General features: G+C 31.3%; 5 protein-coding genes across 10 annotated transcripts; all 5 read left to right on the forward strand.

The window, feature by feature from the left end:
* The first annotated feature begins 7294 nt into the window (after positions 1–7294).
* Positions 7295–14454, forward strand: LOC113849347 (copper-transporting ATPase HMA4-like). Of its 2 annotated transcripts, XM_027479205.1 has the most exons (9): positions 7295–7749; positions 8270–9015; positions 9162–9633; positions 10362–10529; positions 11063–11117; positions 11220–11317; positions 12186–12308; positions 13107–13592; positions 13784–14443. In XM_027479205.1, exons 1-9 carry the CDS (start codon positions 7531–7533, stop codon positions 14174–14176), a joined length of 2760 nt encoding a protein of 919 aa, XP_027335006.1. In that variant the 5' UTR covers positions 7295–7530; the 3' UTR covers positions 14177–14443. The 2 variants fall into 2 exon arrangements, with proteins under 2 accessions (XP_027335006.1, XP_027335005.1); XM_027479204.1 differs by having other exon boundaries at positions 11063–11317; positions 13784–14454.
* Positions 14455–16784: 2330 nt separating this feature from the next.
* LOC113850534 (probable glucan endo-1,3-beta-glucosidase A6) lies at positions 16785–21235 on the forward strand. The gene is made up of 5 exons (XM_027481100.1): positions 16785–16854; positions 16960–17283; positions 18340–19308; positions 20510–20569; positions 20944–21235. Exons 1-4 carry the CDS (start codon positions 16806–16808, stop codon positions 20545–20547), a joined length of 1380 nt encoding a protein of 459 aa, XP_027336901.1. The 5' UTR covers positions 16785–16805; the 3' UTR covers positions 20548–20569; positions 20944–21235.
* Positions 21236–39700: 18465 nt separating this feature from the next.
* LOC113851361 (CENP-B homolog protein 2-like) lies at positions 39701–41206 on the forward strand. The gene is made up of 2 exons (XM_027481825.1): positions 39701–40339; positions 40409–41206. The coding sequence occupies exons 1-2, from the start codon at positions 39701–39703 to the stop codon at positions 41204–41206; spliced, it is 1437 nt and encodes a 478-aa protein (XP_027337626.1).
* A 6912-nt stretch (positions 41207–48118) lies between these two features.
* On the forward strand, positions 48119–53669 carry LOC113849548 (UV-B-induced protein At3g17800, chloroplastic-like). Its single transcript, XM_027479534.1, has 2 exons — positions 48119–48676; positions 51805–53669. The coding sequence occupies exons 1-2, from the start codon at positions 48330–48332 to the stop codon at positions 52586–52588; spliced, it is 1131 nt and encodes a 376-aa protein (XP_027335335.1). The 5' UTR covers positions 48119–48329; the 3' UTR covers positions 52589–53669.
* A 7315-nt stretch (positions 53670–60984) lies between these two features.
* On the forward strand, positions 60985–72570 carry LOC113849104 (serine/threonine-protein kinase MHK). Of its 5 annotated transcripts, none has more exons than XM_027478725.1 (18): positions 60985–61241; positions 62312–62642; positions 62731–62809; positions 64187–64255; positions 64393–64482; positions 65346–65484; positions 65608–65710; positions 65899–65951; positions 67143–67209; positions 68097–68208; positions 68305–68370; positions 68469–68537; positions 68606–68666; positions 68810–68914; positions 69209–69243; positions 69359–69404; positions 70491–70566; positions 72197–72570. In XM_027478725.1, the coding sequence occupies exons 2-18, from the start codon at positions 62635–62637 to the stop codon at positions 72324–72326; spliced, it is 1308 nt and encodes a 435-aa protein (XP_027334526.1). In that variant the 5' UTR covers positions 60985–61241; positions 62312–62634; the 3' UTR covers positions 72327–72570. The 5 variants fall into 5 exon arrangements, with proteins under 5 accessions (XP_027334526.1, XP_027334529.1, XP_027334528.1 ...); XM_027478728.1 differs by having other exon boundaries at positions 61035–61241; positions 72202–72561; XM_027478727.1 differs by having other exon boundaries at positions 61035–61241; positions 64393–64437; positions 72197–72561.
* Positions 72571–120031: the final 47461 nt, after the last annotated feature.

The raw sequence follows: 120031 nt of genomic DNA on the forward strand, positions 1-120031 counted from the left end.
TAACTTATTTTTATATATATTTATGATATTATTAAATATGTTCAATCAATACAGGAAAAATTTATTTCATGTTATTGAGTCATTATGCGTTTTATTTATATGTTAATTTAAGGTTAATATATTTTTTCTATCAGAAATTAAAAAAAAATAAAGCAAATTATCAAGTGTTAGAATTATTCTTTTACTCATATAGTTACTATTTACATTTAATTATTAATATAGTAATTGTAAATAAATAAATTTAATTTTTTAATCAATTTTTGAGTATCTAAATTTATTTATTTATTTATTCTTTTTTACAATAAAGAATGAATGTTTTTTTAGTCGACGTTAACAATAAAGACATACCTTGTTGATAGTGTAACAACTCACATAATTTTTAAAGAAAAAAATATTTTTCTTATTTAGTAATGCAAAAAGCTAATATTTCCAATAATATAAAAACTATTGAAGATATTATTAGAGCTAATATATTATTATCTAATCGAAGAAAATTAGACATTGTTAGTGCATTCCACTTAGTCTTATAGAAATTTATTAAATTTCAAGAATATTCACATAAATGGATATCATATTAAAACAACAAATGAAGGAAGAGTAGATACATTTATATCATAAAAAGTATCCTAAATAAAAATGTGTTTTAGAAAAATTACCTTTATTTTCTTATACTTTATGATATACATATATAAATACAATTGAAATACACGTTAACTAAATCAAAAGTTTATGATTCATGATATTTTTATTTTTGGATGAACAGATAGTCCATTTAGATCAATCATGATGCTAAAAATAATTAAAAATTCGTATAAACATTCATTGAAGAATCAACAAATTCTTCAATCTAATATATTATCATGTGTTGCTTGTTTCCAAAAAAAAATTAATTAATCGATCATAATTTTTGAAATGTACAGAAAGCGATATATGTGGACCAATATAATCATTATATGAACCATTTAGATATTTATGGTTTTAATTGATGTGTCAACTAGATGGTCACATATTTATTTATTATCAACACGCAACTAGGCATTTGCAAGATTGCTTGCTCAAATAATTCATTTAAGAGCTTATTTTCCTAATTATTCAAGAAAATAATCTTGAATCTTAGTGAATTTATATCTCAAGCTTTTAATGATTTAGACATGAAATTGATATTAAGCATCCTATAACATATATACATGCTCAAAATGGACTTGTAAAATCATTAATCAAGCATTTAAAATTAATTGCAAGACCATTATTAATGAGATAAAAATTTATTCGCATTAGGCTTACAAATTATCATACATAATCTCATTTACAATTAGTTTTTGGTCAACAACCTAATATGTCTTATCTAGAAATTTATGGATATGCAATGTATGATCCTATTGCTCCACCATAACACACCCAAATAGGTCCTCAAAGAAGGTTTTGAAAATATATGTTGACTATGAATATTTATCCATAATAAAATACCTTGAGCCAATGATAAGAGATTTATTTATTGTTCAATTTGCTGATTGTCATTTTGATCCTCGAATAAAACAAAGTAAACTGAAAGTTCAAAAGATAATTTATTTGCAAAGTTTAGTCAATGAACTACCAATTGTGTTTACGAACTCAAAAAGGGTGACTAAATCATTTGTGTCAACTATTAATACTCCAATTAAAATCAATGTCTCAATTGGACAATCTACAATTATAAATGATTTGAAACACGTATGAAGTGTGGTAAACTTTTTGGTTCCAAAGATAATAATCCTAAAAAAAAAAAGAGTTAAGATCAAGGTGACCAAATTGAGGATGTAAAGACTCTAGAAGAGTCATTAAATATAATGAATATTTCAATTCTTAAAGAACTTTGATACCTGAAAATGATGAAAATAAAGATATCTTAATAAATTATGTTATAAATGGAGTACAATAGAACTAAAATAAAATCAATATTAATCATATTTTTTTCATTTAATGCAGCATTAAATGTAATAACTAATGCAAAGGATTATAAACCAAAACCAATCAACAAATATAGACCAAAAAATTGATTGAAAAAATAAAAAGATGAAATTAAAGTAGAATTAAAGCCACTTACAAAATGTCCAATTTTTGGAACCATAGTGTGTACACCTAAAGATGTAAATTAAGTTTGATGCAATTTTTTTTTTTTAATGTAAAAATGAATTGAGAAAGATGAAATTGTGAGATATAAAGTACAACTTGTTGCCTAATTTTTTTGCAAAGACTTGACATTAATTTTGTAGAAACATATTCACCTGTAGTGGATGCACGTGCTTTTTGATACTTAGTCAGTTTAACAACACGTGAAGGATTTAATTTGCTTAGTTATATGACTCGCTTGATAATGACATTAATATGAAATTCCTAAAGGTTTTAATTTTCCAGACATATATAATTCAAATTCTAAAGAAGGTTATTCAATTAAGGTTTAAATAAATGTTGAAGTACCTTGGAAGTATGTTGTATAAATCACCTTAGCAAATATTTGTTGAAGGAAAAAAAATAAAAATAATCTCATTTGTCCATGCATTTTTATAAAAAAAGATCTAACAATAGTTTTGTCATAATTGTTGTTTATATTGATAACTTATGTAACATAACATCCTACTTTCCAAATTCTGGAAAATAAATAATAATTTATAACAATCCGACTCAATAAGCCGATTTCTTACTTACAACTCATAATTTATTAATTTTCAAATTTCAATTCAACGAATAAATTGGTTCTTTGACCAAAACAAGTAGTTTCAGTATGTGAAAAACTCAAATCTTTTTCTTTCAAACATATTTACAATTAAGTTGAACAGTAAAAGAATCAAAATCTAATTGAAATTTTATAATGTTACCTAATTAAATTAACATCAAGTATATAGGCACTGAATTTACATTGTATATATGGAAGCATACTCTTTACAAACTATTAACCAAAATATTTATATATATAATGTAAAATATTTGATTACAAAATCAATATGAGCAAAATTTTCATAAGAGTAGTTCCAATCCATGCCCAATTGCTGAGAGTTTGTTCCTAACCATCGTTCTTGTTACCTGAAATATGTTGTAAGGATGAGTTCATTTCTTATCATTAAAACATAAACAACAACACATAATTTGTATACTAGAAAATATATTTTTACAACACAAGTACAAAGATGAATAACTTAATCTTTATAATAATATCCCATAACATACTCACATAAATCTCATAAATTAATAAAATACCAGCCATTAATTATGTTCCAAATACATCAACACCTTTTTGTATATCAATAACATATTCAATTCACTACAATTTCATTTCAATCATTTTCTCATACAATGTGATCACATTTTATAGTTACCTCCAACATTCCATGAGGTCTTACACAATAGGTGAATAGCTGTTAGTTAATCCATGCATACGGATACAACGTACACATTTAGAGGGCCCTTTAGCAAAAGTATAGTCAGGAGTGTTAGTCAGGAAATGAATGTGTGGTCAAATGATGCATTCACATTTTATAAATGGGTACACTCAAGCGAATGTCATCCATCACCCTATGTTTCTCCCAAACTTTCATAATCGACTCCCTATTCCATACTTCCAATGTATCGCTGCGATTATTCACACTAATTCCTTTCTCATTAGTTCATGTATCATTTACAGATTAGTATGTTACAATACATGTATCATAACCATATAATTCAATGTATTACGATACATATATTATGAATACATCCGCCGATGTGTCACAATACCTGTATTATAATCACATTAATTAATTGGCTACAATTCACATATTGTGAACACACATCTCATAATTCTACATTTCTCATATTCAATTCCATTCAAATATTTTCATAACAATGCATATCATACGTATACTTTTCATACATATTGTTTATCATTTAACTCATTCTCATATATACTCAACTTCCAATCAAATTCATTAAACACAATATCATACATTTTACACATATAATTCAACCATCAATGATAGAGATATGATACCTTTTATGTTTTAGATTTCTTAAATAACCTTGGACTTGCGCACTTTCGCTTAAGCGAGAGTTCTCGCTTGAGCGACGAATATCTCGCCTGGGCGAGATATGCAGATAGTGATTCCTTACTCATTTTCTGGTATTCTCGCTTGAGTGAGCTAGGTGTCCAGAGAGTTCCAGATTTCCTAAGATTCCTCGCTTGGGCGAGATCCATATCGCCTGAGCAAGGTGGCAGTTGTGGCAACCTAATTTAGTCTCGCTTGAGTGAGAATGCTCCAGAAAAGGATAATTCTACGCGTGCAATCTCGCCTGAGCGAGGCATATCTCGCTTGGGCGAGATTCTCCTGCACCAAAATTCTACTAAACACTTAAAATCTTTCTTAATACTTTCCAACATTATCTAACATCAATTAATAATCCATCACTAATACTATTTTTAAAATGAGGATGTTACAACTTAAATATCCTTAAAACTCATAAATTGATTTTAAACACAATAAGTTGCTTAAAGAAGGGATTTGAGATGAAGAATCTTGAAAGGATCAAGTTTTGTTTTGAATTACAACTTGAATATATAAAAAATGAAAATTTTATGTATTAAGAAGTTTATACAAAAAATATGTTAAAATGATTTTATATGGATAAATCACATTCATTGTGTATTCCAATAATTACAAGGTCACTAGATTTTATATGGATAATTACTTGGTCCTGGGATACTTTATCATAGTGCAATTAGAGTACTAATATATATTAATTATCATAAACGACCTAATATATCATTTAATGTTAACTTATTAGTAAGATAGAGTTCATCATCTACAAGAAAATTATTATTGGAATGTGATTAAACACATATTTCGCTACCTTAAAAGTGTGAGGGATATGAATTTATTTTCCTCAAATAAATCTAATTTTGACTTGATTGATTATGTAATAGTAGGTTATTTGTCTAATTCTCATAATGATAAATCAGAAACAAGTTATTTGTTTATATGTGGTGGTATAGTTATTTCATGATGATCTATGAAACTATAATGACTATAATATTTAATCATACAAAAATTTTAGCATTACATGAGATAGATTAAGAATTAGCTTATTAAAATATGCTATTCAACACGTGTTAGAAACTCGTGGTTTATCTTCAGAAAAAATTATCCAAATAATCATATGTGAAAATAATATTACATTTATTACTCAATTGACATATGATCTTCAAAAGAACGACAACATAAATATTCAACAAGTTTGATTATGTGAGAATCTAGTAGATGTTTTTACAAAGCCAATGTCAAGTAAAACTTTTAAACAATTAGTTTACACGAGTGAACTTCGTAATTTTAGAAATAATTGTCTACTCAAAAAAGAGAATTAAATTTGTTCTACACTTTTTTTCTTTCCAATCATTTTTTTTCTATTGAATTTTCCTAGTAAGTTTTTCATTATGAAGCACGTTATCAAATAATGCACATTGTGACATCTAGGCGCTAGGCGAGGGCAGAGATTGATCGCCGGTGCATTGTAGCACGAACAATGAGCGGCTCCTGACAGGCTTCCAAGTGAGGGCGAGGAGTGATCACCGGTGCAATGGGACACAGACAAGGAGCGGCTCCTGGCAGACTTATGGTGGTAAGAGACATATGAATAAATCGAACTTACACCGGAATGAAAGGGATCTAAAGACTGTATATACAGCTGAGGATAACTTAAAGGAATCTATTAGGACTACTTATACCAACAAAATGCATTTACTTTTCGATGACCTATCACTTAAAAATTCCAAAGTTAAACGTGCTTAACTTGAAAAAATTATGAGATGGGTGACCTTATGGAGAATAAGGACAAAACACACTGAAAAGTCTTATATTGGTTTGTGGAGATAGTCATCAGTCTTGAATAAATTGTCAGGCTGTTACAGACATCCACCGAATATTGTTAAGAATTATTATGAATGAATGTGAATTTTCTTACCTTTTCATATTATTTAGAACTTAAGAAATTATAAACAATTGTTTTAGTTCATACTTAATCAAATAAAACTCTTAAGTTCTAGATTTAAGCCTTTAAATAAAAAAAAAAACTCATTTATATTAAAAATATAAAATAAAATTAAGATTCTCTTTTCTAGTTTTATTCTCTCTATTTTTTTTATTTGTCTATTATATTTTTATGTTAATTTTTAACAAAAATATATCTTTTAAATGATTTTTTATAAACTAAAAAAACAAATATTATTATAAGATAAAGATTATTTTTAAAAATATTTTAAATGAAATATAAAATTATAAATAAAAATATTTATTAAAATCAAATAAAATATAATAAAGTACTAAATTATAATGTAAAATATCTAATAAAAATATTTTATATTTTGCTTATACTTATGTTTATCAATTTTTATAAATATTTATCGACATTATCAAATCTACTCTCATGATTTAGGCATTTGGCTTTTTTTTTAAAAACATTTAAAAAAAATTAATTGTTGAAATAAATTTTTTTAAAAAAAATTTCATCTTGGACATTTTTGTCATGTCCCTAGGAGTTTTGCCCTTACAATAATCAAAATATCAAGGAGTTTCATTTGGTACAAAAGCAAAATTCTTTTTTTTTAAAGTAAAACTTGAATTTAAACGGTTATGCTCAAATTTTTTAAAATAGTTTCATCTTTAAACTAAACAAAACTCAAGGAGCTTAACACTTGTGAAACTCTTTTTTTTTATTAAAAAATCAAATTTAAATTTAAATAGTTAAGAATTAATTTTGCCACGTAACAAGATTTGAATTAGTTTCACTTCTTGTAAAAACAAAAATCTTTGAAATTTTAACGAGTGTTATACGACTTGATTTTCGTTTATTACAAAGATAAAACTCATTATAATATATATATATATATATATATATATATATATATATATATATATATAAGAGTTTCGCATCTTTAACTTGTAAAATTAGATGTAAAATTAGTGACAAAAAGTTTTTTTATAAAAAAATTATTTTAAGAAGTAATATTTTAATAATTAATTTTTAAAAAATATTAAAAAATATATTTCCTGTAGTACTTGTAAATTTGAGAATTTTTTTTAAAATTAACAATCTAAATCATTAATTTTATTATCTATTAATTATAAAAAAATACCGTGGATTTAACTTGAAAAATTACCTAGCAATGAGCATACAGCATAGTGCTTAAGGGGTAGAATCGGTAAAAACTCAAATTTTGGTGGGAAAGGAATAGCAATAGCAGGTCGTTACGACACGAATTCAAAAGTTGAAAGGAGCCACTGCTCGATGCAACCCAAAAGCACTCACCTCGCGTCAACTCTTTTAACCTTATCTCTCCCTCAGATTCTCCGAACTTCCTAACCCTACGTTTTCTTACATCTTCTTTATCGCTTTTCACGCCGTCGTTTACATATACCCTAACCTCACATTATACCCAAACCAAAACCTCTCTTCTCTTCTACCTCATTCTTTTCACTTTCACGTTTGAATTCGCTCTATTCGAAACCTTTAATCAGTATTCAATAAATGGAAGCTAATGGAATTGATGATATTAAGATACCTTTGTTGCAGACCCAAGAAGACCTCACCGTTAAGGCTGTTACGTTCCAAATAAGTGACGTTAAGTGTGCTTCCAGTGTCAATTCCGTTGAGTCCGTCGTTAGGAACCTTAACGGCGTCAAAAGCGTCGCGGTGTCGCCACTCGATGGCCGAGCCGCAATCAAGTTTGTCCCCAAGTTCGTCACCGTAAGTCCCTGTTTGGTCTTTCAATTTTACTCAATTTCATTTTTTTTTCTATTTTTATGTTCTTTTTTAACAAATACGGCAACTTGGTGATGTTTTGATCATGATGAGTAAACCGTCTCTAGATTGTATGAATTTTAAGCATTTTAGTTTCTAAGTTTTAAAAACCATTTGTTAGTGTCAGTTCTTGATGGTGCAGAAGGTAATTCGTTTTAATTTTTCTTTACTATTTTTATTTTGTTTTGTACTAAAAAGGATTAAAGCGAATGTAAAAGTCAGTGAGCCATGAAATTTTGAAAATTAATTTGGAAGTTTACTTCTTGGATACATTTGAATTGGTCCCTCGTAGTGTCAATTTTCTAAGAGGCTTACACTTTCAAGATGTCAACTTAATTTCATCGCTGGAAGGGATAATTTGTGAACTTCAGGGTGAAATTGTAGGTTAAGTCTTAGGTATACTTGCAATATTTACGCTGACCAAAAGTTTGGTTATGTTTTTTATGTGATTATGAATATATTGTAGGCAAAAGGAATAAAAGAAAGCATAGAGGAGAGTGGTTTTAGAGTGTATGAACTTCATGAGCAGGACATAGCAGTGTGCCGGGTGAGGATTAAAGGAATGGCATGCACAAGCTGCTCTGAGTCCGTAGAGAATGCCCTTCAAATGGTTGAAGGGGTGAAAAAGGCCACAGTTGGTCTTGCTTTAGAGGAGGCGAAAGTGCACTTTGATCCTAACCTCACTGATACTGACAAGATAATTGAGGCCATAGAAGATGCCGGGTTTGGGGCAGATCTTGTTAGCTCTGGGAATGATGCAAATAAAGTGCATCTAAAACTTGAAGGGGTTGATTCTGCAGAAGATGTGAATGTAGTAATGTCTTCTCTTCAGTTAGCTGTGGGGGTGAACCATGTTGAAATGGATTTATCAGAACATAAAGTTACAGTTAGCTATGATCCAGACATTACTGGTCCAAGATCTCTCATTCACTGTGTTCAGGAAGCTAGCTGTGGCCCCAAGAGGTATCAAGCGACCTTGTATTCTCCTTCAGGGCAACGAGAAAGGGATAAGGAAAATGAAATTCGTATGTATAGGGACCAATTTTTGTTCAGCTGCTTCTTTTCCGTTCCTGTGTTTGTATTTGCCATGGTGCTTCCCATGCTCCCTCCTTGTGGCAACTGGTTAAACTACAAGATCCACAATATGCTCACCCTTGGGTTGCTTTTAAGATGGATCCTTAGCACACCTGTGCAGTTCATAGTTGGAAAAAGGTACTATAACTATTCAAGTAACTATTTAATAGTAATTTCTTGTTACTTACTGTTACTCTTTATTAGCCAGAAGGTACTTTTATTGTATTTGTTTTCAATAAATTAAGAGATTTTTATAGTCATTTTACTATGGACATTACTATTAGGTTCTATGTGGGATCATATCATGCATTGAAGCGAAAATCTGCTAACATGGATGTGCTGGTTGCGCTAGGCACAAATGCTGCTTATTTTTACTCAATATATATTTTAATAAAAGCACTGACTTCAGATACATTTCAAGGACAAGATTTCTTTGAGACAAGTTCCATGTTGATATCCTTTATTCTATTAGGGAAATATTTGGAGATTGTAGCAAAAGGAAAAACGTCAGATGCTTTAGGAAAGCTGACTCAACTTGTTCCTGATAAAGCTTATTTGGTAGCAATTGATATTGATGGAAATGTCATCACAGAAACAGAAATTGACACCCAACTTTTGCAAAAGAATGACATAATTAAGATTGTTCCTGGGGCCAAAATTCCTGTTGATGGTATTGTTATAAAAGGGCAAAGCTATGCAAATGAAAGTATGATCACTGGTGAGGCAAGACCTGTTAATAAAATTCCAGGAGAAAAGGTATTATTCATATGTTCTGACTTCGTTGCCAGTATTTTTTTATGTTACCAATTATGAGCGCAGAAACATTCCAATAATTTAGGGGTGAGAACATGACCAAAACATAAATTACGGTGAGGTTTTGCTAAAACATAATGGGGCTAAAACATAATTACAGAGATCAAAATTACTCACAAAACAAAAAAACAGAAGATAAAATGCTGCAGATCTTTGAGGTTCTGCTAACATCCTTACCCTTAAGCCCCAAAATCACTCATTACTAGCTTCTCTATCCCCTATCTTTTCCTCCCCTCCCTGTATCTTTGCACTAACAGTTTTCCCTTCCTTCCTACTCTCCTTGCCAAATGCCTTGTAGCCTAGGTTGTTTCAACCGTGAATCCCTCTTTTGCCCCTTATTCCATAAATCTCACATGGTATAGCATAGGAATAACTGATAATAGGTGTAACCAAAAGGTGAGAGTGGATGCACTCCATGATGTGTCTAATGATGACTACATTAAGATTTATGTATAAGGAGAGTATACACAAAGACACATACATTAGATTCAGGAGGTTGATCTCTCTCTCTCTCTCTCTCTTGGGAAGGGGATGAAGTGAAATGCACAATCTTTGATTTTTCTTCTCTTTTCCAAGTTCTAATGGTTCAAATTAGTGAAGAGGTGGCTCGATAGGGTGGTAAGAACTAAGAACAGTTATAGTTATTTAATTTCTCTGACTGTGCTGGACAGGTTATCAGTGGAACTATCAATGAGAATGGCTGCTTACTGGTTAAGGCTACAAATGTTGGATCAGAAACTGCACTTTCTCAAATTGTTCAACTTGTAGAAGCTGCACAACTAGCCAAAGCACCAGTCCAAAAACTTGCTGACCAGATTTCAAGGGTATTTGTTCCAATAGTGAGTTTTTCCTCAACTATATTTTTCTAGCATTTCCCTTAAAAGAAAGGTTCTATTACTTTATCCAAGTGTGATCACTTGATGTGTGTGTGTGTGTGTGTGTGTATAGGGAGGCTGAGCTTATATAAGCTAATTCTAGAGAACATACAACTTCAATAATTTTGGATGGGAGTTTTCTTAACTGGATGATCTAGAAAAATGTTACTTCTTTTTTTATATGTTTTCATCTTGTTCATGGTATGTAAATAATCACTTATATGATTGAGGTTTGGTTTTAGGAATTCTTCCTCACGTAGAAGCATTTCCCATAGTGACATATGCCATCAGTTCCCTAATTAATTTTGTTGCTTCATCTTTCTGTTTATATGCTAGTCTTTTAAAAATAAAATAAAATAAACCATATATGCTAATCTTATTTGACTAAAAATGAAGGGATGATAAAGATCCTTCATCATTTTATCTCTTACTTGATATCAGCATTGCAACAATATTTTACTAAAGGGAGGCTTCTTAATTGGTGGTTGCATCCTTAGGTGGTTGTTGCAGCATTGGTAACATGGCTGGGATGGTTCATTCCTGGGGAAGCTGGTATTTACCCCAAACATTGGATACCGAAAGCAATGGATGCATTTGAGTTTGCTTTACAGTTTGCTATTTCTGTGCTAGTTGTTGCTTGCCCATGTGCTTTAGGTCTTGCAACACCAACTGCAGTCATGGTTGCCTCAGGCTTAGGTGCCTCTCAAGGTGTGCTCATCAAGGGTGGAGATGCACTGGAAAAGGCACACAAGGTAATGATATTTCTTTTTTCCTGTTACTAATAACAATATCTTGAATGCAGTATGTGAACTTTACTTGCATTAGGAGAGTACACTAATATATGTTTGTTATATTTTTAACCATGATTATTTGTATCGCAAGAATTGTACAATTTCTATCCCAATTTGATGTGATTCCAGGAGCCATTGCTACAGACCGCATGGTGTAATGATTTTGACTTTAATTGCATTTTGAAAGGTTAACAATCTTCAAAATTTCTACAGTTATTTGACTTGTGACAAAATCTTTGGATTGTTACTTTTATATCACTTAGCATAAAGGGGCCTGCTTCTTTAAATTAGTTGGGTTGTCAAAGTGTCTGAAATAGCAACTGGACATTGTTCTGCATTATTTTCCACTTGTTTCAGCATTCATAATTTGGTTGGTGTGAGTGCACAATTAACATTTTACGGGTGATGCTGTTCTTCTCATAAGTATTTGGTCTTTGACCAAGATCAATGGCTTTGTATGATCCATGTAGCTCATCTTATCTAGTAGGATAAATCCCTCAGTTGTGATATGTAAACTGCATGTTTGATGAACCAAGTCAACCAACAAGGTCAATGGCTTTGTTTTTAGCAGGATGTTACAACAGTAATTTCTTTCTCAGAGACATTTGTGCATAGGCTGTGCTGTCAGGCAATTAGGACTGCATTAAAATCACCATCAAGTTCAATGGCATGCTTTTTTTTTTTTGCCAAGATATCTGTGACAACCATGTTTTACATAATCTAGGATATGTTATCTAAGTATTTATGTGATGCTAGATGGCTATGTGTTCTCTATAGTTTTATTGCATTTCTTTTGTTGAAATATTATTCATCTTTGCTCCCAATGCAGGTAAAAACTGTTGTGTTTGATAAGACCGGGACACTAACAGTTGGGAAGCCAGTGGTTGTTAGTGCTGTGCTGTTTAATGAATTTTCTATGGAGGAGTTATGTGACATGGCAATTGCTGTGGAGGTATTTTTCTGCATTGATTATGGTACTTAGTGGATATTTGAATATTTGATTTAATGAAACTGAATCTAATATTGATAAAAAAAAAATAATTTGATTTTATCTTGTAACAAAAAAAAGTGTTTACTTGGGTGTATTTGATAAATATCAATAAATTTAAAATAGCATGAGATAATAACAATTTGCCTTCATTAATAGCATGACTGTGTTCAAACTGGATCAAAACAGAGGAGACAACAAAGAAAATAGACAATGCACAACTCGGTATTTGAGATACCTAATTCTCTCCCAAAGCCTAAAGACCCTAATCCTTTCACAAATGACTTGATGATCTCTCTTTGCCTCCATCTTATCTATATGGACAACATGCCTTATTTCTTCTGCGATCTCGGTTTGCCTAACTACTAACTAAATAGTCTAACTAATATATTGTAACTAACTACTAATGAATCTCTTACTAACATATCATAACTAATTACAAATGGGAGTTACCTAACAATTCGAGAACAACCTTTTAAAGAGAAATAATTGTTTTTCTAAAATTTTCTCAAGAACTGATAAAAACACAACAATTATTTTTCTAAAAAGATAAATGAAACATGCACTGATTTGGGGGAATGTATTCTACTTATGGTGTTCCCCACCAGATTTTGATTTGGTATATGAATTTGCAATTTGTTCACTGAGATGAAAAACAAAAATAGGAGAGATTCTCAATGACCCTAAACTTTTTCCAATCCAAATATATCTTAAGTCTATTTCTCCATAATGTTTAACGTAATTATTTGTACATATTTTAAGGCAAGTAGTGAGCACCCCATAGCAAAAGCTGTTGTGGCACATGCAAAGAGGTTGCGCCAAAAATTTGGTTCTTGCACTGAGGAAGTCCTGGATGTGGATGATTTTGAGGTACACATGGGAGCTGGTGTAAGTGGAAAAGTTGGTGATAGACCAGTTTTAGTCGGAAACAAGAGACTCATGCATGCTTCTAATGTTCCAATACGTTCTGAGGTTGAGAAGTACATCTCTGAAAATGAAATTCTGGCTAGAACTTGTGTTTTGGTTTCAATTGATGGAAAGATTGCCGGAGCATTCTCTGTAACTGATCCTGTAAAACCAGAGGCTAAACGCGTCATATCTTTTCTCCACTCCATGGGCATCTCAAGCATCATAGTGACTGGTGATAACTGCGCTACTGCAACTGCTATTGCAAATGAAGTCGGTATTGATAAGGTCTTTGCTGAGACAGATCCCGTGGGCAAAGCTGACAAGGTGAAAGATTTGCAGGTAAGGCTTGTAAGCTATATACAAAACTCATTCTAAAGCCAGTCTTTTTCAATTAGGTTTAATAAACTGATATAGTTGACAAACAATTGGTAATAGAATGATGTATGAGGTTCTATTGTTAGAGATCAATACATCATATGGTGATCAAGATGTAAACACTTTCTGATTTTTGAAATTGAAACTGGATGCAGATGAAAGGAATGACTGTGGCAATGGTGGGTGATGGAATAAATGATTCACCGGCCTTGGTTGCTGCTGATGTTGGCATGGCAATTGGTGCTGGTACTGACATAGCTATAGAAGCTGCTGATATAGTTCTGGTCAAAAGCAGCTTGGAAGATGTGATTACAGCCATAGATCTTTCAAGAAAGACCATGTCCAGGATTCGGCTGAACTACATCTGGGCGCTTGGTTACAACATTCTAGGCATGCCAATTGCTGCTGGAGTCTTGTACCCCTTTATTGGAATCAGATTGCCCCCATGGCTTGCTGGTGCTTGCATGGCTGCTTCATCTCTTAGTGTGGTTTCTTCCTCTCTTTTGCTGCAGTTCTACAAAAAGCCTTTGCATATAGAATCAACTTGATGCCCTACTTATGTCATCTAGTTTGACTTGACGGTCCACATTTTGGCCATAAGACTCAGGTCGGATGCAACTTTTGCTTATCCAAATATGATTCTTTTGAAGATTTGATATGTTCGAAAATAGGTGAGCATAATAAAGTGCAAATTTTCATGGAAACAATTGATCATCCATCTTGCCTAGACCAGTACCGGTCGTGTATATGAAGTATGTATATGCTGAGGTTACAACAACTAGGCTCTATTTTATTAAGTGAACCACAACAAAAATTAAAAATATAGTTAAAATGGTTAGACCAAAGAACAAGTACAACAATAATACATTAAATATCAAATCAAATTGATTTTAAATTGCCAAATTTATATAAAAAAAAAAAACAATTAAATTGAAAGGGAGAAAAATTGTACTTTATATTTTAATTCCGTTCAATTTTCAACTAAAAATTGAACTACTTTTAGCTGCTGTAGATTCTAGTTTTTCTCAATTAAATATCATTTACTCTTCATCAATAAATCTACCAACCTTTCACATATTTGTCATTTTAATTAACATCTTTTTTTATTTCTAATTTTTTCTACAAATTTGCTTCGATTTTTATGTTTCTTTTTAATGTAAATATATAATTAAATTAAAAGTCATAAATTGTTTTTAGAAAAATACAAGTTATTTAAAAATAAATAGACTAATTCAAATTGAACTACAAAGATTATATTTAAAATCAACCATATTGAACCACATTCTATTTATATTTAATTTAAATCAAATGGTAAATGTCCCTAGATAAGATTCATTATACTATTAGCCAAAAATTGAGTATTTGTATTGAAGTGATTTTTAATTTATGACAACATTGTTGTAATTTAATTGCACTTGTAGTTTTCATTTTAATTTATGTAAAATTTTAGTCCTTAATTTAAATTACTTGTATTTAATTTTTATAATTCTATTTGATAAGTAATGGGAATGTAAATTGAACTATATAAATTGACAAGAAAATAAGAAAAATGAATAAAATATAAATAAAATTGAGCTTTATATATATATATATATAATCTATTCAAACCAACGTCATGTTATATTTCTTTATTCGTTAGTTATTGGAAGAAATGTGTAATGAAGGCTTTATTTTTAACCATTGTGAAATTGTGAAAATTAAATTAAATAATTAAAAATAATAGGATTAAGTTGAAGTTAAATTTATAATTATTTAATGAATAATGCGATAAAAATAAAGAAATATTTAAGTTTAATAGTTTTATTAACAAACAGAATTTAATAGATAATAACTTTGAGAATTGAAAAAATAATAATGATATAATTAAAAGGCTTAAATATAATTTCTGCTCTAAAAATTTGTGATTTTTTTTATTTAATCCTTCTTCTCTTTCTCTTTTTATTATTAATTTTTTATTTAGACTCTTAATTATGTTTTATTTTTATTTAATTCTTATGTTAATAATTTATTAATTTGATTTATCATTTATTTAGATATATGAATTAATTCATATAATTTAACAAGAAAATAGCACGAAAGAGATGTGTCATTAACAACATCATATATTTTATATTTTTATATAAAAATTTCAACTGTAAATTTATAATTTTTAAAAGAACAAAATTTTATTTAAATTTAATTAAAAATCATGTGAATTATTGTGTGAAAAATTGATATAAAAAAATTAAAATACACATAGCATAAGTATTTAGATGATATAAATTATATAAATAATATTTTTTTAGTTAATTTAGTTATTTGAAAATCATTTTAATATTTTTTTTTTGCCGCATAAAGTATCTCTAAGTCTGCGTCAATGCTTCTGCACGTAGGGAGACTCGGTTGACACACGCCATCTCCTACGTACGTAACTCTACCGTCTCGCACCCATTTTTGCCACCTATAGGCTCACTGTAGCCTTGCAATTGTCAACTTCCCAATAAATCAATAAATTGTGAGAAAAATATTAATTTTTTAATAACCCTACATCAAGAAGATGACAAATTAAAAAAAAATAAATTATAAGGTATGATTAAGTACATATGTTAAAAAAATAAAAATAAAAATAAAAATAATATTTTAATTAAAAGTCATAATACTTAATGTTATTTATGCATAAAATTATGTTATATTTTATTATTTTTAATTAAAACATATTATATATAATTTTCACTGTATATTTTTAGCGTATATAAAAAAATAAATAAAAAATAATTTCAAATTGCAATCATTAGTGATAAAGACTTTGAAAATTCCACACATGAACTCCCTATTAGACTAGAATAAAATTTAAGTATAATTTTTTAAATATTATTAATACTGTTTAGTAATTAATTCTTAGGTTTAATTTTAATAATTGTGATAATATTAAATATAAAACTATTATTCATTAATAAATAGCACCAACCATACTTAAAAACGATATATAAATTATACTTTTTTTTATTGCAAGTCATAGTCATCGTTCTTGTTCAACTCCACCATCGTTTCCCCAGTGCCCCTCTTCCCCTGTATGCCAACCACATTGAATATAACCATTCCAAAAACTAATGCATCTTATTTAGAGAGTGATATACATATAAAAGAACAAAGAAATAGACACTTCTTAAGGAACAAGTAGCAAAGAAAGCAAAAGCTATGGCCTTGATTTGTCTTTTGGTCATTTCAATCTTATTCTCTATATCTAGTAAGTTGCTAGTTACTACCCCTTTTAATTTCTACCTCTCAAATGAACAAACACTTTTTCTTGTTGGGTTTAATTGATTTTCATTGTTCAAAATTGATTGATAAGAAACAGGTGGTGAAATCTCAGGGCAACCAGGAGTGAACTATGGGCAACTGGGGAACAACCTTCCATCAGCAACAACCTCAGTGAAACTCATCAAATCATTGAAAGCCAAACGCGTTAAAATCTATGATGCAAACCCAGAAATCCTCAAAGCCCTAAAAAACACGGGTCTTCAAGTTTCCATAATGGTCCCTAACCAGCTTGTCCTCAACGTCTCCACAAACCAAACATTCTCAGATCAATGGGTTCAATCCAACGTTGTACCCTTCTACCCTCAAACACTCATCCGCTACCTCCTCGTTGGCAACGAACTCATCAGCACTACAGGTTCGAATTCTTTTTTTTTTTTTTTTTTCCGATTAATATGTCAAATTAATTCATATAATTAATTACAAATTTCAGTTAATTTAATTCATTGTTGAAATTATCAAGCGTTTGTTATTCTAATTTCTATAATTTTAATGACTAAGAGCAATAATTTAATGACATCACCAACTAAAATAATTGTTCTTTTGGTAACTTTAGGTAATTTGTTTTCGTATTTTTAAACAACTAATTTAATACATTACTTTTGTAAATATCATTTTGAAAAAAAATGATATTATATCTAGTCGTTTGACTGACAGTGGATGATGTTAAATTTGATGATTTTTCCTTAATTTTATTCATAAAAAATTGTATATATATAATAATTTTAGTAAAAACTTTTATGTGTAAATTTATTTTTTAATAACATGATTAAATTGATTATGTTAAAAAATTGTTTACCTTATTTTAATTATGTCGTTAAACTGGATGTTTATTCTTTATGTTATAAATCATGTGCGGTTATCGTTTTCCTGATTTTAATTATTTATATTTAATTTTTAAAATTTATTTATAAATTAATTTAAAAATTATATATATAGTTTAATTTGTTGACATAAAAAATTAAATTTAGACATTTTTATTTTTTAAATAATTTTTTAAAAATATAAAATTAACTAATTCATCTTTTAAATCAGTTTATATTATTTTAATGATTATATATATACATATATATATATATATATCAAGTTTTACATAACTTTAACGTAAATAAATATGTTATTAAAATTTGATATTTATTTATTTAAAAATATATTATTTATTAAATAAAATAATGCAACCAAATATTTATTTATTTTATAAAATTTTAAAAAAAATAATTTGATTTATAACTACCTTATTAAAATCCCTGTAAAAAGTTATTAAAAATATTTGTAAGTATCTAAATTTAATTCGTGGTGCGGGAGATCTTTGCTCATATATATTTAAGTTAATCCATCAACTAAAATTGGAGGGGAAAAGTATAATAAATTAAGGTATAATTTATTTATATTTTGGGTTCGTGTCTCATCACAGGGAAGGAAATATGGCCCCACATTGTACCCGCGATGCACAGAATCACACATTCCCTCAAAACCTTCCATTTACACAAGGTGAAAGTGGGGACTCCCTCTGCCATGGACGTTTTGGAATCGTCGTTTCCACCATCAAACGGCACTTTCAGAAACGACATTGCGTTTCAGGTTATGAAACCCATGTTAAAACTTTTGCACAAAACCCGCTCATTTTTATTCTTGGATGTGTACCCATATTTCGCATGGTCTTCGGATCCCACCCACATTAACCTCAGTTATGCTCTTTTTGATTCCAACATCACAGTAACGGATTCGGGTACGGGTTTGGTTTACACTAACTTGTTTGACCAAATGGTTGATGCCGTTTATTTTGCAATGAAACGACTCGGGTATCCGGGTATTCGGATCTTTATTGCTGAAACGGGTTGGCCCAATGGAGGAGACTTGGATCAAATAGGAGCAAACATTCACAACGCTGCCACGTATAATAGAAACTTTGTAAAAAGAGTTACAAAAAACCCGTTTACTGGGACACCGGCTCGACCCGGTTCAGTTCTTCCCTCGTTTATTTTTTCTCTTTATAATGAGAATTTGAAACCGGGTTTGGGTACGGAGCGACATTTCGGGCTGTTGTACCCGAATGGGTCAAGTGTTTATGAAATTGATCTTTCTGGGAAGACGCCGGAGTCGGAGTTTCCGCCGTTGCCGCCGGCGGTGAATTATAAAGGGAAGGCGTGGTGTGTGGTGGCCGAGGGAGCGAACGTGACGGCGGTGGAGGCGGCGTTATCGTACGCTTGCTCGCAGGGAAATAAAACCTGTGACGCGATCCAACCCGGTAAACCGTGTTTTGAACCGAACACAGTGGTGGGGCATGCTAACTATGCGTTTAGTTCTTATTGGGCGCAATTTAGGGCTTTGGGTGGAACTTGTTATTTCAATGGCCTTGCCACAGCAATTGCAAAAGATCCAAGTAAGTTTTTTTTTTTTTAGGAATTAGAAATTTCATAAATTCAGTTTTTTTAAATAGTACTGGACATTTTTGTTTTTTAAAAAATTAACCATTTAGTCTTTCAAGATTATAAATATAAAATACTTTAGAAACTTATCTGTTTGAAATTTTAATTAGAATATATATAAAAACAAGAAACTTTCGAATTGCTAAAAAAATAAAAAAAGATGAAATAAAAAAACAATGGAACTAAGATATTTTATAAAATTTCTCAAATATAAAAAGGAAGATTGATTATTGTATTATTTATTATATAATGATCTAGATTTAAAAAAATCCAGTAGATTTTTTGTTTTTTCGTTCATGAAAAGATTCATAGAAGAAAATAAGAGAAAAAAACATTTTTTAGAACTAATTTGGGTTATATGTACTTTTATTAAAGACTAAGTGTTAAATTTATTATTTTAAGGAATAACTAATTATTGGATGAAAAATAATTAAAAGCCTAAATTTGAACCTTTTCTCTGACTTCTTTTTAATTTTTTTGTTGATTAAATAAATATTGATCTAACAGAAAAAAATTTCTATAATATCTTTTCCATATGAATTTGTCATTTCTTCAATGAAATAAATAATTTTTTAACTCCCTAATTTGCTTTAAATTTTTTTTATATTAATAGACTGAAGTTTTGTTATCACTTAAGGCTTTGATTTGTTTTAAAACTAAGTAAAAAGTTTTTTTATTAAATAAAACTTAAACTCATATATTTAGTTTGAGGACCTCTATTTAGTACAACAAAGTTTTCAATAAAACTCATAAACCTCTATTAAATAAAACTTAAACTCATATATTTAAAAGCCTAAGTAATGTTTTCAAACTTATTTGTTATTTCAACAAAGTTCAAAAGAAAAAAAAGAACTCATAATTATGAAAGTATTAAAAATTGACAAAATTTCTATTAGAAGAGTGTTAGTAATATACTTTTTATTATTAGTTAAAATTTATTAAAAATTGAAAAAGTATGAGAGAGAAACTAAATTTGAAAGTAAAATTTACATAATTTTTATAATTTTTAATAAATTTTAACTAATAACAAAGATTATATTACAAAAAGTTTTCTTAGCATTTGTTTATTTTGTAATATACATTATCTGTCATCTCTCCTTTGTCACTATGTGGGACCCTTACTTTATTTTTTGTATTGGTTTGTTATGTTTGCAGGTTATGGATCTTGTAAGTTTCCAAGTGTGACTCTTTGAAGAAAGCCCATGCCAATAAAATGTTAGTCAAATTTTGTTACTCCATCAATTTGATATTAATTGGGTCACTAGTCAATAAATATATGAGGAATTTGGAGTTCCTTTCATAGTCATTAATATATTGTTACATTTATTTTCATGAATGCATGCTTCTCCTTTTCTCTTTTATTGTTATATTGATTAGTTGAACTGAATGAGAGGTTTCTTTTTGTTTCAGAAAAGAAAAAACATTGTAAAAATATGATTATTTTACATATACAATTGTGGAAAGAGTGGAAGTCAACTTGTGTATTTTTGTATGATTGTCTCCCTATCACATTTTGTAAGTTAATATTTTTATTTTTATTTTGAGGTAAGAATTGGGGATTTTAATTATTGAATAAATTCAATTTACAGCAGTGCATTGAAGAGAGATCCCAATAACAACGTTTCCAGCTCCATCAGGATTCTCTTCTGTCCAAATATGATAGGTCTGCCACCCATTTATTATTGCAAAATTTGACTTCTCTTCCATTTCCAATTCTCCAATAAGCACATAGTTCAATTAATACACTATGAAGTGTAAATACTCTGCTAAATATAACTGGGATAATGCCTATTTCCAATTCTCCATTATGCTTGATCATGTCAATTCAATCGATCTTTATTATAAATGGAAAAAATATATATATGGATATTGGTTTGAGTTGCAATAAAATATTCCTTTTGGTCTTTTTGTAAGGTATTTTTAATTCAATTAGATAAATGAGTAAAAGCAATTAAAAATAGTTATTTCTTTTGAAATTTTAAAAGTTATCATAACATGACAATTTATCATTATTTAATATCATTATATTTAACACCATTATTAGTATTTACCTTCCTTAAATTTAATTTAAGTTCCCATCAATTTTATTTATTAAAAGAAAATAAAAAAATCATAGTAAATACTTTAAAAAAATCTATAAAAAAACCACTAAATTTTTTTAAAAGTGACTTATAAAAAATTAAATAAATTAAAGAGTAACATTGAAACCAATCATATGTGGTTTGATTTTAAAATTCTTTTTGGCTAATCTGAATTAGATGAACTCCAGTATAATTGAGTTAGTTCTAATGTCCTTATTCTAATTATGAATTTAGATCAATCTTTAATATAATTAAGAAAAAAAGAAAAATTTATTTTTATTAATTTTCATAGATTATTAAAAAGTTAAATTATTCATTTCATCCGTATAGTTACTTAATAATTGTCTACAAAATAGTATTTATACTTTAAAAAAATTACATTTTAGCTCCTGTATGAATATTTATTTACATTTTGACCTATTGTTTAAGTTTTAATTTTTGCCGTTAACAATATTAACAATGTTATAATAGAAACTAAAAAATAACAAAATAATTATACAAATAGTAAAATTTAATTTTTTTTTAAAAGTAAAGACTAATTTGTAAAAAAGTGTTAATTATAGAAATCAAATTTATATTTTATTTGTCGAAAAAAATAAAAAATGAGTCATTAAATAAAAAATTCATAAATTTTAAAAATACTGAAAACTTATATTTAAGTTAAATATTATATATAATTTTAAATCATATATATTTATTAATAAAACTTATATATTTGGTAAATACATAAATCAATAAAAAATAATAATTATAGTTAATAAAATATTAAAAATAATTTACATATGATAAAAAAATATTTGTTACGATTAAAAAATACATCTAAGCATATTTAGTCTTTTTTAGTCAATATAATAATAATAAAAATACTAGATATGCTTAGGTATTTTTTTTATTTAACTTATAGAGAAAGTAGTAAAAAGACTAACTAATGAGATTTTGAGTTGATATAATCATAATTGCTTACTTATACATGATAGAAAATTTATAAATGCATTCATGTAATAAATTTGATTCTCTAAAATTTTGAGTAATAGAATAATTTTATTTCTTAAATATAATAAATATTTTATTTATTATATGAAAAAAGTTTTTCAAATATATTATAAAATTGATATTTCATATAAAATTATAGGCTTAATAAAGTGCTTGGTCCCTAAAAAAGTTATACAACTTGTATTTAGTTCTTATAAAATATTTTATTAAGATATAGTCATTACTTTTTAACGAACTATTATTTTGAGTTCATTTAATTAATGTGATCCAACCAAAAGTTGACACTTGGCATATTTTAATGGATCATATTATCTAGAAGGATTATAAACAATAGTTTGAGATAAAGTAAAGTTATATGCTAACCAAAAAATATATATTATATATAAATTAATATAGTTATGTGTTACAAACTTATAATAAAAATTCTAACATTAATATTTTATTCACTATTTTAAAGGTAGGATAAAAAGGTAAAGTATACATTGTTTTATTACCGAATGTTGGACTTTCACATTTTGATAAATTTTAATTTTTCTTCAAAATGTAGAAATTTTATACTGAAATAAATAGTTTAGCATGTCATAGATCCTTTCTAAAAAGGGGTCATGAAATTTTAGTGGTATCATAGTAAACCTATGGGATGAAGTTACTAGGCTTCAGTGGTGTATTCTGAACAGAGAGTCTTAGCTGTAGATTATATACTATAATTCTCTAAGCATCAAGTTATGTCGAAGTGAGCTTGATCACTTCAGTTCTCTAACTTTGCAGATGTAGAGAATTTTGGCGTATGAGGCTAGGATGAGCTATAGGTGAGTTAGGTTATTGAGTAATATGCCATTGAGTTGAGTTGTGAAGAATTGTTGAAATAGTTGTGTTTGCTATTTGTATTAACTATGAATGCTAACATAATGTTGTGCTGAATGAGTTAAAATGTTATGATACGTTTGCTTTAATGCATTGTTGTATGCTGAGCTTATATATGAGCTGTGTTGATATGTGACGAAGTGTAATGTTTCGTAATTATGTTTTGTTTGGTAGATTAGCTAGATAATAAATGCATATTTTACCAGTATTTTACCTTAGTTTTTAATATATTTGATATAAAAAACATGATGGAAAAAGCTAGAAAACTCATAAAAATAATAGAATGTTCAATTTATTTCTAAATAGTTTAATTGTTAAGATTTTGTGAATTTTCTATGTAAAAAGTACTAATTAGAACCTATTTTGTAGGAAACTCTGAATTAAGATCATAAGGTTGGAGGATTAAGAGAGAAAGATAGAAGAAAAGTAGCAAATCTGGAGATAAGGAACAAGAATTGATGAAGATGTGTTGGGCGTTATCACTTTCGCTGGTGAAAGTGATTGTTCCAGAGCTTGGAAATGAAGGGAAATCTGGGCGTGATCACTATTGTTGGTGAAAGTGAGCGTTCCAGAGAGTTTCTCAGAAGAGTACATATGCGTGTTGTCACTTTTGCTAACGAAAGTGAGCGTTCCAAAGAGTTCCTCAACATAGCAAAGTGTGCGTAATCACTATCGTTGGCAAGAGTGAGCGTTCCAGTGTGCGTAATCACTATTGCTGGCAAGAGTGAGCGTTCCAGTGTGCATGATCACTATCGCTGGCGAAAGTGAGTGTTCTAGAGAGTTCTCCAGCATAGCAAGATGTGCGTGATCACTTTCGTTCACAAAAGTGAACATGCGGCCTCTACGTGGTTACTTTAGTGCAGAAAAGTGATAACGCGCAAAGGGCGGGAATTTTATAAATTGCAAAAAAGTTCAGAAACTTTGGATCTTTTCTCATTTTTTCATTTTCACACCTTCGGAGAGTTAGAGAGGGAGATTGGGGGCGACTTCCAAGCTCTGGACCTTGAGGAATCAGGCTGGAGATTGGATTTATAAAGAAATTCTGTAGCTCTTCTTCTTCTACTCTTTCTCTCTCTTTTTCTTCTATGAACATGTTCTGATTTCTTTTTCTTATGAATTGATAGATCCGATTTTGATATTGTAAATTGATTGTGGATCTGGATTTTAAGATTTGATTGTATTGAACGTTTAATTCTTTCCTTAATGCAATTCTTGAATTTGCTATTCAATTGAATTGAACCTAGAGGATTTTCATCAATAGAAGTTGAGTTAATTTATCATATCTGAATTAAATATCAAGGTTATGGATATCTTAGGAATAAGAATTCGTGATCTTGTGATCTCATAATTTCCAATGCCTAATGCAATGTTTGATTGATTTACACCTAAGGAATTATGGTAGTTAATTGAATATTAGGATCAATGAGTTAAGGAATTAAACTTTGATTAATCTAGCGAAATTGATCATCAATCAATTAAGGAACCTAGAGTTTAGGTCTACTTCAGTTTTGCAATTGATGAAGAGGTGAAATCAATCCTAAATTCATTCACACATCATTTCATTACTAAAATTTGTCACTCTGTTTTGCTGTGATTTTCTGATTTCTACAGTTTATTGTTTTTGTTTGCAAATGCTCAAAACATCTCCAATATTCGTTTGGCTCAACTAGTTATTGACTTGTGAAGTGGTAATTGATAGAACTAATCCCTGAGGACGATACTTGGGACTCAAACTGAATTTCAAATTTTATTACTTTCTACAACTACCTAGTACACTTGTTAGTTAGTATTCTCTTAGCTTTGTGACACTAGATAGTGGAATAATTAATTTTGAGATGGGGCTTGCTGTGAATAGTCTAAGTTGGTTTCACTTTGTGTTAAGATGACAACACCCCCGAGAAGACTTGTATCAAACCCTCCTCCACCTTATGCAAACTAGATGGCTCACGCTATGAAGGCCATGGCAGTAGTTGCAAGCTGCAAGTCAAGCGGCCGCTACAGCTCAGGCAGTGACAACCACATCGTAATGATTTTAAACAAAAGTAGATTCCTCAAATAATTATGTAATATAGAGAGCAAACTTAGGTCATCTGACAAGGACACAAGTTTATTTCGTTTCCAATTTTTAAACATGCAATAATGGTTAAATTGGGGGTTTTGTAATTTTTAAGAACTTAAACAGAAACATAAATTGGCAAAAATTTGAATTGCAAGAAGATGCAGTGAAACAAATTAAATTGAAATTAAACTAAGTAAACAAATTAAACCCAGAAAATGAAAGCAAAAATGAAAACAAATGTAAGGAAGAATGAATGCGAATTAAAAGAACGAATGTGAATTAAAAGAAACAAAATTAAAATGAAGGAAAATAAAAAAAATGAAAGCAATTAAAGTAACATAATTAAAATGAATGCAAATTGAAGTAAATAGAATTAAAACAAAAATGAATGTAAGAAAAACGAACACAAACAAAACACGAACTAGGATTAAAACCGAAAACCACAAACACGAACTAGGATTGCTATACTGAATTTACCTAAACCTTGAACGTAAAAGAAATCAATCTTACACTCAAGAATAAAAATCAAATTCAATCGAATTATGCATGCAAAAATCTTGATCAAGAATTGAGAGAAATCGAAAAGATAAACTCGGAGCAATCAATTGATCTTGCAATTCATGCTCGAGATGAGATGATTCGGGAATTCAACCAAGTAGTTGTGAATCAGAATACGAGTAAAATCAAATTGAAAAGTCGTAGTGGAATCAAATATTGAATTGTGCAAAATCTAGAAAGGAGGCAAGTAACAATAATGGAAAAGGTTTCATTTTTAAAAACGAGAAAAAATTCTCACAAAATCCTAAATTCAGAAAGGAGAAGAAGGAGCCAAATTCAAGCCTTTGACCCCTATAAATACTGGTCTTAAATAAGGCAGAAAATAAATGGGGCAAGGCTGACGCAAGTAATTACAATAAAAAATCTTAAATAAAAACCCTAAATATAAAAGCTATGTTTTAAGTCTAAACTTAAAAAATTAATAAAAAAAAATAGCTCTAAACTCCAAACAGCACGATCCATATGTCCAAAGTGAAGCCCAAGAAGTTAGGAATCCATTGCAAAAAGAATCAGCCAAAAAGGAAATCTACAAAAGAAATGTTATAGCCAAAATAGTGGACAAAGGTCAGAATAGAGAAAAATATAAAATATAAAATATAAAGTAAAGATAACAAGTATTTATAAAAACTCCAATTTTATGCAAGAAATGCAAAAACATACTAAATGAAAGAAATAAAGAATGAAAAGGTATTTTGGAAGAGCGATCCCTTTAGTTCACTGGAATTGATGGACCAAACGCAGTTGAGCTCTGGATCGGAGATATTGAGAAAATATTTCTAACCATGGGGTATGTTGAGGATAGAAAAGTTGTATATGTTGCATACATATTTACAGAAGATGCAAAAATGTGGTGACAGGAGCCCGTACTGTACTGGAGGCCTGAGGAGAGGCCATTACATGGGAAGTATTTAAGAGTAATTTTTTGGAAAAATTCTTCCTGCCCCACGTCCATGCTGCAAGGGAGAGAGTTCCTAAGTCTAGTGCAAGGGAACTCTGACAATCACGTCGTAATGGTATCCAATAAAACTAGATTTTTCAATTAATTTTGTAATATATAGAGAGCAAACCTACGTCATCTCACACGGACACAAATTCATTCTGTTTTCAACTTTGAACATGCAACGGTGATTAATTTGGGGGATTTTGTGATTTAAAGACAAATTTAAAACGAAAGTAATTTAAATGAAAACGGATCTAAAATTGAACAACAAATTTAAGATTTGAAAATGGATCTAAAACTGAAAAACATATTTAAAATTTGAAAACAGATCTAAAATTGAAAAACGAATATAAAAGGTATGTTTTAAGTCTAAACTTCAAAAATTTATAGAAAATAGCTCAAAAGTCCAAACAGCTAGATCCTATGTCCAAATTGAAGCCAAGAAGTGAGGAATCTATTGCAAAAAGAATTAGCCAAAAAAAAAAATCTACAGAAAAAGTTATGGCTGAAATAGTGGACAAAGGTCATAATAGAGAAAATATGAAATATAAAGTAAAGGTAGCAAATATTCATAAAAACTCCAATTTAATGCAGAAAATGTGAAAATATGCTAAATAAAATAAATAAAGAAGGAAAGATATTTTAGAAGATGCAATAAGGCTATAAATATGAGTACAAAATATGAATCATCAAACTCATCTGTGTATGAATATGTAGTGAATTGAATCAAATTAACATTCTCAGCCCCTTTTAATCATGCTATCATGCCCAAAATCTCATTTTCCTCAAGCAATTTCAACACAGAAGTCCAGAATTAAAGACCTCATTTTATTGAACGAAAAACCCTAATGCAAACAGAGGGGAATTGAAAAATTACCTGAATTGGAGTATGAAATTGATGCAAAAACACAGAAGTGGATTAAACTTAAGTAGAGAATAGTGAAGACGAGAAAGGGTGAGTGGAGAGAAATTTAAGGAATGGGGTTTGAAGTGTCAGAGAGTGAGAGTGAAAGTGGGGACTTTCAATATATATAGGCAGTGGGTGTGGTCACTTTCAAATCCATAGTGGACACTCGCACTAGAGTTTTACCATATAATGCTGTGCATAGCCACTATGAAATTGAAAGTGATAACTACAGAGAGTGCCATTTTTCAAAAGTGTAAGGTGTGGTTGCGCGTAGCTATTATGGAAATGGAAGTGGCTACGCGCAACATGTTTGTTCAGAGAGGGTCTCTACGTAGCCACTATGGGATTGGAAGTGGCTACTACAGATAGCGCTTAATTTTCAATGCATCTGCGCGTGGTCACTATGAGATTGAAAGTGACTACTATGAAACTGAAAATGATAACTACAGAGAGTAGGACCACATACCTCAACTGAAACTGACTACTATGAAAATGAAAGTGGTCACCTCTGATGATGAAATTGAAACTTCTTCCCCAAAGTGACTATGTTGTGAGGTGGAAATGATCATTTCTCTGTGCACTTGAATTTCCTTGGATTTATGCATGAATTCAATCTAAGATTTACAATTTTCCACTGTAAAAATTTGAGAATATGCAAAAAAATCATGTCAATTAACAAGCATAGTTTAGAATGAAGAGCTTTAGCAGCAGATCTATGCAAGAAACTAGAAATTCCTATGAATTTGTGAGTTACCTCTCACACAGCGCTTCTTTAACGTCACTAACTTGACGTATGAAGTGAATTACTCAGGCCAAGGGCTGTGGTTGAGATTTGTGCATGGTAAGTGCAGGTCAATCTCCTCAACTTTTTTCAAAGTGGCTGAATTTTGCAAGAATGGCTTCAGATGGTACCTATTCACCATAAAGCTTTTGCTTGTGGAGTCACTTTGGATTTCTACTGCACCATGAGAGAATACCTTTGTGACTGTAAAGGGTCCAATCCACCTTGATTTGAGGTTTCCAGGCATGAGTTTGAGGCGAGAATTGAACAAGAGGACCTTTTTACCAATGTAGAATTCTTTTCTTGAGATCATCTTGTCATGGTACCTCTTGGTCTTTTCTTTGTAAATTCTTGAGTTCTCATAGGCCTCAAAACACAACTCCTCTAGCTCTTGCAGTTGCAACTTCCTCTGTTCTTCAGCTGAGTCATAATGGATATTACAAGTCTTCACTGCCCAGTATGCATTGAGTTCCACCTCAACTGACAAATGGCAAGCTTTTCCATAGACCACTCATTTCCAGGTTGCTTGATTTAGTCTCCGGTAATCTATACAGACTCTCCAACTGTTCTGAACTCTGGTGGGTATTAATTCATCTTTCTCATTCCTCACCAAAGTGAGTCTAGATTTCTTTGGAACCACTTGGACCAGCCTGACCCAAGTGCTATCCGAAATAGGGTAGATGATCCCAGCCTGTAGTAGCTTGTTGACCTCCTTCTTCATTATGTCCAAAATGATGGGATTTACCCTCCTCTGAGACTGCCTTACTGGCTTAGCATCCTCCTCCAACAATATTCTGTGCATGCATAGAGAGGGGCTGATTCCAGGAATATCAGCGAGGATCCAACTTATAGCTTTCTTATGCCTCTTTATCACTTCAAAGAGTCTCTCCTCTTGATCAATATTCATCTTAGTAGAGATTATCACCGGGAGCTTTTCATTTTCCTCTAAATAGACATATTTTAGATGCTTTGGCAAGGGTTTAAGCTCCAGTGTGGGAGGTTGCTCCACAGAAGGAAGTGATTTGACACTTTTAGTAGAAGAAATTTCTACAACATTCAAATCAAAGGGTGAGATTCAATTGTACTTGCTGAACTCAATAAATCACATTGTACCCCTACTAATTTTTCAATTTCTTCAATATCAAAAGTTGCATAACTTATATTCAAAAAGTTAGAAATACAAGTGTCACACATAGAGGAATTATTACAATATTTACAAACGGGAGTATTGGTACATGCAAATTGGATTGAAATTACAGCAGTATTCTTTGCATAAAATTCCTAACTAGCAAGTATATTAGGTAGTTGTAGCAAGTAATAAAATTTGAAAATCAATATGAGTCCCAAGTATCGTCTACTATGATCTTATTTTCAATTACCAATTCACAATTCAACAATTATTTGAGCCACACAATTCATTGGAAGATTTGTAAACATGTAAAAGTAAGGAATAAGAACAATAAAAGGTAACAAATGTGCTGTGAAAATAGAATACGAAATTTGTATTAAAAATACTATATGGAAGATAGTTAGAAATCACTTCGCCAGATTTTCAATTGCAATGTAATAATGTTCTGAACTCTTAAGAATTTTAATTGATTGATAATCAATTTCACTTCTTTAACCAAAGGACAATTCCTTGCCTCATTGATCCTAATATCTAATTAAACCTTCCTAATTCCTTAGGTGCAATTCAATCAAATACTGCATTAAGTTCTAAAAATTATAGGATTACTAGATTATGATACTTATTCCTAAGATCTCAATAACCTAGGCACATGATTCAAATATGAGAAATAAACTCAATTTTCATTGATTAAAACTCCTCTAAGTTCAATTGAATGAAGGATTAGTTCACAATTGCATTAAGAACATAATCATATACTCAATTCAATTAAAATCTCAAGGTCCAGATCCAAAATCATATCACAATATCAAATCTGGATCCATAGATCCTTAACAAAAAAGGTTTAGAACAACATTACAATGGAAGAAGGAGAAATAAGAGAAGAAGAAGACAAGGAGCAGAATAATATCTTACAAGACCCAATCTTCACCCTGATTCCTCTAGCAATGAAGTTTGAAAGTCACTCCCAACCTCTCTCTCTAACTTCCCTTGGAAGTTAAAACAATTAGAAAGTGAAAAATAACAAAAAATGAACAACCCCCCAAAATCTAAACTTTCAACTTCTATTTATAGTGTTTTCCCGCCTTTTTCACTTCCACACATTAATCTCTAAAGATTATATCATAAAAGGTCTTCTAAAAGTTTTTATAATTGAATTAGGAACTCAAATCATCCAAAGTCAACGCTTAGAAGTGTTAAAGCGCAAAGTTTTGGAGCAAATCAATCTTGGGCATAACTACTCTGAGTGCTTTGAGTGAACACGCACAGAGTTCTATCATATTTTCTATTGTTGGAATGTTCACTTTCATCACCTAGAGTTGCTACTCACTTGCTCTTAGGGATGGAAACAGGCCAGGCTTTACTCTAAACAAGTCTGGCCTGTTACATAATTATTAGGCCTGAATCTGGCCTGTTACTTGTTAAAGGTTTTATTTTAGGCTTGATCTGCCCTATTTAAGTGGCCTGCCCTGACCTGAAACTTGTTAACAAAGCTTGTTACCAAAAAAAATATATATATATTAATAAAAATATAAATATTTTATTATCAAATTAGTTTATATATTTTTTTAATTTCTATCTATGTTATTAATAATTATTAAATAATTATAATAATATTAATATAATTTTATAAATAATTTTTAAAATATTATTTAAGTATTAATTATAAATATTTTATATTAAGAAAATCTATATTTATATTTTTCTTGATTTATTTTTTAAAAATTATATAAATAGTAAATATTTTAGTTTTATTTTAGAAATATATTATGTTTGTTTAAAGACATCTTATATTCAACAAATAAAGTTACACTAAACATATAAAATTGATTAAAAAAAATAACATTCACACAATTTCTTGAATCAATTAAAAGAAAATTACTATATTTTAAAAAATAAATAAATTTAAACTTAATGCAATATATATATATATATATATATATAATGACAATAATAATAACTATTAAATTAAAAAAATAATTACAAAATATTTAATTTTATTTGTTTCATTAATTTGTTATTTTAAATTAACAAATAAACATAAAATTAATTACATTATAACATTAATGTAATATAGAAAATATTACTGATACAATAAATTAAAACATATACTTATATATTACATATAAATTGATAAATTAACTAATAATTTAATTAAAACACGTGTAAGTTACAAAAATATATATTATTATATAATTTATTTATAATTATATTATTTATATTATTTGTTACATGATCTGATTATATATATATATATATATATATATATATATTGTAATAAATTTTTTATTTTATTTTCTTCTCATTTTTTATAAATTTTTCCTTTCAAATAAAATATAATTTATATTTAAGCAATTTTTATTTATTATAAATATAAAAATTATAACATAATATATTAATATAATAATTAAATATTAATAATAATAAAATTAAAAATATAAAAAGTTTATTAAAAGAATATTAATATTTTATTTTTAAATTTTAATTCATTTAGTTTTGATCGTGTCTTATTCTTCTTCAGTTTATTTAAATATAACAAATATAATAATTTATAATTAAATATATTTATTTTTAAACACTTGTAATCGTGTTTAAATATGTTTAGTTTTGAATATAATATAATTTTTACTTATTATAAATAAAAATTATAACATAATATATTAATATAATAATTAAATATTAATAACAATAAAATTAAGAATATAAAAATTAAATTAATATAATATTATTATTTTATTTTTAAATATTAGTTTCTTTAATTTTGATTGCGTTCTAATCTTATTCAAAAATTTTGCTGCTCTTCAGCTTATTCAAACAAATATAATAATTTCTCTTATATTTATATTCAAAGTAACTATAGATAATAATAAAACAAGAATAAAAAGTAAGTGCGATAGCAACTTTGGCTTAGAAATATGTAGCTGTGCTATGTTTGTAATTTATTGTGATGTAGTGAATACAATCAATAAAACTTTTTATTATAAATTTTATACCAATAAAAATGCTTAAGAAAAGATAAAAAAATAAAATAAATTTTTTATAATATTAAAATTTTATAATGATTGTTGTTATTGAATAATATTAATAAAAATATAATTATTTTATTATCAAATTAGTGTACATATATTCAAATTTTTATTTGTATTATTGATAATTATTAAATAATTGTAATAATTTTTATACAATTTTATAAATAATTTTTAAAATATTATTTAAGCATTAATTATAAATATTTTTATATTATAAAATTTTTATATTTTTATTTTCTCAATTTAATTTTATAAAATTATAAAATATTTTAATTATTTTTTATGATAATTATATTTTGTTTGTATAAAGACATTTTATATTCAATAAATAAAATCACAGTAACCACATAAAATTGATAACAAAAAATAACACTTATAAAATTTATTGAATCAGCTAAAAAAATATTATATTTTAAAAAGTAAATAAATATCGTCATTATAAAAATTGTAGATAAAAAATATTTATATTATAAAATTCATAGATGCAGAAAAATAACATATGAGCATAGGAAAAATTATTAAAATTTATATTTAAATTAAAATAACTTATATTTCTAAATTTTTATTTTAATTAAAAAATATGTGATAAAATTTAATATAAAAATTTAAACTTAATGTACTATATATATATATATATATATATATATATATATATATATATAAATTGACAACAATAATAACTATTAAATTAAATGAAATAATTATAAAATATTTAATTTTATTTATTTCATTAATTTATTATTTTAAATTAACAAATAAACGTAAAATTAATTAGACTATAACATTAATGTAATATAGAAATTATTAGTTTATTACTGATACAATAAATTAAAATACATACTTAAGCGAGACTTAGCTCGCTTAAGCTAGAGTGCACGCACTGGAGGGGTGTTTAAGGGGGCCTCAACGCCCAGAAACTTCATTTTATCACCAGACAACTTTTCTCTCTTGTTTTCTCTCTGTTCTCTCTCCTATTACCCTTAGAGAATACCTTTCCAAAGCCAAATTTTTCTATCTCATCGAGATCTACGTGAGTTTTCGGAGCTAAGTTTTTAGTTTTTACTTTGTTTCTTCTCTCTCTTTCTCAAGAAACTTAAATCGTGTTGTTCTGAGTAGATCTGAGCCTTTGAAACTGTATTTCAAACCCAAACAGTTGATCTACCTCTACGAAACTCATTAGGAGTATGATCTCGAAAATTATTCCAGGTAAAGGGAGTTTACCTAATCTGATCTAGTTCATTTACTAGAGGCTGAGATGTTTATATAAATGATTTCATTATAGTTGAGAATAGTGAGCTGTATAAGTTAAATCGTGAACTAGAACCCAGAACCTATATAGTCAAACAAATTTCACTATTATCAGATGAGTGTATTTCTTACTGTGTGATAAATGTTTGTAGTGTTGTGGTGAAAGATAATATGTTGAACTGTTCTGATAAATGAGCTGAGGATGTTAATATTTGCTAAAATATTTAATTAATATTTTTAGCTGCTTAGTTTTACTGTGTGTCGTATGCCGAAATGTTGAGTTTTGCTATGAATATATGTGTGGCTGTACTGTTGAGGCTAGATGAAAATGTATTCATTGTTGTATTGCTGAGGCTGAAAATAAATATTTATTCTGCTGTAAAATGTTGATTTAGTTATACTGCATCATTATCATGCTAAAGCTGTCTAGGACATTGAGCTATGTTGTGTCTAGATCCAGATACCAGGATGGGTCACTCCAAGACTAGAACAGTTCTTCTGGATTACTTAGGCTGTGAAACCAAACGGAAACTAAATTGCTGCATTTGCATTAGATGGTCTAGGAATGGGCTGGACATGCTGCATTGTTTTATTGAAGCTGTGTAATGTTGTGTGCTGACTGTTATGAACTATTTAAATAATTTTATCTAAATTTATTTATATTTCAGTAATGAGGTTGTCAATTATATAAGCTCACTCTTGCATTTTGTTGTGTTGGAATGTGTGTGCTTGTGCTGCAATGATCGTACGATAATACGTGAGTAGAAGGTAGAGGAAATGCATCTACTTCTCAAGTTGGAAAGTCTAACTGAAAGACATTGGAGTTAGCTTTGTGGAAGATCAGGATGTTACTAATTAACATCAAATGCAAAAAGATATAAAAATAATAATAAATATATATAATAAATGATATATAAAAATAAGGGAATAAATATAAAAGAAATATCAAACAATTTGAAAATCATAAATATTTTAAATGTATACAATTCATAAGTCAAAGGATGTTAAGAAAATTTTTACAAAAGTTTGCGTAAATTTATGAAATTACTCAAATACATTTGAATAAGTTATTTAATCAAGTAGTTATTTAAAAAGTTTTGAAATTTAACAATAAAATTTACTGATATATACCATAATGTATTAGATAAGTAGTTGTTAACTCAGTTAATCAATTAAGATACTTGTTTGACCAAAATAATATTTAGTTAACTAGTATTAACTTAAAGCATTTAACTCTCTTAATTCTATTTATACAATTATTTTAACTAGATTAATATATTAAGAAAAATATTTCAAAAAATATTATTTTTTAAAAATTTAATCATGATTATTATTTTTAAGTTAAACTCTATTATTGTGTTAATTGTTAAAAAGTTTTGAAAAAAGTTACTACTTGAGTCAAGATAAATATAAAAAATTATTATTATAAAAAATGATTTAGAAAGTTAAACTATAATTTTTTATACCATAAAAATAATACATAATTTTATGTTAAGAAAAAATATATGGAAGTTAAATTTTTTAGCTAGATAATTTGCATGTTTCAATCCAAGAAGAAGAGACCCTTTCATAGCATAGGCTAGTATGTACAGATGAGAAGGGGTTGATAGTAGTTCAAGACATATACAAACAATAATAACATTATAGGCTAAATAATAATAATCCAGAAAGCTTAATCTAATTGTGTTTTTTACCACAATGTTGGTTGTGTTATTGACTATCCAAGAGTTCAAAATATAAACATGTAATTCCCAATAAATCTAATACCCACCCTGCTCCCTCCCTTTAAAAAGAAAATAAGGAAAAATCAAAACATGCAAGCTTGAGAGAGGGAGACCGAGAGTGCACAACCTATAGAGAATGAATTTAGGGAAGAGAGGTGATTTTCAACTAGCCTGAGGGAATGGGAAAGAAACATGCTATGGAGACGATGAAAATAAAATTTTGGAATATACGTACTATGGAGTGTTTGTGTCTATTTTTTCATGTATATGATACGATGTCTATGTATATACACTCGGTTTTAGTGTTAAAATAGTAATATTAGAAATAAAATTAAGTTTAACTATATTAATTTATTAAGTTTGTTTGTTAAATATTTGATCAAGTTAATTATTTTAGAGGAACGCCAAATGGTAGTAATTAATTTTGTATAAATTAGTTTTGAAAAATGTTGACTAGTATCCATTGCTTCGACCGAGTCCTATCAAATAGACAACGATAATTAATCAACCAATTTTCTAATAAATATTAGTTAAATTTAATTAAAGATAAAAATAAACTCAACTATTTACAAAAAAAAAAATTTGTTTGTTTATTAAATATTTGATGAATTTATTTATTTTACATTTAACTAATAAAATATTATTACGTGTTTCATAATTCGTTCATAGTCCAAATTTTTGTACTAACCAGCACTCTGCTTTAATTTAATAAACAAATAAGTCAAATCTAACTTAACAGTTTGTTATATAAATGAGCTAAATTTATGTTTTCTATAAAAGCTCGACCTATGCATATTACAAAAGAAGTCTCAAATAATCTTACTATAATTAAATCATATGGATAGTTCTGATTTAATTGAATTAATATACACACAAAATATTTAAAATATTTTCAATAGCGTTATTTCAGTTTTTAATTGACCAAACTATTATATTTTGTACAAGTCTCCTAATATTTGAAAGCCACATTAAACCTCACGTAATTCAAGTCAAGTAAAATTTGTAAAAAGTTAAATTGACATTAAGTATATTTTTAAAACAATAAATCAATAACTTGGTATTTATAATATTTACTAAGTTTTTATTTGACGTTGTTTTGCAATAAAAGTTGGATAAGCTAAACATCCTCAATTGATTGCTATCTGGGGCCATTCAGTAATTCCCAGTCGGAATGCCTTATCAGATTCAAAATACTTGTTTTCCGCCGAATCTGGATAAGGAAAGGAGACTTTGTGTGGCCAATAAGGTTGCGTATATCATGCTGCTGCACAACGAATAATAAATAAAGCAACGGATTTAAATTCCAAAGAATAACGTTGGGTAACACATTCTTTATAATATATTTTATATTATTAGTTAAAATTTATTAAAAATTTAAAAAATTATGTAGTTTCATTTTTTTTTATTTTTAATTAATGTTTCTTCTATTTTTTTAACTTTTAATAAATATTAACTAATAATAAAAAGTATATTAAAAAGTGTATTATTAATTTTTTAATTCAAACAAATATTTTAGAAATATCAATTTATACCTTTAAATATATTTATTATACTTAATTTAAATTATATAAAAGAAATATACTTATTTCATTAATAAATTTTTGTTACTTAGTCAGCTTAATTATAGTATAGATAATTATTGAATTTTATTAATTTAATAGTTGAATCATGCAATATTATTTTTATTATTATACATGTTAATTTTTAGATAAATTAAACATTCATAGATATAAGAAATATATATTATATGTTAAAATAAATTATTTAATAAAATATAATTTTTAAAATTTATAATTTCTGTATATTTAATTTATTTATTAAAAATTTTAAACTAATGATTACATTTACAAAATATTATGTCTATAAAAATTATTAAATAAAGTAATAAATTATTTTTAGAGTAAGTTAATCTCTTCATTTGTGTGTTTCTTACATGTAATTACACTTACTTTAGTATTATTTAATAAATTTTTATTAAATAGTTTAATCATAAAATCAACTCTAAAAATTAAAAGTTATGTAAATTATATTTACAAAATTTTAGATTAATTTAAATTATTTAATACTTTATTTTATATATATATCAAAATTAATATAATATATATATAATATGAAAATAAGAATCCTTTTGAATATAACATATAATTATAATTCATCAAATTAGATCAATAAAAAATCATATTATAAGTAATAAAATTAGCATAGCATATATTTTTAAAAGATACAAAAATGAATAACATTTTTAATTTTTAATATATAATGCATTTTTTTATATTTTGAATTTTATAAATTTTAACACAAATAATAAATTATATATATATATATTTATTTATTTATGAAAGTGATAAAATTAGCATGACATATATTTTTAAAATATATAAAAATGAAAATTCTTTGATTGTATTCTTATAATCATTTGATTTTTTACAAGTTTTAATACACATAATTTAGATAACATATAATTTTATGAAAGTGATAAAATTATCATAACATATACTTTTAAAATATATAAAAAAAATCCTTCATTTACGTTCTTAAAATTTGTTTACTTTTACAAAATTGGACATAAATTATTATAATAAAAAATTACATAACTATGTGTGTGTCTATCTATGTATAGAGATCTAATAAAACAATAATGAAAAGACTTACTTTACTTAATAAATATTTATAAACTTTAAATTTTATCAATTCAATTGTTAAAATTATAATTTATTTTATTAAAAATTAACTAATAATTTATTTAAAAATTTTATCTTAGCATCCAATATTACACACATAAATAAGTATAGAGTCTCACCTTATCCATTTCACATATTTTCATCATAATATAAATCACTCCTCATACAAACACAAGCAATAATTTCAACATTTCATTCTCATCCAGACATAGGTGTGCTTACTACACCATCAAACAATTTACACCCGCTTGCGCTCACTGTGATTATAGTTTTTCTGATGCCTTCAACCTTTAGGACTTACTCAGCTTTATACCATGGATGGTCGCCGGATAACACACGTCTCACAGTTACAGTATATGTGGTCACGGGCCTCTTGGCAAAGGTGTTAGTTAGAGACCGAATCAGGAAGAGAGTGTGTGGCATGTGGTGCACTTACGCTCACTGTTGGTGTCATCACCACCCTCTCTTCCCTAAGATATTTCTATCGGTCCCATCTTTCACACACCTCAGTGTATCACTGAACCATTCATAGCTTTCAATATATTCAGACACATTCACAATCGCATCTAACATATCATTCACATACATTTTCAACCATTCAAATTATTCAACATCAAGCGATGGCATGCTAACACATAATTTCATCAACAATTTCAATCACATCTTAATATTTACTTTCATACATGGCACGTATACCCATATTCAATCGCGTTACATTCAAACACACAACATTTCTAACACGATTCCAAGTACAATTAAACCATTCTCAACACACGCACTATTCAACATCAACCACATTATAACCAACCACACAATTTCCATCACATTTCCTCACAAATCATATTCAACACAAAATGTACATCAACACACACATATCCCTACATTTATCCTAACCACATTGCAATACATAGTCAAATAAACGGATTTAAAGCACAATGAGATAGGTTAGAGTTCTCCCTCACCTCTCAAATCGAAGGCCCAACATAATCTAACTACAGTAGAAACTCTTTAAATTAATAATGTCAGGACCAGAGAAATTTATTAATTTAGAGAGTTATTAATTTATCGATAAATTAATAATTATTAATTTAAAGAGTTTTTAAGTAATTATACTGTACATACCAAACAAAAAGGCAAATTAATCTATGCCTCTTAGAATTACGTTGCAGCAAACCTTGGGACTCAACGTACAGTAAATTAGTAACTACACTACATATGCATTGGAAATTAATAATGACTTTTGAAGTACAGTAAATGTAAACAAGAGGAACAAATGTGTTCAATGTATTCTTAAGCAAGTTTGACATATATAAATTACATGAATGTGTTAGAGTATTCAAACCATATCTTACAAGATGGCTTCTCATCTAAAAGGTGTTGCAAAATCAACTATGTCAGATCAAATACGTAAGGAGTTGTGTGAGTATAAGAGAGATAATCCTGCAAGCACACAAAAAGACTTGCAGAGATGGCTTAAGGGAAAATTTCAGTTGAAAGTTAGTCAAGAAACAATATCAAACACACTTAAGCGGTCAGATGACTATCTCTCTGCTAAAATAGAAAAGGGAAGAGCAGAGATCAAAAGACACAAACTAGCAAAATATCCTGACATGGAGAAGGTTGTTTATGAGTGGTTTCTTCAGCATCAAGAACGTGTGAATATCACAGGAGAATTAATTTTGCAGAAGGCAAGAGATACAATGAAACTCGTGTACCCTCATGATGATTCAGATTTTAACTTCTCTATAAGATGGCTTGGGAAATTCAAGCATCGACATGGCATAAAGTCATTTCTTCGTTTTGGCGAGAGTGGGTCTGTTGATATACAAGACATGGAGCAAAAATTGGTATCGATTCGGGAGAAAATTGATCAGTTCCCTATGAAAGATGTTTTCAATATAGATGAAACTGGGTTGTTTTATAGGCTACAAGCTAATCATTCACTGGCAACAAAACAACTTGAAGGAAGAAAACAAGATAAAGAAAGGCTGACGGTAGTTATTTGTTGCAATGAAGATGGCTCTGAAAAAATCCCTCTATGTATTATTGGGAAATATGCAAAGCCTCGTTGCTTCAAGAATGTCAACATGAATAGCTTGAATTGTCAGTATCGAGCTAACAAAAAAACATGGATGACTAGTGTGCTTTTTGATGAATATGTTCGTTCATTTGACCAAATAATGCATGGTAGAAGAGTTCTACTTGTGGTGGATAATTGTCCAGCACTTCCAAGAAATATTGAAGGGCTAAGAAACGTTGAGTTGTTCTTCTTGCCACCCAACATGACATCAAAGATTCAACCTTGCGATGCTGGGATAATAAGAGCTTTCAAGATGCATTACCGTAGAAGGTTTTACCGCAAAATATTGGAAAGTTATGAGGTGGGACAATCTGATCCAGGGAAGACAAATGTCCTTGATGCTATCAATTTGGCAATCCCAACTTGGACGATAGATGTTCGAAAAGAAACAATAGTGAATTGCTTCCGATATTGTAAAATTCGTTCAGATAGTGACGTTGCAAGAAATTTGGATGAATCCACTTTTGATGAAGAAACTCAAGACCTCGAGACTATGATCAATCAATGTGGCTATCGTAATAAGATGGATATCGACAATCTAATAAACTACCCAGGTGAAAATGAAGCATGTTCGGAGGTTCAAAGTTTAGAAGATATTATGGGTACTATCATTGAGAACAATGCAGAGGATGATGACGAAGATGATACAGTATCTTTGGAGCCTGTTACGCAAAAGGAAGCACTTATGGCATCAAACACTCTTCACAACTTTATGATACAATACAAAAATACAACACCTGAGCTATTGGATGCAATAAGAAAAGTTAGAGATGAGCTATAAATAGACTTAAACTTTAAAGGAAACAGACAACTATTGAATCATATTTCAATAGAGTGTAATATTTTTTTTTCAGTTTCTATGAATTATTAATTTATGATTTTCTTGGAACCGAAAATTATAAAGGGATCTCTCGAAAAATTATTATCTTATTATTTTATCGAGTTTTTCAATTTTTTATATTGGCCCAAGTCGGGACCGGATAAATTTATTATTTTAAAGAGTTTATTAATTTATCGAGTATTAATTTAAAGAGTTTCTACTGTATAGAAAATGTTCTCCACACAGATTTCATTCCTAAAACATGGAAATCTCCATAAGAAACCGAAAGGACAAGGAAGAGGGACGAAAACCAAAACCCTAACTCTTAGAACTTACCTCCAAGCGTCCCCAAACACAATCTCAACATTCAATCCAGCTCCCAAATGGCTTTGGAAGCAGTTTAATCAGTAAGAACGAGTTGAAAATAGAGGGAATTGAAAGAGAGATGAAGATAAAAGAGTGGCAATGTGTTCCCCAAACGCTAAATTCCTCAAATACCTTTCTGATCGCGACACTATCGCTGCAGCGAGGGCTCCCCCTCGCTACAATGAAAATTTCAGAAGAAACTGCACTCTGATTTCTGTAGAATCTCGCTACAGCGAGACTGCACTCAGAAATGCATCATTCTCTATTGTCTTCTCGCTACAACGAGAACGTAACAGAATCACCCAACTCGCCCACGGCCTTCTCGCTATAGCGAGATCGCCCCTGCATTACACACTTAGCCTATATTTCAAATAATTCCAGTCCAATCACAATTCCACATCACATTCCAACCACACTATACAACTATCTTTACAATCATATTCACATCTAACTGATCACACAGTCAGTATTCACATATATTCATATCATCATATACATCAAATAAATATTCAAACAATAACTCATATATTTATATTAATAATTAATAATGTACAAAATTTGGAGGGTTACAATAGAAATTCCATTTTTCGCATTATTAAACATTATTATATCAAATCAATGAAAGTCTCATTTGGGATAGGTTCGTTGTAAATAAAAATATTCAATTGCGTACAATATTAATAGAAACAGCAATGAGTTTAAAGAATGTAATAATCCATAATCAAAATTTTTTTAATTAAGAACTGAACATGTATTTATACATATCAAGTATAATAATTTAAAAATTGTTTGTTAAAATATATCAGACTTAAAATAATATTTACACAGTTAAAATAATTACAACAAGTTGACAAATTAAGTCCTAGAGCATTCTTCAAAATACACCAAACACTGAGAACCCAATACTAGTCGGTCCTATGCCAATTCTCTATTTTTGCCAGGTCTTCAAAATCGAAGTCATTATCTGATTCAAGATAAGGATCACCTGAGTCAGTAGTAGTCTTCTTGCCGGTAACACGCTCAAAAGTCTATCTAGAGGGTCTTCTCAGATAATCGTGATCATGATATGTAAACAGGTAAGTCACAACACTGGGGTCCTAACTGGGTCGGGGAAGATATATACACACAAAGTGTGGTGTATTCTACTTATAGAAAAATCAAAAGGGATACTATAATATAGTTCTATTTCCATCGTAATAGTATTCCTAAGTACCTCATCAACATGTACAACAATTCTAAAGAAGCATATTCTCTGGTATTCATTAAATACATGATTAAGCCTATTAGTTACAAAACTACCTATCAGCCTAATCCTTTCCCGAGGTTTCGTCATCCTGGTTTCCTGAAAATATTTGTAAGGATGAGTCTCTATTCTCATTACCAAACATACATGCACAACCAATTCAACCATACAAACAAGGCAAGTACTACAAAACATCATGTCACAAGATTATGCTCATACAAAAGTAATACTTATTAGTTATTCAACTTATTACATTCTCTCTTTAGTAGCACTTAGATCCCTTGAGGTCTTCCTTAGCACAAATAGTTGTTAGATAGCTGCAGCTACAAGGATAAAATGTGTGCCGACTCGACCCCTTTTAACAAAAATATGATCAGGAGTTTAAGTTAGGAAACAAGTGTGAGACCTGTGGTACTCTTACTTTTATTTGTTATGCACAATTCAAGAAGAGCATCTACCACTTTTATTTTTCTAAGATTTCTCGATCGCCTCCATCTTCCACACCTCCAGTGTACCTCTAAACTATTCATACTTATCCTTATCATATTCCTTCCTCATCTCATTTCACTTTCATATTTTTCATATCATCTCTATATTTCTCATGATGGATTTACTCTACTCATTATTATGCCCCAAACTTATCATCTTTCTACTAACATATTATTCATCCTTTCATCTCTCTATTTTATTCAATTTCATTACTACGTTATATATTAATCATTCATTGCCGAGGGTTGGTCACCCTCACACTCAATCCACAACATATATGCATATACACTCAAAACAAGGGTCATACACATCATTCAACGCCACAAACATACTTCAAACATAACAAAAACATGTTATCATCCATCATATACTCAAAATCATGTATTTCATCATAGCATTTTTATAAACACAAACATACCACTTTCTTAGTAACAAGATAGAGTTCTTCTTACCTTGAAATGGAAGTTTAGTGAGGGGTTTGTAAGAGATCTTGCTTAAAATGTTGAGTTTTTCCTAACTATCACAAGAGATCCTAATTAGAGGAGGAAAACAAGAAAATAACCACAGGAATGGAGAACCAAACTTCAAAAACTTACCAAAGAGTAAGGAAAGTAAACTCCTGAGCTTTGATCGGAGAAAGGTTGAGATTTTTTCAAGAATTTTCTGAGGAAATGAGGAGAGAAGTCAAAGAGAGTGGAGAGGGTCGTAACTTGGATTATAATCCAAGTTTCTCAACTTGAAAAACCTTTAAATACTCCTCAACTTTTGACATTCTCGTTATAGTGATTTTGAACGCTCGTCTCTTGCTACAATAACGCTCATAATATTCTGAAGAATCTCCCTTCATACCTATTTATCTTCTTGATCAAGTTTAAGATATTCAAATTCTAAAACCCATAAACACAGTTGATTTTTGGATTTAAAAATTCTTTCTATTTTTAACCTATGTTTAAACACACATTCTTCTTTTCCCTCTTAATCAATTAAGTGAATATATAACTTTTAAACTTCATATAAAAACATTAGTTTAAAATGATAGTATTGTAGATATTGACATAAGATATATTTGATAATATAATATAAATAGATTTATTTTTTAATGAACTTTATGTACTCTTAATTTTAGGATGAAAATAAAAACACTTCAACATGTTTCAATAACATGTAAAACAAACTTACAAAATAAACAAATATTGTGAATCTTTCATGCCCTATTGCTTTAACTCCTTCCACTTCTTAGGTTAAATGTTTTTAACATTCACAATCAATTTCACTTACCATAATTACAATGTTTAGTTGAAAAGAAAAGAGTAAAAAGGTGAAAATAATTTTTTTAATTATTTTATATTTGATTAAAAATTTTAGTGAAAAGGTGAAGAGGAGAGGAGAATAAACTAAAATACATCATTACTTAATTTTAGTTTCCTTTAAAAAATTTAAAAAAAAATGGAAAGGAAAAAAACTTTTATAGTAATTGTACACAAATATTATTTATTCAATAATTTTATTCAATTATCTTAATTATATAATAATTTAAAATAAATTTTACCAAACTTAAACAAAACCAACACTATATTTATACAAGTAACATTGAATTTTGGTTTATACTATTTCTTAATTATGATCTATCTTTGTATATTAAACTTCTAAATGAAATAATTTTTGGAAGTTATCTTAAATAAGAATATTTTTAATAATTAAATAATTTTATTATATTATGTAATTTTTTATATATTAAGTTTTTATTTAATTTTAATTAGAATTTTCATTATTTAATTTTTAAAAATTTATTTAATTTAATCTTATTCAATATATAAAATAAGTATATCAACAAATTTTAATTTTAATTTTTTAAAATCACTAAAAATCATTGTTAACTTGTTAACATATGTCAACTAAAAATAAGTTGATATATATTATCACTTAGAGTTATTAATAAACACACTTATTTTTTTTAGAATAAGTATATTAAGAAATGGTAATTGTAATTTTCTTAAAACACCTTAAATATACAACTTACTGCAATAATCATTTTAAAACAAACAAACCTCGTCTAATTTTGTGTGATATATCATATTAAAATTTTAAATTAAATCAAAATCTTTTTTCCTTTAATCAATTATCTAATTAAATAAAGTTTTTATTTTATTTATTTATTTTAATAAATATTTAAATTTCTTTAATAAATACTAAATATAATAAAATATTCATATATTATCATTATATTTTATTAGGATAGGTGATCTTTTAGTTCATGTACATGTGGATGAAAATAAGTTAGACTAGAATAGGCTTTGCATAAGTATGCATGACTTATTTAATAATTTTAAAGGTTGAGTCTAATCTATTATATGTTATAGATTTTTTATTAAGTTCAGTCTTTTTTTTTTTTAAGTTTGATTTGACCTATTAGTATTTTTAATGGTTTACTTCATATTAAGATCTTAAATAGGTTATTAAGTCTCTTTATTTAGGCTATCAAATCATATAAATATGTATAGCTCTATGAAAGATATAAAACTTATATTTAAATAAAATAAAAAATTAGTTCAACACTTTAAATATTTGTAATAAAATTATATATTTCAATTTATTACTTTTAAACTATATATTTGATGTAAGTAAGTAAATTACTAAACATACAATAAATACAACTGCAGATTAGGAATATGCATATTAGATAGATCAAATAACAGTAACGCAAAAGATTCTAGCAAGCAACATTCTCTCTTTGAGGATATGTAATATGAGCACTTTTAAAAAGGATTAGGATTTTTAATTCAAAATTTTATTCATTTTAAAATTTAATTTATTTAATATAATATTATATTATAATTTTTATATAAAATTATTTAATATATTATTATAAATTTTATGAATCTTAAATAGACTGTTCTATCAAACTTAATAAGTTTTTTCTAAAATTTAAGTTTACCTTATTCAATTAATTAAGCCTTTTAAAAGTCTAAATTAAGTCTATTAATTAAATAGGTTAAGTTAGGTTAGATTGTAGGTCTTTGATGGACTTAGTTTCATCCTTACTTAGAGAAGACTCCTTTTTTTTTTTTAATTTAGTCCTTATAAGTAAAAAAAAAAAATTATAAATCAATTTGTATGAAAATTTATTTTCATGTTTATCCTTATCATTACAGTACATTATAACTACAAAAGCTTTCTTCTATGTGGCAAACAACTATCTAATGTAGGTTTAAATTGTCTTTTCTATACAAGACATTTTTTTTTTTTGTAATTTAACTCCAATATGAAAAAAAAATTGTATATTAGTTCCTATATAAAAATTTATTTTTAATTTTGTCCATATCATTATGGTGACAGTTTCATATAAGTGTCAAGTGATATTTACTCATGGTCTCCTGAGGAGTATTTTAAATTCTTCAAATAAGCCTCACATTATGCTTCATACTTTTTCACATTCAACTTATGTCTTGATTCATTTTACATAAGCATTACCTTAAGCATTTTTATCTCTAATATCACTACTTGGATGCTCCATCATATCTCATCATCATCATTATCCCTTCTTTAATCATTTTTATCCCAATATCTCAAAACTCGATCATGTCCCCCTTACTCATGCTTAAAGTTAAGAAATTTCTTCCATTATATTCTTGATATATTTGTAAGAAAATCAGAATCAATATTTAATCATCACTATCATTATGATTTTTATTTATTTCTATCACCACGAATTAACTATCTTAAAAAAACAAGATTGGATAAAGGATGAAGATTTTATAAAATAGTAAAACATATAAGTAGTAATATTTGAGATTAAAATATTAAAAGTGATGCTCGTGTAGACAAATCAAGACATAAAGTTTTCTAAGAATAGTTCTTACACAAGTTAAAAGCAAAGAAACATTAGCTTATATAGTATAAAGTATAATATGAAATTTCTTTAAAGAATTCAAAATACTCATTTGAAGATGATGAGAAAATATCACTTAACACTACTATAAAAATATTATTGTAATGACAAGGATGAAATTGAAAATAATTTTTTACATAAAAATTTATATATAATTTATTTTTTACTTATAGAGACTAAATATAAAAAATGAATCTTGTATATAAATTAAAAGACAACTTAAACCTATCACGTTAGATAATTATTTACTACATAAAATAGAAATTAACGTTATTATAACATATTGTATTGGTAGGGACAAAATTTAAAATAAATTTTCATATATACATATTTTTTTACTTATAAGAACTAAATTAAAAAAAAGGATATTGTTTAAAGACTAAAATATAATTTATTTCTATTTTATTCATTAAACTAATTTTAAAATTTTAAAAATAGAATATCTTTTATCATAAAAATATTACTAATGTAATTTCTCTGCAAGTTTTAAAATATTTTAATATTTTATTATTATTTTTTTTATTCCTTAGCCAAGTTTTGCAAGATCCGTTTATTAACGGTAAAATCTTACATTATATTTTTTATATTTTACATACATTCATAAATTCATATAACGTATGACATAAAAAAATCTTCACCTTAATGTTTTCCTACACCAAACTGAATGGGAAGTTATTTAAAAAGAAAAAAAAAACAAGACTCAGACAACATTTATTGGAAAAGGAAAACATTAAAAATTAAATGTTTTATAAACTCAAATGCTTTGATGGAAGCGATAAGTAGTAGTATTTTAGAAGCAATTATCAGTGGTGTGTATGGGACCACAGATAACAACTGTCCCACCCACTAGAAAACGCACTTATCACTTATCACCGCACACAGAAACTAAAACTCTGACCCTTCCTTTACCTCAAAAGTCTCACAACCCTATCCGTTATTCCACAAAACCAAATCATAAGATATTTCAGATTTTTAGTTTCACCACTTCACTTCTGAAGAACAACGATTCTATACAGAACCAAAACAAACCCACTTTTTTAGTTAGTTGTTTAACACAACACAAGACATCTCACACCAAAAGACCTTTGTTGTTGTTGATGGAAAACTGTCTCTTCCGCCACCTTCAGTTTCCCCACACACTCATCACGCTCCCTTCAATATCGTCATCATCGCATAAACCCCACTTGAGATTGTTCAAAAGACCCATCCAGAGGGTGAGTGTGAGGGCGAGTGCTGGAGCTAGCCACTGTGAGTTTAGCAGTTTGAACTCGCCTTTGGAGACACGCTCTTTGGTGGGTAAGTTCCTCAGTGGTGTGTTACAGAACCACCCTCAGTTGTTCCATGTTGCTGTTGGGGAAGAGCTCAAGCTCTTGGCTGAGGATCGTGATGCAGCACATGCTCGCATGTTGCTTGGTTCTGCCTCCGATGAGGCATTACTTCACAGGTTCGTGCCTAAATTTTCATGACCCTCTTGTTTTCTTTAGTAGTTTTTCTTTTTGGAAATTATTAAAAGGATCTCATCGTGAATAATATTTATCAGAATTTGGTTTTTGACCGAGTAAAAGGGTGTGGTGTGATCCATGTAATCAACCTCGTGGTAAGGCTTTTGTTATTGTTATGTTTTATGGGAACTTTGTAACTTGAAATGAATCTAACTGGATATGTATGCATGTTGTAATGTGTTTTACTTGCGATTTACTCTGTATCTTAATGAAATATGTAACTTCAATGAGGAAATTTAGTGATCCAAGATGTGAGGTTATAAACTTTGTATCTTTTTCAGCTGGGTTTTGTTAGTAGATGTAGAAGTGTGTTGAACATGTTATATGTTTTTTTATTTGTTTGGGGTAGAATTAAGCTTTTTTTTTTGTTTGTTTGTAAAATTGCTGATATTTTATTTAGAGGAAGAAGAAAGTTGAGCTCAATTTTCTAATGAGCACGAATATAGTTAATATGAGAAAGGAGAACAACCCATGTTGTGGTCCTTAATGAGCTTGATTTGGTTGTTTTGTGGATGTGGTTATCTTTGTTTTGCTTTTGATAGGGAAAGAAACTTTAATGGAGTTTAAGAGAGGGATTATAACTGAAGGGAAGGTAAGATAACTTCCACAACAGAGGAATAGGATAAAACAGTGAGAAAACAAAGAATCAAGAATACAACTTATTTGAGATTGCAATTCTCTAGAAATATTCATGAGCAGTACACCAAAGAAAACTCTAAATATGAGTACAACAACAACAACCAAGCCTTATCACACTAGGTGAGGTTGGCTACATGGATCACACAATGCCATTGAGCTCAGTCAAAAATGAAATCTTTAGAAATCTGGTTAATCAAATGGTCTCTTTTACCTTGTTAAATTTCATGGGCCAAGTGAAGTGATGCTCTTGAGATGCAAGCATTTCACTTTGAATCTCCAATCATATACACCATTGCATTAACTGCAGTTTGTTACAATTTTGGCTTACATGTTTTGACCTTCATAGCAGAACATTTGTCCCCTGCCCAAGATAAAAGGACACAGTTAGTAGTCATCAAGAACCCGTATAAAATGTTCTATGGAAAAGTAAGAGGCTTCAAAATACATTTCCTATTCATACTGTTCTAAGCTATCACATTACAGAACACTCGCCAAGGAATGCTAGGCCAGTGAACTTGGCACAAGTCATTTATATTAATCCTTTCAAGATTTGATCGATGGGATGGGTCTAATCTGGATCCGGACTCTATGTTTCTCTGAAAATTCAGACCGAATTCACTGCTTTTGATGATCCTACTCTTTCCATAAGAATTATTTATCATAAAGTGGTGAACAGCATATGGGTCCAGGGTTGAGGCAGATGACAGGAAACTGGATATGTCATTTCAAGCAACCCAAGTTTGGCATGGTATGGTCTCTAGATGGGGTTTATAGAGTGGCCTATCTCATTTATTTTCCTTTCTTTTGCAAGGTAACATTGGAGATTCTAGGAAAAATACTCTTGAAATCTTCTGTTAAGATCCAATTGCAAGATATGGGACTTGAGTCTCACATTAAAAGTATGAAATTTTAACGTGGGGTTTTTTAAGGCTTTAGCCTCTCCAATTACAACAGCTAACTTTTGTAGTATAATTCACCCAAGGTTCTTATCTATTGGCATCAAAGCCTTCTACCATGTTTCTCAATTGCAAAACGAGCGGTGTGGGTGGTGATGCTGAAATGGTAGTGTTTGCCTAGGACTAATCAAGAGGTTAGTGCACGACCTGCCTGTGTGGACGTCAGGGTTGCAGAGCATGGTAGAATGTTAGGATCCAATCCCAAGGTATGGGACTTGAGTTCCACATTGGAAATATGAGATTCTAATGTGGGGTTTACAAGGCCTTGGACTCAAGTACAATGGCTAGCTTTTGTGGTTGGTTCTCTCAAGGTTCTTATTATCTTCCGACACTGTTAAAATGATTTATAGGTGTCTTAACTCCTTTCCAATTCAGAGATATGTATAATAATATTCTCCAGTTTTATTGCATCAGAGATACTATATATATGGCTTATTTATGATGAGGAAGGTACAGCAAATAATTCAACAAGAATCTGATTCAATTCTTGTAACTTGTAAGGATAATGAATTAGTCCTTCTCCTTCAAGAAACATTCTATCTAATTATTGATCTGTGAGAATAGGTTTGCACCAACCCCTGACTTTAGGTCCATACGTTATTGCCTTGGTATTGAACATTCTTAAATGGAAAATCCAAGAGCTTGTGCCTCAATGCATTTTTTTTAAAATGATACAATCATAGTTGATGAATCAAGAGAAGGACTAAAGCCTATGGAATGTAAGTTCAATAGTTGCATGGACGTAAGTTCTATAAGATACAAGTTAGTAATGTTTTGGAGGTGACATTAGGGATTGTATCATACCTCAAGTTGCATGGTATTGATATCTTGGTCAGCATTCCTGATCTAAAGCTAAACCAAACTTTCTGTGGTCTTGATTTACTTTTCTGCAGTCTGTAACATTTGGTTGAAAATTATTTATTCCAAAATTTTAGTGACGTTATTCTTGTTTTGTGTGAAGCTTTGGAAGTTGAGAAAATGGTTACTTGATTTTAAGTGGGTGATTTTAGATCTCCTTCTCTGCATCATAGCTTCAAACTTTATGCATGAGTAATTAGCATTTCATCTTTTCTCTCCTGATCTACTGACTGTAGAAGTTCCTACTTCTTACTGAGAGGATAGCATAACTATGGTATATTTTTGGCGAAATTCACACAAAATATACAAGCTTTTATTAGGTTTGAGATGATTTAATTTTTGCTACCTTTTGATTATAGGTATTTGATTTGCCCACTTTGACATGAACTGTACTGTTATTTCTTTTACACTGTTTTAATTGAAGTAAAATAACTTTTCAGATCTTAAGCAGTTTCTGCATGATTAAATGAATTGGGGTATTACCTGGCACCAAAGCCATACCCTGGAATAAAATAAAAGATCAGTTAAACCTTCATCTTAAATTCCTCAGTAGTTGCATGATACGATTGTAGATATTCATTGAAAAGATGTTAACTTGAACCTTTTCTGACTGCCAGGAGGATTGCACAAGTAAAAGAGAATCAATGTCAAATTGCTGTAGAAGATGTTATGTATTTGATGATTTTTTACAAGTTTTCTGAGATCAGGGTCCCTTTGGTTCCAAAGCTTTCTAGTTGTCTTTATAATGGCAGGCTAGAAATATTACCCTCTAAGGACTGGGAACTAGAGTCTATACACAGCTTGGAAGTTTTGGATATGATAAGGGAACACATAACTACTGTAACTGGCCTGAGAGCAAAATCTAGTGTAAGTGAGAGTTGGGCAACAACCCAAGTTAGGCAATTCTTACTTGCCCGAGTTTATGTTGCCTCCATATTATATGGTTACTTTTTGAAGTCTGTTTCGTTAAGATACCACCTGGAACGAAATCTATCTTTGGCTAACCATGATCTTCACCTTGGTCATAGGACTTCCCTTATGTGTTCTTATGGATTCAAAGATGCCATCTTTGGCCACTTGAGTAACATGCAAACTATAGGACAAGGGTTAATTAGGCAGGAAGAGGAAATTGAGGACTTAAAATGTTATGTTATGAGCTTTCACCCTGGATCATTGCAGAGATGTGCCAGATTGAGATCTAAGGAGGCTGTGAATTTGGTGGGGAGTTATAGTTGTGCCCTTTTTAGCAATGAGGAATCTGGTTCAGTCGAGAATGATGATGTTATTTTAACTTCATTTTCTAGCCTGAAGAGGCTAGTCTTGGAAGCTGTTGCTTTTGGATCTTTCCTGTGGGAGACAGAAGATTACATTGACAATGTATATAAGCTCAAGGATAATTAAGTAGCATAAAGGCAGAGGTTGCCAAATAAATTCCGAATTTGGCAAGCGAATTCTCCTTGTATATATAGTGAGTTTGGTTTTAGCTTGAGTGTTGGGTTATGTTTATATTGTATAGTTCACATTTACTCTATATATAATGTAAAGTTCTAGTGCGCGGACTTAAAAGTTGATAGAGATTTTAAACAGTACAAAGTTATTCACTCTATATGGATCTATATGTCTTTTTGAGATACTTTCCAGCTTTTTACAGGAAGATTGTGATGTCACTAGGGAAAGAATGTGTAATTCCCCATTTGCATAGATTTGAAATTAGTCTAAACTATAAAGATTCAACATGCTTCAAGGTAGGATGAAATTGCATAAACTACTTGAATGCCATGCCCTCAAGTTTGCTTGTGATGCTATTATTGCAAAATTTAAGCATCTTCACGTCTAGATGGTTTATATATGCATACCTATAATAACATCTGCCTCCACTGATGAGTTGGTGAAGCTCGAGAGTTTAACAAATTTAGAATTGTACATGCCAGAAAACAAGAGATGATGCTGATATGGTTTTTAATTACTACAAAGATGTCACTTTGTTTACACCTGTTTATAAACTTTTCTATGAATAATTTGATTAAGATAAACTGGAAGGCTTAATTTATTATTTTTCATGACTCAAAACTCATTAAGGTGTAAACTGCACAGCATTAGAGAGAATAAGCATAAATATTCCTGAGCACTACATGTGAAGTGGAGTTGCTTCATAGCTTATGTGAAGCAAATTACTACAGTGATTCCACAAACTTCTGAGGCCATTAAGGTGTATTTGGAGCTTATAGTTCCTCTGGTACTGGAGATAATAAATTTGTTATTCTCTGATCAGTGGCTGTTACTGAACCTTTGGCAAGGGGTCTTGCAGAAAAATTGAGGGCTTTATTTGAGGAGGGTTTGAATGATTTGCCAGAGCTATTGGAGGAACTCTCAAGCATGGTATCAGAGATACCCTAATTTTACTAATGGGAACTGATTTTAGCGGGAGAGTGTAATCTTTGAATAAACCTTGAGATTGCATGGGTAATGTATTTTAATCCTTTAGATTTTAAAAATTCTTTTATCAGTTTTTGGCTTAATAAAACCATATTCCGTATTACAAAACAACAGATAAAATAAAGTGTAAATAGAGTACAATGAATATCTTTTCACAAAGTTAGGGACTAAAAATTGTTTTTAAAATTCTAGAGATTAAAGTAAATGATTTATACAATCTCAAAAACTCACTTGAGGTTTACTCTATAACAGTGCTTACATTTATAATAGTGCCTAAAGCAAGAAAACTTTTTAATTAAAAAAATACACTTAGGAAACTCAACAACAATAAAAAATACGTTAGTGCTTTGCTTTTTTTTTTTTTTTTTTTTGTAAAGGAAAGTCAACTAGTTGTCTTGAATCTCTTATTGGTTTACATATTTGATTTATGAGAATTGCTATTTGGTATAAAAAACAAAACATGAAAAGTGATGAATCAATTATATAACATTGCCCCTTTGATTTCTACCAATTTTTATTTTATTTTTTATTTTATTATTTAAACCAATTATATTAAGACACGAAGGATTTGTTGAATTTTTGATATTTTTTTTCTTTGGTTCTCTCTCCTTGGATTAACGATCGAGTTGAATTAAGACCACCAAAACTAGCAGATGATTGCGTTTTGGATGGCTAATAATGGAAGATGATTTGGATGCTCAAGTTATGACGCTTTTAAAGAGTGTTAAAATTGTAAAGTTCATTAGAAAAGAGGGTAAAAATAGATAAAGTAAACTGTAAATAATACCCTTTTTTAAGAATTTTGATTATAATGTGTTTGGGAATTCTTTTTAAGGAGAATATTTATTTCAAGTTTTATTAAGAAATTAAAAAGTAAAAATAAAGTATAATGTTAATGTATATAAAATACAAAACATTACGCCCTGTTTACGCTAAAATTTGGGCTATCTTAAAAAAAAGGTCAAATTGTAACTTATCATACCTTTTAATAACTCTAGTTATTTTTTTTTAATGGTAAATTTGTTCTGATTAATGGTAAATTAGATGTTGGGGGTTAATTTTTTAAAATATATCAAATGCCCTTAATCTGGTTTCTATTTATTTTAGTTCTATTTTTTTTTATAGTTAGATTAACAAATGTTTTAAAAATATTAGTTTAAAATTTAATCAATAAAAATATGCCTTTTAATATATATATTTAAAAAATATGAACCAGTGTTTTTAACATTATCCAGAATTAAACTCTATACCAAATTAAGTATCTTATTTCTTAAATTTACTGTAGACTTTAAAAAAACAAATTTATGCAACTTTCTCTTTGATTTCTTATTTATGATTTGTTTATATTGAAATAATTAAAGAGAAAGAAAATGAGAGAAAAAAAAATGTAATTGTCATATTATTTTATTTTATTTTTATTATCTTACTTACAAAAAATAAAAATTATACATAGTCTTAGTTTTTTTGTTATTTGGATTGCATTGAAAAATGGAGAGAGAAAATATTTCTCATACGAAGTACACAGTAAATAAATAAATAAAAACTTCCGAATAAAGAAAAAGGTCGTGTGGGGAGGTGAGTTACTTTTTTAAAAATTTGTAATTTAAAAAAATTAAAATTTGAAATAAGAAAAATATATTATAGTAAAAAAAAAAATTTATTAAATTAAAAATTGTAATTATTATAAATAAATTTTTAATACATTGTACTAAATTTCTTATTTTCTTTTTTACTCATTTAAATAAATAAATGGTTAACAAGATTTTTTTTTTTTTTAGATAATGAGTCTAATTTATGTGTTTAATTGAAATCAATCTTTTGGAGGTCTTTACTTAGTTAAATTGAGAAGTTATCTTAAGATAATTTTAAAATTTACTTAAAAGTGGAGTAAACTTTATCATAAAAAAATTAAGATTAGTTTCTGTTAAAGTATATTTTATTTTTATAGAATATTCATCATTTTTTATAAAATTTCTTTCATGTATTTTTATGTTATATTATTCACGACATTAATTTAGTAGTTGAGAAATTACCTTATTTGATATTTTTAATCTGATGATCTATTTTGTTCTTTAAATAATCATGTTAAGTGTAATTTTTAAACTTCTAATTTTATATCATTTAGTAGTTTGTCTTTTTTTTTTCTTTATAAAAAATATAGACTTCTTTTTAGTTACATGTTATTAGACTTTGTTTGAATGGGGGAGAACTCCTCCCCTTCCTGAAAAATATAAAATAAAAATATTTTTATTAAATAATATTATTATTAAAAATTAACTTTTTAGATTAATTTAGGTTTTTATAATATTTATTTTGAATATAAATTATCATTCTTTTTTGTTTACTAAAATAAGTGGAGTTTTTTATTTTATTTTTTTATTTCAATTCATAAACAACTTTTTTTTTTTACTTTTTTATTTACTAAAATAAGTTGATTTGAGTAACATACTTTATTATCTTTAAGTAAAGTTTCCTGTTTCAAACTTGTGTTTATTCATGGTATGAGTACAAAATTACATCCCCTAAAAATTATTAATAGTTTAGAAAACAAAAAATTAAGGGTTTGTTTGATTTAGTTTTGATTTTTAATTTTTGAAAATTATATTTTAAAAAACTTTTATAAAACTATTTTTAGGAATAAAATAAAATAAAATTTGTTAGATAATTTAGTTTCTAAAACTGTATTTAGTTAAACTTTTGTTGGTTTTAAAAAGAAAAACAGAAAAATAAAAATAAAAACATCTAAATAGTGATTCTGCTTTTCAGTTTTAAAATAAAAAAATAATTTTAAAAATTTATATTAATAAACAAGTTTTTCTGTTTTTTATTTTTTTAAAATAAAAAACTCTATTCAATAATAGAAAACAAACTAAGCCTAAGTACTTTATAATACAACTAAGCAGCTAAAATTATCCAACTTTAATTTTACTAAAATTATCAATTTCAATTCAGGGTAGTGACAAAAATTATAATAACATCGCTAAGGAATTATGTATTTGAGTGAAAGTTTAAAAAGTTAGATTATTTTGTCTTTTTAACTTGCATTACACATCACGTTTAATTAACTCTGTTTTACGTCAACAGTAAAATAGATGTAGACATTAAGTTATGTTAAATCAGAGTAGCAATTAAATCTATTCATTATAGAGGCAAAGTTGTTCAAACATTAGATTTAGTACTGTTATACAATATATAATTATTAACATAAGCCAGGCCCACTAATATAGACTTTACTATAATTAAATTAGAAAATGACTTAGGAAATATGAAAAAAAAATCATGAAATAATTTTTTTAAATAGACGATTAATTGATTCAATAATATAAATATATTCTATAATTTTTTTATAATTTTTTATTTCTCTATGTTACATCTCTTATTTTATCAATTTTTTCTCTTCTTACTTTTCTATGCTGTAACAAAATTTGAACAAATAGCATTTCTCATTAGTAATTAGCAAATATGAACTATGAAGCTCATCAATAATACATGATAAGACATTAAATCTAATTAAATAAGAAAATAAATTCGAAAAATATGAAAATTAATTCTAAAGAATAGATCTAGTGGATCAAAATAAGATCACGTATATAATAGATTATAGATTTAAAAACCCTGTGCCTTTTATATGGAATAAAGAAGGGTAAGTCTTCTATGCTAAGTTTAAAACACTTTATTTGCAAGTTAACATTTCTTTCGTTGCAAGTAAACCGTGAAGTTAGCATTTCAAATTATATGGTCATATATATTTTAGGTTTTGATATTTTAAAAATTATTATTAATCATTAAATTTATAAAAGATATTTATTTTGTTTTTTACTGTTATTTTATATTAAAAATAATAAAATAAATATCGTTGTATAAAATTGGGTTGAACCAAATTTCACGCTTCAGCACTTACAAGTATCATAAATAATTTTTTGATTGAATATACGGTACACATATTATTGAAGAGGCATATACTATTTTCCTTAAATGTATAAATTTAATATTATATTTTAAAAAATTAAAAAAATATATTTACTCCTTAATCTTTAAATATATATATATATATATTTATTATTAAATGATACTAAAGGACTTTTCTGTAAAAAGAAAAATATTAAAAGACTTCTTTACAATAAAAAGTAAATTATAATAAAAATAAATTATAAATTAATTACACCATTGATATTACACTACTAGCATTTTATACCCCACCCCTTTAAACGCGCAGGCATCAAAACAAAAACTTAAATTTTTTTTATCTCATGTTTATTTAAAGTTTTAGTTTATTTTTTATTTAGATTTAATACTATATCTCTTTTAATATTTTAGTAATAGTTAGGAAAATTTTTGGCAAAAGAACCCACCATAATTGGCTAAACAAAGACAAAATTAAAATAAAAAAATGAGAAAAATAAAAAATAAATAAAATAATAATAATAATAAAGTTTTATCTTATTAGATAAGGTAGATTACATGAATCATATGATATCATTAAACTTGATTGAAAATTAAAATTTTAAAAATATTACTAATAAAAAAAATTATCTTAATAACTTTTTTTAATTTTTTTTTACCTTCATTTACTCTTTATTATCTATAAAAAGACTAAAAGTAATGACATTTATTTTTTTTATTAGTATTTTCAAAATGTCTTCTTTATATATGATCAAACCACTTTAAACAATTTTTAATTATATTTTTTATCGTAAATGTTGCTCTAATATTTTTATGTATATGATTATTTTATATAGAACATGTTATTGTTAAGGCTTTTAAAAAATAATTTAAAAAAAATTCAAAACTTTAGTTTATATAAAGAAACTCATGTTTTATGAACTTAGTTTCAAACTAGGCATTATATTACTAGTTATAAATGAATCTGTTACTTTTTAAACTAAACTAATAGTGTGAAGATATATGATTTTTAATATTTAGTATAGGTTGGTTTTGTCAAATTATTAAACCTATATCCACTTACTCCATTATTTAGGGCATAGCCCTTATTCTTTTAAAAAAAGAAAAAAAGAAAAAAAGAGAGTTATATATGCTTACAGTTTATATATTTCTATCAGATTTTAATTATAAACATTTATTTTTTAAAATTTAGTACTTTTTTTTTGTCACAAACATGATGAAAAATATTGATATGTGGCATAAAAATTTGAAATATTGTAATCTCAAGTGCATTTATAAAAATTAAATATTAATAATAATAATAAAAAATTTTAAAAGATGAAAATCAAAATCTCAAAAAAAAAAAAAAATCAAAATAAACTTAAACAAAAAACAAATTACACTTTATGTTATCTTAACTTAGTTGGGAATATTTAAAATTAAATCAAACTATTTTCAAATTATTAAATTGATCCAAAGAAATTGAAAAAAATAAATAAAAGTAAAAATAAATAGATACTGTGGTTTGCTTTGCTTTTCGATTTCCATTATTGAAACTCAACCGAACCACAGTTATAATATATTTATACTATTTTTTTATTTTTATATAAAAACTCAATCTTATCATAAATTTATATAAACACTTTATATATATATATATATATATAATGGATCACTTCTATTAATTTAAGGTTTTATATTTAAGTACTATTTTTTTATGACTAAATTTATCATTTATCATATTTTTCTTCTAATCAACACTTCTTTTTCTATTTCTTTTTGTTAACAAACTCATTTCACTTTTTTGGACTACTACTTAGTTTAAAATAATAAGTTAAATTAAAGTCATATAATAATAAATAATTTAAAAATAAATTAATAAAAAATAAAAAAATTCATTCAAAGTAACCTACAAAATATCTGACTTGTTATGATTTGATTTTTATATTATATTCAAATTAACAGTTTTCAATGACTTTTATAATAAAAATTGAATTGAATCAATTTGCAAACACTTTTAAATTTGATAAAGTATTCTACGTTCTTTTAAATTTTATCATGGATAGTAGTATATTGACTTAATCAATAAATACTTTTATATAACATAATATTATATTTATAATTTAAAATACAGATTATAAATTATATCTTATTTTTAATTTCATATTTTTTAATATTTTAATTTAATTGATATATAGACAAAATTAATATTTTCATTATCCAATGTTAAGGTAAATTTTAATTTTGTCTATTTTTATTCTTTAATTTGTAAAAATATTTTAAATAAGTCTTTTTTTATTAAAATATTTTTTTATTTTATTAAAATATTTTTTCCTATTAAAAACATTAACTTCTTTAATGATTTTTGTAATTTTCTATCATGTCAAATTTTCATCATCCTTTTCAAATCTCTTCTTTTTCCTTCCATTCATCTTCTTTTTATCCCTTTCAACATCTTAAATTTTCTCTTCCTCTTTCCATTCATCTTCTTCCAAATCAAATGAACAATGCTACTATATAAGACAAATGCATCAAGGTTTCATTTTTCTATTCTCTCTTAAACTCAAACACCTATTACTAATTTTTGTTTCAATTAACTTTTATCATGGAAAATTACAACCCAACCACTAGACAAAGCTTGAAACTCAAGCTCGAACAACAAAATCACACAATTGAAGACCAAACACGTTTGTTTGCAATTTTTAAAAGAATTTTTCTTTTTAAAAACAATTATTTTAGATTAAAAAAATCCTGTATTTTTTTTTATAATTAATTGACTTCTAAACAAAGCTTTAAACTTTATTAATCTCTTTTTTCTTCTTTTCGTAAACCTGAAATCTAAATATAATTATTTTATATTTTTATATAAAATAATTATCACTACTGATATTATATTAAATAAATAATAAAAATTAATAATATATCTTAAAAAATATAATTTTTAATTTTAAAATATTAAAATAATCATACCTGTTAAAAAAAATAAAATATCTTTTCAAAATTCCCAGACACTGCAACTAACTCATAAATTTTATACATCTTTTAATGAGGGGTAGGATAACCTTCCTGGCGTTTCCGGCAAATCTAGCACAGGGATCTGAAACAGCATATTCTCGGGAATAATAAGCGTACGAAATGACTTTAAAACCCGAAATGTATTCTTACTGACTTTTCAATCCCTTATCCCTTATCTAGCTAAAACGAGGGGTACAATTGTCTTTCGACCAGATCAATCTGGGGCCCAAGCGTCTTTTAAGTAGTTATAACTAGGGATAAAATCGGCAACACACATATTTCTGTTAATATTAAAGTAGTTGGATGGCAAAACCGTAATCTTACAACAACATTTTTATATCAATGTGGGGACCACAACCCACCCCACTACCAGCCAAGCAATCTCTATTTTAAATTTTATCAAAGAATAAAATAATAAATTTTTAAATTTTATTTAATCTTTAATATATTGTTTTTTATTTTTCAATAAAAAATTTAATATATTTATTACTTTGGTTTCTTCTCCTTCGTTTTTCTTCCATGGAATCCTCCCTCTCTCTCTCTCATATGGCCTCTTCGCAATTCCGAATTTTCTCGCTCTAACCTTTCCTCTCCTCATCTCTCTCTTTCTCCTTCCAAATCCATTTTTCTCGTTTCTTTTCCGAGAAAGTTCATTCACATTGCTGATTTGTGCTTGTGTATCTGCCGATTCCGCTCTGTTTCTATCCAATTATCTTACACGGTGAGGTCTTCCCCTTTTCATTTTTGTTTTCGAAATTTTCTTCGTGCAGTTTCGTCAATTTCCAATTCTTCGTGCTGCTTTCGTTGTCTCTTGTTGTAGCTGGTAAACAAAGTGAAATGCAGCTTGAATTATGTATTGTTTTCCTTTGTGATCGGTTTGTTTAAGAGAGAATGAGTCTTGGAAAATCAAGATGAGTTTTTGTCACACGTTTGAGTCGAAGCAATAGTTTATGGATTTATGACAAATGAAAAAAATATCAGAGATTGTGTTTTTTGAATTGTTTCTGAACAGGTTGAATTGCGCCTGACGTTTTCTTCGTGTATGATTGTTATAATTTAAAAGAAAGTTTTTTCTGGATAGATTGTGAAGATTTTTACTTCTTGGTTCTTCGTCATATATATATATATATATATTCGTGTTCTCGTTAACAGTGCTGGTTTGAACTGGCTTATCCGTGGAATTTTTTTTTTCTTGGCTTCCCGAAGAAACTTTTGAATTTTTTTTTTCCCGTACTTTAAGCTAAACCAAACAGATTAAGTTTACGTTTTTTTTTCCCCATTTCTTTGTTGTCTGAAATCGATTATTTGAACTGATTCACTTGTTAATTTTGTAACTTGATGGTCGACCAATAGATTTTGATTTTTGTGGGAAGATTAAATAGAGTGGTCTGAGAGTTGAATTCACGGTCATAAGATTGTATAAGAGTAGAGGGTATGTGATACGCTTAAATTCTTATGCAACAACACATGATTATCATCGTGTTGTTAGAATTAGTCTCTTCATAGGAAGGTTTGTTTTCTGGATCAGCGATTCAGCGTTATATTTGATTTCTGAGTAGGTTGGATGAGCTAATACCACAAAACCTTTTGGGTCTTCGCGTCAACATGTATGGGCTTGTCTGACTATTAAGTGATATTTTCTTTGCTGAGTTTGCATAGTGAAATAATATAATATTGCATTTTCCTATTATTGCACTTTTTAAGTGCACATATTGTTCACTTGATGTTGAAGGGGGCTAATTACTGTAGTTTTCAAAAGCACTAACATTTATATTTTGGTTTGTACTACAGCTTTTATGCCTGTTCTCTGATGTATGGGCTTGATTTGAAGTCAATGTAATCAAAATCAAAATGGATTTACTATGATAAAGACATCACCCAGTCAACTGGGGTTGTGAAGGTTGCAACATGTTGACGGACTGCTTCCTTTTTGTGGATCATTTCTACAATGAAAAGTGGATTATTGATGACACTAAATGCTTCATGCTACATTTTAACCCTAACCCACGTCTGCAAACTAAGTGCCAACACTGCGTTGACAGTTAGCCATGACTTCATGGAATCTGTCCTAGTCTCTCCAAAGTGTCATTGGTTGTAGTGTTGTAGTTCTAATAATGGAAAGGTTAGTTTCTTTTCATCCATTGTCTTGTGTGTTTCTGGGCTCTAAATTCTCTCAGTGGATTAAATTATTTCTGTCCTTTTCTTTTTAGATATAAACTTTTGAGAGAGCTTGGAGATGGTTCTTGCGGTCATGTATATAAAGCCCGTGATATGAGAACTTATGAAATTGTAAGCAACTCTTGCTACCTAAAAGCAATTTTTTGAACTTCAGCATATTTCATCAACTCATGTTCTTTTATAAATTATCCTCTATTGTTGTTGTATTCATCCCATAGAAAATGGCTTTCAGGAGTTTCCCTTCTTTGTTTCTTTATTGAAGATTTCTTTTGTAATTCTATCTCTTTCTTTTGCTAATAAAATTAAAAGAAAAGCTTGGAAGCTGAAATTCCATGTTTTAAATGAAGACATTTTAGTTTTCATTCTTGTATGAGTTCTGTCTAATAGTTTAAGCACAAGGAAAAAATGGCTCTTTCATACTGGTTTGTGTTTGACATCCGCATAATATATTAAACTTTTAGGATAGTTGTTAACACACACACACACAGAGAATCCTCATACTAAATACTGATTTTACAGTGGATTGAAGATTGAAGTATTGAGTCACTACTCCTTGTAATTTTCAATGTTTATAGTAAATCTTCTCTCTGAAGATTTTTTTGTTGGTTGACCAATGTTAAATTCTGTTTATTTGTTGCCTCCTCTCTATTTCCTGTTTGCACACTTGGTTACAGTATGGATGGAACCTTCATGGAAACTGTTAACATATTGAATTATCTGGGCCTAAGCCCAGAATATATGTGGAGAATTGATTGCTGATTAAGTTTAGAGGATGTGGTTAGAGGAATAAGGGAAGATCCTTTGGAAATGAGCCATGAATGTGCATGGACGTTTGGCTGTTTTACATTGAATAATTTCTAACCCTCTTTCTGTATGTATCATGGGTTTTTGCTGAGTTTCACTATAGAAATATTTGTCTTCAAGTGCTATCCTACTAGTTTACAACTGCACATGTTTTCTTTCATATATAAGCACTGTGTAAAGATAATTTCTAACCCTCTTTCTGTATGTATCATGGGTTTTTGCTGAGTTTCACTATAGAAATATTTGTCTTCAAGTGCTATCCTACTAGTTTACAACTGCACATGTTTTCTTTCATATATAAGCACTGTGTAAAGATAATTAGCACCCAACAATTACATACTGTCCAATTGTATGTAATAGTAGCCTGGGTGATAAGAGTTGATCTAAGTTCACTGTAAATATTAATTATGTTTAAAATGAGATGCATCAAAGGTATTCTGTGCAAAAATGTGATAACAATGTTATTCATTCATGTATTACATTGTGCATTGAAGGTCGAATGGATATAATGTTTTCTCATAAATTATAAAAGCATGTCTCACTGTCTCTGATGCTCCCTTATGAGGTGGTGCTATAAGTCATACTAATTTAGATGACACTTAAAACATATAGGTTCAAACTTGCACTTTTGATGTTATATTTTGGAATATCTTCCCATATTATGCTCTTCATTTTGTCTATCAGGTTGCTGTCAAAAGGTTGAAAAGAAAGTTTTGTTTCTGGGAAGAATACACAAATTTAAGGGAAGTTAAGGTATGCACTACAGTAATTTTTTTTTTTTTGGGTAGTTATAGCCTTATAGTTGGTTTTCAGTCATTCCTGGAACTGTAATAAGATTTTGTTTAAATGTTAATTTATCCTCACTTGTGTGATTTTTATTCCTTCTGCAGGCCCTCCGTAAAATGAATCACCCAAATATCATAAAGTTGAAAGAGGTTGTTAAAGAAAATAATGAACTGTTTTTCATTTTTGAATACATGGTAAAGAAACTCTTCTTTATCTATTCATGTTTCATCTGTGTAAAGATGTTGATTGTTGAGTGATATTTACACATTGCAACATAAAGATTAATTGAAGAGTAATATCTTGTTGCTTTATGATAAAACTGGACCAAAGAGATTAGAACAGAAAAGAAAAAGAAAAAGAAAAGAAAAGAGACAAAGTTCAAGAAGGAATCATGTATTATTGAGAAATGACTCTAGTTGGGGAATTGCCCCTACACTAGTGCAGAATGCTTTGTAACAAATCCTGTAACAGTTCCTATCAGGTATTCGAGAGGCTGATCTCTCCTAGTCCAATCCAAGTGATTAACCAAGATGCCCCACTTCCCTCTCCTTCTCCTATTTATCCCCCACTTGTGACTGTTGGTTATTTATCAGTTTTTATGTTGCTGATCCGGGGCTTGCCCACCTTTCTTTTTCCTTACATATGCCTTCCTTATTAGAGGTCTAACACTTTATTGTGTAAAAGTTGAAGGAAAAACATTGCTGATAAATAACAGGAGGAAAAACAATTAGGAGGAAATGTTGTCTAAGAATTCAAGACAAAACAAAAATGGTAGATAAACTACCTAAACAACATGCTGATATCCTTACATGCTTCATTAACAAAACCCATTTCAAATGCCTAAAAGCACCGGGCTAGGGCAATGCCTTCTTATATATTAAAGTTAGCCAGAAAATGTAGTACTGTTATGTGGTTCCCAGTGCTACATGCATATTTACTGGAAGAGTTATTCACTACTATGTAATTTATCCAAAACCCGCCAATCCAATAAGTTGAATGCTATGTATTGATACTTGCTTTATCAGCCAGTGCTTGACACTAGATTTCATCTCTTCAGGATGGTAATCTTTATCAATTAATAAAGGAAAGAGAAAAGCCCTTTTCCGAGGAAGTGATACGATGCTTTATGAGTCAAGTGCTACATGGACTAAGTCACATGCACAAGAAAGGATTCTTTCATCGGGATTTAAAACCTGGTAAGGCAAATAACTTCAATAAGAAAATTTCTTATAGTGCATTATTGTGTTTATATTTTTCAGTTCAATCTGTCTAAAGAGTCATATGGATCTTGATTAATGGGAATGTTTCCTTCTGTACAGAAAATTTGCTGGTAACAAATGATGTTCTTAAAATTGCTGATTTTGGACTGGCTAGAGAAGTATCATCAATGCCTCCATATACTCAATATGTTTCAACGCGGTGGTGAGTGATATTCTTTCATGTCATCTTTGTTAGTCTTTTTTTAATTTCTTTTACATGTGTACATAAATTTCTTTTTTGGGTATAACATACAAGATTTTATACTGTCTGTGTCTCTGTTAGTACATTTTATCTGAAAGGTTTTTGTCATCATAATCAAATTTATTGCATTTTTTATTTTGGGAATTCAGGTATCGAGCTCCTGAAGTTTTGTTGCAATCCCCGTGTTATACTCCTGCTGTTGGTAGGCATTAGTCTCCTTTTAAATATAATCTTTTTGTTTATGCTATTTATTGATTTTATCTACATTCTATTTCTTTGATAAACAGATTAATCTGTGTGCTGGTGTTTGTTTTTGGGAGACATCATGGATGATTTTGGATGCAGTAGTTAAAATTGTGGTTTCTGCCTTAATTTGCCTTTTACTTACACAACAACTACTGTGGTCTCCCAAAAGCAAACACAGACACTCTATTAGCTGGGGATGATTAGTTAATCCTAAACTCACTAGGGTAATGTCAAAGATGACTTATCTGTGGATAGATACCTTGTTATTCCCTTTTACTGCTATTTTTTACAGTGTGAAGAAGTTTTGAGTTGATGTCAGCTTGACGTATTTTCCTTTAGTTAAATTGATCTTTTGTGGCTTGTGGCATATAGAGATAGTCCTAGCAATAGCATATTTTGGGACATATGCTAATAAATATTTGGGAATGAATCTTGAGCCTTAAATGAACAACATAAGAGAAAAGTGGAATTAATATAAATGAGAATGTTAAGATGGATTGGTGGTCTCATGAGAAAGGAGAAGATAGAAAATAATTGTATACACGAGAATATTGGAGTAACATTGTAACACCTAAAGTGAAAAAGTTGATAGAAAATTGTTTAAGATGATCTGTTCATGTGTAAAGAAAGCAACTGCATGCATCAGCAAGGAGAGTGGATGGCATGATTTTTAGTCTAGTAAAAAAAGATAGAGGGAGACCTAGAAGAACTTTAGAAAAAATTATTAAAAGAAATCTAGTGATAAATAATATTTTTGAAAAATTAATTTTTGACTGGCACTGTGTAATCCATGTGATTGACCTCACTTAATGGGATAATGCTTGATTGTTGATGTTGTGTGCTAATAAATAATTGAAGTCAACTATTATAGCAATACCATCCTTCTCCATTTAATCTTTTATGATCTGAAGTTGTGTTGCTTTTATCCTCTGAACATCATATAAACATATTCACTTCAATACTGAATACTGAATACTGATTCAGGCAGAACTGATTCAATAAGAACTATTGTGAAAGAAAAAGAAGAACAAATATGCACATTCTATGTGGCCAAACTTGTTTGCCATTATTATGCTGTAAATTTCAGATTTATTAATGCTTGCTTTTCTTATTGAGGTGGTGAATAACAAATATAAATTATTTGCAGACATGTGGGCTGTTGGTGCTATATTAGCTGAGCTTTTTACTTTGACCCCATTATTTCCTGGTGAAAGGTATCTTACAGTCCTTTATTTTTTATTTTCAGTTTTGACTGTAAAACAGCTTACTCGATGATGACAACTAATTGTGCTTATGTTATTTACATATTTACTTTTGATTTGTTGAATGTTGCTTTTTGTGCTTCCACATATTTATTAAACATTTTTCCCTCAACAAAATAACTGCTTGTTATGCTGTTTGCATTTGAATATGAATGGATGGCATTATGGATTTTGCTTCTGATGGTTTCAATTTGTGATTTTAAAATAAAGGACAATCATGTTCGTGAATCTTGATAGAATAATGTGGATATTCAAAGTTACAAGATCAAGATAGGGAAAGAATTTATAGAGCATTGGCTTGTTTTCACTGTCTGTAATTTGAAACGTTTGGTTGAAGCATAGGAATAAAATATGTAATGATTCAAATTTTTGATAACTAATTTACTTATGCTCATAATTGTTTTTATGGTTTCATTATAAGTTTCAAGTTCATATTTCGTATGTACATTAACTTTGTTCTATCGATTTGGAAGGCATTTTTGTACAGATTTACCTGTTTTTTCTTCATTTCTTTGTTCTGTATGAATTTATTTTCATCTAAAAAGCAAAATGTTCATACCTCTCTTAAGTACACTTCTCTTAGGTGTGTGTTAACCAATGAGAAATTGATAGTCAAGAGATTGCTATTAATAGTTCAAAACAAAACATTTGAGATTATTTCCTTTTCACATCATAAGTATGGAACTTTCCTCCACCATCAATTGTAGTTGATATTGATAATATCTAAACTGGTAACTTATTACAGTAATGAATTTTTTTATTTGGGATATGTTATGTCTAAAAATGAACAATTTATGCTTTCTGTCACATCTTATGAAATTTCTTTTCTCCATTGACAGTGAAATAGATCAACTGTACAAAGTATATAGCATTCTTGGCATGCCAGATTCAACTGCTTTCACTATAGGGGCAAACAACTCTCGGCTATTGGACCTAGTTGGTCATGAAGTTGTAAGAGTTCATGTGACAGAGCCTGGTCATGTAATATTCATATTGTTGTCATCTTTTTATATCATCACTTCTTTAATTTCTCTGATGCTTGTACAGGTTCCACCTATGAAGCTATCTGATATTATTCCAAATGCTAGTTTGGAAGCTATAGACTTGATCACTGTATGCTTCAGTCAATAGAATCTCTTTCTCACTCTATACACATATATCATTGTAAATAGTACTATTTTCTAATATCTACTGCATTGTAAATTCTGTAGCAACTGCTGTCATGGGACCCATCAAGAAGGCCAGATGCAGATCAGTCATTGCAACATCCATTTTTCCAAGTAACTTTCTCTTCGAAGCCTGTTCTCCTTTACTTAATGTCTTCAATTTACTAATATATACTGGACAGGTGGATGCATGGGTTCCTTGTCCACTCAGTGATCCACTTGAGCTGAAGCTGAGTAGCAAGAGTAGGGAAATTTTGTTTTCTTTCTGTTTTGTATCCTTGTATTGAATATTTCAGTTTGTTAGATATTTACATGTTTCATACTAATTGCATCGTGATAGGTATTTGGCTCTACTGTTTATTGTTTTCTTCCTTCACTACTTACAGGGGCAAAGCCAAATCTTGAGCTGAAACTACAGGATTTTGGCCCTGATCCCGATGATTGTTTTCTTGGCTTGACATTAGCTGTAAAGCCCAGTGTTTCAAACTTGGGTAAATTCAACCTTAACTATTTTTTTAACTATAGTAAAAGTAACTTAGATCAGTTGACATTGTTGTCAGTTAAAATTTGTTGAAAATGATTTTTAATTTGATATGTTGAATCTATGTTCCTTTTTCTGAATGATTTTTGATAGTTTTGAAATGTCACCTTTGATTTTTCTTCTTCACTTAGTAAATTTTGCATCTCTTTGGCCTTTCTTCACTTTTCAAAACTTCTCTCATTTTCTGCTTTGCTTTATTAACATTACACATTGCTGACCATTTAATTATTATCATTTCCTGCAGATGTGGTCCAAAATGTATCTCAGGGTGTTGGAGAGGTTGGAACTATGCTGTAAATCTTGAAGCATGACGTATTCTATTTTTATTTTTTGAAATCCTAATAAGATGTCTGTTTAACTTGATTTTGACATAATGCATTTTATGAAATTGCAGAACGTACTATTTTGCACGGATTTTAATGATAATTCAGATCAGTCAGGTGAATATCTTACCTTCTATTTGATTTGTAATCTTTCTCAAGGTTAGTTATGTTTACAGAGTAACCTTTAACTTTTGAAAGTTTAAATTGGGCTTGATTCAATTGTTTTTCGAAAGCTTCATTCTGCTGTGTAATTTAAAACGATCTATGTTAAATGAGAGAATAATTTTCCGATATCAACAAGAAATCCTTCTATTTACATAATTGAAAAGCAAAGAGTAGGTATTTAACACAGGTAATACCTGAAAACCATTGCACACTCTTATCTGGAAATAGAAAAAGAAAACGATTGAATCCCTGTATCTTTTCTATCATCCGTCATAAAAGCTTTAACAGAAACCAAATTAGCTGACCATAATTATGTTACCTAATTCAATCCTATATAGATGTGTAATGGCTTATTTTTGTGTTTATAACATCTTAAATTTCTATTGAGCCAATATTGTAAAAAATTGATTGAAAATATGGCAAAATTCTGCAAAATAATAGCAATAAGATGCTGAAAAATTTGTTTAGAACTCTAGAAATGATTAGGAATATTCTGGATGACTGAGCAACAGTGCAGTGAAAATGTCTGCAGTTATGGAATTAACTCAATAAACCATTGACCAAACAAAGTTCACCTTGAAGTGAGCCTTCGATTCTACTGTGAATTATAAATTAGTAAAATTCTAATCATTATATTCTATTCTGGATAAACCCAAGAACACGTGAGTTTAGGGTTGCTTTGTAAAATAATTAACTTGTAACTAAAACTCATTTTGCAAATATTAGTTTTGTTTACCAGTGTTATCCAAGAAGTGCTCTGAATGAACCTTTTCCTTGGACATTGTTTGGAAGAAAATTATGAACTGTCAAATTACTAAAACTCCCGTTGAAGTGATTTGATCCAAATAATATATAACAATGGCTTAAGTTTTTGGTCCCTCAAATTCAAGAACTGCCATACTATTCACATAGCTGTCCTATTTGACGTCTATTTCTTGGATGGGACATGACAGTTCTACATTCTTCTGCTTTTAGTTTCCTCTTTTTACTCTTTCTTTTTATTTGATAATACTGAGTTATGTTTATTGTGTGATGTAGTATTTTGGACGTTATTAAATCCTGATCAAAATGGAGTTCATAACTCAGCAGAGACTTCTTTGTCATTGTCATTCGGGTAAGTTGTTGCATGTGTTTTTCGCTTTTCCTTATCCTATACATGTAGATGGTTTCATTATCAGAAGGTAAAGCAAAACTAAGGGCACTTTTTAAAATGAATAAAAGGTAGCGTCTTTCGACTAAAAGCTTCATTACTTTGGATAGCCTATATATCATGGAATATAGATGTTGAAATAGATTCAACTACTGTCGTTTTGGCTAAGTAAGCAACAGGTACCCAGCTTGATATCTAAATCCCTGTGAATATTAAATAATGCAAGAGACATTTCATAAGCCAATGGATAAAAATTATAAAAAAATTGAACATATTCTGTTGATTTACTGACACTTAGTGTAAGCGATAACTTTTTCGTAAACTGCCAGATGGGGCAAATCTATAGCCCACGAGAAAACACTACCGATGAATAGAAGCTTTTTACTCTATTTTATTTATTTAATTTTATGACAGTTATCTTTTGTTTTTGTTTTTATTTTTTGAAGTAGTTGTCTTTTGGTTGAATCCAAGAGGAATTCAAATTAAAATTACATATTTGCGAATGAATAGGAAAGGAAGAGAGTGGAAGAGTCTTTTTGACATGTAGATGTTTTTCCCCATTCATATTTTTGATGCGTCTTTTCAACGAGCAAAGCTTTCACACACCATGCCCGGTCCAATGGTAAAGCAAGTCAAGCACTTGCTTTGGGCCCCAAAAAGTTGATAAAAAATTTGGCCTAAAAAAATTTTTAATATTAATAATTGTTAAAAAATTAAAATTTCAAGAAGTTATTTCTTAATTGATAGGTAATATAAGAAATAAGGATTTTTCCGCTTGAAAGTAAGTCATGAGTATTTACTCTTTCGCCCATTCGTTGACACTTTGTTTATCTTATCAATTCTGATTAAAATTCATGTATTGTGATATCTGGTTTGTGTTTGGCCCAACTTTTTAAGGAGCTTAAAATTTATTTTATCGTTGAAGTTTAAATTAAGAGTTTTAAATTAAAGTTGTTTGGTGATTTTAATTTTTTTTTTTGTGTAAGTCATTTTAAAAGTTTTTTTTGGAGTAGTGTAGATCTTGAAATTCGGAATTTGAAAGATTCTTTTTTTTTTCCGAAATTTTGTTTGATCCAATTTCTCCTTTTTAGTAGTTCAAAATAAGTTAGGTTAACATCTTAATATTATAAATATTGAAATATATTAAAAGTCACTAAAATAAATATTAAAATGTTAATTATCTAAATTTCGGGCTAACAATACCTTTTTCAAATATTAGTGTTGCTGTTTATTTATTTATTTTCAAAATTCAATATAAATCAAATTCCACTCAATAAATTTACATATTTAATTCATTCTTCTATTTCTAATCTAAATTAATTATAACCAAAATTTTGAATTGTTCTTTTCTTACCTGAGATTAATATATGTCCAATAAAGATTGTTTAGGTTTGGTTTTATTATGAATTGAGAAAGATGTTTTGAATTAAAAGTTTCCATGTTTGCAAGTATACAAGGGTTGCCTTGTATGTTTAGGTTTGCAAATAGAAAAGTGGGCGAAAAAATGCGAAAAAAATACTGGAATGAGGATTTGTTTTCTAAACTGTACATCAATACATGAACCGTCGTTTAACTTGTCTTGTCCTCTTTACAGTTCAGTTCAGCATCAGCCAATTGGAGTTCCACAATCAGCCGGATTTTCTTTTCAGCCTTTGCAGCCTAACATATTAACTACACCATTTTTGGCTCTGTCTTCCCCATTCCAGCGTGGGCACTGCCTTTGAATGATTAATTGAACTTTGAATGATGCAGTATTATCATGAATCTTTATAATGCATATAACAGTTTTTATTTAAGTTAATATTCTGTACAGCTCTCTTTAGCATTTAAATAGTTTCTCCTTAGCATGAAATATAATGTAATTACACATCAAATTCTACAAAAATACTTGATTCCATTCCTTAACTGTAACATTCAATTTCAGTATTTTTTCTCTGAACTGAAATAGAGAATTCGGAAATCAGGTGTCAAATTCTGTGTCAAATTCCTGAACAGAAGCAACCAAAGCAAAATTTGACGTAATAACTTGTGAAATGCACACAACCATTCCTTGGATATGTTTGCGAGTGGGCTTGATTAGGGAAAGGAAAATAGGACAATTTTTAAAATTGAGTTATATAATATCTATTAAAAATTAAGGTATTAATTTGTTAATTTATTACTTTTTATTTTGAAATATCTTTTAGAAACAAATTTTGCATACCTCCCCTTTCTCTAAAATTGCACTTCCAAACACCTTCAATTATTGGGTCCACTTTTAAATAACCTATAAATTATTGAACAAAACTCAAGTGCAGTAGTATTGATACTGTTTTTTTGTTTTTTTAAAATTAGAGTTGGAATTTCACTTTCGATAATCCGTATAATATAGATCAATATTAATGATCAGCACACTAATAATCGAGGTTAGTATATGTGATCAATACTGCTTTGCTTTAGAAAAATAGCACAACAGTTCTTATGGTATTGTACTTAAATTTTATCCTTTATTTGCTTGAATGGTTCCCTTAAAACTAAAGCGTCTAAATATGTGATTGTCTAATTTTTTTTTATCCTCACTATAAACAAATAAACATAAGATATGCATAATTTAGCACAATATTGCTTGATTTTAGACAAAACTGAAATAATTCAGACTTCTTTATTTAAGTTTTGAGATTTAGATGTTCTCCAACGTGCGGCGTGAGAATTGAACATTTTGTTATTTTTTTACTTAAACGTTAAGTAAATTTTAAAGTAGTTGCTTAAGTGAGTACAATTATCACACAAGTGGGTTGTGAATAACTTAATTGAATATATAGCTCATCTAAGTGAGAATATGTTAGTATAATTGAATTTCACTTAAGTGATTTGCATATCATTAAGCAAATTTATTGCTTTACTAAATATTAATAACTTGAAGTAAAAAAACAAATAACAAACACTGTAAGCATAATTTTTGACTTAAGCAAGAATATATTTGCTTAAACAAAATACAAATTGCTTAAGTGAATATGAATTACCTTAAACAAAAGTTGGACGAGAGCAAACTCAAGCAAGTTGCTTAAATAAAACTAAATTTGCTTAAGTGAAGTTAAAATGACTTAAGTAAATTATGATAAGAATAGACTTTTTAAGGCATGATATTTTTCTTAAACAAATTACACCTAATTTGAGTGAATTGAGATTCACTTAAGCAAATTTAGAATTCCTAAGCAAATTATTCAAAAAATACTATATATGTTTCTAAAAGTTAGAATTGAAAAACAAACTAAAAGACATTATCAAAGAAAGAAAAGACATTTTTAATATATAAAAAAATATGTTGAGTTAACTAAAGAAACAATTTAAATAAAAGAAATTATATCATTAAGTATATCTTTAGATCCTTAAAGAAAATTACATCATTAAAGAAAATAAAGAAAATAGTAATTTAAACAAAAGAAGCCTTTAAGTCCATTTGTTAAATATATCTTCCATAAAAATTCCTTCTCCATTTACTTCTTTACTTATCAGTATCATTATCATGATCAATTTGATTTTTTGGTGCTTCTTCCTTTTACCGTTCTTTATTTTGGTCTCAATCATCACCATTATGTTCATACTCTAGTCCTTCTTCTTGTTGTCCTACTTTGTTTTAAAATATTTTCGTGTAACGTTTACTGTTTTGGTGATATTTCGAACTGTGAGTCGAGTTTTAAGACGATTCTTTTTTAGATGCAAAACACTTTTTTAGGGCTTCAGTTTGGAGTCTTGTTTTGCAAAAAATGGAGCCCGTAGGCAAAAGAATTGGCCTTCACAACTTGTTCCACATGCTTGCACGTTTAGACCCGTTTTACTGTTTCAGCAATATTCGCAGCTTCATTTTGAAGCTCTCTTTTGCAGCTTTAGTTTGGAGTCTGATTTTGCACAAAAGAGATCTTAGACTTGGAAGATATGACATTCGCAGTTTTTTTCTGAATGGCTACACCCCTACAGATTCTAAGCATTTCTGGGTAATGTTAACTATTTTGGTGATATGTCAAACTATGAGTCGAGTTTTGATAAATCCATAATTAGGTCCTCTTCTACGACCCATATATTTATGTTTAGCCTTTATTTTAATTGAGTTTTACACTGATTTATATGTTAAATATGCATTTTAGTATGAAGAGGTCACAAGTGGATTTTAGGCCCAAATTGATGAAAGATCAGAGCTTCACAATAGTCAGTACGCCTAAACCCTTTCAACAAGGCCTTGCACGACTGTGCTCATCTATGGGAAGCCCAATTATAAAGAGCTTTTAGGATTTTCAAACCCTATAAAAGAGATACCTCAGGCATCTTGTTGGACACACTGTTTACATATTGTCTTTTATTCTTTGATACACCTTTTATCTTGTCTCTCTTGCACTGGATTGTTGGCATACTCTTGATGGAACTTGGAACTTCGAGCGACCGTACTTGAAGACCAAGAAATATCTCTTTCTAGTTTGCTTTTCTCTATGACTTTGTTTACGATTGTTTTAGTTCTTCTATTTAGCATGAGTAACTAAGTCCATAGTTAGGGCTATGAGAACTATTGTTCATGAATTTATGAAATTTTTGAAGTTTGAATTTATATTTGGTTTCCGTTCATGATTAGCTTTTATCCTATTGCGCATAATTATAATCCTAATTAATTATATTGTTAGGAGATTGTACCTCGATTAGTTAATGGATCTATAGGGTAAAATGAGAAAAGGATTAGGTGGACCAAACCAATCTTTCTCTTCCAATCGTTATTAAATTAACAAGTTCATAGGTACTTTATTCTTTCTTAATTGATGTCTTGCATGATCATTAGGGATATTAACTTAGAAAAAGAATATTAATATTGTATGATCATTGGGTATTAATAGTAGTTGTATGAATGATTGGTAATCACAAAAAAAATCAAATTTAGAGTTAAATGGAAAAATAACATAAAGGATTGAATGAGAAAACTCATATGCCCTAGATTCCTCGCTTATAAGTTCAACTAAGATGTGTGTTGTGTTATTTGCTTTTATTCATAATTAATTTTATAATTAAATTCTGGTTCTTACTTAATTTCACATCTTTTAGGCTCAAACAATTGAATTAAGAAATTCTTAGTGATTATAAATCAATCTTTGTGGGATGATATTTTGGGAACTTATTTTAGAATCCTTTATTACATATCGATGAGTACACTTGCCCTCCGAACAAGTTTTTGGCGCCGTTGTTGGGGATTGTCTTTCCAATATTAAGAAAATATCAAATTTAATGATTTGAGCAATTCGTGTTTTGCTTTATTTTAATTTGTTTTGTTTATTTTAAAAAATATATATTTATTTTATGTATTTTTGTTTTATTATATTTTTTTAATAACTTTTTAGTGTATGCTCACTTGTTTTAAGTGTTCTACAACTTTTTTGGTTGATCTGAGAATTGAGAAGACAACATACACTAAGGAAGAAGTGCAGAAAGAAAAAGAAAAAGGCGGAAGAATGACCAATTTTGGAGTATATGACAACACGTAGCCTTCAGATAAAGTAGCAAGCCCAAACAATGAACAAAAAGTTCTAAAAAATAAGCTTTGACACATATGAGATAAAAGCACAACTTCAACAACTTACCAATCTTCTAAGTCAAATAACATTGGAAATACTACCATCTCAGCCTAAACCTAATCAAAGGAGCAATGCAATGCCATCACCCTTAGAAGTGGAAAAAAATTACAAGAATCGTAGAATAGAGGCTCATGCACGCCCATGCTTAATGAGAAACATGCCTATGTTGATCATACAGGCACGTCTATGCTTACTGATGAGCGCGCTCGTGCTGCAATAGAAGGACGCCCGTGCTTAAACAATGACGCCCATGTCAATGATAAAAGCACAACTGTGCATCATCACAAGTAAGGTCATGCTTTAAGTGCGGAGCCTGAAAAAGAAAAGAATGAAGAAGCTCTTGTGCAACCAAGGCCTTATGAGCCTAAGATACCTTTTCCATAGTGGTTGTAGGGTCACCCTCCATACGATGAAGAGTTCAACAAGTTCTTAGACCTATTAGAAAAAGTATACATCAATATGCCTTTCATCGATACTATTTCCAAAATATCCAAATATGCTAAATTTTTAAAAGAGATTTTGACCAATAAAAGAAAGTAAAGACCACATGAAACTGTGAAGCTCACCAAGGAGTGCTCAACTATATTCCTTAAAAAGCTTCCACCTAAACTTAAGGACCCAAGGGTTTTTACTATTCCTTGCAGATTGGAAAAACTCATATTGATAAAGTTTTATGTGATTTAGGAGCAACTATTAATCTTATACCTTAGTTTGTTTTCAGGAAGCTTGGAATGTATAAACCTAAGCCGACCTCTATGTCACCTTAGCTGGCAGATAGGTCGATCACATACCCCAAAGGCATAATGGAGAATGTACTTGTAAAAGTTGGTGAGTTTATATTTCCTGCTGACTTTGTGGTGCTTGACATGAAGGAAGATGATGATGTCCCCATCATACTAGGGTGACTATTTTTTGCCACTGCAAGGGCCATCATAGACGTACAAGAGGGAAAGTTCACATTGAGGCTAGATGATGAGAAAGTTGTTTTTCAAGTTTTTAACACTTAAAGTAACGGTCTAGCCAAGAGTCTTGTGACTTTGTGAGCACTGTAGATGTTACTTCTCCCTTTTTGAATTCTACAAGGCATACAACTGCAAGAAGAAAACAAAGAAAGAAGCCATCTAAAAAGAAGAAAAGACCAAAGCTCAAACCATCCACTAATAAGCCTCCTGATTTAGAGTTAGCATTTTCTTCTCTTTGTTTTGATCCTTTTCTTATGATTAATCTTTCTGGTGTGACAGGTGTTCTAGGGAAGAAGCTATTGGGAAGACAATTACATTTCAAGGGAGTCACCTCTAAGACTTATGCCTTCTTCCCACCATGATTTAACAAAAAAGTCAGGCTCGTAACGTTAAACAAGTGCTCTTAGGAGGCAACCTGTGTCTTTTATTTTATTTTTGTTTATTTTAATTTTGTTATTGTTATTTTAATGTTAAACAAGCATATTAGAAGCTCGAAGGAGCTGAGTTGATTGTTCCTGCACACAATTTTGAGCTCTGAATAACGAGCACGCCCGTGCTATATATATGCACGGTTGTGCATGATGACGCAGTTGAGAAAGAAAGCTCCACATTATAAGCATGGACATGCTTAAGGTTTCAGCATGGCCGTGCTCCCTCACCAAAAGCCGTCATGCCAAGAATTATCAGAGAACCTCTTTCCTTTTGTTCAATTGTCCTCTTTGCATGCATTTAATTTTTTTTTTTCAAACATTAAGGACAATATTTTGCTTTAAGTATGGGAGAGTGGTTCCCAATTATATGATTTTTATTGCATGTTCTTAAGTAAAGTGCCTATGCCATTTTTTATGATAACTTGAAACTTTTTCCCTCAAGAAACCCAAATTTTCCATACAGAAGAATATGTTGAGTGATTATTATTGGCATTATATTTGAAAACTAATAATTAGATAAATTCCTTACTTTTCTGCTCTATATTAAACTTTAACCCAAAAATGTGAGTTTTGAGCCTTAAAGGAGATTTTTATCCTAATTTAATTAATTATATCTATTTTCTCATTGTTTTGTGTGATTATCTCCATAGGATTTGTGCTCTAGAACTTGACTTGTAACTGAATTGAGACTAACTTTCTTTTATTTGTATGTTTTAATATGATTGAGGCATCATAGAATTTTTATTCTTGAGCTTCACCATGTTTGAGATACAACTAATTGCCCACTTTGAGCTTTATTGATTTTTTTTTATCTCCTACATTAAATTTATATAATATATTGTGATGACGTTGAGTTGATGAATAGAGTAATTAAGTTATTGAATTGCATGTTAAATTATCCTTTATATCTCTCATGTGCAAAAAGAAAGAAAGTATGAAAAAGAAAATGAAAAAATAGCAAAAAAGAAAAGAAAAAGGTTATAGATAAATGAAAGGAGAGAAGAGTAAAGATATTGTTTGCATATAAAAGAAATATAAAAAAATTACTCTAAGAGTTTCACTTGTAAACTTAAGGGATGTTTATAATTTTTATAATTTATTACCCCTTTGTATACCCTTTCCTTTCATTTGTCTCACCTCAATTATTATAACCCTTGGCCACATCATAACCTGAAAAAGACCTCATAATTTTTACTTACATTTAATTTATTTAGTGGGGAGTCAGTTTATAATCAAGCTTATGGTAGCACACTTTTTTTTAGGAGAACTGAGTGATATCTCATTTTGTCCCTTAGTGAGAAAGAAAAGTAGAGTAACTTAGTTTGATGTTTGAGTGAAAATTATGGGAATATAAGATTCTAATTGGGAATAGTTTTAATTGCTTATACTCAGTTATATGACACTTGTTGCTCTTTTTATCTCCTTTATCTCGTGTTCCTTGTGTGGTATTATGTTTCGAGTTATTTTGTTATTCTCTTAACCAGCACTTTACTTGAAGACAAACAAAAAGATAAGTATGGGAAAGCTGATAAGTCAGTAATTAGGCCCTTTTTTACGACCCATATATTTATGTTTAGCCTTTATTTTAATTGGGTTTTACATTGATTTATCTGTTAAATGTGCATTTTAGTATAAAGAGGCCACAAGTGGATTTTGGGTGCGTTTTGGGCCCAAATTGATAAAAGATCAAAGCTTCACAGCAGTCAGCACGTCTAGACCCTTTCAACAAGGCTTTGCATGACAATGCTCATTGCAGGAAGCCCAATTATAAAGAGCTTTTAGGGTTTTCAAACCTTATAAAATGGATTATTTTAGTTCTTGAAGACTAGAAAATAATCTCTTTCTAGTTTGCTTTTCTCTATGGCTTTGTTTACGATTATTTTAGTTCTTCTCTTTAGCATAAGTAACTAAGTCCATAGCTAGGGCTATGAGAACTATTGTTCATAAATTTATGGGATTTTTAAATTTTGAATCTATATTTAGTTTCCGTTTGTGATTAGCTTTTATCTTATTGCGCATAATTATAATCCTAATTAATTATATTTTTAGGTGATCGTACCTCGATTAGTAAATAGATCTATAGGGTAAAATGAGACAAAAGATCAGGTGAATCAAACTAATCTTTCTCTTCCAATCGTTATTAAATTAACAAGTTCATAGGAGCTTTATGCTTTTTTTAATTGATGTCTTGCATGATCATTGTAGATATTAATTTAGAGAAAAAAATATTAATATTGTATGATCATTGGATATTAACAGTAGTGTATGAATGATTGGTAATCGCAAAGAAATCAAATTTAGAGTTAAATAGAAAAATAACATAAAGGATTGTATGAGAAAACTCATATGCCCAAGGTTCCTCTCCTATAAGTTCAACTAAGATGTGTGTTGTGTTATTTGCTTTTATTCATAATTAACTTTATAATTAAATTCTGGTTCTTACTTAATTTCACATCTTTTAGGCTCAAATAATTGACTTAAATTTTTTTTAGTAATTGTAAACCAATCTTTGTGGGACGATATTTTGAAAACTTATTTTAGAACCCTTTATTACTTATCAACAGGTACACTTGCCCTTCAAACAAGTTTCAAGATGGTTATTTTTTTGATGCGAAGCTTTTTTCCCCGACTTTAGTTTGGAGTCAGGTTTTGCAAAAACTGGATCCTGTAGGAGAAAGATATGGCCTTCGCAACTTGTTTCATACAACTACACCTTCAGCCCCGTTTTATTGTTTCGATGATATCCTGAGTTGTGGGCTGAGTTTCATGGCAATTCCTAATTCATTTTAAAGCTCTCTTTTGGGGCTTTAGTTTGAAGTTTGGTTTTATTGAAAACAAATCTCAGACTTGGAAGATATGGCCTTCGTAGTTTGACCCGAGTGGCTACACATCTCCAGATTTTGAGTGTTTAAGGGCAACATTCACTATTTTGGCAATATTTCGAGCCGTGGGTCAAGTTTCTAGACGATTCTTTTTTCGTTGTGAAGCACTTTTCTGGGGCTTCAGTCTAGAGTCTGGAATATGATTTTATGGAAAATGGAACCCACAGGCAAAAGATATGGCCTTCGTGACATGTTGTACACTGTTGCACCTTCAGCCTCATTTTACTATTTCGGTGATATCTCAAGCTGCGGGCCAAGTTTTGAGGCAGTTCTTGATTCATTTTGATGCTCCCTTTTGAGGCTCAGTCTCGATTTCTATTTTTCCAAAAATGGATCTCAGAATTAGAAGATGTAACCTTCACAGTTTCTTCTGAACAGGTCCATCCCTCTAGATTTTGAGCATTTCCATACAACGTTGTTTTGGTAATATCTCGAATTGCGAGTCGAGTTTCCAGATGATTTATTTTTTAAACCATTTTTTCAGGGCAAAGCACTTTTTGTTGCAAGCCAAGTTTTGAGGCAGTTCTTGATTCATTTCGAAGCTCTCTTTTGGTGCTTCAGTCTGGAGCTTGGATTTGAAAAAGATGGATCTCAGACCATGATGATATGATCTTCGTAGTTTGTTTTGAGATGTTGCACTACTCTAGATTCTGAGCGTTTCTAGGCAACATTCACTATTTTGGCGATCTCTCGAGCTACGGGTTGAGTTTCAGACGATTTTTTTTTGTTGCAAAGATCTTTTCTAGGGCTTTAGTGTGGAGCCAGTTTTGAGGAAAACGGAGCCTGCAATCAAAAGATATGACCTTCTTAACATGTTTCACACGGCTGCACCTTTAGCCTCGTTTTATTATTTTGGCGATATCCCGAGCTACGGACCGATTTTTGAGGCGGTTCTTAATTCATTTTGAAGCTCTATTCTAGAGTTCAAGTCTGGAGTTTGATTTTGTTGAAAATGGATCTCGTACCCTGAAGATATGGCCTTCGCAGTTTGTTTTGAGCAGTTGTACCCTCCAAATTTTGGGCATTTTCGTGCAATATTCACTGTTTTGGTGATATCTTGAGTTGCGGGTTGAGTTTCGAGACTATTTTTTTTTTTTGTTGGGAAGTGATGATAGGAAAGATTTGTTGCTAATCCTCATCAAAATTTAAACACAAATTAATGTAATACTAGGATGCTAACCTAGGTCGTCCTTTTGTGAATCATTGGGTGAGTGACCAAATATGAAACATGTAGTGTGCAGTGTATTCAGAAAGCAAGTATAAAAAAGGGAGAGGGGGTTCTATGATCTCAAGTTCAATCTATTTAAACATGAAATTAAATTTCAAAGTCTAATGAATGGAATGAGTTAACGCTTAGCTTGTCTATATTGATTCTATCCCTATTCCTCTCAAGATTGAATACTCTACCCTTTTCCTGAATTAGGTTAATTAAACAAGCAAAAATTAACTCTAATCCCATACGAAATTAAGCAAATCAATAGGCTCCAATCTCTAATCTTTAGGATTAAGCAACCTTAGAATTAAACCCAGAATTAAGCAAACCAAGTTTAGAACCTTTGTTAAAAACAAATTTGAGTTTGATTAAGCAACTCCCTCTCATTCAATTCTTAACTTAGTTTAAGAGATTGGGAAAAAAAGAAATTCATGAAGAAGGATTCGTATTAACATTAAAAGCCTAGGAATTGAAGAATCCATATGAACTTACTAGGGATTAACAAGAAAATTAGCCTTCCATAAGGATATGTTTCACCATTACAAACATTCAATACTCAGAAAAATAGCAAAACAAAGTAAAGGGGGAAGAAGAAAAGAAAACCCTAAAATGGAGTTCTTGGGCAGCCACTCAGAACTCCTAACCTAATCCTATGAAAGTGGGGAAATGAGAATTACAAGAAACGGTAAAAATTCCTACCCTAAATGGTAAAAATCCTATTTATAGTAAAGTTGATGCCTTCATAGTAGTTACTATCATTCAGGATAGTGTTTACGCATAGCTCCATGAAGTTACTCCTCTTTGTTGATCACTATTGCTTTTGAAAGTAGTTACTTTGGCCTGTCTCTTGGAATTGGCTTGCTATAGTAATTACTATGGTGTCTTAAAGTAGTTACTTTCACATCATATTTTTCCGAGAGCCAAAAATTCAAAGGATTTGTCTGGAAATTCCTGCACAATTATCAAATGATTAATCAAAATATCTTTACAGAAATTAGTGTAAATTAAGTAAAAATTAAGAAAGCTATGATATTTGATCTAAATGAGATTTTTATGGTATTTACAATTTCTTAGTCCATTTTTCTATTAAAAATCTACGAAAAGATAAACAAAATATCTATAAAATGTGGATTCATCAGGAAACACTTTTCTGGGGTTTCAGTTTGGAATTCAATTTTGTGGGAAATGAATTCTGTAGGCAAAAGATATGACTTTTACAACTTGTTCCATACGACTCCACCTCAAACCTTTTTTACTATTTTGGCAATATCCTAAGTTATGGGCCAAGTTTTGAGGCAATTTCTGATTCATTTCTAACTCTCTTTTGGGGCTTCAGTTTAGAGACTGGTTTTGTAAAAAAATGAATCTTGGACCTAGATGATATAACAATTGCAGTTTACTCTGAGAGGTTGCACCCCTCCAGATTCTGAACATTTTCGAGCAACGTTCACTGTTTTGCCGATATCTTGAGCTTCGGGTCGAGTTTCTAGACGATTCTTTTTTTATTGTGAAGCTTTTTTTTTGGTGCTTCAGTTTGGAGTGTGGTTTTGCAAAAAATGGAGCCCATAGACAAAATATATGACCTTCGTAACGTGTTCCATATGAAATATACGGGCAGAGTTTCGAGGCAGTTTTTGATTCATTTTGAAGCTATCTTCTTGGGCTTCAATCTTTAGTGTGGTTTTGCATAAAATGGATCTCGGACCCTGATAAAAGAATTGTTTCTACCTATATCAAAATATAAACAAAATTAATGTAGTACTAGGTTGAATTAACCTAGGTTGTCCTCTTGTGAACAATGGGTATGAGATTATACATCAAACATGACATGAGCATCAAGTTCAGGAAATAAAAAAAAAGGGGCGGGGTTTGTTGTTTTTAATTCGAAAAGCACTCAAGCAGGAAAATTAAGTAGAGAGAATCAATTAACAAAATATATTAACCCCTAGTTCATCCTTACCAGTTCAATCATAAATTCTCCAAAAATTAATACATCATTCTTTCCTAGAATTTGGTTAATTAGAACAAGCGTCAATCAATCCTAAATTCTTATGCAAGATTAAGCAAGTTACATGAACTCTATATCCTTGTCCTTAGAATTACAAGATTAAGCTCTCTTCTGGGCTTTAAACTGGAGTCTGGTTTTGCAGAAAATAGATATCTAACTTGGATGATATGGCCTTTGCAGGTTGTTCTGAAAGGTTGCACCCTCCAGATTGTGAGCATTTTCGGCCAATGTTCACTATTATCTCGAGCTGTGGATTGTGTTTCAAGATGATTCTTTTTTTCATTGCGAAACTATTTTCTGAGGCTTCAATTTGGAGTCCAGTTTTGCAGAAAATGGAGCCCACACGGCTGCATCTTCAGCCTCGTTTTATTGTTTCGAGAATATCTTAAGCTGCGGGCCGAGTTTCAAGGCAGTTCTTGATTCATTACAAAGCTCTCTTTTGGGGCATCAGTCTGGAGTCCAGTTTTCCATAAAAAAAGATCTCAGATCTTGAAGATATGACCTTCGCCGTTTTTTACGTGCGGCTGCACCCTTATAGATCCTAAACGTTTCCGAGTAACGTTCACTATTTTGACAATATCTCAAGCTGTGAGTCGAGTTTTGAGACAATTATTTTTTCGATACGATGCACTTTTTAGGGGCTTCAATCAAGTGTCTGGTTTTGCTAAAAATGGAGCCCGTAGGCGAAGTATATGCCCATTGTAACTTGTTCCACACAACTGCACCTATACTCCTGTTTTATTGTTTTGGCGGTATCCTGAGTTGCGAGTCGAGTTTTGAGGTGCTCCTGATTCATTTCGAAGCTCTCTTTTGGGGATTCAATCTGGAGTCTGGTTTTACAGAAAATAGATATCAGACCTAGAAGATATTACCTTTGCAGTTTGTTCTGAGCGCTTGCACCTCTCTAGATTTTGAGCATTTTCAGGCAACGTTCACTGTTTAGGCGATATCTCGAGCTGCAAGTGAAGTTTTAAGATGATTCCTTTTTAATTGCGAAGCAATTTTACGGGGATTCAGTCTAGTGTCTAGTTTTGTGAAAAATAGAGCCGGTCGACAAAAGATATGCCAAGTTTCAAGGCAATATCGTAAGCTATGTGCCAAGTTTCAAGGCGAGTCCTAATCATTTCGAAGCTCTCTTATCGACTTCACTCTAGAGTCTGGTTTTACTGTTTAGGTAATATCTCGAGCTACGGGTGAAGCTTCAAGACACTTCTTTTTTTATTGCGAAGCTCTTTAGGACTTTAGTCTGGAATATGATTTTGTAGAAAACAGAGCTCTCAGGAAAAAGATATGGCCTTCATAACTTGTTTTATAAGTGATGAATCCACAATTTATAGATATTTTGTCTAGTTTTTTTTATAGAATTTTAATATGAAAAATAGACATAGAGATTGTAAATAACATAAAAATCTCATTTAGGCCAAATATTATAACTTTCTTAATTTTTGTCTTAGTTCCACTTATTTTTGTGAATATATTTTGCAATTTTGATCATTTGAATAATTGTGCAGGAAATTCTAGACAAATTTCATGGATTTTTGGTTCTGGGGAAAATATGAACTGAGAGTAATCACTTTCAGGAGCCATAGTGATCACTCCAAGGAGCTAATTCCAAGGGATAGGCCAGAGTAAACACTTTTAGAAGCAGCAGTGATCACTCCAGAAAGCTCCAGACTCAAAGTGCCTGCGCGTAATTACTTTCAGTAGTGAGAGTGATCACTCCAGAGACGCCCAGAATGAAGGGACCTGTGTGTAAACACTCTCAAAAGTGAGAGTAATCACTCCAGAGATGCCCAGAATGAACGGACCTGCACGTAAACACTCTCAAAAGTGAGATTAATCACTCCAGAAAGCTCCAGAACCACCAGACTTGGGTGTAAACACTCTCAAAAGTGAGAGTAATCAATCTAGAAAGGGAAAATAATTTGAAGTTGCTGCACGTAAAAACTCTTGTTTACAGAGTAATCACTATGGGGCCACTTTGGGAGCATTTTGCAGAGCTTAGGATCCTTGGGTGACAGCCAAGGTCAATCTTAGGGTTTGATTTACAATTTCCCTTCACTTTCCTTTAATTCTTACATTGATATTATTGAATTCCTTCTGCTTTCATCTTAATTTTGTAAGACCCATCCTCATGGAGGGCTAAACTTTCTTGTAATCCTTAGTGAGTTCATAGATTTTTGAATTCCTGAGTATGAATGTCAATATAATTTCCTTTCCTTTATGAATTTATATTTCCTAACTCTTTGAATTGAATTAATGTTAAATGAGGGGGACATTGCTTAATTAACCCTAATTCATTTTAATGAAATTCTTAACTTGGTTTGCTTAATCCTAAGTTAATTTCTAAGGTTGCGTAATGTTAGGGAAAAGGGTTGGAGCCCATGTAAATTGCTTAATTTCTAATGTTCACTGTTTCGACGATATATTAAGTTGTGAGCCGAGTTTTGAGACCATTTTTTTTTTATGCAAAGCTCTTTTCTAGGGGCCTTAGTTGGGAGTTTGATTTGGCAAAAAAAGAAGCCTAGAGGTGAAGGATATGATCCTTTGTAACTTGTTTCACATATTTGCACCTTCAGTCCTATTTTATTGTTTTGACAATATCCTGAGCTATTGGCGAAGTTTCGAGGTGATTCTTGATTCATTTCGAAGCTCTCTTTTAGGATTTTAAACTGGAGTCTGGTTTTGTTGAAAACAAGTCTCATACTTAGAAGATATGACATCCAAAACTTGTTCCACACAACTGCACATTCATCTCTGTTTTACTATTTTGGCGATATCCGAGTTGAGAGTCGAGTTTCCAGGCGGCTCTTGATTCAATTCAAAATTATCTTATGGGACTTTAGTCTAGAGTTCAATTTTGTAGAAAACTGATCTCAGACCTGTAAGATATGGCCTTTGCAGCTTGTTTTGAGTGGCTTTGCCCCTCCAGATTTTGAGCGTTTGTGGCAACTTTCATTGTTTCATTGATATCTCGAGCTGCGGGTAAAATTTCGAGATGATTCTATTTATGTTGCCAAGCTCTTTTCCAGGGCTTCAGTCTGGAGTCTAGTTTTACGAAAAATGGAGCCTGTAGGCAAAAGATATGGCCTCTGCAACTTGTTCTACATAGTTGCACCTTCAGTCCCATTTATTGTTTTGGCTATATATTTAGCTGCGGGCTGAGTTACGAGGCGGTTCTTGATTCATTTTGAAGCTGTCTTCTGGAGCTTCAATCTGGAGTTCAATTTTGCTGAAAACAAATATTAGATCTAGAAGATATGACCTTCGTAGTTTTTCTTGAGTGGCTGCACCCTTTCAGATTCTTAGAATTTATGGGCAATGTTCATTATTTTGGTGATATTGCGAGCTGCGGGTTGAGTTTCGAGATGATTCTCTTTTTGTTGCAAAACTATTTCCAGGGCTTCAGTTTGGAGCCTTGTTTTGTGAAAAATGGAGCCTGCAAGCGAAAGATATAGCCTTCGAAACTTAGTCCACACAGTAGCTTGTTTCGCTTTGCTTTACTATTTCGGCAATATCCCGAGTTACGGGCCGTGTTTTGAGGCAGTTCTTGATTCATGTCAAAACTCTCTTATGGGACTTCAGTCTGGAGTTCAGTTTTATAGAAAACAGATCTCATACTTGTTCGAAGCGGCTATACCCCTCCAGATTCTAAGTATTTATAGCAACATTCACTGTTTCAGCAATTTCTCGAGCTTTGAGTCAAATTTTGAAAGGATTCTATTTTTGTTGCCAAGCTCTTTTATAGGGTTTCAATCAGAAGTCTGGTTTTACAGAAATTAGAGCCCATAGATGAAAGGTATGACCTTTGTAACTTGTTCCACATGGTTACACCTTCAGCTCCATTTTATTGTTTCGATGATATCGTAAGCTGCAGACCAAGTTTCGAGGCGGCTCTTGATTCATTTTGAATCTCCCCTTTGGGGCTTCAATCTGGAGTCAGGTTATGCTAAAAACAAATGCCAAACCTCAAACATATGACAATTTGAGGGTTTTTAGATAACGTTAACTATTTTGGTGATATCTTGAGCTGTGTGTTAAGTTTTGAGATGATTCATAAGGACAATTTGTTTCTTCTTTCCTTTCTCTCTTTATTGATTGTTGAAATTGAAATGATTTGATATTTGATATAATAGGATTAGTAGCTTCTGTTATTGCTTCTTGAATCTTACAAAACTATTGGTATCTTATTAATCTTGATAACTATCATGCAGCCAAGAAAGCAATTGAAGTGCTGAATTTCATTTGTTTGAATAACAAACCCATTAGGGTATGTTTTCTAATCAGGACCCTAGCGCTCAGAAGAGTAATACTGCTAAACTTTTTGTCAAGGTGCCTCTCCCTTATTTTTAAGCTTTCTCTCTGCATTTTTTTTTAATTAGTTATTGAGTCTTACAGTTTCTTGATGGTGCAGAATTTGGATAAGGAAATAGATAACAAGGCTTTGCATGAAACCTTTGTGGCTTTTGGAAATATTCTTTCTGGCAAGGTCACAGTGGATCCTTCTGGTCAGTCTAAAGTTAAAAAGTGCGATAATCAATGGTAAATAGCTCTATGTGGGTCAGTTTCGGCGAAAGCAAGAGAAGAGAGTGTTAGAAATAATAATTAATAATAAAGTTTTACATGAGTTACAAATTGAAAAGTTATGAGTAAATGTGTGTTAGTGTGATGTAAAGACCATAATTCCTTGGTTAAGAGTAATAATTCTTTGTTTGTAACCACCTGATATTTACGGAGCAATTATTCTTCAATGTAACTTAAAGGTTGTAATATCACTATTATAAATAGTGAATTAATAATACTCATGTATTTGGTGTGACAAAATAATAAAATTCTCCTATTATTATAATTCTTCTCTTTTTACCTCCAACAAAATGGTATTAACAACTCAGTTCGATCTTAAGAGTTGAGTGAAACACTTTGAAAGTGGAGAGATGACGAACAATGGCCTAAATATGTTTCAATTTCGACGTCTCACCAGAGGAAATTATGATAATTGGTGTCGACGCATGAAAGCCTTACTAGGGTCTAAGATGCATGGGAGATTGTAGAGAAAGGTTATGATAAGCCTCAAGATGAGGCTATTTTGTCACAAAATGAGAAAGATGCTTTGACAAAGCGAAAGAAGAAAGATCAACAAGCACGTGCATTTATTCATCAGGGATTAGATGAAGCCATGTTTGAGGTAGTGTCTAATGCAACCACCTCCAAAGAAGCTTGGGGGATTCTAAAAACGAACCTTAAAGGGGTTGACAAGGTAAAAAAGGTGCGTTCACAAACTCTATGAGGATAGTTTGAATCCTTGCATATGAAGGAAGTTGAACCTATTTTGGATTTTGGTAATAGAGTAATGGTTGTTGTAAACCAAATGAAGCAATATAAAGAAAAATACTTTGCTCCTTAACCACAAAGTTTGATCATGTGGTTTGTGCTATTGAAGAGTCAAAAGATTTAGACTTAATGTCTATTGACCAGTTGATGGGTTTGCTTCAAGCCTATGAAGAGAGATTTAATCTAAGATAAGAAGAGCCTTTGGAACAAGTCCTTAAAACCAAAGTCTCTTTGAAAGAAAGTGGAGGAGGAAAAAATCAGTGAGGATGTGGAAGAGGATGTGGTCGTGGCCAAGAAAAAGGAGATCATGATAATTTTCACAATAGAGATGATTATCAACCCACTAGAGGTCGTGGCAAAGGAAGAGGAAGAGGCAGAGGCAATTTTGGTAGGACATATGAAAGGAGGTATGATAAATCTAATGTTGAATGTTTCAATTGCCACAAATATGGTCATTACTCTTGGGAGTGTAGAACAAATGTTGAAGAGAAGGCCAACCTTGTTGGAGAGAAAGAAGAAGATGAAGAGCCAACATTGTTGCTAGCACTTAACAATGAAGAGAAAGGTGACAAATGTTTATGGTATCTTGACAATGGAGCAAGTAATCACATGTGTGGTTATAGGGAAAAGTTTGTGGAGCTTGATGAGAAGTGAAAGGGAATGTTTCCTTTGGAGATTCTTCTAAGGTGCAAATCCAAGAAAAAGGTACCATTTTAATATCTTTAAAAGATGGTACTCATAGACTGATTATGGATGTTTATTATGTTCCTAGACTAAAAAGTAATATTTTAAGTTTGGGACAACTTGTTGAGAGGGGATATGAAATCCTTATGAAAAATTGTTGTTGTGGCTTAGAGATCAAAATTCTAACTTGATTGCCAAGGTGTTTATGTCAAGAAACAGAATGTTTATTTTAAACATTAAGACCATTGAAGCTAAATGTTTGAAAGCTAGCATGAAAAATGAATCATGGTGTTGGCATAAGAGATTTAGGCACTTAAACTTTGGTGCACTCAAGGCTTTAGGAGATGAGAAGATGGTGAGAGGGATGCCTTTCATCAACCATCCTAATCAATTGTGTGAAGCATGTCTCACTGGCAAGCATGCAAGGAGGCGTTTTCCTAAAGAAGCCGAGCCTTTCCAACTTGTTCACACCGATGTATGTGGCCTAATTGATCCTGCCTCGTTTGGTAAAAATATATATTTTTTGCTCTTTATTGATGATTTTAGTAGGAAGACTTGGGTTTATTTTTTACAGAAAAAATCTGAGGCATTTGTAGCTTTTAAAAATTTTAAAGCACTTGTAGAAAAAGAGAGTGGTTATGTAATTAAAGCTCTATGATCTGATAGAGGTAGCGAATTCACATCAAAGGAATTTAATGAATTTTGTGAAAAATATGGGATTCGTCAAATTCTAACGGTTCCTAGAACTCCCCAACAAAATGGGGTAGCAGAGAGAAAAAATAGAACTATTTTGAATATGACAAGATCTATGTTAAAAGCTGAAAACATACCCAAGGAATTTTGGGCTGAAGCTGTTACTTATGCAGTTTATTTGTCTAATCGCTCTCCTACAAGAAATGTCAAAGATCAAACACTGCAAGAAGCATGGAGTGGAGTGAAGGAAAAACTTGACCGTCTTAGAGTCTTTGGGAGCATTGCATATGCTCATGTACCAGACCAAGGAAGATCGAAGCTTGATAATTGTAGTATGAAGTATGTGTTCATTGGCTATAATGCAAACTCAAAAGGCTACAAGTTGTACAACCCAAGCACTGGCAAAATAATAGTGAGTTGAGACGTTGAATTTGATGAAGAAGAAGCTTGGAACTGGGAGAAGGAAGAAGGCAACACTTATGATTTTTTTTCCATACTTTGAAGAAGGAGATCAAGAAGGAGGTCAACCACCGAATGATTTTTCTACTCCACCTCTTTCACCAACTCATGAAATCTCATCATCTTTTGAAAAAAGTTCAAGTGAAAGGCCAAGAAAAATGAGAAGTCTCTAAGAAATATATGATGAAACTGAAATGATAAATGATTTGTTTTGTTTATTTGTTTAGAGTGAACCTATGAATTTTGATGAAGCTATGAAGAACCAAAGGTGGAGAAAAGCCATAGAGGAAGAAATCAAAGCCATTGAAAAAAATGACGTTTGGGAACTATCAAATCTTCCCAAGAGTCATAAAGCAATTGGAGTAAAATGGGTGTTCAAGATTAAAAGGAATGTCAATGGAGAGGTAGAAAGATACAAAGCAAGGCTCATTGCTAAAGGCTATAGGCAATAACATGGAGTTGATTATAATGAAGTGTTTGCACTAGTTGCTCGCATGGAGACAATTCGTCTTCTTATTTCCTTGGCAGCTTAAATGAAATGGAAATTTTTTTAACTTGATGTCAAACCAGCCTTTTTGAATGGTTATCTTGAAGAAAATGTTTATATTGAATAACCAATCGGCTTTATAATCAAGGGACAAGAAGAAAAGGTCTTGAAGCTGAGGAAGGCGTTATATGAATTAAAATAAGCATCGAGGGCATGGAACAGTCGCATTGATAAATACTTTCAAGATAATGGAATTTTTTCGTTGTCAACATGAGTATGCCTTTTATGTTAAAACTTTTGATAATGGTAATGTTTTGTTTGTTTTTTATGTAGATGATCTTATCTTTACTGGTAATAATCCATTTTTATTTGAAGAGTTCAAGAAAGTTATGTCTTATGAATTTGAGATGACAGATATAGGGCTTATTCCTATTACTTGGGATTAGAGGTAAAGCAAATGGAGAATGGTATTTTTGTCTCACAAGAGAGGTATGCAAAGGAAATTTTGGAAAAGTTTAAGATGTTTGATTGCAATCTTGTGAGCACACCCATGGAAGGTAGATTAAAATTGTCAAAGTTTAATGATGGAGAAAAGATAGACCCTATGATCTTCAAGACCCTAGTGGAAAGCTTGAGGTACTTAACAAGTACAAGGCCTGATATTTTGTATGCAGTTGTAGTTGTGAGTCGTGTCATGGAAGCTCCCACCTCTACTCACTTAAAAGCTGCAAAGAGAATTCTGTCAAAAATACTTTTTGTAATATATTTCTTTCTTGCTTCATTCTGTACATTCTCAGACAAATAAATAATACAAAGTAAACTATTTTTTGCTATACATATATTAAGGCAAAGATCACAGAAAAACTCCTTTGATAGAAGGAATTCTATATTTACTACTAATTTGACAGCTCACGCCAACACTCCCCCTCAAGTTGATACATATAGATCTCTCATGTTCAACTTGTCAAGTGAGTTGTGAAAATCGTTGCTAGATACAGTTTTTGTAAGTATGTCTGCTAGTTGGTCTTCAGACTTCACAAATGGTAGCTAAATTATTTTTTCTTCCAAATTCTCTTTGATGAAATGTCTATCTACTTCTACATGTTTGGTATGATCATGCTGGACTGGATTGTGAGAGATGACAATTGCAACCTTGTTGTCACAAAAGAGATCAATTTCAGAGGTAGGGGTAAAGCCAATTTCAGTGAGTAGATTTTTAATCCAAAGAAGTTCACAAAGTCCCTTAGCCATTCCCCAAAATTCAGCTTTTGCACTTGATAGTGCCACTACTTTTGTTTCTTGCTTCTCCATGTGACAAGGTTTCCTCCAACAAACATGAAGTAGCCTGAAGTAGATTTTCTATCTGAGACACTTCCTGCCCAATCTGCGTCTGTATAACCATATACTTTTAAGTGGTTATTTTTGGAGAACATAAGTCCTTTTCCAGGGGAGGACTTCAAATATCGAAGTATTCTTGTCACTGAGTTCATATGGTCCTTACTAGGATTGTGCATAAATTGACTAACAACGCTTACAGCGTATGCAATATCAGGACGAGTATGAGAGAGAGAAATAAGTTTTCCAATTAACCTTTGGTACCTTCCCTTATCGGTTGGCACTTGGTCAAGATATTCCCTAAGCTTATGGTTTTGAATGATTGGTGTGTCTGCTAGCTTGCACTCCAGCATTCCCGCTTCAGCCAATAAGTCCAACACATATTTCCTTTGAGTGAGAAAAATTCCTTGTCTTGATCTAACAACCTCAATCCCTAAAAAATATTTGAGTCCTCCTAAATTCTTCATCTTAAAATCAAATCTTAGCTGTTTTTGAAGTCTAGATATTTTTTCTTTATCATCCCCTGTGATAATCATGTCATCTACGTAAACTATTAAAGTCGTTACCTTGCCCATTTTGTGCTTTAAGAACAAGGTATGATATGAATTACTTTATTGAAAGCCATACTTTTCATTGCCAAGCTAAATTGCCCAACCCTTGCTCAGGGTGATTGTTTCAGTCCATATAATGCTCGCTGTAACTTGCATACAATCTCAGTCTCGTTTGAGGATGTTGTGTAACTTGGAGGAATGTCCATGTAAACTTCCTCTTCAAGCTTGCCATGGAGGAAGGCATTCTTTACGTCAAACTAATATAATGGCCAATCAAGGTTAGCTATAAGAGACAACAGTATTCTCATAGTATTTAGCTTAGCAACTTGAGAAAAAGTTTCTTGATAGTCCACCCCATATGTTTGTGTGTAGCTTTTTGCTACCAATCTCGCTTTGTATAGCTCAATTGACCCATCTGCTTTATGTTTGATGAAGAACATCCATTTGCATCTTACCGGCTTCTTTCCTTTAGGCAATGTAAAAAGACTCCACGTGTTATTCTTTAATAATGCCTCCATTTCTTCCTTCATTGCCTGCATCCATCTTGGATCAGATAGAGCTTCTTGAACACTAGTTGGAACATGACTTGAGGAAACTACATCCACAAAAGCTTTCAAAGGTTCAGATAGCCTTTCAGTGGACACATAGTTGGTTATTGGATATTTTGACCTTTGCTCCTCAATATCTGGTGAATACCTATTTGGTGGCTTGCCACTATTGTGCCTGAAAGGTAAGGTATACCTAATAAGAATATTTATACTATTCAAATTTGAAGATATGTCAGGACTACTTACCTCAAGGATATTCTCAGGAAAAGGGTCGGTAGATACTAACGGAGGAGGGGGGCTTGCCTCACCTTCTGGAGGTGTATCAATCTCAAGGGGAGTATCATTCTCAAGAGACCCATGACTTGCTTCACCTTCTGGAGGTGTATCAATCTCAGGAGGAGTATCATTCTTAAGAGACCCATTTGAGCTTGAAGGAATATCAATCTCAGGGGACTCATCCAGCCCTATGCGTGACTCATCACCGGCCGATATTTCAATATTTGGCTCATTGAGCTGTAACTAATTGTTCTCTTCATCTAGGATCTCCCCCGGAAGAGAAGAATTAGTGGTCGTGGGAAAATAGGGGTCAAACTCCATGAAAGTGACATCCATTTTCACATAAGTACGTTTAGTGAAGGTATCATAACATCGGTAGCCTTTTTGATTTGTACCATATCCCAAGAAGAGGCATTTGAAAATACATGGATCAAGTTTTGTGCATTGATTCCTATGAAGATGCACATAAGCTACTCAACCGAATACTCATGGAGGAAGCATAAGGATCGTTGGTAAGGCAACATGTGATGCTAAAGCTTGTAGTGGGGTCTTAAAATTCAAGATTTTGGTAGGCATTCAATTAAGTAGATGTATAGTTGTAGCCACTGCGTCAGACCAATATTGGGTAGGTACATTGGCCCTATGAAGTAAAGCACGTGCCGTTTCAAGAATGTGACGATTCTTTCGCTCAGCTACCCTATTTTGGTGTGGTGTCTGGGGGCAGGTGGTCTGATGAATGAGTCTATATTGCTCACAATATGCACAAAAGTTGTGATTAACATATTCTCCACCATTATCTGAACGAAGAACCTGTAATTTGGCTGAAAATTAAGTCTGTAGCATAGTATGGAATGAGTGAAACACCACAAAGACTTTATCTTTACTCTTTAGATGGTACAGCCAGGTCATGCGTGTACAGTCATCAACAAAGATTACAAACCAACGAACACCAGAGGATGTAGTAATAGGGGAAGGACCCCAAACATCAGTGTGAATTAAAGCAAATGGAATAGTACTTTTATTAATAATTAATCGATAGGAGGCACGGTGGCACTTAGCCAAGATATATGTATGACATTGAAAATCAGAAGGCAATACATGTGAAAACAAGTAAGGAAATAAGTGTCTCATATAAGTAAAGGAAGGATGCCCCAAACGTCGATGCCAAAGCCAAATTTGGTGTTCTCTGCCATTTCCTTGTATATGATGAGCAGGACCCATATTGAAATCGTCCATGTAGTATAGCCCCCCTCTTAGTACCACGTCCAATTATCTCCTTGGTGAGAATATCCTGAAGAAGACAAAAAGAGGGATAAATAAGAACAACACAATTTAATTCCTCAGTGATTTGGCTAACAGAAAGTAATTTATGCGAAAGTGAAGGCACAAGTAGTGTATTAGATGAAGTGATGGAAAAGGAGATACGAATAGAGTCGGCTCCTGTGATCGGCAAAAAGACACCATTAGCATTTGCAACATTCATCCTCCGTGGAGTAGATTGCAGGGTAAAATCCTTAGCATCAAATGTCATGTGATCAATGGCCCCGGAGTTAAGTAGCGAGGTGCCACGATCACTGTCCATAGAAGAGGTGACAAAGGAAGAACCAAAGTTACCTAAATCAGAACTGGAATCTTTGGGGGATGGATTTTGTGGTATCAAGGAGAGATGAGGTTTAGTAACCATCAACGCAGCTTGACTGATGTTGCTGTCAGCGCCAACAACTTCTCATTTTTTCCGAGCTTGAAGCTCATGCCACCAATCAGGGCACCCGTTCAATTTGAAGCAATTGTCTCGTGTATGCTTTGTAGACATGCAATGGGAGCATTTCATCCCAATATTAATCACATGAGATTTTTTTAACCCAGAAGAGGGTGAGAGACTGGGACGAAGTGTAAGACCTCTGCTGGCCAAGACAGCCCCGGAAACATTGACTGGCTCGCTTGTGGTCATGACTGCCTGTCGAAGTGCTTTGCGACGAACATGGGCATATGCTTGTTCAATGGAAGGAAAGGGCTGCATTTGAAGCACATCATTGCGGATATTGTCAAGGCGATCGTCAAGTCCATCCAAAAAGGCATACACGTAATCCTCTTGAATCAATTGATTGTATTGTTAGATATTAGTGGGGCACTTCATTGGGTTGGGTTTGCGGAAGTCAATTTTACACCAAAGACCCTGTAATTCAGTGTAATACCTTTCAAGAGATCCACCAACTTGGCGCACACGACTAACACGTTGTCGAAGTTCATAGACTTGAGAAGTGTACCATCAAAATATGTAGTAACACAGCATCCCAAACCGATTTTGCAGTAGAAAAGCGGATGAAATTTCCAATAAGATCGGGTTGCATGGAATTAATCAACCACCCTTTGATAATGGCATTGACATTACGTCATTTTCGAAAGGTTGGGACCAGAGAGTGTAGTTAGAGCCATCCAACTTGATACCAATTGGGGATGCAGTAGGGTCAGCAGGTTGGGTCTCATCGGGGTTGGTATTTGTCGTATTTAGAGGGGGAAAAACTCATCGAGGTTGTTGCCTGTCAATTTAAGTGGGGGAAAAGAAAAGAAAAGAACAATTAGAGAAGACTAGAAGGTCTTTGGAATATGGGAGGATCGGAACCTGCTCGTGATACCATGTCAAAAATACTTTTTGTAATATATTTCTTTCTTGCTTCATTCTGTACATTGTTAGACAAATAAATAATACAAGGTAAACTATTTTTGGCTATACATATATTAAGGCTAGACTCACGGAAAAAAATCCTTTGATAGAAGGAATTCTATATTTACTACTAATTTGACAATTCACGCCAACAAATTCTTCGCTATTTGAAATGTACAATTGATTTTGGGTTATTTTATTCTCTTTGTAATGACTTCAAGCTTGTGGGATTCTGTGATAGTGATTTTGTGAGTGATGTTAATGATAGAAAGAGTACTACTAGATCTGTGTTGTTCATGGGTGATTTTTTTTTCTTGGAATTCTAAAAAATAATCTATTGTCACAATTTCTACTTGTGAGGCTGAGTATGTTGCTGCAACCTCTTGCACTTGTCATGCTATTTGGCTTAGAAGATTATTGAAAGAAATTTGTTTGATTGGCATATTATTTACTTGTTTCCGTACAGGAACAATTTTCACTAACAAGACCTGTAGAAACAATTGCACCTCAAATGTCACTGTACCAAGCTTGGGGCTCCTGGGATTGGAGCACCGTTTTCTTAACAGCGACCACCTGTATCGATTTTTTACAATATTTATAATTTAAATTTTATTTTAGTTAAATTTAATTGTTATTATATATATATATATATATATATATATATATATATATATATATATATAAAAGCAAGTTTACTAAACAGACTGATTATCTAATCTTATTAAATAAATATTTAGAGAGAAATGAAATTGAAAAACATTCAAAAAATATAAATACTAAAAATATAAAATAAAAATCATCATTATTTAATTTAATATTAATTTTTAATAAAAAATTAAATATTGGAATTTATTTATTTTGATTTCATTTTATAGAAAAGTATTACTTATTTAATTTTAATTATAATTTTTTTCTATTATATTGGATATTTGAATAATACAATTGTAAAAATAAAATTAAAATAATAATAGAAAACTCATTTATCAAATTTAAAAAGTAAAAAATTACTTCAATATTTTATTGATTAATTTTATTAAAATATTTGATTGATACATTGTACTATATTAATTACATATTTATTTGATTATTCTTGTTGAATTAGTTGTCTTACTTTTAGTTAAAATTACATATATTAAATTATTCATTTTATTATAATAATTTATTCAACACAATAATAAATAAATTAATATTTTTATAAAAATAATATGAGTTTTCTAAAGAATTTTTTTATTTTAATTTTTTTAACATTTTTTGTATCAATAAAAAAGTTAGTATATGAATTTTTATTAAGTGAAATAATTCACAGATTAAAATTTTTTATTATAAATTAAGATTGATGTTTTGATAAAATAAAATAAAAAAATTAAGACTCTTTAAGAAAAAGAAATAAAATTGGTGTGATTTTATTAATTAACAAAAAAAAAAATTTGTATAACTATTTTAAATAATGTAAATTATGAAGTATAACATAAATATTATATTTGTTAGTAAATAAAATTTAAAAATAAATAATATTAAATAAACAATGAAATAGAAAATTTAATTTGTTAATTTCTTATAGAATTTATAACACCCTACGTTTCTCCATTTTAAATATATTTATTTTCATAAAATTTTAGAAGAGTAACCAACCTTTCTATTTAGCTATCATTCAAATTTACAAAATAAGATCTTTCATAACAGTAAACTCATATATAAAATAACTTAAAGAAATTTATTTCATGAAATATATTATAAATTAATATTTACATATCATGATTCAAAATAGATCAAAGTTTACAGCAGTTCGTACTCCTTCCCACATATTGAAAAACTGAAACTAATTATCTATATCATACCATCTCTCAATTTCCTCTAAGCCCTCAGCGGTTAATTCATCATCCTTTTTGAGATAGGCGTCACCAGAATCTGCCACCATTTCTATACTAGGAAATCTTTCAAAAGTGTAGCTATGAGGTCTTCCTAACAAATCATGATCCGAAAAGGCCTTTCTATTTCCCAGTATAGATAAAAACTAAGAGACTGATGAATTCAACCACTAGATAGAAAATCGAAAGGTACTGCATAATTATAGATTACTTCTAATGTGTAATCCTCATCATTTCCAAAATATACTCTAAAATATAAATGTACAATGCATCTATATTCCCTAAATACATAATTACTACTGGCATAAGCATCCACTATATCAATCTGCATGGATGAGTTGTTATCTTTACTATCGTAGGATCAGTGGCGGCTCAAGAGTTGTTAGGGCCTAAAGAAAATTTAAAAGTGAGACTTTTTTTTATTAATAAAATATTTATTATTATTATTTGAAAATTATAGCTCATTAAATATTATTTGTAATACTAATAAAAATTTAATAATTAAATTAAATATTTAAATTAAAAACTATTTTTAAATTTAATTTTTTAATTTTTAAATATATATTAAAACTAAAAAAAAAAAAAAAACTTGAGAGGCCTAAAGCCCTTGCCTTACCTACCTGGACCTTAGGCCGCCCCTGGCAGGATGGTGTGTGAGCATCTATCCCATTTATAATACAATGCAAAGATACCATCACATTTTCATAACAACAATCATAATCATTTAATTAGATAATAAATTATATCTCATTACCACATGTTGTGTATATCTCATTCATTATACATATTCATACAACTTCATTAACATTTCCATTCCAAATTTTCACTTTTAAGTACACTATGATCACTGTCATCCGATACCTCCAGTAGTTCTCGAGGTCTTACTCAATCATGTAAATAGTTGCCGGTTAGCTTATGTGATACGGATGCAACATATGCAATCATGAGCCCTTTAGCAAAGACATAGTCAGGAGTCTAGTTGGGAAACGAGAGTGAGGCTATGTGGCGCATTCGTACTCAACAATATCATTGCACAATTGTGAATGTCGCTCACCACTCTACATTTTCTCGAGATTTTCTTATTGTCTCCGGACTCTATACTCTCAGTGTATCTCAGTAACTATTTACACCAACCATTCAGCTTTTTCAATGATTTCACAATTTCACCAAAGATCGTGTTTAATAGCACTTCCTAATCAATCTCATATTGCTAACTCATAGTCTCAATGATCACATTATTCAATAAATCATCGATGACATGTTCATCATATTCACAATTTCTCAACAATAAAGTCATACTACATTTTGTATCTCCATCAAATATCATCAAAACTAGTTTAACCATAATATCATGCTCTTTCATCATGTATTTCATATTTACACATTAAAATCAATCAACTAAATGATCAAACATATACAGATTAGCAATCTTTCTTCATTATTACTTATTACGTATGCATCCATCATCAAAATTAATACATAAACATACTCTCCCGAACTCAACATATAATTCACATCATACAATGATAGAATAGAACTTTCCTTATCTTATAATGAAGATCTAAACAAAGTTTGATGATGAAGAACTTTCATAGTGCCTTTGGACCCAAGTTCCGATTTCGGCCTCTTTTGGTCCCCTTTTGGTTAACGGCTAAGGAATGCATGCAAAAGTCATCTCAGGACGTTGAACTCCTCGAATGCCACTCCTAGCACTCAAAAGAAGGGTTCCCCACCACTTTCTCCCTTCCTGGCACTTACTGGCACCTTTGGACACAAGTTCCGATTTTGGTCTCTTTTGGTCCCCTTTTGCTTGGTGAAACTCCTTGGAAATGATTCCTGGCACTCAAGGGAAGGATTCCCCACCGCTCTCTCCCCTTCCTGGCACATATTGGCGCCTTTGGAAACAAGTTATAATTTTGGTCTCTTTTGGTTCCCTTTTGTTTAACGGCTAAGGAACGCGTGCGAAAGTTGTCTCAGGCCGTTAAAACTCCTTGGAAATGATTCCTAGCACTCAAAGGAAGGATTCCTAATCGCTCTCTTCCCCTCTTGGAAAATATTGGCGCCTTTGGACACAAGCTATGATTTTGGTCTCCTTTTATTTAGCGGCTAAAGAACGCGTGCGAAAGTTGTGTCAGGTCGTTGAAACTCCTTGAATGTCACTCCTAGGACTCAAAAGAAGGGTTTCCCACCACTTTTTTCCCTCTTGGCACTTACTGGCGCCTTTGGACCCAAGTTTCGATTTTGGTCTCTTTTGGTCCCTTTTTGCTTTGCGGCTAAGGAAAGCGTCCAAAACATGTCTCGACCCACTGAAACTCCTTGGAAATGATTCCTAGCACTCAAAAGAAGGGTTCCCCACCGTTCTCTCCCCCTCCTGGCACATATTGGTGCCGTTGGAAACAAGTTATGATTTTGGTCTCTTTTGGTCCCCTTTTGTTTAACGGCCAAGGAACGTGTGCGAATGTTGTCTTAGGCCATTGAAATTCCTTGGAAATGATTCCTAGCACTCAAAGGAGGGATTCCCCATCGCTCTCTTCCTCTCCTGGCAAATATTGGCGCCTTTGGACACAAGCTATGATTTTGGTCTCTTTTGGTCCCTTTTTGTTTAGCGGCTAAAGAACGCGTGTGAAAGTCATGTCAGGTCGTTGAAACTCCTTGAATGTCACTCCTAGGACTCAAAAGAAGGGTTCCTCACCGTTCTCTCACCTTCTGACACATATTGGTGCCTTTGCACACAAGTTATGATTTTGGTCTCTTTTGGTCCCCTTTTGCTTTGCGTCTAAGGAAAGCGTACAAAACTTGTCTCGATCCACTGAAACTCCTTGGAAATGATTCCTAGCACTCAAAAGAAGGGTTCTCCACTGTTCTCTCCCCTCCTGGAACATATTGGCGCCTTTGCACACAAGTTATGATTTTGGTCCCTTTTGCTTTGTGGCTAAGGAAAGTGTGCAAAACTTGTCTTGACCCACTGAAAATTCTTGGAAATGATTCCTAGCTCTCAAAAGAAGGATTCCCCATCATTCTCTCCCCTCCTGCCACATATTGGCGCCTTTGCACACAAGTTATGATTTTGGTTTTTTTTTGTCCCTTTTTGTTTAACGGCTAAGGAACGCGTGCGAAAGTTGTCTTAAGCCATTGACTCTCTAAATGATTATTGAATTATATCAATCTCATTGAATAATATACAAGTAGAGCATATAAACTTTAGAACAAAACTTTTCTTTAACAAAATTTACCAAAATAGGTCCAATTGTTAAAGAATTGGGTAATATAAAAAGGATATAAATATCCAAAAGTTTTATTTAACAATTTTAGAATATATAGAATAGTTGTATATGACTTATAAGAGGTTTAGAAAGAACTAAAAATATAAAAAGAAATTAACCAAAATGACCAAACTACCCCTAAAAACACCTAGAATGGATTTCCCTTTGTACAATCAAATGAATGAGATAAATTCTGAAATTTTTATGGTAAGTTATTGGACAAAATAGGGTTATGGACATTAAATATTCAAGTCAAAAATCCAAGCACAAAATTCAAACCAAATTTCTCAAAAATAGCCCACATAGGATGTGGAAAATGACCCATTTTGTGCCAAAAAACTTGCAAAATTTGTAACCTACCTAACCTAATTCAAATTGCACGTTTTCTTGACTTGAAAGAGAAGCAAATTGACCAGTAAATGAAGCATGGAAGAAGCTTAAATGAAGTGGCCAATAAGAAAGTAAGGCAAGTCAAGCAAGTCAAGGTTTCATGATTAAGAGTTTGAATAAGGTGCAAGATTCAATTTCCATCTAATTTTGAACTTAAGAACTGTGACTACCCTAGCCAAATGGGACAAGAAGATACACTCTAAATTAAATAAAAGAATTAGAAAGAAACCAAGAGGATTTGAGTACAATTGGATAAGGAAACTAAGGACAAGAGTCATGATGGAGGGCAATTTTGGCATTAGGAAAGATTGCCATATGTGTAGGCTTATGTGAGAAGCTTCAATCGGACCCCCAGATTAAATCTCCACACTTGCTACAAGAGAGAGAGAGAGAAAGAAGCTAATTTTTTTTTAAAAAACTCTATGTATAGAAAGAAGGCCACTTTCACATAAGAAATGGAGCAACCATGCAAGGGAGAGAGAGTTTCCAAACTTAGAAACTTTTACCAACCTCTAAACACTTCTACAATCAGTCTCACACCCATCTCCTGAACCCCACCAAGTTGAATCATCCATCAACTTACCATAAAAGTCCTAAAGTAGACAATCAACTCCACAAAATCTACAAAGCAATCAACTTTCTTGATGGAAGTCTTGATCACGTGGAAGAGGAGACCAAAGGAGGTGGAAGATTACTTTCAATAGGAAGGAAAAGAGTAAGAGAAGGAGAGAAATAGGACTTCCCAAAGATTAAGCCAAGATCAACCAAAAATCAAGTAAGGGGAGTACTATTTCATAAATTAAGGGAATACTTTGCTAAATAAATTTTTGAGTCAAAGGGAGCCCTTAACCCTTTTTATATGATGAACATTTCTTGGCCTTAGTATACATATGAAAGAAAAATTGATTGGAAAAAGAATACGTAAAAAAACCACTAAAATAGCAAAAACAGGAAGTTTTGCAGAAAAATTGAAATTAACTGTAAAACAATACTTTAATAGAATTTTATTAATGACTTTGTTTGCTATGTGTTACTTTGATGAATCCATGATATATTCATGTGGATTTATGCTTTGGAAATTTTCTATGAAATTGCATATTTTCTGTCATGGAATAAAAATGGTTTTTCTATAAAAATTATTTCTAAGTGTGTATTCTGAAAATTTTCTCTTTAGTCTATGTTGTGTGACTTAATTTGAGGATAATTAAGTAAAATATATGATTTTCTCTTTCGTGTGGATTATATTGGAGTTAAAAAGTATTTTTAGGACATTATTGAAGATTTTTGTAACTCCCTGAATTTTGTAAATATTGATTATTGTTATTTATATATAAATCTAAATGCATATACATATATACGTGTGTTGATTTACTTGGTAATGATGTCTATGTGTATTAAGTGTATGGATGTGTGTATGCATGACTGGATAGGGCTGAATGGGCTAAGTGCCTAAGTGCAGGGCGTGATATTAGGTTGTTCTCGTTGCAGCGAGGGGATTCTCGCTGTAGCGAGAGGACCCTAGGAGGAAAAGGGCAAACTATCGCCTTCTCGCTGCAGCGAGAGAGCGACACTTTGGGGTGGATTTCTGGGTGTAGTCTCGCTGTAGCGAGATTCTACAGAAACCAGAATGCAGTTTTCTCTGGTTTTTTCGCTGTAGAGAGAGTGTCGCGACCAGAAAAGGATTTGAAGGGGGTGAGGGTTCAGGGAGGGTTATTTCTCCCTCTCCTTTCGAAATCCCTTTGATTCTCTCACTCTAAAACCTTATTCCACAGATTAAATTGCCTCCAAAGTCGTTCGGGAGCTTGATTGAAGGTTGAATCCGTGTGAGGAACGCTTGGATGTGAGTTTTAATGGTTAGGGTTCCGTTTCTCATCCCCTTTTCTCTGTTCCTGGGTTTCCTTGGGTTCTCATGGAATTCTTCCATGTGTTTTAGGCCAAAATCTTTGTAGGGAGCACGTCCGTCGTCGAATTCGAGTATGTCTTCAATCCAAGGTAAGGGGGACTCTACCCTACTCTTGTATGTGTGAATTGCTGTATTTTGTGGAATATTGTGGTATGGCCGAGTAGAGGGTAGGAAATTGCTGTAAAATATAATGTCGGCCATGTTCTGTGACATGTGATTTATTTGCTAAATGTTGTATGATAGGATGAGGGCTTGTATGCTGAACATTGTGAATGAATATTGTGAAATGTGGGCCCGAGGGCCGTGTAATATGATTGAGTGTAGGCTATGTACCGTGTGCTATGGAAATGAAATATGGGCCTTGTGCCGTGCAACTGTGATATGCGGGCTATGTACCGTTAAATGTGGGCTATGTGCCGTGTACTGAATATGTGTGACTGGGGCGTATTAGCGCTGTCGTAATGTGCTGTGAATGGTTCAACAACTGTGGTAGAAATACCTTGGGGAAGAGGGAGTGGTGGTGACATCGACTGTGGAACGGGTGCACCACGGGCCACACACTCTCTTCTTGACTAGACCTCTGACCACTACCTTTGCTGAGCGACTCGTGACTTCACACGTGGTATCCATAAGGCGGGGGTAATCGATGACCATTCACAGTGTAAATCTGTGATCACAGTGCTATAGTGAGTGTGGCTAGTGTGCGTATGCATAGATTTGTATTTTATACTTATGGATGTGAATTGCTGCCAGTAATTGTGTTTGTTTAATGTATTGGAAATGCTCTGGAGGTGAGACTCTACCTTGATTGCGTGTTTTTGGGTAGTGTAGAGTACTCACCCTTACATTTATTTTTCAGGTAATCAAGACGATCAGCACCAGACTCAGTGAAGGGGTGGATGGAACTGCTATAGGACTTAGGATTTTAATTTGAAAATGATGTATTTGAATGGGTTCTGTAGTAGTGACTTGATAAAAATTGTAACCCTTTTCCTTATTTCGAAATATTTGGTGAAACCAAGGGTTGAGAACCTTATTTGAAATGAAATTTATTTTTATTTCAAATTTGCAAAATTATGATTTATCGAAATTAAAATTAAGGTGTTACAATTTTCATATGAAACTTTAATAAGAAATGGACTAAAATTAGAAATTGACTATGAGGAGGACCTATGGAACCTTGAACATATTTGGGACCACTGGACTATATGAGAAATTAGATGAAAACAAAGATCTAAGAATAAATTTGAAAGATTGAACCTTGACATGATGATAGACTATGATTTTGGACCAAAATATGTCTTAAAAGTGTAGGACAAATGACCACCTATGTGATAGAACCAAGATTAGAACTTGTGGAGACATGTTCAAGACCCATAAGCTTATTAGAAACATTTTGGACTATCTAAGAATTATGAGAAAAGGACCGTTTTGCAATTAACACAAGGTAAAAGGACTAAACTGCAAATAATGTAACATATAAGAAAACCTTTGCAAAAATTGTTGTTACTATTTTATTTTTGTAGATAGTTAAATTTTGAAATTTCTCCCACCGGTTTTACTTTATTTGGATTTAAATTGAATTAGTTATGATTTTTCTAAAGTTCTACTACATGAAGATAGTATTCTGGGGGCAGTATGCCTTGATTTAATTTTGGTTTAATATCTTTGTGTGGTGTTATTTTATCTCTATTTTTGTATAAAAATATACTTATTAATGGAACCTTTCTCACTAGTTTCATTTGATTTGAATTTGAAACAACATAGATATGAATTTCTGAATATTATGATGTGTGTGAATAATTTCTTGAGAACAACTCACTATAATTTCTCTTTGTCTTAAATTTCATGCATAATATTATTTTATTTATATTTTTTTACAAAATTATACTATATAAGGAAACTATGCCCACTGAGTTTGTAGAAATTAAATTTAAAACAAAATAATTATGATTTTCTCAATATGCTGTTGTATGAGAGTAACATTTTGTGCATGCTACTGAGAAACCTATTTTTGTTTTAAAATGTATAGGTGGAATTATTTTTCTTTTTTTTATGATAATAGAGACTATAAGGGAAATATACTCACTAGTTTGATAAATTTTGGACTTAAAATAAAATAGTTATGACTTTTCTATTTGACTGATTTTAAAAAGTATGTTACTGAGAGTGACAGAGAATGTTTAGGACTTATTCTTGAATTTGGAAGCTATATATTTTTAATTATATGTTTCTATGAAACTAGATAACCAAAGTGAAATAATGCCACTTATTTCATGAGTTTTGATGATTAATTGAATAACTTATGATTTTTCCAATATGTTCTTGTTAAATTGTGCTATTCTATGACATGTACTAAGAAATCAAAGCACGAATTGATGTTTGGGAATATTTTGATTTTAGAAGTACTTTTATATGAAAATATACATGTTAAGGAGAATAATCTCACTAGTCTCATGTATTTTGGATAAGAATTGAATTTATTATGAATTTTATAATATGCTGGCTATTTAGTGAAATGATCTGAGAACAACAGAGGTAAACTGAGACTTGATTGATTCTTTGAAAGCTTTTGTATTTTTACTGTAATTTTATATTACAATAGACATTTAAAGGAAGAAAACCTTGGTGATTGCATGATGTTTGGACCTGTATTGAGTTAGTTATTAATTTTACAAGTTAGTTCATGAAATCTGGAAAGTTTGGATTGTTAGCTGTCTCCATGTAATTGATTGTTCTCTTGAAATAGAGATGTTATAATGTATTTGTTGGACAATTAATGGCTATGATATTATTTGTGTTTATGATTGTGAAAGAGGTTGAATACGCCACGGTATAGGCGAGGAACAAATAGTGTTGGTCGTACCATAGGGGATAGAAGAGTGCCCAAGACTTGCAGGAGACGAAGTCTAGCTAACTTGTGTCGTAGGCAGTGGGAACTTTGTTAGTCTATCCTAATAGACACTAGAGCATACCAATATTGGTTTGAGTGTGGGCTGCTGGTAGTGATCATAAAATGAGAATTGTGCACTTATGTTCTGTCTCCAGTGAAAAGAGAAGATCTACCTATGACACTATCTGAATTGCAAACAAGGAACTCCCAATCTCCACCTGAAATTAAAATGTTGGATAATTAATTAATTAATCTATGGAGAATTCACAAACAAAAGACATTGAATGATTGTTGCTTGATGCTTGTGTCAGGCTAGCATATTTATAAATGGATTATTCCTATTAAGTCATGTTACATATATTTGGACAATATGAAATTTCATATCCTAGAATGTGAATAGTAAACTGTGCAGTTACCAGATCGAAGTTTTGAGTTGCAGTGTCGTTTGGTTGATAGTTGAGTAAGACTAATAGCGAGAGTTTTGATCTAATATCAAATACTTTATATAAGCATTACTCCTTTTAAATGGTGCTGTATATGCTTGGGGTTATATGAGAGTTGTATAATTGCTGAATAGGGAGCATTGGATTTGCAGTAATGCAGGTTGGTGTTGTTGAAAGTGGTTAGCAGTACGGGTTAGGAATTGAGTGACTAAGTGTGTTGTACGTATGATAACCTAAGGATTATAGTCAAGGACTTGCGTTATCTCATTTTAGGAAGAATTAGGAGTACTGGATGCTGAGTGTCTCGCTCAAGCGAGGTAGTTCTCACTCAAGCAAGACTAAGTCGTGCAGAATGGAACATTCTAAAGTGTTCTCGCTCAAGCAAGATCTTTCTTCCTCAAGTGAGATAAGATAAGACCTCTCTAACTGTCCCCTTGCCCAGGTGAGAAGGGATCTCGCTCAAGCGAGAGGCGACCTCGCTCAAACGAGAGGCGACCTCGCTCAAGCGAGGGAAGCTCGCTCAGGCAAGGAGTAGCAGGAAAACTAGGTTGCTCTCTGGACCTGATGTCGCTCAAGTAGGAACGCTTCTCGCCCAAGCGAGGTGTTCCTCGCTCAAGCAAGAGTTGCAGAAATTTGGGAGGTTCCACTGTCTGGTTTTTTCGCGTAGAAAACTTCCATGCCTGAGAAATGCAAAGATCCAGGGACGTTTACTATTCCCTGCATTATAGGCAACAATAGGATAGATAATGCCATGCTTGATTTAGGTGCATCTATTAATGTTATATCTTTATCTATCTTCACATCTTTGTCTCTTGGACCATTGTAGCCCACAGGTGTCATCATCCAGCTGGCAAACAGAAGCACCACTAATCAAGCTAGCGTTGTAGAGGATGTTCTAATGAGAGTGAATGACTTGATCTTTCCTGCTGACTTTTACATCTTGGACATGCAAGAAGAAGAGCCAATAAAAGGAGCTACACCTATCATCTTGGGGAGGTCATTCTTAAAGACAGCCAAGACCAAGTTTGATGTGCATGCTGGAACTCTCACTATTGAATTTGAAGAGAGTGCGCTTCACTTCAACATACTGGATGCTATGAAGTACTCACCTGAGGAGCATTCAGTTTTCCACATTGATGTTCTTGATAGCTTGATAGATGATAGTTTTGTTGAATTTTTAGGAGACTCTTTCTTTGATTTTTCTGATTGTGTAGATACCATAGATACTAAAATTTGTGAATATTGTACTAATTCATCTTTGTGTGATATTTGTATTGCTGATTTTCTGGATTTAGATTCTGCAACTTCTGACATTAATGACATTGAAGAATCAAAAGGGATAGAATGTGGTTCATTGAGTACAACAAGTATAATTGAATCTAACCTTTGTGGTTTAAATGTTGCAGAGATCATTTCAAATGAAAGTGCTAAACCACTGCCTTCAGTTGAGCAGCCTCCCACCTTGGAGCTTAAACCCCTGCCTGAGTATTTAAAATACGCTTATTTGGAAGCAAGTGAGAAGCTCCCTGTGATCATATCCATTAGGCTTGGTAGGGACCAAGAGGAGCAGTTGCTCAATGTGATTCAGAAGCATAGAAAGGCTATTGGATAGACCTTGGTTGACATCCTTGGAATCAGCCCTTCCCTGTGCATGCACTGGATTTTGTTGGAAGAAGGATCCAAGCCAGTGAGACAGCCCCAGAGGAGGGTAAATCCGATCATTTTGGAGGTGGTGAAGAAGGAGATCACCAAACTACTCCAGGCAGACATCATCTACCCGATATCAGATAGCACATGGGTGAGTCCAGTGCAGGTGGTGCCCAAAAAGTCAGGGATTACAGTGGTAAAGACTGAGAAGGATGAGCTCTTGACCACTAGAGTACAGAACAGCTGGAGAGTCTACATTGATTATAGGAGGCTCAACCAGGCGACCAGGAAAGACCACTTTCCTCTACCTTTCATAGATTAGATGTTGGAGCACCTAACAGGTAAGTCTCACTATTGTTTCCTAGACGAATTCTCTGGTTATTTTCAAATATGCATAGCTCCTGAGGATAAGGAGAATACCACTTTTACATGCCCATTTGGTACATTTGCATATAGGAGAATGTCATTCAGGTTTGGAATGCTCCCGGTAAATTTCAAAGATGCATGTTGAGTATATTTTCTGATTTGGTTGAGCATTGTATTAAAGTCTTAATGGATGACTTCACTGTATATGGGTCATCATTTTCTGCATGCTTAGGAAACTTGGATAGAGTTGTACAAAGATATATAGAGACTAACCTTGTTCTGAACTTTGAGAAATGCCATTTTATGGTTAGGCAGGGGGTAGTCTTAGGACATATAATATCTAAGAAGGGAATTGAGGTAGATCCTGCTAAGCTTAATGTCATTTTGCACCTTTCTTACCCCTCTTGTGTGCGAGAGGTGCATCATTTTGCTTTCTTACTGCAGAAAGATATTGATTTTGAGTTTGGAGCCAAGTGCAAGGAGGCGTTTGATCGCCTAAAGACAGCCTTGACCACAACTCCCATCATTCAGCCACCAAACTAGACACTTCCATTCGAGCTCATGTGTGACGCATCCAATTTTGCTGTGGGCGCTGTCTTAGCACAACGGTTTGGTAAGGATCCACATGTCATTTATTATGCATCTAGGACTTTGGATCCTGCACAGAATAACTATACCACAACTGAAAAGGAACCATTGGCCATAGTGTTTGCTTTAGATAAATTTAGATCATACTTGTTAGGGTCAAAAGTTGTGGTGTTTACTGATCATTCTGCTCTTAAGTTCCTTTTGAAAAAGACAGATTTGAAGCCAAGACTAATAAGGTGGATGCTTCTACTTCAAGAATTTGATTTGGAGATAAAGGATAGAAGTGGAGCACAAAATTTGGTGGCAGATCATTTAAGCAGGATAGAGAGAGTCCTTGAACTCACTTCTCTAAAAGATGATTTCCCTGATGAGAAACTATTAGAGTTGTGTACTTCAAAGTTGCCTTGGTTTGCTGACATTGTAAACTTTTTAGTTGCAGGATTTTTTCCAGCAGATGCCCCAAGAATTAAAAGGGAAAAGATCAAGAATGATGTCAAGCATTACCTCTGGGATGACCCCTATTTGTGGAAATTTTGTAATGATCAAGTGATTAGGAGGTGCATTCCTGAGGAAGAAGTTGCGTCAATTTTGCGTTTCTGCCATGCATCCACTGTAGGAGGCCACATTGGGCCCCAAAGGACTGTAAGGAAAGTACTAGATGCATATTTTTATTGGCCTACAATCTTCAAGGACTCTTGGCAAGTGTGTTCTACATGTGAGAAATGTCAAAGAACTGGAGGGGTAATCACCTTGAAGCATGAAATGCCTCAACAATCCATTTTATACTGTGATGTATTCAACGTTTGGGGTATAGACTTCATGGGTCCTTTTCCTCCTTCCTTTGGTTTCTTATATATTTTGCTTGCTGTGGACTATGTCTCTAAGTGGGTAGAGGCTAAGCCCACAAGAACTAATGATTCAAGAGTGGTTGCAGATTTTGTGCATACTCATTTGTTTTGTAGGTTTGGAGTACCTCAAGCTTTGATTAGTGACCAGGGTACCCACTTCTGCAATAGAACCATTGAGACTCTACTGAGAAAGCATGGAGTAGTGCACAAAGTATCCACACCTTATCACCCCCAGAGCAATGGGCAGGCTGAGCTCTCCAACAGAGAAATTAAGAAAATCTTGGAAAGGATTGTTCAGCCAAATAGGAAAGATTGGAGCAAGTGTCTTGATGATGATGCTCTTTGGACTCATAGAACAACATACAAAGCTCCTTTGGGAATGTCACCTTACAGAATTGCCTATGGAAAAGCCTACCACCTCCCAGTGGAAGTACTTAATGGGCAGTGCGAGCTTGTAATATGGACCTAGACAAAATTGGGAAACAAAGGAAACTGCACTTGCAAGAACAACCCAGTATCTCGCCCTGTACTTAGGCACTTAGCCTATTTCAGCCCAACCAGTCATGCATACACCCATCTACATATATATATACACATATTCACAACATATATTTAATAATACACACATAAATATATATTTAGATTTATATAATTATTAATAATTAATATTACAAAATTCGGGGCGTTATAATAACAACTATAAATTGGACATATAAACATTTAAAAATAATTTATAAAATTTAAAATTTAAATGTTATTACAAAGGAAGACAAAAGTATCCAAATAAATATATTTAAAAATAAAATATAAGTCTTCATCATGAATAATCTGTATGATTATCATCCGAAGGAGCATCACTATCAGTAGATGAGGTGTCGGAGGATGAATGATGCATGGAGGTAAAAACTGGTGATGCTGGAGCTGGTAAAGGAGGAGGAAGAAGAGGTGTGGAGCTACTTGCTCTCATGAGCTCAAAATAAGCATGCATCTGCTGCATCTGCATATGCTGTTGCTTCATCTGCTGCTGGACCTCCCTTTGCATTCTCGAGGCCACCTTCTTCTCTATCTTCTTCTCCATTTTCTTTGTCCACTTCTTCTTCCATGCACTTTCCTTGCTCTTCAACATCTCCTCATTCTGCTTTTAGAGTTCTTCATTGAGGGCATGGACCTGAGTGCGGATCATGTCCTCAACTTCCTCAGCTGCAAGAGGAGGGGCATCTCCAATGACAGATGCAGGAGACATGGAGTCTGCAAAGCGGCTCCCCATGCCATAAATGTGACCTTTATAAAGGCCACCAACTGTCAGTGACCATATAGCATCCTCATCTACTGACTCTGGATCCTGAGAAGATGCCTCCTCAAGCCTTTGAACATAATCATCTTACAGTTTAGTTCAGATAATTAGATATTAGTTTGGAGAACTATTTAATAAATCACTAATAATAACATATAGTATCATATATTAATGACTTACATATGTGGCCTGAGATCGTGTATCAACCCACATGTTTTTGTCCTGCCTGTGAGTGTGTGTCTCCTTAAACAACTCTCTAGTCATAGGTGGCCTCTTCAACGACTTCTCCTGCAATTCAAAATAAATCACAATCTCAAATATGAAATTATATATAGAGTAAACTAAATTTTAAAATCACATACCAAGTTTGCCTTAGTGTAGCCAAAGTCGTAGACCCACTAGTATGCAGTGACCCCCCTTATTAGATGCCTTGTTTGTCTTGTTCTTTACGGAGAGATATTTGAACTTATCCATACCCCAATACTCCTGCAAGGCATGAAGAAAGTTAGGAGCTATCCAATCAGAAGTAGAAGGGTCCTGACGAGCCTAATGTACATTTGTCTCTGTCGCTTTACAGAGCGACTCTTCCAGACCTTAAAAATCATCTTCTCGTCCTGGGGAAGAATGGAGAAGTTGCTCTACAAAAACATAATTTCATTAGAGAAGGTATAGATAGTCATATGTAATTACACTTAGTTAGATTTAATACACTATTATTACCTTCCAATCTTTGAACCAGTCCATCTTTGTATCCTTTGGCACCTTTACAAAACTTGTGTAAGGCGCATCAAACATCTTCTTAATCATATCTGTGACCTGGTGGAGACCTTTCTGTGGTGGTATACAACTGATAACACAATAAAATAAAACATCAGGACTAACATTCAGATAAAATAACCAATGTTTGGCATATTTTAAAGGAAACTTACCAAGTGGACCCATCCCATCTCAAAGTTTGTAACAATATCGATGATGCCTGGGTCTGTGATGACTGCTACCCACTTCCAGCTAGGACAGCAGTGGATCCCTCTCCTGTCTCCTGTGTAGTAGGTGATTGTGTGGCCTATGTAGTAGGCAGTGCAGAGTGTGAAACTCGTTGTACTAGAGGGGGAGGAGCAATATACCCTGGATTGGGCACCATGATAATTTCCTCCTATCCCCTAACCTGGGAAGTCTGCACTATAGTTGGTGTGGAGGTCGAAGTGGGAGCCCTGGGTAAAGAAGTGTTGCCACGATTAGGACGATGAGTAACACCTTTTTTACCTTTACCTGCCATATCTGAATCAAATACAATATATGTTTAGTGACAAATACTATAATCGCTAGAAAATATAATTAATTTTTGTGATAACTCAATATAAATAATCATGGAAACATAGTAAATTGACAAACGTACTTAATTTACCTCAGTCACTCTGATAGTTCAAGACTACCTTCATCATCAGTCGATGAATTTTCATCCATAAATCCTTCCTTCTCATCTTCAGTCATGTCATCCAATTCATTATTTCTCAAAACTTGGGTAGAAGGGTCAATTATTTCAATTTCATTCAAAGGAGAAGATAAATTTGGAGGGACAACAGTGTCTATTACTACACATGAAGGGATTGAGTCATCAATTTGATTGCATCTTCATCATCTACTTTATCACTTTCAAATCAACCCCTTGGTTTAGTTTTTATTACAATCCTCCAACTTTTATTACATTTCCCAGGGTAAGATAAGAAATATACTTGTCTTCCATACCAATCACAGTCACCATCACTTGAATTTCCTCTCACACTAACTCCACTATTATCTGTTTTTCTCCCTTTACATGATTCAATGGTTTGGAATTTATAAACTATTAACAAAGTAAATTGGCCAACAATATGCTTTATTTTTTGGACCTTTGGACAAGTTATGTAGGTCAAGATTTGTGATACCATTACTAGGATCACGCACCTACACATACTATTAAATATGTCAATTGATTGAATACATAATAATATTCAAAAGTCAATAAACTAAAATGTTAGGGAAATTTCATGACGTACATAACTTTTGAACCATGATGAAAATTGATTAAGGGATTCGTGACCATATAATTGTTCAAAATATCTGTAAACATTGCAACATCATTAATTAGATTTGAATCACCATGATCGGAAAAATTCATTAAAGCAATCATAACTCACTTACATTTTGAATGGTTGAACTTCATCACAATTTAATAAGATGTCAAGTGTGCGGCCTCTGATTCATCACCTAAGATCCATCGTTCTTCGCATTTCCCAGATACACGACCTGCTTGGTTGAATATAGATAGAGTTGGCTCATTACTATTTTCTCCCCCATCATCATTTCGACCAACCCGAGTTCTCCTAGATTGAACATGAGGTTCAAAATAATATGTGCAAAAATTTGATGTCTCCTTTGATATATATGCTTGGCATATGGCTCCTTCCACTTGAGCTCTATTTTTCACAGTCCTTTTGAACCCTCCAATTTCTCGTTCAAATGGATACATCCACCTGTATTGTATTAGTCCACATACACGTGCTTCATATGCTAAGTGTATAGGCAAGTGCTCCATGGAGTCAAAGAAACCAGGGGGAAGTATTCTTTCTAATTTGCACAAAATCACAGGAATATTTTTCTCCATAACTAATAGATCTTCAACCCTAAGAGTAGGTGAACATAGGTCCCTAAAATACTCACTTAACTCAGTCAATGGCTTCCAAACATGGTCTGGTAGTTCCCTAAATGCAGCAGATAGAAGACACTCCATGAATATGTGGCAATCATGACTTTTCATTCCAAAAAATCTTCCTTGTTCAACATTCACACAACGACGGAGGTTTGAAGTGTAACTGTCAGGCATTTTTAAGTCCTTCACCCACTTACACACATCTTGTCTTTGTGGTAAAGTCAGAGTGTAACTTACCTTTGGCTTTGACCATCGACCATCTGCAAGTTGTTCTAACCTTAATTCTGGACGCCTACAATATTCTTCTAAATCTTGCCTTGCCTTTACATTATCTTTAGTTCGATCAGTGTCCATTACAGTATTCATGATATTGTCAAATACATTTTTTTCCACATGCATCACATCCAAACAATGACGAACTAAGTTATCCTTCCAATATGGGAGCTCCCAGAATATACTTTATTTGGTCCAATTATGTGTCATCCCATCACCAGGAAACCTAATGAATTTTCCTTCTTCTGTTACTTTTGGCAAGTGTCTAACTCTATCCCATACTTGATGACCATTTAAACGGACGGGAGGGCCCTCATTCTCAACAGTTACTTTCCTAAATTTGTAGGCTTGACGCCTATAAGGATGTTCCATATCTTAAAATCTCCTGTGGCAATCAAACCATGAATTTTTTCCTCCATGTTTTAAAGTAAATGCCTTTGTATCCTCCATACAAATTGGGCATGCTAACTTCCCTTGGGTCATGCAGCCAGACAACATTCCATAAGCAGAAAAATCATTTATCGTCCACATCAGTGCTGCCTTCATGATAAAATTTTGCTTCCTTGATAGGTCATAAGTTACTACACCCTCACACCATAACTCTTTCAACTCATCAATCAAAGGTTGAAGGTATACATCAATTTTAGCCTTTGGATTTTCTGGACCGGGAATTATACAAGTCAAGAATAAATATGGATTTTTCATGCTCATTTCAGGAGGAAGATTAAAAGGTCTAACCACAATAAGCCAACAAGAATATGGTTTATTAAATTGATTGTTTGGAGCGAACCCATCAGCACATAACCCTAACCTTACATTTCTAGGATTGGATGCAAACTCAGAATACACCTGATCAAAATGTTGTCAAGCCTCACCATGAGATGGATGAGTCATTATCCCATCACTCCTTTTATTTTCAGCATGCCACGTCATGTAAGGAGCTGAACTCATAGATGCATATAACCTTTTTAGCCTAGGAATTAAATGCAAATAATGCATTCTAGTTTGCGGTACATCTTTATGTTTACCACTTCTACCACTTCTTCTTGGTTTAAACCTAGGCTCTCCACAAAATTTGCAATTGGTCAAAACAGCATCATCTTTGTAATACAGCATGCAGCCTTTCAAACAACAATTAATTTTAACTTCTTTTAATCCAAGTTTGGAAACTAATTTTTTTGCTTGGCAAAAGTCCTTTGGGATGGAATCAGGTTGGGGACTAAGCTCACTAATTAATGTAGCCCATTGATCAAATGAACTCTAACTTTGATTGCCTTCTGACTTTATGCTTAACATTCTTACTACTAAAAATAACTCTAAATGCACACACTCATCCTATAAAGGCTTGTTTGCTACTTCTAAAACATTATAAAACTTTGCAGCCTCTCTATTAGGTTCTTGTTCAGCTTCAAAATCACAAAAAATTCCAAATTGAGGACCAACAGCATTATAAACCATTTCTTGATAACGACTATTGCTTTCTTCCCAACATATATTACTACATTCTCACCTGATTGTAATATATTTGAATTACCTACTTGATTTTCCAAATTAACTACTTCCCCATGCTCAGTCCATATCCAATAATCATGTTTAAATCCAAATTTATACAAATCATATCTAATTGAATCAATATCCAAAAACTTTCTACACTTGCACTTAGAACATGGACATCTAACTTTTTGGTTGGTGATGAATTGCTGCAAATTACAACAGACACGTATGAATTCCTCTACACCCTCAAAGAATTCAGGTTTTATTCCTCCCCGACTTGGGTGCAACCTATTATACATCCATTGACGATTTCTGAGAAACATCTTCCTCAAGAACTATATAAACCTAATACAAATATACAATATGGTATCAACCTTCTATTATACATTACACAAATTTTTAATATAAATTTTGGCAGAATCTCCCCTAATACATGTCAATTTCCTTATATTTGTTTACCACTTTTTACAAAAATCAAAATTTCACCACACATAACTAATATATTATATAACAATATATTAATCGATACATAAAACACAAACACATCACAATCCTAAACCGTTCTAGAGCACATCCCCTTGTAACTCCACAGCATGCATATTCTACAAACTCCACAAACAGAAACAATCCCACAACACACAATAATCAGGTTCAGAGAAGGACCTCTACGCCCTTCCCCCCAGTCATACAATCTCCAATCCTACAACTTTATCTTAGAAATTTTAAGTCTCTAAAAAACATAAAAAAAATAAAAAACTAAACCGATTAAAAGTTAGAGTATCGTACCAGGAATACAATGATATAAAAAATCTTTCAAATGGATGCTCCAATCACTCGCAAAGGCCAAAACACTAAGCTTTTAGAGAGAGAGAGAGAGAGAGAGAGAGAGAGAGAGAGAGGGGTGAGAGAGAGAGTTATGAAAAAATGAGGAAGGGGAAGGGGGAGGCGGCGTTTTATGGGTTTCTGTCATTACAAACAGGAAAATCCATCTGTAAAGGGTTTAATGAAATGGTGTGTTTCAGGTTGCAAATTACAGACGGATTTTTCCGTCTGTAAATTTGTCAAGTCCATTTACAGACGGATCTTGACGAATTTACAGACGGAAAAATCTGTCTGTTTCCGTCTGTAATTTGCCACATGAAAGGTCAGTTAAAAATGGCCATATTTACAGACGGATAAATCCGTTCGTAACTCCTGATATAAAATTCCCTCATATTTTCAAATTACAGACAGAAAAATCCGTCTGTAATTCCTGTCTATATGCTTTCGTGCCAAATGGCAGACAAACTATAGACAAATTTTACAGACGAATTTTGATCCGTCTATATTACAGACAGATTTACAGACAGATTTTTTAGAAAATAAAAAAAATAATCTACAAATCCGTCTATAATTCTGTCTGTAATACAGACAAATTTTGATCCGTCTGTATATACCATTTTTCTAGTAATGGTGACTGCCCACGTGGTATCCGTGAGGTGGGGGTAACTGGCGACCATTCATGGTGAAAATCTGTGATCACAGTGCCACAGTGAGTGTGGCTGGCATGCATATGCATGGGTTTATCTATTGTACTTATGGATGGGAAATGCTGCTGATTGCCGTGAGTGCATCAGTGTTAAATTAACATGAGATGTGTGATAATGCTGCTTGTGATTGTGTTTGTTTAATGTATTGGAAATGTTCTAGAAGTGAGACTTTACGTTGATTGTGTGTTTTTGGGTAGTGTAGAGTATCACCCTTACATTCATTTTTCAAGTAATCAAGATGATCAGCACCGAACTCAGTGAAGGGATAGATGGACTACTATAGGACTTAGCTTTTATTTTGAAATTGTTGAAACTGAGCTAGTCTTATAGCAGTCATTTGATATTAATTTGAAACCTTTCCCTTATTTCGAAGTATTTTATGAAAATTGGTTATTCTAATTTGTGAAATTATTATTAAATTGAAATTAAATCCAAGGTGTTACAACAACCGCTCTCCAAAATACAATTACCAGAGCGGTTCCAGATAAACCGTTCTCAGAAGTACATATTAGAGAGGGGTTCCAGATGAACCGCTCTCAGAAGTACATATTAGAAAGCGGTTCCAGATGAACTGCTCTCAGAAGTATATATTAGGGGACAGTTCTTGTGGAACCGCTCTAAGAAGTTAAATTTGGAGAACGGTTAAGGTGGAACCGCTCTCTTAGTGTTTTATAAAAAGCGATTTTTACTAACCGCTATCTAATTTAGCGCTCCAAAAGCCAATTTCTAGCATAGTGAACCCAAACATCATGATCCACCACCGCATCTTCAGAGCATATCCTTAGCACCAGCCACCGCGTCTATCGCAGAGCCATAATCAAACACCACGAGCAACCATTGCTCCCTGCACCCTAATGTTTATAAGGACCATTGTGCAATATTATAATTTTTCAATCTCACTTTAACAAGGAGTATCAGATCATTCATCTTGACCATTGAATTTTTTTTTAATAAGGGGTGATATTTTACTAAATTATGAGAGGAAGTTTTTACCTAGACCATTGAGGACTAACTTGCAATAAAAGTTCATCTTCCACACATGAGTAAGTTTAATACTTCCCCATGCTAACAGGAGGTTGTTCCCATTTAAGAACATCTGTAACAACTGCTGGCTATAGCTTGAATGTGTGGAGTAATGGGAGTCGAACGCAGTTACCCTCTAGCATCTCCAAGGTGAGAGAGAAGCATAAATATCACGGTTTGTCCAGTGAATTTCTTACAAATGATAGAGCTAAAGCCAAAAATAGTCTACAATTTATAATTTAATCCGTCCAAACATATAGAATGAATTTACTCATTTTATTCTTATTTTTATCGATTCAAACATACATTGTTTTATTTTAATTTTATCTCAAAACCTAGATTGAAAGGATTGAATAGAGAGCTCTGAAGCTTCAAGGACTATGTCTGGATTAATTAATAAGCGAAACATCTTTGTTTTTTTTAAGAAAAAAAAAAGAAAAAAGTAGTTTGAACGGACGCAGTCATATCAAACCACCAAAGTATATTGAAGAGAAAACAAAACAAACCGCAAATGAATAAGTGAATCCTTAATGACAATAAGAAACGGTGTTACCAAATTAATCGATCTTGAATTGGATTAAATTAGATTTCACACAATAAAAATGAAATTATTTAAACACAAATAGGAATTGAAATAAAAAGAAAATTAATAAAAAATAAAAATAGAATAGAAATGAAAAATGACACTACAATCGCAAGATTAATAAGTCAAGTAACATAAGTCAAGTAACGATCGCCACAAGAGTCTTGGACTCTTGATAAGATAAAAAAAAATTGACTCACTCAAGAACTTAGAGTCACG

This window comes from Abrus precatorius, unplaced genomic scaffold (assembly GCF_003935025.1).
Source record: "Abrus precatorius isolate BTA unplaced genomic scaffold, Abrus_2018 Scaffold9, whole genome shotgun sequence".
NCBI classification, from domain to species: domain Eukaryota; kingdom Viridiplantae; phylum Streptophyta; class Magnoliopsida; order Fabales; family Fabaceae; genus Abrus; species Abrus precatorius.

Bases quoted from the DNA above. Each gene is read 5' to 3' on its own strand.
- LOC113849347 (XM_027479204.1), top strand. From the start codon at position 7,531: ATGGAAGCTAATGGAATTGATGATATTAAGATACCTTTGTTGCAGACC. The intron at 7,750-8,269 runs GTAAGTCCCTGT...AATATATTGTAG, and splicing joins TTGTCCCCAAGTTCGTCACC to GCAAAAGGAATAAAAGAAAG. The intron at 10,530-11,062 runs GTGAGTTTTTCC...TTGCATCCTTAG, and splicing joins CAAGGGTATTTGTTCCAATA to GTGGTTGTTGCAGCATTGGT.
- LOC113850534 (XM_027481100.1), top strand. From the start codon at position 16,806: ATGGCCTTGATTTGTCTTTTGGTCATTTCAATCTTATTCTCTATATCT. The intron at 16,855-16,959 runs GTAAGTTGCTAG...TTGATTGATAAG, and splicing joins AATCTTATTCTCTATATCTA to AAACAGGTGGTGAAATCTCA. The intron at 19,309-20,509 runs GTAAGTTTTTTT...TTATGTTTGCAG, and splicing joins AGCAATTGCAAAAGATCCAA to GTTATGGATCTTGTAAGTTT.
- LOC113851361 (XM_027481825.1), top strand. From the start codon at position 39,701: ATGGCTTCTCATCTAAAAGGTGTTGCAAAATCAACTATGTCAGATCAA. The intron at 40,340-40,408 runs GTAGTTATTTGT...AAATATGCAAAG, and splicing joins AAGATAAAGAAAGGCTGACG to CCTCGTTGCTTCAAGAATGT.
- LOC113849548 (XM_027479534.1), top strand. From the start codon at position 48,330: ATGGAAAACTGTCTCTTCCGCCACCTTCAGTTTCCCCACACACTCATC. The intron at 48,677-51,804 runs GTTCGTGCCTAA...TCTGACTGCCAG, and splicing joins GATGAGGCATTACTTCACAG to GAGGATTGCACAAGTAAAAG.
- LOC113849104 (XM_027478725.1), top strand. The intron at 65,952-67,142 runs GTAGGCATTAGT...AATTATTTGCAG, and splicing joins GTGTTATACTCCTGCTGTTG to ACATGTGGGCTGTTGGTGCT. The intron at 70,567-72,196 runs GTAAGTTGTTGC...TCCTCTTTACAG, and splicing joins TCTTTGTCATTGTCATTCGG to TTCAGTTCAGCATCAGCCAA.